Source organism: Pristiophorus japonicus, chromosome 6 (assembly GCF_044704955.1).
Source record: "Pristiophorus japonicus isolate sPriJap1 chromosome 6, sPriJap1.hap1, whole genome shotgun sequence".
Classification (NCBI taxonomy): Eukaryota; Metazoa; Chordata; class Chondrichthyes; family Pristiophoridae; genus Pristiophorus; species Pristiophorus japonicus.
In genome coordinates, this window is record NC_091982.1 from 80810063 (window position 1) to 80923276 (window position 113214).

General features: G+C 44.0%; 3 protein-coding genes across 11 annotated transcripts; 1 reads left to right on the forward strand and 2 right to left on the reverse strand.

Moving 5' to 3' along the window:
- Positions 1-2375: 2375 nt before the first annotated feature.
- brcc3 (BRCA1/BRCA2-containing complex, subunit 3) lies at positions 2376-25198 on the reverse strand. 3 transcript variants are annotated; one of them, XM_070882087.1, is made up of 8 exons: positions 24751-25191; positions 23758-23878; positions 22475-22561; positions 21258-21346; positions 17731-17786; positions 11868-11999; positions 4896-4939; positions 2376-2970 (listed from the first exon to the last, which is right to left on the reverse strand). In XM_070882087.1, the coding sequence occupies exons 1-8, from the start codon at positions 24853-24855 to the stop codon at positions 2819-2821; spliced, it is 786 nt and encodes a 261-aa protein (XP_070738188.1). In that variant the 5' UTR covers positions 24856-25191; the 3' UTR covers positions 2376-2818. The 3 variants fall into 3 exon arrangements, with proteins under 3 accessions (XP_070738188.1, XP_070738189.1, XP_070738190.1); XM_070882088.1 differs by lacking the exon at positions 11868-11999 and having other exon boundaries at positions 24751-25196; XM_070882089.1 differs by lacking the exon at positions 4896-4939 and having other exon boundaries at positions 2836-2970; positions 24751-25198.
- cmc4 (C-x(9)-C motif containing 4 homolog (S. cerevisiae)) lies at positions 24473-38228 on the forward strand. 7 transcript variants are annotated; one of them, XM_070882094.1, is made up of 3 exons: positions 24473-24653; positions 27013-27080; positions 37898-38228. In XM_070882094.1, exons 2-3 carry the CDS (start codon positions 27023-27025, stop codon positions 38017-38019), a joined length of 180 nt encoding a protein of 59 aa, XP_070738195.1. In that variant the 5' UTR covers positions 24473-24653; positions 27013-27022; the 3' UTR covers positions 38020-38228. The 7 variants fall into 7 exon arrangements, with proteins under 7 accessions (XP_070738195.1, XP_070738198.1, XP_070738196.1 ...); XM_070882097.1 differs by lacking the exon at positions 24473-24653 and adding an exon at positions 24673-24695; XM_070882095.1 differs by lacking the exon at positions 24473-24653 and adding an exon at positions 24803-25087.
- An 8804-nt stretch (positions 38229-47032) lies between these two features.
- Positions 47033-71116, reverse strand: fundc2 (fun14 domain containing 2). The gene is made up of 5 exons (XM_070882989.1): positions 71053-71116; positions 64500-64653; positions 62071-62146; positions 56534-56662; positions 47033-50161 (listed from the first exon to the last, which is right to left on the reverse strand). Exons 1-5 carry the CDS (start codon positions 71066-71068, stop codon positions 50084-50086), a joined length of 453 nt encoding a protein of 150 aa, XP_070739090.1. The 5' UTR covers positions 71069-71116; the 3' UTR covers positions 47033-50083.
- Between the last annotated feature and the right edge of the window lie 42098 nt (positions 71117-113214).

The window sequence follows — 113214 nt, forward strand, 5'->3', positions numbered from 1 at the left end:
AATAACCTCGTATGGCACTTTATCAAATGCTTTTGAAAATCCAAATTCACAACATCCATTGGTTCCATTTCTATCCTATTACAACCTCAAAAATCTGTTAGATTTGTCACACGATTTCCCTTTCATAAATCCAGTTGACTCTGCCCATTTATATTATGAATTTCTACATACCCTGTTATTAAGTCCCTAATAAGAGATTGTAGCATTTTCCCTGTGACTGATGGCAGGCTAACTGGTCTATAGTTCCCTGCTTTCTCTCTCCTTTCTTGAATAGTCGGGCTACATTTGCTACCTTCCAATCCGCGGGGACCATTTTAAAATCTAGGGAATACTGGAAGATCAAAACCAATGCATCCATTATCTCTGTAACCACCTCTTAAAACCCTAGGGTGTAGGCCATCAGGTCCATGGGATTTGTTGGCTTTTAGTCCCATTAATTTCTCTTGTACTATTTCTTTACTAATACTCATTCCTTCAAGTTCCTCATTCTCACTAGACCTTTGGTTCCTCACTATTTCCGGAATGTTTTGTGTCTTCTTCTGTGAAGACAGATACAAAGTATTTGGTTTAATATTTCTGCCATTTCCTTATTCCCTCTTATAATTTCTCCTGTCTGTCTATAAGGGACCCATCTTTACTTTCGCTAATCTCTTCCTTTTTACATAATTATAGATGCTTTTACAATCTGCTTTTATGCTTCTTGCTAGTTTACTCTCATTCTATTTTCTCTCTTTATCCTTGATCATCTTTTAATGAATTCTAAAATCCTCCCACTCCTTAGACTTAATATTTTTTGACAACATTGTAAGCCTCTTCCTTTAATCTAATACTATCTTGAACTTCTCTTGTTAGGCACGGTTGACCGTTTTTCCCGTGGGGTTTTATTCCTTAAGGGAATGTATATTTGTTCCAAATTATGAAATCTTTCTTTAAATGTTGGCCATTGCTTATGCACCATATCTTTTAATCTACTTTTCCAATCTACCATAGCAAACTCAGCCCTCATACCTATGTAGTTTGCTTTGCTCAGAGTTAATACCCTCGTTTCATAATTAATCGCCCTCAAACTCAATATAAAATTCTATCATATTATGATCACGGTTTGCCCAGAGGCTGCTTCACTACAAGATTATTTAATTAACCCTGTCTCATTGCACAATACTAGATCTAAAAATCGCCTGTTCCCTAGTTGGTTCCTTGCCATACTGATCGAGAAAACTATCTTTAAAGCATTTCATGTATTGGTCTGCACTATTACTGCAAATTTGGTTTGCCCAGTCTATGTGAAAATTAGTCCCCCCATAACTGTATTACCTTTGTTACATGCATCTCTAATTTATACTCTGCCTGGTGCTACAACTACTATTAGCTGGCCTATAAATTACTCCCACCAGTGTTTTCTGCCCCTTGTTGTTTCTCAGTTCCACCCAAAGTGATTCTACATCTTTATTTTCCAAGTTCAGATCCCAAGTGTCCAGGTATCACTCCCCATTTGATGCCCCACAATGTTTGCACCTTGGACTCCAGCTCAATAACTGAGCTGCATTTCCTTGAGAAGCAGACACTTACTGCAAATGTGGTTGTCTGCAAGCGCGATGCTCTCCACAAATTAATAATCAATGCATTGAGATCCAGCTCAGATACCTATAAACAGAGCTGAGTAAAAATGGTAACTCAAACTGTGCCATAGGCTAAGAAATCAAAGGCACGCACAAGGTTCTTTAAGCAGTAAAAGAGACAACATGGTAGATTGTAAGGTGGGGCTGTCACCCGTATTCAATCAAGTCAAGCTATGTAGCTTTGTTGCAGTTCAATAGCTTCCCTTCTTATTGGTAACAGAAGAATGATCTGTGTGCAATTTCCTGTCCCTCTTCCCACAGCTCCTATAATACCTTTCCCTTTAGAGCAGCTAGTTTCTGGAAAAGCTATTGCTTCTCTTGAAGTTCCAGGACATGCTGTTTGTCCAAGTTAGTGATCCAATCAGATGCCATGGAAAGGGTCCAAAGTGTTGAAATTAGTCAATATAATGCAGATGTGCTGATACTCTGCTCTAGATGTCAAAATATCCTAAATATATCTGAAGTTGAGAAGAAAATAGTTTATGCACAGAATTTTCTCCACTTTACTCACCAATTGCATTCAGTGTGAATAGTGAGAAATAAACAGTCTAACCTCTTTAGATATAGCTAATGTTTTGACATATTGTCATTGAAAGATGTGTTCTCCACTATCCACCAGTTCTTGAATTTTCCAACATCTGGCATGTATAAAAATAATCAGACCATCTAATGGCTAATAGCTCTCCCAAACTTCCAGTTTCCATTATGTAGACCACAAATAAAAACACAAGCAGTCATTTTTTTTGTTGACAAATTTATCATGTAGTCAACAAATTCCCTGATTTTGATAAGTAATATTGATAAAAGCAACTTCTACCATCACAGCGTGCAATTGAAAGAATGATTAGTTGAAACCTTGATAGCAAACTTGCCTATACAACAACTTCATGTAAATATAGAGCCACTGATTCCAGTGCTGGACTCCTGAAATACAGACTCCTAGAGCCAATGATTGGAACAATCCCTCTTTGGCACAAAAGCCAACCAGAGCTGCAATGTGCTTGCTTCCGTTTGTTTGGGCATAAGACTGGCTTGATAGGCAAGTAAGATCAAGGGCAATAAAATGAGAGAGGGGTCTTAAACATGACATTAAAGCTTGGCTACACAGCTTTGTTGCAGTCCAAAAGCTTCCTTGCTCATCAGTAACAGAAGAATAATCTGCATACAATTTCCTCTTCCCTCAGCTCCTACAATTCCTTTCACTTTAGGACCGCTAGTTCCTGGAGGAGCTGATCCTTCTCCCGCTGAAGTTCCAGGATGTGCTGTTTGTTCTGATCTAAACGATCCTCCAGCCACTGTAGCAGGGGACCGCTAATGGACGACATCTGGCTGCACAGATTCTTTGTGAAAACTAGAGAAATGGAAAATGAAAAGGCAAATATTTCCAGTCAAGGAATTTTTAAAATTCTCAAACCATATTGGGCCAATTCCCCACAAGTGGATATCTTTGTATCCAAAATATAAAACAGATAAATCCTAAGAAATGTGTAATTAATTAAGAGCAACTAAGTACTATAAATGAAACTCTAGGGTAAAGTACACCAAACCCTGAATCTAGTCCACCCCTATTAAAAATATTCAGAATTACAAAATATTCAGAATTACACCTACTCGGTGATTTGCTCATATCTTGGCAATTATATGCCCGAGTCAAAGAGCTCATTCAGTGTAATGCCTTGTAGCCAATCATTCATTTTTAATTGGATCAATAATTTTATATATGCAACAAGATTACTGCAGGGCAGGACATAAATTGCCTCTATTTTAGTATCAGACACTTTCTTCCCATTCTTTTTTTCTTCTTTTAATTCATGCATTGGGATTAATTTAATAAGCAGTCTGCTTTTGAGCAGCCGAATTCCCAGTTTCAGAAGCATATGTCCAGCAGCAGACAGCAAGAAAGTTAACTAGATGTCATATTTTTCTCAACAGATTTGGCAACTTTTTTTGATTTTAAACTAACTTAAAGCTAACTTCTGTAATATTATCCTTTAAAAACAAATAATTTACCGAATCAATTTGCGTGTGGAAAAATATCATGTTTCACATTGCACAGATTATGCACCTTATTGTGCACAATCTTAGAACACATTCCACATCGCATCCATCACCAAAAGTGCCTATTGCTGCCTAGGTAACATTGCCTGCTTCTGTCCCTATCTCATCACCCCAACCACCAGTGAAACCCCCATCCATGCCTTTGTTACCTCTATGCTCAATTTCTCCAACACTGCTCGAGCTCCACAAATTACAGCTCACTCAAGGCTGTAGGCAGCATCCTGCAGCTATTAGCATATTCATTTCTGGGGGGCGGGGGGATCCAGGGGGATGATACCCGAGTAAATGTTGAATTTTTTTAAGCTACCTAAACAAGAATTCTCTCTACTTTTACACTCAAAGACTCTATTACTGTCTTCCATACAGTATACAGGCACATTTCCCCACCTCCTCAAGTACAAGGGCATTCACCCCATTTAGAAATGCTGAGCACTCAAAGGTTTAGCTTTGTTCATTATAATCACTTTGTACCAACAACAGTATTCAGGTAAGAAGTTAACCAATAGTAAAGAAAGCATACCCAATAATGGCCAACAGGCACACGCTCAAACAGTTAACAATGAGCTTAGTTCAAGGTGGCAATTCCCATAGAACATGTGTTCTTTCACAAGACACTCCATGCTTTAACCTAGAGCTACCAGTTCTATCAGCTATAATTCTACAACTGTAATATGACATACACTGCCTGCGTATCTGTGACATAGCTCCATACATGCTCCAATCATATTACAGATAAACAATAAAACTTTCGATGTCACAGCAAATCAGGCAGCCTCACAGCAAGTTTCCTCAATCTTAAAAAAAATGTCTGCTTATGGGAGCAGTAATCCTTTAAGTTGCACTTGAATTTAGCACTCTACATTTTTGTGAACACTATGCATAAGTACTCAAAGAATACCAGTGGCAAAGCTTCAAACATCATCTCTCTTAGTGTTGTGGTCTGTAATTTTGTCTCTTTTATATAGAAGTTAATCATACTCCCTCTGCAGCATACCTCTCTGAACTAGGAGGAAGGGTAAAAAAGAGCTAATCTGTGAAATGGAAATCTTTGACTTCCACATTATTCTGTCCGCCTTTTTATTGTTTCGCCAACTCTTTCTGCGCTCAGCAACCACCAGGATCAAAGGCACAAGTCTCCGGCTGTACTCTATTATGCCACTTAATGTGCAATTTATTTTCTTAAAAAAAGGGTTGTGGAGGCATTGAGCCATCATCTACCTGATCCATTGTGAATCTTGGTTATAGGGTCCAGATGTGTCAGGCTGAAACAAATGATAAAGAGTTACAGCTGCATGGAGAACCTTCTTTTGGATACAAAAATCTATTGGCAGCAAGAAAGTGAACTAGATTAGTAAACTTCAACCATACCAAACAAGAATCAGGAGCCACATTACAATATACTAAGCCACCAGAATCCAATTATTCTGTTTCCAATAATATGAACACTAATAAACTAAAAGTAAATTTAAGGTGGGAGGGGAGTAAACGTACTAACTGAGCCTTCTGCTCCACGGGAGGAGGAATGTTTCATGATTGTGTATATAAAAGAGATGAATAAAACTGATGCCTGCAGCAGTTACAGTGGTGTTACTGTACGAGAACAAGAACAGGTTCTAAATAATGGCTTCGAATGGAAGTATTCTGTTTAAAAACACAGGTATCTCAGAGTGAACATAAGAAATAGGAGCAGGAGTAGGCCATTTGACTCCTCAAGCCTGCTCCGCTATTTAATAAGATCATGGCTGGTCTGATCATGGACTCAGCTCCACTTCCCTGCCCGCTCCCCATAACCCTTTACTCCCTTATCGCTCAAAAATCTGTCCATCTCCACCTTAAATATATTCAATGACCCAGCCTCCACAGCTATCTGGGGCAGAGAATTCCACAGATTTACAACTCAGAAGAAATTCCTCCTCATCTCAGTTTTAAATGGGCAGCCCCTTATTCTGAGACTATGCCCCCTAGTTTTAGTTGCCCCTATGTGTGGAAATATCCTCTCTGCATCCACCTTGTCGAGCCCCCTCATTATCTTATATGTTTCATTCTTCTGAACTTCAATGAGTATAGGCACAACCTACTCAACCTAGCTTCATAAGTCAACCCTCTCATCTCCAGAATCAACGAAGTGAACCTTCTCTGAACAGCCTCCAAAGCAAGTACATCCTTCCTTAAATACGGAGACCAAAACTGTATGCAGTACTCTAGATGTGGCCTCACCAATACCCTGTACAGTTGTAGCAGTACTTCACTGCTTTTATACTCCATCCCCCTTGCAATAAAGGCCAACATTCCATTTGCTTTCCTGATCACTTGCTGTACCTGCATACTAATGTTTTGTATTTCATCCACAATGACCCCCAGGTCCCTCTGTACTGCAGCACTTTGCAATTTTTCTCCATTTAAATTATAATTTTCTTTTCTATTTTTCTGCCAAAGTGGATAACTTCACATTTTCCCACATTATACTCCATCAGCCAAATTTTTGCACACTCACTTAGCCTGTCTATATCCCTTTGCAGATTATTTTGTGTCCTCCTCACAATTTACTTTCCACCCATCTTTGTATTATCAGAAAACTTGGTTACATTACACTCGGTCCCTTCATCCAAGTCATTAATATAGATTGTAAATAGTTGAGGACCCAGCACCGATCCCTATGGCACCCCACTAGTCATTGTTTGCCAACCGGAAAATGACCCATTTATCCTGACTGTCTGTTTTCTGTTAGTTAGCCAATCCTCTATCCATGCTAATATATTACCCCCAACCCCGTGAGCTTTTATCTTGTGCAATAACCTCTTATGTGGCACCTTATCGAATGCCTTCTGGAAATTCCAAATTCACTGGTTCCCCCTTATCCATCCTGCTCATTACAGCTTCAAAGAACTCTAGCAAATTTGTCAAACATGATTTCCCTTTCATAAAACCATGTGACTCTGCTTGATTGAATTATGCTTTTCCAAGTCCTGCTACTGCTTCCTTAATAATGGACTCCAGCATTTTCCCAACGACAGATGTTAGGCTAACTGGTCTATACTTTCCTGCGTTTTGTCTGCCTCCTTTTTTAAATAGGGGCGTTACATTTGTGGTTTTCCAATCCGCAGGGATTGCCCCATAATCCAGGGAATTTTGGTAGATTACAACCAATACATCCACTATCTCTGCTGACCGCTTTGTTTGTGGGATGAAAAATGAAGCAATCAGTTGTTGACAACCCCTAACTTGACTTTTGATTTAGCTTGTCAGGCAGCTATATCAATGGATATGGCTGACCAATACTCCTGAAAATTTCATGCCATTTCCAGTCATCAGACAACTGAGGTGAATCGCCTGCAGGTTAAAAGTAAAAGGCAGTTGGGCCCCAAGGCCTCAGCAACTGACCAAGGTAACTATACATTGAAGTCATGCTATCGGTGCCTGGGACAACACATTGCTCAAAACTGTCCATATGTGAAGGCAGAGTGTTTCTTCTGCAAGAAAACTGAGCATCTTGCAAAGACATGCCGACTGAAGAGTAAACCAACTTTCAATACTATGAGTAGAAATCGCCAGAGACAATATAGCATTGAAGAGAAGCAACAGGACGAGGAGGTTCTGGAGATACATGTCAGCAGGAGAACAAAGGGCAATGATTCGCCATCCATCATCGTATCGTCATCCAAGTAGACGTTGCAGGAACCAAGATACCCATGGAAATAGACACTGGTGCATCCGTGAGCGTAATACCAGAATCGCTATATCTTGACAAGTTGAGTGATTTTCGACTGGAGAAGTCGAAGTTAGAGCTTCCAGGCTATGCAGAAGAGCAAATCCCTGTGGTAGAACGTATTACCATACTCGTGAAATGCAAACATCAGTTTCAGACCTTGCCTCTCTTAGTAGTGTCAGGGAAAGCCTGTCTTGATAGATAGAAATTGGTTGGGATCACTGAAGCTGGATTGAAATTAGATTTTTCATGTTGAAACGTAATTTGCATCGAAGGATGATGTCATCAAGCAATATTCATAGGTGTTCCTCGAAACAGGCAGTCCAATCCAAGGTTTCAAGGCAAGTGTCAGCATACAGAAGGACGCTAGACCAGTTTACTGCAAGCCATGTCCCAAACCTAACGCACTCAAGGAGAAAGTTGAGCAGGAACTCAAAAGACTAGAAACTGAGAACATTATCTCTAAGGTAAATCTAAGTAATTGGGCTACACCCATTGTTGTTGTACCGAAGTCAGATGGTAATGCTAATGCTATGTCCAAGTTGCCATCCCCAATAGGGAAGAAGTGTTCTATTTTTCATACATTGCTGAACTGCCAGTCACAGCTGAAGAGATTGGTAGAGCAACCAAACATGACCTAGTCATGTCAAAGATGTATGATAACATAGCAAATGGCTGGCCAAACAAGGTATCAGAGAAAGATATTCATCCATACATTATTCATAAGAATGAATTATCAGTAGCTAAAGATTGTATCATGTGGGGTGCAAAAGTAGTTATCCCAAATAAATTCAGGTCCAAATTATTAGGAGATCTTCATGACCAGCACCTGGGAATGTGCTTGACCAAGTGTTTTGCATGCAGTTACTTATGGTGGTCAGGTTTAGATAAACATATAGAGTACATCGTTAGTCAATGTACAACATGTCAATCGGTAAACAAGAAACCACCATCAGTACCATTGCAGTCATGGAAATGGTCTCCCAGGGTGCGGCAAAAGTTACATGTAGATTTTGCTGAGCTAGAAGGACAGCAATTGTTCATTGTGATTGATAGTGGGTAGAGGTGTTTCCAATGCGGAAAATAACAACAATTTAAACACTAGAGAATTTTCGAAGATTGTTTTCTTCATCTGGGCTCCCAGAAGAAATTGTGTCTCATAATGGGCTGCAATTTTATTCAGAAGAATTTGCACAGTTCATAAGCAGAAATGGTGTGAAATATACTAATGTTCCACCATTCCACCCTGCTTCAAATGGTGCAGCAGAGCGCACAGTACAAATTGTAAAACGTGCCCTCATCAAGCAAATATTGGATCCAAATCCAAGGAAACAGCAGTTGTCGTTGGACCACAAATTGGCAAATTTTCTAATTACTTATCGTGATACTCCTCATACAATTAATGGTAGAACACCAGAAGAGTTGTTTCTCAAACGACAGCCACGAACCAGATTTTCGTTATTAAAGCCAAACCTGGCACAGCCAGTAGAAGAAAAACAATTAAGACAGAAAGAGAATCATAATAGAGGTAGAGTAAGAGAGAGAAGTGTGAAATTGAATCAGAAGATTAGAGTGAAGAAGCATCACCATAAATGGTTAAAGTGATTACCAGGAAGAATAGTGAAGATTATATGGTCCTCGCAGATATTTGGTCAAGATGTTTGATCATGGAAAGGTTAGATTTGTTCACATTGATCTTTTTTTACCTGAAAATTAGTTGAAAATTGGAATTATCCGATTATTTCTGATGAGTCATATAGCCTTGTTACAAGTAGAGTACCAGTAGAAAATCCTACATCAGATGTACCAAAAACAAGTCCAAGATAATGTTAGAATTTAAGTCTGAGTCCGAGAAAGGCAGATAAACAGTCTGAAGCTGTAGAGTGTCCAAATGTAGATCAAAGGTTGCCCTTGGAGAAAAACTCTCCTCAGGCTCAGCCTAGAATGAGTCCAAGTTCAACACATGTTTGGAAAATTCTGTTCAAGACTGAAGGTATCCTCTTTGAAACAGAAAACCAGTGGTTAAATTTGATTTGTTAATATGGCAAAATAAGTCCATATCTTTTGTTGTGTATAACCATGTAAGTTATGTATAATGATTATTTTGTTATGATTACTTCTTCATTAAGGAGGGAGGTGTAATATAGAGCTACCCTAGTGGACTACTGCTCCACCTATTGGACTACTGTGGTAGTGCAACTACTGCTGTAAATACAATAAAAGGATCACGTGACAAGGTCACATGACAAGTTCCTGTAGAGCCATCTTGTGTATGTGTGTGTTTGTGATGTCGTAAAGAATATATCACAGTAGGGATGCTTTATGTTGGTGGTGTGGGGTGCATGCCAACCCCTCACCGGCTCGCGCTGACACTTTTACGCTCATGGGGGGGATTGCCCCATGGGCGGCGAGGATGGCACGGCTGATGTCAGCCCCTTAAAGGGTAGGCCGTTTGCGCTGTGGGCCGCCATATTTTTCTGTTGGCTGTCTCTTCTGTCGGCCCGACAATGGCGGCCCTCGCCTCAACCGGGCCGCCATCCTGCAACCCGGCTCTCCGTTATTCATCCACAATGACCCCCAGGTCCCTCTGTACTGCAGCACTTTGCAATTTTTCCCCATTTAAATTATAATTTGCTTTTCTATTTTTTCTGCCAAAGTGGATAACCTCACATTTCCCCACATTATACTCCATCTGCCAAATCTTTGCCCATTCACTTAGCCTGTCTATATCCCTTTGCAGATTTCTTGTGTCCTCCTCACAATTTGCTCTCCCATCCATCTTTGTATCATCAGCAAACTTGGCTACATTACACTTGGTCCCTTCGTCCAAGTCATTAATATAGATTGTAAATAGTTGAGGCCCCAGCACCAATCCCTGCGGCACCCCACTAGTGACTGCCAACCAGAAAATGACGCATTTATCCCGACTGTTTTCAGTTAGTTAGCCAATCCTCTATTCATGCTAATATATTACCCCCAACTCCATGAACATTTATTTTGTGCAGTAACCTTTTATGTGGCACCTTATTGAATGCCTTCTGGAAATCCAAATACACATCCACTGGTTCCCCCTGATTCACCCTGCTCGTTACATTCTCAGAACTCCAGCAAATTTGTCAAACATGATTTCCCTTTCATAAGACCATGCTGACTCTGCTTGATTTAGAAAATCATGATTCAATGTCTTGCTACTGCTTCCTTAATAATGGACTCCAGCATTTTTCCAATGACAGATGTTAGGCTAACTGGTCTATAGTTTCCTGCTTTCTGTCTGCCTCCTTTATAGGGGCGTTACATTTGCGGTTTTCCAATCTGCTGGGACCTCCCCAGAATCCAGGAAATTTTGGTAGATTACAACCAATGCATCCACTATCTCTGTAGCCACTTCTTTTAAGACCTTAGGATGCAAGCCATCAGGTCCAGGGGACTTGTCTGCCTTTAGTCCTATTATTTAACCGAGTACTACTTCTTTAGTGATAGTGATTGTGTAAGTTCCTCCCTCCCTACAGCCCCTTGATTATCCACTATTGGGATGGTTTTAGTGTCTTCTACCATGAAGACCGATACAAAATATTTGTTCAAAGTCTCTGCCATTTCCCTGGACAGTAATGAGCTAGTTACCATCACGTAATATCTCTGGAATATATTGGCTCAGATTACATCAATCAAGAACAATTGACTGAAACTGAACCAGGATCAGTGCACTTGACCATTGTGAAGAAGGGAAAGACTGGATGGTCCAGAGTTGATTGCTGTCCTTTCACCTCTTCTAGGGAGTCAAAGTTCAGTCTCTCTGAAGGCCATCAAAAGTCTTAAATGAAGTGGGCTTGGCAGTCTCAATCTCATACTAGTGAACTTGAATCTGTAGCAAAACATATTTAACTCAGGTTCTAACATTCAAATTTAAATCTGATGCCAATTTAGGTTTAATTCAGCACTAATTTCAGTCCAAGGTGGATCATATAGATGGCTGATGTGGGGAAATGTCACATTGTTGCAGTCGTGTTGGATTGGCACACTGTTGGGGCAAAGTACAGGGAAATTTATTCTGTATCTGACCCATGTTGTACTTGATTTTGGAGTACTTGATGGTGACACTAGGTGCCAAAAGGGAGAAATCTTAACATTCCAGCATTAGCACCATCATTTTGATAAGCACTAATACTGTAAAAGGGAAAATAAAATCAAATACAAATGTTTATATAAAAACCAATGAACAGAACCGTAATGTGACTTACATTATGGTTATGTCAATCACTTTTATGACATGGGAGAGGGCATAAAGTGTAGTCCTTTATTCTGCATTGTAATGCAGATTCCTTCACAGCACTGACCTCAGTGCTTTCTCTCCATAGTGATCATATACCCACTTAAAAGGATGAAATGATGGCAACAGAACTCCAGGACCTCATGGTCAATGGATCATATATACACAACTTAAATAATATCTGATCCTGATTGCTACATCTCACTTCTTACTCTACCTGTGAATTCTTCTATAAGCATCCTGCTCCTCCTGACAAAGAATTTTTGGAAGTTCCACTGCAGACTCTAGGCACACTTTACCAATGGTTTCATGTGGCACTACGTGGATAGGGATTTCTATTCGTTCATACCTGCAACCAAATTATCGAAGGTTAATGCCGTTCAGGTGACATACTAGCCCATCAGCTTAGCTCAAGTACTTTATGATGTTTATATGACCACAGAGATTAAATTACAGCCCTACCAACTTCTATGTATTTAGAGCACAAGTTTCCAACTTGAAATTGTTTTCTCCACCAATTGGTTATCTCTCACCAAGTTCAACCCCTGGCAAAGGCGGCAAACAATCAGTTCCCAGACACTGAAAACTATTTGGAAACTAGTGCGATGACACACGCACAGATGGGCCAACTCTCCGACTTTTCCATTCCGTCCACTTGACATTTCCACACAATAAGAAGATTGATCACCTCACAAAGGACATATTTCATTTGAACCAGGCTGGGGCCAGTGTCCTGGCGAATCGAATAACTAAGGCTGTAGATAGGGCTTTAAATTAAATAGTGGGGGGGGGAGGGATCCAGTGAGCTGAAATCTAAAAAGTCAAAGGGAAAGGAGAAGGCAAAAGTGCAGGGTAGCGATAGGGGTAATGATAACCAGAGTGTGGCAGGAAGGGACACAGCGTATACACACAAGACAAAATTAAAAGCTCTATATCTGAATGCACAAAGCATTCGTAACAAGATAAACGAGTTGATGGCACAAATAGAAATAAATGGGTATGATCTGATTGCCATTACAGAGAGGTGGCCAAAGCTGGGAACTGAATATTCAGGAGTATCTGCCATTTCGTAAGGACAGGCAGAAAGGAAAATGAGGTGGGGTAGCTCTGTTAATAAAGGATGAGATCAGTGCAGTAGTGAGAAATGATATTGGTTCAGAAGATCAAGATGTAGAATCGGTATGGTTGGAGAAAAGAAATCTTAAGGGAAAGAAGTCACTGGTGGGAGTGGTCTACGGGCCCCCAAACAGTAGCCACACTGTAGGACAGAGGATAAATCAAAAAATAACGGAGGCTTGGAAGAAAGGTACGGCAATAATCATGGGTGATTTTAATCTTCATATTGATTGGAAAAATCAAATTGGCAAAGGTAGCCTTGAAGAAGAGTTCATAGAGTATATACGGGATGGTTTCTTGGAACAATACATTGTGGAACCAACCAGAGAGCAGATTATTCTAAATCTGGTAATGTGTAACGAGTCTGGATTAATTAATGATCTCGTAGTGAAGGATCCTCTTGGGAAGAGTGATCATAGCATGGTAGAATTTCAAATTCAGTTTGAGGGTGAGAAAGCTAGGTCTCAAACTAGTGTCCTGAACTTAAATAAAGATAATTACAAAGGTATGAAGGCAGAGTTGGTTAAAGTGGACTGGGAAAATATATTCAAGAATAAGACTGTAGAAAAGCAGTGGCAAACATTTAAAGAGATATTTCATAACTCTCAGCAAAGATATATTCCAGTGAGAAAAAAAGACTAAGAAAAGGATGAACCATCCGTGGCTAACTAAGGAAGTAAAGGATGGTATCAAATTGAAAACAAAGGCATACAATGTTGCGAAGAACAGTGGAAGGCCAGAGGATTGGGAAATTTTTAGAAACCAACAAAGGACGATTAAAAAGATGATAAAAGGCAGAGAAGATAGCATATGAGAGTAAACTAGCAAGAAATATAAAAACAGACAGCAAGAGCTTCTACAGGTATATAAAAAGGAAGCGAGTAGCTAAAGTAAACATTGGTCCCTTAGAGGATGAGACTTGGGAATTAATAATGGGTAACAAGGAAATGGCAGCGACATTGAACAAATATTTTGTATCGGTCTTCATGATAGAAGACACTAAAAACATCCCAATAATTGATAATCAAGGAGCTAGTGGGGGTGGGGGGGGGGAACTTAAAACAATCACTAGAGATAAAGTACTAGGCAAACTAATGGGACTAAAGGTGGACAAGTCCTCTGGACCAGATGGCCTGCATCCTAGGGTCTTAAAAGTGGCTGCAGAGAGAGTGGATGCATTGGTTGTAATCTTCCAAAATTCCCTGGATTCTGGAGAGGTCCCTATTTAAAAAAGGAGGGAGACAACAAGCAAGAAACTATAGACCAGTTAGCCTAACATTTGTCATTGGGAAAATGCTGGAGTCCATCATTCAGGAAGTAGTAGCAGGACAGTTAGAGAATCAAAATGCAGTCAAGCAGAATCAGCATGGTTTTATGAAAGGGAAATCATGTTTGACAAATTTGCTGGTGTTCTTTGAGGATGTAACGAGCAGGGTGGATAAAGGGGAACCAGTAGATGTTATAGAAACATAGAAAATAGGTGCAGGAGTAGGCCATTCGGCCCTTCTAGCCTGCACCGCCATTCAATGAGTTCATGGCTGAACATGCAACTTCAGTACCCCATTCCTGCTTTCTCACCATACCCCTTGATTCCCCTAGTAGTAAGGACTTCATCTAACTCCTTTTTGAATATATTTAGTGAATTGGCCTCAACAACTTTCTGTGGTAGAGAATTCCACAGGTTCACCACTCTCTGGGTGAAGAAATTCCTCCTCATCTCGGTCCTAAATGGCTTCCCCCTTATCCTTAGACTGTGTCCCCTGGTTCTGGACTTCCCCAACATTGGGAACATTCTTCCTGCATCTAACCTGTCTAACCCCGTCAGAATTTTAAACGTTTCTATGAGGTCCCCTCTCATTCTTCTGAACTCCAGTGAATACAAGCCCAGTTGATCCAGTCTTTCTTGATAAGTCAGTCCCGCCATCCCGGGAATCAGTCTGGTGAACCTTCGCTGCACTCCCTCAATAACAAGAATGTCCTTCCTCAGGTTAGGATACCAAAACTGTACACAATACTCCAGGTGTGGCCTCACCAAGGCCCTGTACAATTGTAGCAACACCTCCCTGCCCTTGTACTCAAATCCCCTCGCTATGAAGGCCAACATGCCATTTGCTTTCTTAACCGCCTGCTGTACCTGCATGCCAACCTTCAATGACTGATGTACCATGACACCCAGGTCTCTTTGCACCTGCCCTTTTCCTAATCTGTCGCCATTCAGATAATAGTCTGTCTCTCTGTTTTTACCACCAACGTGGATAACCTCACATTTATCCACATTATACTTCATCTGCCATGCATTTGCCCACTCACCTAACCTATCCAAGTCGCTCTGCAGCCTCATAGAATCCTCCTTGCAGCTCACACTGCCACCCAACTTAGTGTCATCCGCAAATTTGGAGATACTACATTTAATCCCCTCGTCTAAATCATTAATGTACAATGTAAACAGCTGGGGCCCCAGCACAGAACCTTGCGGTACCCCACTAGTCACTGCCTGCCATTCTGAAAAGTCCCCATTTACTCCTACTCTTTGCTTCCTGTCTGACAACCAGTTCTCAATCCATGTCAGCACACTACCCCCAATCCCATGTGCTTTAACTTTGCACATTAATCTCTTGTGTGAGACCTTGTCGAAAGCCTTCTGAAAGTCCAAATATACCACATCAACTGGTTCTCCCTTGTCCACTCTACTGGAAACATCCTCAAAAAATTCCAGAAGATTTGTCAAGCATGATTTCCCTTTCACAAATCCATGCTGACTTGGACCTATCATATTACCTCTTTCCAAATGCACTGCGATGACATCCTTAATAATTGATTCCATCATTTTACCCACTACCGATGTCAGGCTGACCGGTCTGTAATTCCCTGTTTTCTCTCTCCCTCCTTTTTTTAAAAAGTGGGGTTACATTGGCTACCCTCCACTCCATAGGAACTGATCCAGAGTCAATGGAATGTTGGAAAATGACTGTCAATGCATCCACTATTTCCAAGGCCACCTCCTTAAGTACTCTGGGATGCAGTCCATCAGGCCCTGGGGATTTATCGGCCTTCAATTCCATCAATTTCCCCAACACAATTTCCCGACTAATAAGGATTTCCCTCAGTTCCTCCTCCTTACTAGACCCTCCGACCCCTTTTATATCCGGAAGGTTGTTTGTGTCCTCCTCAGTGAATACCGAACCAAAGTACTTGTTCAATTGGTCCGCTATTTCTTTGTTCCCCGTTATGACTTCCCCTGATTCTGACTGCAGGGGACCTACGTTTGTCTTTACTAACCTTTTTCTCTTTACATATCTATAGAAACTTTTGCAATCCGTCTTAATGTTCCCTGCAAGCTTCTTCTCGTACTCCATTTTCCCTGCCCTAATCAAACCCTTTGTCCTCCTCTGCTGAGTTCTAAATTTCTCCCAGTCCCCGGGTTCTCTGCTATTTCTGGCCAATTTGTATGCCACTTCCTTGGCTTTAATGCTATCCCTGATTTCCCTTGATAGCCACGGTTGAGCCACCTTCCCTTTTTTATTTTTACGACAGACAGGAATGTACAATTGTTGTAGTTCATCCATGCGGTCTCTAAATGTCTGCCATTGCCCATCCACAGTCAACCCCTTCAGTATCATTCGCCAATCTATCCTAGCCAATTCATGCCTTATACCTTCAAAGTTACCCTTCTTTAAGTTCTGGACCATGGTCTCTGAATTAACTGTTTCATTCTCCATCCTAATGCATTTGTATTTTGATTTCCAGAAAGCATTAGATAAGGTGCCACATAAAAAGATTACGGTACAAGATAAGAGCTCACAGGGTTGGGGGTAATAATTAGTGTGGATAGAGGATTGGCTGACTAACAGAAAACAGAGAGTTGGGATAAATGGGTCATTTTCAGGTTGGCAAACTGTAACTAGTGGGGCACCACAGGGATCAGTGCTGGGACCTCAACTATTTACAATTTAAATTAATGACTTGGATGAAGGGACCGAGTGTAATGTAGCCAAATTTGCTGAAGATACAAAGATAGGTGGGAAAGCAGGGTGTGAGGACGCCGTAAAGAATCTACAAAGGGATATAGATAGGTTCAGTGAGTGGGCAAAAATTTGGCAGATGGAGTATAATGTGGGTAAATGTGAGTTTATCCACTTTGGCAGGAAAAATAAAAAAGCAAATTACTATTTAAATTGGGAGAGGTTACAAAATGCTGCAATACAGAGGGATCTGAGGGTTCTTGTATATGAAACACAAAAGGTTGCAGGTACAGCAAGTAATCAGGAAGGCAAATGGAATGCTGGCCTTTATTGCAAGAGGAATGGAGTATAAAAGCAGGAAAGTCCTGCTACAACTGTACAGGGCGTTGGTAAGACCATACATGGAGTACTGCGTACTCTAAGGATAAACTTGCATTGGTGGCAGTTCAGAGAAGGTTCATGAGGTTGATTCCGGAGATGAAGGGGTTGTCATATGAAGAACAATTGAGCAGGTTGAGCCTATGTTCACTGCAGTTTAGAAGAATGAGAAGCGATCTTATTGAAACATGTAAGATTCTGAGGGGGCTGGACAGGGTAGATGCAGAGAGGATGTTTCCCCTCATGGGGGAATCTAAATCTAGGGGGCATAGTTTCAGAATAAGAGATCGCCCATTTAAGACAAAAACGAAGAGGAATTTCTTCTCTCAGAAGGTTATGAATCTTTGGAATTTTCTACCCCAGTGAGCTGTGGTGGCTGGGTCATTGAATATATTTAAGGTGGAGATAGACAGATTTTTGAACGATAGGAGAATCAAGGGTTATGGGGAGCGGGTGGGGAAGTGAAGCGGAGGCCAATATCAGATCAGCCATGATCTTATTGAATGGCGGAGCAGGCTCGAGGGGCCAAATGGCCTACTTCTATTTCTTATGTTCTTATGTAGGACCAAGGTCCTTAGTATACATTTTGTTTCATTAGAATTAGATATGCTGTATTATACTTACTCAGATCCTTTCTGTGCTTGAATCGACTGGAAACAGGTATAGAGAACTCGGCCAGTCTGAAAGAAACACATCAAAAGGAAAAATATGTTATTTAAACCTGCCACGCAAATTTTTTAATGTAACCAATAAGCTAATTAAACTGGTAGTTCTTACAATAACAGCTACCACAATATCTCGGTGGAATTTAATCACGAACTTTACATAGAAACAGGCTACTTCTTGAAAATGTAATGATTTTGCAGGAAAGTACTGAGATTTTAATTAACATAGAAACATAGAAAATAGGTGCAGGAGTAGGCCATTCAGTCCTTCGAGCCTGCACCACCATTCAATATGATCATAGGTGATCATACAACTTCAATACCCCATTCCTGTTTTCTCTCCATACTCCTTGATCCTTTTAGCCATAAGGGCCACATCTAACTCCCTTTTGAATATATCTAACGAACTGGCCTCAACAACTTTCTGTGGTAGAGAATTCCACAGGTTCACAATTCTCTGAATGAAGAAGTTTCTCCTCATCTCGGTCCTAAATGGCTTACCCCTTATCCTTAGACTGTGACCCCTGATTGTGGACTTCCCAACATCGGGAACATTCTTCCTGCATCTATCCTGTCCAATCCCATCAGAATTTTATATGCTTCTATGAGATCCCCTCTCATTCTTCTAAATTCCAGTGAATATAAGCCTAGTCGATCCAGTCTTTCTTCGTATGTCAGTCCTGCCATCCCGGGAATCAGTCTGGTGAACCTTCGCTGCACTCCCTCAATAGCAAGCATGTCCTTCTTCAGATTAGGAGACCAAAACTGCACACAATACTCAAGATGTGGTCTCAACAAGACCCTGTACAACTGTAGTAAGACCTCCCTGCTCCTATACTCAAATCCCCTCGCTATGAAGGCCAGCATTCCATTTGCTTTCTTTACTGTCTGCTGTACCTGCATGCCTACCTTCAATGACTGATGTACCATGACACCCAGATCTCATTGCCCCTCCCCTTTTACTAATCTGTCACCATTCAGATAATAATCTGCCGCCTTGTTTTTGCCACCAAAATGGATAACCTCACACTTATCTACATTATACTGCATCTGCCATGCATTTGCCCATTCACCTAACCTGTCCAAGTCTCCTTGCAGCCTCTTAGGATCCTCCTCGCAGCTCGCACTGCCACTCAGCTTAGTGTCACCTGCCTTGCTCTGGAAGTAGCCCATAATATAAGTTAGAAAATCGCCCTCTCTCTTTATGGTCTTGTATTCAAATCTAGGCCAGATTGAAGGGTTGAAAGCATCTTTTCACTCTGATGGTTGTAAGCATCATGGGGGTCCCCGATGGAGTGCACTCTACGCGGGAGTCCTCTCACTATTTATCGGAGACTTGGCCTGGAGGGTGGTGCACGGAGTAGTCCCATGCAACAAATTTTTAAGTTGGTTCATGGCTCCCAGGCTGCCTGCAATTTCTGCGGTCTGGAAGAGTCCGTGTTCCATGTTTTTATTGAACGTACGAGGTTGCAGCCCCTGTTCCATTATTTAAAGGGGCTGCTCCTCAATTTCTGGTTGCACTTCAGTCCCACACTCCTGATCTTTGGGCACCCTGTGCGGAGGGGAGCAAGTAGGTCCGAGGGCCTCCGCGTAGGACTGCTCCTGGGCACGGCCAAGGGTGCCATCAGCCTGTCCCGGCAGCGGGTGGTCGAGGGGATCGTTCAGCCCGACTGCCTGCCTCTCTTCCGCGCTTACATCCGGGCCAGGGTGTCCCTGGAGATGGAGCACATGGTGTCCACCGGTACACTCGCAGCCTTCCGCGAGAGATGGGCGCCAAAGGTACTGGAGTGCATCTATCACCCCCAGCAACCAAATTTTAATTTGATTTTACATGTTTTAAAGATTAATTTGTTTTTATTGCTGGTTTTAGTGTCCCCCAGTCAGGGGGCACTTGTATAATTTGCCTCTCGGTGCCCTAAAAAAAACACAAAAAAAAAACCACAAAAAAAAGGGCACTTGAAAAATGTTTGGAGTGTCCCCCCCTCCCTTTAATAAGGGGGCACTTGATTTAACTGTTTATTTATTGGTTTGCAACAAAAGGGTTGTAAGCATCATGGGTGTTAAAGGAGTTTGGAGCAGTATCAACCCAAGCCTACAGCACAAAACTATTGATTGAAATCACACTCATCAAGGCAACAAGAAGAGTTGGCCTAGGAAATGAAAATGTCGTATTGGTGCAGTAGATAGTAATCTTTTTAGGTTGGAATTATGGCCGCCATGTTGGGGCAAAGCAAAGAGAACTACTAGTTATCTGTGCAATAGCTACCACATGAGCACTTGTTGCTGCCAGCAAGTGCAAAAATATTCCTCTGTGCAGCTCCGACGCTCCCCCCCAAAAAAATCAAAAATGCACTACAGGTCGATTGACATCTGAAAGAAAGAGAGAAAAGAACTTGCTTTTAGATGGTGCTTTTCGTGTCTGTAGCACTCAGTCACGTCATAAGGTTGCATGTTGAAGTCCCACTGCAGAGACTGGAGCACAAGAATCTTGGCCGACACTCCAGTGCAGCACTGAGAGACTGCTGCATGGTCAAAGGTGCCATCTTTCAGATGAGACATTAAAACGAGGCCCTGTCTGCTCTCTCAAGTGAACGTAAAAGATCCCATGGCACTATTTCGAAGATGATCAGGGGAGTTATCCCCGTTGTCCTGGCCAGTATTAATCCTTCAAATCAATATCACAAAAATAATTATCTGGTGATTATCACATTGCTGGTTGTGGAAGCTTGCTGTGCGCAAATTGGCTGCTGCGTTTCCCACATTACAACAGTGACTACACTTCAAAAAAGTACTTCATTGGCTGTAAAGCATTTTGAGACGTTCGGTGTTCGTGAAAGGCGCGATATAAATGCATGTCTTTCTTTCTCAGGACATTCCAAAATGCTTCACAGTCAATGAATTACTTTTGAAGTCTAGTCATTGTTGTTTTTGTGAGCAAACATAGCAGGCAATTTGCACACAACGAGGTCCAAATGAGACAAATGACCAATTAATCTGTTTTGCAGGTGCTGATTAAGGGCTAAGTGTTGGCCAGGAAACCAGGAAAACTCCGTTCTTTTTCGAATGACGTCATGGGAACCTTTACATCCATCTGGAAAGGCCTGTTTAATGTCTCCTCTAAATGATGGCACCTCCAATAATGCAGAACTCCCGCAGAACTGATGCTGATGGACCTGCAATGCATTCTCAGTATTTTCTATATTTTTATTTCAGATTTGCAGTTTGTTTTAAGATCACTGAGATCCCTTGCCATGATCACTACCAAAAGGTAACTTGTCATTTCCTGTACAGACATTTTTCTTCAGCACATTTTTAATTTGGTCTGTCTGACACCAGCAAAGTTGCATTAATGCCGCTCCATAACAAGCCACTAAGGGACCACAACAGGCCTAGTGACTTTCTCTCCCACCCTTTGAGGAAGCAATAAACATCGCTAACTGCCACCACAGGGACTAACACACAATGGAATAGAAAGCTGGTATAGACCTTGGTGTTCTTGTCCTCGATGAAACAGGAGAAGATCAGCCCTACGAAGCCCTGGTCCATCATCTGGTACATGGCCTGAGTACGGACATCTGACAGAGATGACAAGAGTAAGAAATTGATCAAGCTTTGCTTCTTGAACAGATTATTCATATCTATGCTGACCTGGCAAGCAAGCTAAATGGACTCCAACTATTCCAGCAAAAAGACTTCAACATAGTTTAGATCTGAATTGGCATAGTAGGGGCTCAACACAAATTTTCCTGGCAAGGTGCGCTCATATTCTGGTCTAATGCATAACATCCCATCAGCCAACATAACAAGGAGACAGCCCTCCAGCAGAGTTACTATAAAAACCCAGAAGTGAAACAATATATTGTGAAAAAGTAAACAGCAAAGAATCGTTTTTTTTCTCTTTCTTAATAGACACAAACAAAACATTCTAAGGTCACGTGCTTATGCTACATGATAATGTTAGATTACAACATCTCACAAATTAAAGACACTGGGAAAAGCTCTCTGATGGCTTAGCGGGTAAATGCAAAACCATCCAAAATTTAAGTACAAAAGTCCATCTAGCTCATCTTTAAACAGAAGCCTATGGTCCCCATCATAGCATCCAAGTCTCTCTGCTTAACTTGAGTCCATTAGACTACAAGGTTCCAGATTCTGTGCTGAGTTGGCCAATCTAGGACATCAACAAAGATGCTCCAACTCAGTTCTAAATGAGGCTAGGAAGAGGGACAAAAAAAATCAGCCTGAGCTCCTACACCTAATCATTATCCAGTGAGCCTTGCTGGAAAGTGCATGAGATGTAGACAACCAGCTAGAATACGAGTGGGCTTAGATATGATGCCTTTCACAGAAAATACCATGAAAACACATGGGTGATAAATCCCACCTGGGTGGTAAAATTGGTGTTGTGGACTGGCCACTCATTATACACTCCGACCGATTACCCTTTCCATTGAAGTCAATCTGCAACATTAAGTTTACCATCCGGCAGTAAAAGTTAAAATCTATCTCAGTGTCTTGACTCATACATAAAAAATGTATTTTTGAGCAAGGTAGCAGAGGGTTGTCAACACCTGCAGATTGTATGGCAACAAGGAGCAAAGAGGAGGAAAGACACCACTAACAAGGGATACCTACTCTCTAAACTGCTCACATTGGACACATTAGTTCCAGATACTCGATGCACAGTTCAGTCATGCACTTACCTACGTGTGAAGGCCATACGGTGATATGCGGGTGAGAATGGTACCATCCCACCACTCTCATTGGGTGGCCTGTCATTTCAGCTAACCTGTGGGAGTCGTCAAAGATTATAAATGGAAACTTCTATCACACAACCTTTGGGCAATGCATCTTCCCCGGAATCCTGCAACACCACAATATCAATATAATGCAACCCTCCCTAGAACCCTCTGACATAAAAGCCTTAAAGCAAACCAAAAATAAGTGAACTCCTCATAGTTTAGAAACAAATATAGAAAAATAAGGTTGTGAAGGAATGCTATAAGTTTTTTAAAAGACATTTTACTGTCTTATCCTAGTACCTACCAGTTCAATAGGCAAAGATTTAAATTTGTCTGTTTCATATTTTGTTGTAGTAGTATAATAGAGGGAGCTTTACTCTGCACCTTCTAGGAGTTTTATTCTGCAACTAACTTATAAACTCACATACAAGACAATGTTTATGTTCTTAATTAGAACCAAGAATGGGATGGGACATTTTGTAATAGATCACATCCTTCCTCAGGTTTCCCTCTAGTGGAGCAATTTCTCTAAAGACAATGGACGCAGCAGCTGTATACCAATGCATTCATATTGGCTATTACTGACTGCTGTTGCTCTGCTACTCCAGTGCTGTGATATTTAAATGACAACTTTCCCTTCTCACACCTGTCTAAGCTTCTGCCTCTGATTTTCCGACAGCCCAGTAGGTTAGATGTAGGGAGAAATACAAAATCAGCAACACGAGCCAGAACTGAAATCAGGAGGTAGAACTGTCACTGAAATAGCACAAGACTGGTGTAGTGGAGCAATAAGCTGATGGGAATCCACTACATGAAATGACCGTGAGGGATTTGCTAACCTATGTGAAAAAGGAGAATTTAGGTTATTAGAAGCTTTGTCAATTCAGCCTTCAATTTATATGGAAGTCATGGATTTTTGGGGTTGGAAATTATAGGTCACCTTGTGCGTGAGTAAGTATGGTAACACATGTTGTACCTGACTGCTTATTAAGGCGAAGGAGGGGGAGCTTTACTCTCCATCTAACCAGTATTGTATCCAATCTGGGACTGTCTACTAAGGACACTAGGTGCAAAAGATCCTTATTTCCCAGTATTTAGATGACTCATCTTGATAAAACGTGAAAAAAATTATCTGACAACATTTGCAGTAATGTTGCAACTGCTGGCCAACAATATTGCGATTCTACATGAATCCCAGAGCCTGTCCTGGTAGGAATCTCTATTGTGAGGTCACTGAAAGGATATCTCAGCTTCAGTAGAGGCTGCAGAAAGTTGCTCTGGAGAAATTTCCACCCGATCCTTGCGCTTGTCCGAGCGGCGGAGGATGATGACTGAATGAATGTGAACGATCCTGCTTGTGTCAACCTAAGGAAAAAATTATGAGATTCATTATCTTCTGTTTAGTTCCTAGTCTATCCAAGGGAATTGGTGGCACACTGGATTAGCACACTGTCTCTCATCTTTGGAATCTGGCCTCACATCCAACCAGACAGAACAGATGAAAATCTCCTCTCTCTCTCTCAGTTGACTGTGAAGGTGAGTTTGTGCAGTTTCAACCAAATGGAGAAGACTTGTGTGGGAAAAATAAATCTCACATTGGTGTAGTACAGGGTGCTCTACTGATATTCTGATTAAGATATATAATTGGAGCAAGATGGAGAGAACTCTATATCTAATCCATGTTATACCTCCGGTCCCGAGGGTAGTGCCCCATTCCCTGGGGCAGTGCTCCAGTCCCCAGGCAAAGGAGCAGCAAGAGATTGTAGAGGGACATGATCGGGGCCCAGGAGCGGCGTGAGTTCAGGGCCCAGGAGCAGCCCACACTGCGATATGTATGTGCACTCGGTCCGTGCAGCAGAGATGGTCTCCAGTTATCTTGGGTAATCCTTGCTACTGGACCAAGCCCGTGTAGTGGCTCGTGTGCAACGGTCACCACACGTTAAAAAAAAATCCAAGCACAGGCATCTTCCATCCTTCAAGATTTAGTTTGGACCTGGAATTTTAGGTCTATCATTGAAATGCCTGTGAACTTTTTGACGTGGAAGCAAGTCATCCTCGATTCGAAGGACTGCCTATGATGATGATGATGATGATGCTCCAGTTAATACAGGACGGAAGCGACTGGGCCTCTCTTACTAAGGTGAGAGCTTTGATTACTGTGAGGAAGGAGCCGGTTGCTAGGGTAAGAGTCCCCGGCCCCGTTGCGGGCGGTTGCTAAGGGAAGGCTTGATCCTTACCTCTCCAATACAGAGGCCCATCACTTCCTCCTTTTCCGTGGACAGCGCGTGATTCAAACACACGAGGAATGCGTCCGAGTCCAGATGAACCCCACACACCGCCATGTCCGCTGCTGTGAATCCAATCTAAACTCTAAACCCACTTTAACCAAAGCGCATCCTCTTCCTGCCCGACATCAGAGAAAGCAGTCGGCGCCGGGGGGAAAGCGCGCCTCGCCGCTGGGTTCCGGCCCTTGCGCCCAGTGAAATTGTAGCCGTGGCACAAATGACAACGCAATGTGTTTACGGTTTAAGGTTGAAGAAATTCGCATTATTCACGTCTGTGGTTATAACGCAGGTTTGAGAAGATGTTACTATTTACTTCACATCGGTTCGCGCTGCAGTAACGTTTGCTGAACCCGGGCAGATAATTCGGTGACACCGGCTCCCCAGCGCAGGTAAAGGGCGGGGGGCTATCCGTGTGCTCACAGTGCACACCGGCTGTGTGGGTAAACACATCACTGTTCAAATGGCAAAGTTAAAGTGACTTAAATAGTTGGTTTACTGCATTTTTTTAAAAACGACTCTTAAATAGAATGTATTAACTTTTGCACCTCGAGACTCCAGGAAGCTGTGTTTACATAAGCCTCCCCTAGCCATGGCCATTTTAATAAGTACAGATAGAGACAGTAGAACAAGAATATTAATTCTGGTGATTGTATATCTGTCAAGGTTAGAGTGAGTCTGTGACAGAGAGAAACTGGATGGATGCAAACGCAGATTTTTAAAAATATAAATTCGATACACCAAAATAGGTATCTTCAAACCAAGTCACTGAGGCTACGTGATAGGTTCCTGTTTGGGAGCAGAAAGTGTCTTGGGAGAATTGAAATGCATCAGCAGACATGTCATAGATTTCATGGTTTCATGTTCTAGAACCTTGAACTAGATAGAGTTGACACTTTTTGCCACATCTAAAACAAAATATTGGGCAGGGACAGGGTCACAACTTGGGTTTTAATGTTTCCTTTGGAGCTGATGAAAATTTGTGTATTCGCAAGAAGATCTAAGAAGTGGACTTTGGGTACCTAACTTACATTTTCAAAATTTCTGGACATCTCTCAAAAATGAACACTTTTATCCCAAACTTGTTGACAATGTAATGTTGTATTTAAGTTCCAATCAGTTCTGTTTACACTGCCTGGCTGGAATATTAGTTCTCTTCTCTGCCAGTAGTCAATACATTTACAGTAGCAGCAGAGAGCTTTAAAGCTTTAAAAATTTGATACAAAGTTACACTCCATGCAATGTCAAACTATCTACTCTAGGGTGTCCCATATCATTTCAGACTCAGTTCAGATCCCAACTCTGGAATCATGCTGAAGCGTTAGCATTACTGTGAAGTAGAAACTGAGAAGTTGCTGTATAAACACATTTAGTTTTTTTTAATTGAAACAATAATGAGATTGGCAAAACCAACTGTTAAATGTAGTTCTCTTATTTCTAATGTAAGCATAGAAATCTGCTTCAGCACTGGTAATTTGTGCAATGCTGTTGGTCATGACCTTATTTAGTTATAACAAGCCAATTTCTAAACATCCCATGGATAGTTATTGCTTCTCTAAATATCTAAATACTTAAAAGTCTTGCATTTTGCATGTAGCCATCACAACTCAAAATATCACACATGAAAATGTTACACATGAAATTTATGTCACTTGCACCCGATTAGCTCAATTGTCAAATGGGAAGCTATTTTTTACTCTGGGGGTCATTGTTTGCAATCATAAAAATTAAAAGAGGAACATTTTCCCTCTTTTATTTCCCAGACCACGCATTCACAGGTTAGATATAGGATAAAGCTCTCTTTATTTTGTCCCAACAGTATATTTTTACTGCGAGTACAGAGAAGTACCCTTTAAAACACAAATGTTCACTTCTCTCTTCAACTGTCCTTGTAGGCTCTCTGGATAAGATTGTCAATTTAGTCCCAAGCTCAATAAAAGTGCCAGCATCCTCTCAACCAACAGAGGAGAGTTTCATATTAATTTGGCCTGGTTTCAAAAGCATGTTCTAGAAATGGATCGACCAGTTATTGGACTAGTTTAATAAGCTAAACATATTAGTATCTCCAATTGTGTGTGTGTATGCCGCCTAACATAGTTTTGATAAACACATACTTTCCATGAGGATCAATCTCTCCCTTTAGAGAAATCAAAGAAAGTGAGACCACTATATAAAAATAGGAAAAAAAAATTCATATATGCCCTTTTTCTTTTTCAGGCACACGGCCATGTCTACTAAAGACCCCTGCCAGAAACAGGCCTGTGAAATACAGAAGTGTTTACAAGGTGAAATTTAGGAGTTTTCCCCATTTCCTTTAATGTGCATAGTTTGAATCATCGCAGTCTGACACTCATCCTATATTCTGTATCACCTATCATAAATTAGTTTGTTTATTACACAACCGTTTAATCTCATTGAGACATTAAGGTAATGCAGCTGGGTTCTGACTATTATTGAACAGCTTCACATGGTGTTTGATATCGTATCAGCTACAATACAACATGTAAATGATCAAACATAAAACAGATTAAGTTGTGCAATACAACATTGGTCTGGTATGAAGTTTAGCTTCATACTTTTGTGCATTTCCCTTACAATAAACTGACTGACAAAGGATGACTAATAGCTTCCAAAAAGTTGATAACCCAAAGCACTTTTGTACTTCGCAATAGAATTCTTAATTTTAGTAAAAGGTAAAAGAAATGACATTTGAAGTTTCTACAGATCAACCAGACCATCACTTATCCAAAACTTATTTTAACTTACTCTCCCACGTTCAACCCCCTTCCAGACCCAGTTCACAGAGACACTATGCCCAATTCAATTCCTCATCCATGCAGAGGCATTGTATTCTATTCAATTCCCACTTTTTCAGATACACGCTCCTTCCTCTCCCCATAAGTTAAATCTGGCACTCTGCCCCTCCAACTCAGTTAAGCCAGTACCTTTCATCCTTTTAGAATCATAGAAATGTACAGCACGGAAGGAGGCCATTTTGGCCCATTGTGTCCGCGCCCGCTGGCCGCCCAAGAGCTATCTAGCCTAATTCCACTTTACAGCTCTTGGACGGTAGCCCTGTAGGTTATGGCACTTTAAGTACACATCCAAGTATCTTATAAATATGGTGAGGGTTCCTGCCTCTACCACCCTTTCAGACAGTGAGTTCCATACCCCCACCATCCTCTGGGGGGAGAAATTTTCCCTCATATTTCCTCTAAACCTCCCCCCAATTACTTTAAATCTATGCCCCTGGTTGTTGACCCCTCTGCCAAGGGAAACAGGTCCTTCCTAACCACTCTATCCAGGCTCCTCATAACCTCAATCAGGTCTCCCCTTAGCCTCCTCTGTTCCAAAGAAAACAGACCCAGCATTTTCAATCTTTCCTCATAGCCAAAATTCTCCAGTCCAGGCAACATTCTTGTAAATCTCCTCTGCACTCTTTCCAGTGTAATCACATATTTCCTGTAATGTGCACCAGATCTGCACACAGTACTTGAGCTGCGGCCTAACTAGTGTTTTATACAGTACAAGCATAACCTCCTTGCTCTTGTATTCCATGCCTGGACTAATAAAGGCAAGTATTCCATATGCCTTCTTAACCACCTTATCTACCTGGCCTGCTACCTTCAGTGATCTCTGGACCTGCACTCCAAGTTCCTCTACACTTTTCAGTGTCGTACCATTTAATGTGTATTCCCTTGCCTTGTTAGACCTCCCGAAATGCATTAACTCACACTTATCCGGATTAAATTCCATTTGCCAATGTTCTGCCCACCTGACCAGTATATTGATATCTTCCTGCAGTCCCCCACTTTCTTCTTCATTATCTACCACTAAAATAGGCTTATTTTAGTGTCATCTACAAATTTCATACCCCCAACATTTAAGTCCATCATCATCACAGACAGTCCCTCGGAATCGAAGAAGACTTGCTTCCACTCTAAAAATGAGTCGTTATGTGGCTGAACAGTCCAATACGAGAACCACAGTCCCTGTCACAGGTGGGACAGATAGTCATTCAGGGAAAGGGTGGGTGGGACTGGTTTGCTGCACGCTCTTTCTGCTGCCTGCGCTTGATTTCTGCATGCTCTTGACAACAAGACTCGAGGTGCTCAGCGCCCTCCCGGATGCAGTTCCTCCACTTAGGACGGTCTTTGGCCAGGAACTCCCGGGTGTCAGTGGGGATGCAGCACTTTATCAGGAAGGCTTTGAGGGTGTCCTTGTAAAGTTTCCTCTGCCAACCTTTGGCTTGTTTACCGTGAAGGAGTTCCGAGTAGAGCGCTTGCTTTGGGAGTCTTGCGTCTGGCATGCGAACAATGTGGTCTGCCCAGCGGAGCTGATCAAGTGTGGTCAGTGCTTCAATGCTGGGGATGTTGGCCTGGTCGAGGACGCTAATATTGGTGCGTCTGTCCTCCCAGGGGATTTGCAGGATCTTGCGGAGACATCATAGGTGATAATTTTCAAGCAACTTGAGGTGTCGACTGTACATGGTCCATGTCTCTGAGGAAGTAGAATGGGAGCAGAAGCAAAAGATAGAAAGAAGAAATGTAAAAGTGGAGGGCAGAGAAACCTAAGGCAAACAGCAAAAAGGGCCACATTACAGCAAAATTCTAAAGGGGCAAAGTGTGTTTAGAAAGACAAGCCTGAAGGCTCTGTGCCTCAATGCGAGGAGCATTCGGAATAAGATGGACGAATTAACTGCGCAGATAGCAGTTAACGGTTATGATGTAATTGGCATCACAGAGACATGGCTCCAGGTTGACCAAGGCTGGGAACTCAACATCCAGGTGTATTCAACATTTAGGAAGGATAGGCAGAGAGGAAAAGAAGGCGGAGTGGCATTGCTGGTTAAAGAGGAAAATAATGCAATCGTAAGGAAGGACATTAGCTTAGATGATGTGGAATCGGTACAGAATATCAAAGGGCAGAAAACGTTAGTGGGAGTTGTGTACAGACCACCGAACAGTAGTAGTGAGGTTGGGGACAGCATTAAAACAAGAAATAAGAGATGCGTGCAATAAAGGTACAGCAGTTATCATGGGTGACTTTAATCTACATACTGATTGGGCTAACCAAACTGGTAGCAATGCGGTGGAGGAGGATTTCCTGGAGTGTATTAGGGATGGTTTTCTAGACCAATATGTCAAGGAACCCACTAGAGGGCCGGCCATCCTCGACTGAGTGATGTGGAATGAGAAAGGACTAATTAGCAATCTTGTTGTGCGAGGCCCCTTGGGGAAGAGTGACCATAATATGGTAGAATTATTTGTTAAGATGGAGAGTGACACAGTTAATTCAGAAACTAGAGTCCTGAACTTAAGGAAAGGTAACTTCGATGGTATGAGGCGTGAATTGGCTTGAATTGACTGGCAAATGATACTTAAAGGGTTGACGGTGGATAGGCAATGGCAAACATTTAAAGATCACATGGATGAACTTCAACAATTGTACATCTTAGTCTGGAGTAAAAATAAAACGGGGAAGGTGGCTTAACCGTGGCTGACGAGGGAAATTAAGGATAGTGTTCAATCCAAGGAAGAGGCATATAAATTGACCAGAAAAAGCAGCAAACCTGAGGACTGGGAGAAATTTAGAATTCAGCAGAGGAGGATAAAGGGTTTAATTAAGAGGCGGAAAATAGAGTACGAGAGGAAGCTTGCCAGGAACATAAAAACTGACTGCAAAAGCTTCTATAGATATGTGAAGAGAAAAAGATTAGTGAAGACAAACGTAGGTCCCTTGCAGTCGGATTCAGGTGAATTTATAATGGGGAACAAAGAAATGGCAGACCAATTGAACAAGTACTTTGACTCCATCTTCACGAAGGAAGACACAAATAACCTTCCGGAAGTACTGGGGATCGAGGGTCTAGTGAGAAGGAGGAACTGAAGGATATCCTTATTATGCGGGAAATTGATGGGATTGAAGGCCGATAAATCCCCGGGGCGTGATAGTCTGCATCCCAGAGTACTTAAGGAAGTGGCCCTAGAAATAGTGAATGCATTGGTGATCATTTTCCAACAGTCTATCGACTCTGGATCAGTTCCTGTGGACTGGAGGGTAGCTAATGTAACACCACTTTTTAAAAAGGGAGGGAGAGAGAAAACGGGGAATTATAGACCGGTTAGCCTGACACCAGTAGTGGGGAAAATGTTGGAATCAATTATTAAGGATGAAATAGCAGCGCATTTGGAAAGCAATGACAGGATCGGTCCAAGTCAGCATGGATTTATGAAAGGGAAATCATGCTTGACAAATCTTCTAGAATTTTTTTGAGGATGTAACTAGTAGAGTGGACAAGAGAGAACCAGTGGATGTGGTGTATTTGGACTTTCAAAAGGCTTTTGACAAGGTCCCACACAAGAGCTTAGTGTGCAAAATCAAAGCACATGGTATTGGGGGTAATGTACTGATGTGAATAGAGAACTGGTTGGCAGACAGGAAGCAGAGAGTCGGGATAAACGGGTCCTTTTCAGAATGGTAGACAGTGACTAGTGGAGTGCCGCAGTGATCAGTGCTGCGACCCCAGCTCCTTGCTATATACATTAATGATTTAGATGAAGGAACTGAGTGTAATATCTCCAAGTTTGCAGATGACACTAAATTGGGTGGCGGTGTGAGCTGTGAGGAGGATGCTAAGAGGCTGCAGGGTGACTTGGACAGGCTAGGTGAGTGGGCAAATGCATGGCAGATGCAGTATAATGTGGATAAATGTGAGGTTATCCACTTTGGAGGTAAAAACACGAAGGCAGAATATTATCTGAATGGCGGCAGATTAGGAAAAGGGGAGGTGCAACGAGACTTGGGTATCATGGTTCATCAGTCATTGAAAAAGTTGGCATGCAAGTACAGCAGGCGGTGAAGAAGGCAAATGGTATGTTGGCCTTCATAGCTAGTAGATTTGAGTATAGGAACAGGGAGGTCTTACTGCAGTTGTACAGGGCCTTGGTGAGGCTACACCTTGAATATTGTGTACAGTTTTGGTCTCCTAATCTGAGGAGGAACGTTCTTGCTATTGAGGGAGTGCAGCGAATGTTCACCAGACTGATTCCCGGGATGGCTGGACTGACATATGAGAAGAGACTGGATCAACTGGGCCTTTATACACTGGAGTTTAGAAGGATGCGAGGGGATCTCATAGAAGCAAATAAGATTTTGACGGGACTGGACAAGTTAGATGCGGGAAGAATGTTCAGAATCAGGGGATACAGTCTTAGGATAAGGGGTAGGCCATTTAGGACTGAGATGAGGAGAAACATCTTCACTCAGAGTTGTTAACCTGTGTAATTCCCTGCCGCAGAGTGTTGTTGATGCCAGTTCATTGGATATATTCAAGAGGGAGTTAGATGTGGCCCTTACGGCTAAGGGGATCAAGGGGTATGGAGAGACAGCAGGAAAGGGGTACTGAGGGAATGATCAGCCATGATCTTATTGAATGATGGTGCAGGCCCGAAGGGCCAAATGGCCTGCTCCTGCACCTATTTTCTATGTTTCTATACAAGAGGGCGCGTATTACTACAGCCCTGTCGACCACAAGCTTGGTGGTAGATTTGAGGGCCTGGTCTTCGAACACTCTTTTCCTCAGGTGGCCGAAAGCTGCACTGGCGCACTTTATGTTGCTGACATAAATCAGCACAATATATACCACAAAAAGCAAGGAACTGAGTCCTGCAGAACCCAGTGGATACAGCCTTCTAGTCACAAAAACACCCATCAACCATTACCCTTTGCTTCCTGCCTCCGAATCAATTTTGGATCCAACTCACCACTTTGCCCTAGATCCCATGGACTTTTACTTTCGTGACCTGGCTGCCATGTGGGACCTTATCAAAAGTTTTGCTAAAATCTATTTACACTACATCATACATCATGCGCACTGCCCTCATCGACCCTCCTGGTTACCTCCTCAAAAAATACAATCAAGTTAGTCAGACATGACCTTGCCTTGACAAACCCATGTTGAATGTCCTTGATTAATAATCCATGTTTTTCCCAATGAAGATTTATATTGTCCCTCAGGATTTATTTCTATAATTTTCCTACCACTGAGTTTAAGCTGACTTGCCTGTAATTACTCTCTCTATCCCTTTCTCCCTTTTTAAACAAATGTACAACATTAGCAGTCCTCCAGTCATCTGGCACCACACTTGTAGCCAGAGGGGATTGGAAAATGATGGTCAGAGCCTCTGCTATTTCCTCTTTTGCTTCTCTTAATAGCATGGGATACATTTTATCTGGGCCTGGGGAATTATCCACTTTCAAAGCTGCTAAGCCCCTTAATACATCCTCTCTCATTATCTCGTCGAATATTTCACACTCCTCCTCCCTCATTGCAAAGTCTGCATTGCCTCTCTCTTTTGTGAAAGCAGATGCAAAGTATTCATTAAGCATCCTACCCACGTCTTCCACTTCCACATACAGATTTCCTTTATGGTCTCTAATAGGCCCCACTCTTTCTCTAGTTATCCTCTTGCTCTTAATGTATTTATAAAACATCTTTGGGTTTTCACTGATTTTTCTTCCCAACATTCTTTCATGCTCTATCTTTACTTTCCTGATACCTTTTTTAATTGCACCTCTGCAGTTCTTATACTCCTCTAGAGATTCTGCAGTGTTGCGTTCTCGGTATCTGTCATAAGCTTCTCTTTTTTTCTTGATCTTACCCTGTATTTCCCCAGTTCAAGATGTCACTCCCCCCTCCATCACCCCCTCTATTTATCTGACACCGTCCCCTACCCCAGTTCATGCTGGCACTGGCTCCTCACTCCCTCTCAGTTCGTTCTGGCTATTTCCTTCCTTTCCTACCTACCCCAAAGCACTACTCTCAGCTGCTGCCCCTTTCTTCCAATAACACTCATTCTGTTATTCACTGTTCCTTTTATTGCCATTCATTCTTCCCCTGACTTACATTGCCATCCATTTCCAGTCCACCTGCTCCTACCAGGATTGGTTAACTAATTCCTGCCTACTGTATACAGAGGCTGCAATCTGAGTGCTGGGAGTGGCACAGATAGGAGACATGAACTTGTTCAGATGTATTAGCCACACTACTCGGGAGCAGTTAGACATGGGAGGGGAGAAAAAAGGAGCCTGGTTGTTGCTTAATGTGACTGTCGGGATTTTATGTCTTTTAGTTCTAGGGTGTTGATTCTATTTTTCCTCTATCAGTCAGTGTTTTCCCTTTTCTAGTCTTTATCAGGCTGTGACTCTCCTGCAACTACTTCTAGGTCAGTGCTTGGAGAATTTGATGGGCCTGATATTGTAAGTAAGGTGGACTATGATGTCATCAGTATAGAGTGCTTTAATTGAGACAGTAGTTGGGACACTACAATAGATCTCAGCACCCCTGGTCTAGGAATGGGCGAGGAAAATAAAATCAGGCACAGTTAGAAACATAGAAAATAGGAGCAGTAGTAGGCCATTCGGCCCTTCGAGTCTGCACCGCCATTCAATATGATCATGGCTGATTCTCTATCTCAACACCATATTTCTGCCTTTTCCCCATACCCCTTGATGCCTTTTGTTTCTAGAAATCTATCTAGCTCCCTCTTAAATATATTCACTGACTTGGCCTCCATAGCTTTCTGTGGTAGAGAATTCCACAGGTTCATCATCATCTGAGTGAAAAAATTTCTCCTCATCTTGGTCTTAAATTTCCTACCCCGTATCCTGAGACTGTGACCCCCTTGTTCTAGACTTCCCAGCCAGGGGAAACATCCTCCCCACATCCAGTCTATCCAACCCAGTCAGAATTTTATTCTTTTAAATTCTAGTGAATACAGGCCTAGTCGACCCAATCTCTCCTCATACGACAGTCTTGCCATTCCAGGAATCAGTCTGGTGAACCTTTGCTGCACTCCCTCTATGGCAAGTATATCCTTTCTTAGGTAAGGAGACCAAAACTGCACACAATACTCCAGGTATGGTCTCACCAAGGCCCTGTATAACTGGAGTGAGACATCCTTGTTCCTGTACTCAAATCCTCTTGCAATGAAGGACAACATACCATTTGCCTTCCTAACTACTTGCTGCACCTGTATGTTTGCTTTCAGTGACTGGTGTACAAGGACACTCAGGTCCCTCTGTACATCGACACTTCCCAAGCCATCACTATTTAAATAATATTTTGTCCTTATGTTTTTCCTACCAAAGTGGATAACTTCACATTTATCCACATTAAACTACATCTGCCATGTGTTTGCCCACTCACTCAACCTATCTAAATCGCCTTGCAACATCTTTGTATCCTCCTCACAACTCACAATCCCACCTAGTTTTGTGTCATCAGCTAACTTGAAAATATTACATTTGGTTCCCTCATCCAAATCATTTATATATATATATATATATTGTGAATAGCTGGGGCCCAAGCACTGATCTCTGTGGTACCCCACTAGTCACTGCCCACCACCCCGAAAAAGACCCGTTTATTCCTACTCTCTATTTCCTGTCAGTTAACCAGTTTTCAATCCATGGCAATACATTACCCCCAATCCTATGTACTTTAATTTTGCACACTAACCTCTTATGTGGGACTTTATCAAAGGCCTTCTGAAAATCCAAATACACTACATCCACTGGTTCTCCCTTATCTATTCTATCAGTTACTCTTCAAAAAACTCCAGTAGGTTTGTCAAATATGATTTTCCTTTCATAAATCCATGTTGACTTTGTTTAATCCTGTTGATATTATCTAAGTATGCCATTATCACATCCTTTATAATAGACTCCAGCATTTTCCCTACTACTAATGTTAGACTAACCAGTCTGTAGTTCCCCATTTTCTCTCTACCTCCTTTTTTAAATAGTGGGGTTACATTTGCCACCCTCCAATCTGCAGGAACTGTTCCATAATCTATAGAATTTTGGAAGATGACAACCAATATATCTACTATTTCCATGGCTACCTCTTTTAGTACTCTAGGATGCAGATCATCAGGCCCTGGGGATTTATCGGCCTTCAGTCCCATTAGTTTCTCCAGCTACTAATAAGCATTTCCTTTAATTCCTCTTGTTCACTAGACCCTTGGTTCCCTAGCATTTCTGGGACATTATTTGTGTTCTTTTTCATGAAGACAGAACCGAAGTATTTATTTAATTGTTCTGCCATTTCCTTGTTCCCCATTACAAATTCTTCCATTTCTGTCTGTAAAGGACCTACATTTGTCTTCACGAATCTTTTTCTTTTTACGTACTTGTAGAAACTTTTGCAGTCGGTTTTTATGTTCCTTGCAAGTTTACTCTCATGCTCTATTTTTCCCCTCTTAATCAATCTCTTGGTTCTTTTTTTGCTGAATTCTAAACTGCTCCCAATCCTCAGGCTTCCTACTTTTTCTGGCAACTTTGTATAACTCCTCTTTGGATCTAATACTATCCTTAATTTCTTTTGTTAGCCATGGTTGGACCATTTTTCCTTTTTATGCCAGAAAGGAATGTATAACTGTTGCAATTCATGCATTCGTTCCTTAAATATTAGCCGTTGTCTATCCACCGTCATGCCTTTTAATGAATCTTCCCAATCTATCATAGCCAATTCAGTCCTCATACCTTCGTAGTTTCCTTTGTTTAGATTTAGGACCCTTGTTTCAGATTGGACTACTTCACTTTCTATCTTAATAAAGAATTCAATCATGTTATGGTCACTCTTCTCTAAAGGATCCCACACAACAAGACTGTTAATTAACCCTTTCTCATTACACAATACCCAATCTAGGATAGCCTGTTCCCTAGTAGGCTCCTCAACATACTAGTCTAAAAAACCATCTCGTACATACTCCAGGAATTCATCTGCCACAGTATTATTACTAATTTGGTTTGGCCAGTCTATATGTAGATTAAAGTCACCTACGATTACTGTAGTACCCTTGCTACATGCATCTCTAATTTCCTGTTTGATGCCGTCCCCTACGCTACCGCTATTATAGACAACTCCCACCCAGACTGATTCTTAGCTCCACCCAGATTTTCTGAACCAATATCCTTTCTCACTATTGCTCTGATTTCATCCTTTACTAACAATGCCACATCACCCCCTCTTCCTTTTTGCCTGTCCTTCCTAAATATCAAATATCCTTGGATATTCAGTTCCCAACCCTGGTCACCCTGCAACCATGTCTCCGTAATTGCACCTATATCGTATCCATTTACATCTATTTGCGCTATTAATTCATCTACCTTATTACAAATGCTTCGTGCATTCAGATACAATGCTTTTAAATTTGTCTTTTTAACATTATTAGACATCTTAACATGATTTTGTGCTATAGCCCTATTTGTCTTACCGCTATTTTTTCTTACCTGGACCCTATTTGTTAGTGCACTCTTTTGTTTGTATGCACTGTCCCTCCCTGACATAATCTGGTTATCATTACCACAATCACTTTCCTGCATTGCTTCCTTTTCTTTTCTCTTTAGCATTCTAGATTGCTACTGCGACCGTCCTCTCCCCCACCCCCCTTATTTAGTTTAAAGCCCTGTCTACCTCCCTAGTTATTTGGTTCGCTAGAACTCTGGTCCCAGCATAGTTCAGGTGTAGTCCATCCCCACGGAACAGCTCTCTTTCCCAAGTATTGGTGCCAGTGCCCCACGAATCAAAACCCACTTCTTCCACACCAACCTCTGAGCCAAACATTCATCTCCCTGATTCTATTACCTTTGTGGTTCTGCTTTTCAATTTAGTCCCTAGCTGTTCAAACTCTCTCAGCAGAACCTCTTTCTTAGTCCTTAATTCTTGTTCCTAATCCTTTCCCTGTGCCTCCTGCTGGAAAGTGGGGATATTGGTTGAGGACAGGATCAGGCTTTGCTGTGATACTTCCCACAATCAACTGCCTGTCACACAATATCTAGACTCATATAATGGCTGGCCCCATAGAACTATGAGTTAGTGCATTCAGAAGAGAAAAAACTGGTGGGTAAAAAGCAGTTTCAGCTCCATCACATTGTTCAGCTCCTTAACTCCTCCCCCAGAAGTACCACCAATATTCAGCAGTAACTCCTCTGTTCCCCAGCTGGGGGCACTGGTAGAAATTCCTGCACGAGAGCCAAACTGGATGAACGCCTATGATCAAGGGATGATTCATACCTTTTCATGTTTCTTTTACAGCTAATCATTATCAGGAAAGCAAATGTCAGCACGTGATCCAAGAAATGCACAAGTGCTGTAAGAGATATGGAAAGACATCAATTTGCTGTTCAGGCTTTTTGAAAGAAGAAGAAAAAACCTGACAGCACTCATTACTAGTGGGTGCAAACTCTTTGCTCAAGCCTCACCTTTTCAGATTGGCAAGTCACATTGCTACTGAGCACTCAGGATTGGTAAAAGGGTATAACGAGCACAGTGATGTCCTGAAATCCACTCCCAGTCAAATCAGAAGTGTACAGAATGGCACAAAAAATGAATTTAATAATGTATTAAAATTTTACACTTGACAATTTTCTGGCCATCAACTGTACATTATTTCTTGTTAAATTGTCACTAATGGTATCTCAGTTATTTAATCCTAGAATGTGAATATCATGTATTACCATGAGCATCCTAATGATGGAGGCAAACTCTGTGTAGGATTTGAACCATTTAATACATTGATTATAAAAGTGGGCAGGAATGCAATCAATGCAGTAATCACAGTTGTTATAAACCACCCTTCAGAATATACAAGAACATCTGAGCCCCTCAATTAGATTAATGTAAATTGCTTCCTGTTAATCTGTTTATGCCAGAATGCCAATATAGGTATTTACTAGCAGCAGAGGTACTTGCCTATATATTCTCTTGGCTCCCTCCAGAGGCATTAGAGTGCACAAAGAGGCAGCTTCACCAGCCTCTCTTATAAGATAAGCATTTCTTCCTAAAGTCACAAGTTACTAGTATGAAGTTATTAGTAGAGCAAGATGTTAAAGCAAACACATTAACTAATTTCTACTAGGCCTCTCAGGCCTGTTGCGTTTCCAGTTCTTTCCTTAATGCAAAATCCTCCTGTAAACTCAGGTGATGCTGAGTAAAAACACTTCTACTGTACCAGATTACATTCTTTATAGGAACCTTCTTCATCCAGCCGAAGAAATGACCACACTAGAAGTGGAATGACCTCTAACCTTCAATGTTGGGTCACAGCTTTCCGAAGAGTAACACAAGGTATACTTTGTTATTTCAATGTAATTTGCCCTGATCTGGCTCTCCACAGTGCTGCTCTCCTGGACTGTCTGCATCTGCCGCAGATACAGTATAGTAATTGAATGCCTAAACCCGACCAGACATCAGTGTTGGGATGTGCCTTGACTCCAGTGCCAGTCTCTTGTTCCCTCCCAGTCAGCCTGCAGAACTGTAAGCACTGTTGTTATGCCGCTAGGTTTGTCAGTTTGAATCTGGAGGGCTCAGTGTTTCGGAAACATCTGTACAGTGCCGCTCCCTCTATTGGGGATAAAATCCTATGCTGATCAGAGTCAGAGAAGGAAGAGCTCAGGTTTCGAGTCCGAGAGGGGAGACTCGCATTAGAGTCAGAGTAGGTGGCTACCCCAACATTGATTTTAGATTTGGCAGTGGTGCTGTAGAGTCCAGGTATGTAGGATTGGCCCTTTGCATACATCAGTTTTTGCCAGGGCCCTTTCAGTTTCATAAATTGAGTTTTATTTGTCCATTTTTATAAAATGGTTTTTGAAATGTTCTTAAATTTTGAGATTATTCAGAATATTTAACAAAATGTTTAATATTACAGTACACTAATTTAGTAATAACAGAAAAACTTAACTTCCAGTCACACAGCTAATACTTTGCTGGTGCCATCTCCCTATGTCTGAAGGAAATCATCAGAAAGATGCACTGGAACACTGTCCATGATTAGCATAGCCATAGAAAGTTTCTATTTCTGATTGAATTCATAAATGAATATCTTGATGTACATTCAAGCATTAAGTAGGGCTTTGTAGTTAAGGCAAAGGGAACAGAGGTTAAGATTCTTGGAAACATGAACATATAAAAGTAAGACATAAAAGCAGGAGTATGTCCTTCGGTCCTTCGAGCCTGCTTTGCCAATCAGTAAGATCATGCCTGATCTTCTACCTCAACTCCACCTTCCCGCACTATCCCCATATCTTTTGGTTCTCTTAGTATCCAAAAATCTATTGATCTCTATCTTGAATATACTCAACAACTGAGCATCCACAGCCCTCTTGGGTAGAAAATTGCAAAGATTCACAACCCTTTCAGTGAAGAACTTTCTCCTAATCTCAGTCCTAAATTACCCCTTTTTTCTGAGACCCCTAATTCTAGACTCCCCAGCCAGGGGAAACATCCTCCCAACATCTACCCTGTCAAGCTCCTTAAGGATTTTATATCTTTCAATGAGATCACCTCTCAATCTTCTAAACTCTAGGGAATATAAGCCTAGTCTACTCTCCTCATAGGACAATTCCTCCCCATGCCAGGAATCAGTCCAGTGAACCTTCATTGCACTGCCTCTAAGGCAAGTATATCCTTCCTTCGGTAAGGAGACCAAAACTGTAAACAATACTCTAGGTGTGGTCTCACCAAAAACCTATATAATTGTAGTAAGACTTCTTTAGTCTTATACTCCAATCCTTTTATAATAAAGTCTAACATACCATTTGCTTTCCTAATTGCTTGCTGTACCTGCAGGTTAACTTTTTGTGATTTGTGTACAAGGGCACCCAGGTCCCTCTGAATACCAACATTTCCCAATCTCTCTACATTTAAAAAATATTCTGCTTTTTTGTTTTCCTACCAAAGTGGAGAACTTTGCTTTTCTCCACATATTTTATTTGCCATGTTCTTGCATTATATTACATTTGCCATGTTCTATATCCCTTTGCAGCCTCTTTGTGTCCTCTTCACAACTTGCTTTCCCACTTAGCTTTGTATCTGCTCAAATGCTGCTGAAACCCTCCTCTATGCCTTTGTTACCTCTAGACTTGACTATTCCAATGCGCACCTGGCTGGTCTAGTACGTTCCACCTTCCATAAGCTTGGTCATCCAAAACTGCTGCCCGTGTCCTAACCCGCACCAAGTCCTGTCAGCCATCACCTCTGTGTTCGCTGACCTACATTGGATCCTGGTTAAGTAATGCCTCAATTTTAAAATTCTCATCCTTATTTTCAAATTCCTCCATGGCCTCGTCCCTCCCTATCTCTGTAATCTCCTCTAGCCCCACAATCCTCTGAGATATCTGTGTTTCTCTAATTCTGACCTCTTGAGCATTCCTGATTTTAATCGTTCAATCATTGGTGGCTATGCCTTCAGCTGCCAAGGTCCAAAGCTCTGGAATTCCCTCCCTTAACCTCACTACCTCTCTTTCCTCCTTTAAGACGCTCCTAAAAACCTACCTCTTTGACCAATCTGCCTTAATATCTCCTTATGTGGCTTGGTGCCAAATTTGTTCTGTAAAGCTGTGAGGAGCCTTGGGAAAGTTTACTACGTTATATGAGTACAAGTTGTTATTGTTATCATCAGCAAACTTGGATACATTATATTCGGCCCCCTCATCTAAGTAATTAATATAGATTGTAAATAGCTGAGACCCAAGTACTGATCCTTGTGGTACCACACTAGTTACAGCCTGCCAACCCAAAAATGACCTGTTTAGTCCTACTCTCTGTTTTCTGTCTGTTAACCAATCCTAAATCTATGCTAATATACTACCTCCAATCTCATGAGCCCTAATTTTGTGTAATTACTTCTTGTGTGGCACCTTATATAATACTTTTTAAAAATCCAAATACACTGCATCCACTGGTTTCCCCCTTATCCACCCTGCTAGTTAAAACCAATGTTTCCTGAAAGCTGCATGGCCGCGCAGTGCTCCAGGGAACCTGCGCAGTTGATTTGCCAGCTTTTTAATACAAAAAACGCACATACGTGGTATTTTGAATGGCTTACGCAGCAACTTAAAGAGGCCGCGTGGATCAAAATAAAATTAGAGGGAACATTGGTTACAATCTTAAATAGCTCCCAACACATTTGCCAAAGCCGATTTCCCTTTCATAAATTCATGTTGACTGCTCATGATTTCTAAGTTTTGATACCACGTCCCTAATAATAGATTCTAGAATTTTGCCTACTACTGATGTCAGGCTAACTGGTCTATAGATCTGTTTTCTCTGTTCCCTCTCTTGGATAGTGGGGTTACATTTGCTACATTCCAATCTGCGGGGACCGTTCTAGAATTTAGGGATTTCTGGAAGATCAAAATCAATGATCCACTATCTCTTGGCCTACACCCTAGGGTTTTAAAAGAGGTGGCTATCGGGTCAAGGGGATTTGTTGACCTTCAAACCCATTAATTTCTTCAGTACTGTTTCTTTACTAATACTAATTTCTTTAAGTTCCTCATTCTCACTAGGTTCTTGGTTCCCTACTTTTTCCTGAATATTTTTTATCTTCTTCCGTGAAGGGATTAAGGGGTTATGGGGAGCAGGCAGGGAAGTGGACCTGAGTCCATGATCGTATTAAATGGCGGAGCAGGCTCGAGGGGCCGAATGGCCTACTCCTGCTGCTATTTCTTATGTTCTTAAAGTATTTGTTTAATGTCTCTGTAATTTCCTTATTCCCCATTATAATTTCTCTTGACTCTGCTGTAAGGGACCCACATTTACATTTGCTAATCTCTTCCTTTTTACCTACTTTTGGAAGTTTTTACAATCTGTTTTTATGTTTCCTGCTACTTTACTCTCTTCTCTCTCTATCAATTTCTTGGTCATCCTTTGCTGAATTCTTCCAGGCTTACTATTTTTGGTAACATTATAGGCCTCTCCCTCCCCTCTCCATTTTACCTAGCTCGTCTAAAAGTCCTGGAATATTTATTTCCCAACCATGGTCACTCCGCAACCGCATCTCTGTAATGGCTAGAAGATCAAACCCACTTATTTCTATCTATGCTATTTTGGTGCGAATGCTTCGCACATTCGGATATAGTGCCTTTAGCTTTAACTTTTTTCCCTTTTCCCCTGATGTCACCTTAGTCACTGTGGCCCTATTTACCTTTGTTAAGCTTTCTGTCCCGCTCAGCTTATTTTTATTCAAATCGCTACTCTGCTCTACAGCCTTGGCATTTTTCTTACTGGGAATTTAACCTTTCCTGAATTCTCCCAACCCCCTTCACTAGTTTAAAGCCCTATCTACCGCCCTAGTTATTCGATTTGCCAGGACACTGGTCCCATCCCAACAGATTCTCCAGTACAAGGAGGCTCAATGTCTGATTGGCATTGTTACAATTGTGAGAAGCTGTGCCAATGTTACGCTTCCTGTTGGGTTGCATTTTGTAGAACAGGCTCTGTCTTAGCCTAGACGTGTTCTGCGACAGGATTTCCTTTTCACTTTTCTATATCTTTCCTTGAAGGAGGCATAAGATATGAAGGTGGCTATTTGGTCCATCTTATCAATCCCTGCCCATCACAGCATAAATCATTCAAAATCTTTTGTTTCTACTATCATATCCAGAAGCCCACTGCATGTGTTGTTTATTGTGTGAACTTCCTGACAACAGCCCACAATAACAAAGGCAGACTCCTTCAGGTTCTCCCTTACAGCATGTTATTTCCATCTATTTCTTCTTAAACTACATTTATCGTCCTTGTGCCAATTGATGAATGGCCAACAGCATTGAAGACAAAGATTGGAAGAATTACATCTTGTGAGAGGCAGACCCTCGTCGAAGTTTTGTCAGATGGACCTCTCAAACCCAGAACCTCCACCACCTAGGACAAGGGCATGCAGACATGTACATATTTCTGTTCCTTATCACGATGTCAAAATCCTGGAGTCCTTAGCACCAGCATTCTGAGAGCACTTTCATCACGTATAGTGCTTCAATCAGCATCCCCTCTCCCCACAAGAAGTATGATAGGCTTTTTACTGCAACTTGGGTGTTGGCTTTGCTTAAGCTATCGTCATCATGGATTACCTCCAAGGTCTATGGGCACTTCTTGTAGCTCTCCGGCATCACCTGTAAAAGGAGGCTGCATTAAGCACTTCTGGCAGCCCAGTGACAACCCAATAAGAATATCCCATGTCCAAGAACTTTATACAAGACTGCTGCAGTAACTTCACAGCCTGGCTATTGTCCACATTAGCTATTACTTGGCATCTATTTGGGTGTTTGCTAGTGCTGTTGGGGAAGGTTTAAACTAATATGGCAGGGGGGGGAATCTATGCAGGGAGACAGAGGAAAGTAAAATGGGGCAGAAGCAAAAGGTAGAAAGGAGATGAGGAAAAGTGGAGGGCAGAGAAATCAAAGGCAAAAATCAAAAAGGACCACATTACATAATTCTAAAAGGACAAAGATGTTTAAAAAAAACAAGCCTGAAGGCTCTGTGTCTCAATGTGAGGAGCATTCGTAATAAGGTGGATGAATTAACTGCACAGATAGCTGTTAACGGATATGATGTAATTGGGATTACGGAGACATGGCTCCAGGGTAACCAAGGCTGGGAACTCAACATCCAGGGGTATTCAATATTCAGGAAGGATAGACAGAAAGGAAAAGAAGGTGGGGTAGCGATGCTGGTTAGAGATTAACTCAATAATAAGGAAGGACATTAGCTTGGATGATGTGGAATTGTATGGGTAGAGCTGTGGAACACCAAAGGGCAAAAAACGCTAGTGGGAGTTGTGTACAGACCACCAAACAGTAGTAGTGAGGTTGGAGATGGCATCAAACAGGAAATTAGGGATGCATGCAATAAAGGTACAGCAGTCATCATGGGTGACTTTAATCTACATATAGATTGGGCTAACCAAACTGGTAGTACTATGGAGGAGGGTTTCCTGGAGTGTATAAGGGATGGTTTTTTAGACCAATATGTCAAGGAACCAACTAGAGAGCTGGCCATCCTAGACTGGGTGTTGTGTAATGAGAGGGGATTAATTAGCGATCTTGTTGTGCGAGGCCCCTTGGGGAAGAGTGACCATAATATGGAGGGTGACACAGTTAATTCAGAGACTAGGGTCTTGAACTTAAAGAAAGGTAACTTCGATGGTATGAGACATGAATTGGCCAGGATAGACTGGCGAATGATACTTAAAGGGTTGACAGTTGATAGGAATGGCAGACATTTAAAGATCACATGGATGAACTTCAACAATTGTACATCCCTGTCTGGTGTAAAAATAAAACGGCGAAGGTGGCTCAACCGTGGCTAACAAGGGAAATTAGGGATAATGTTAAATCCAAAATAGAGGCATATAAATTGGCCAGAAAAAGCAGAAAACTGGAGTACTGGGAGAAAATTAGAATTCAGCAGAGGAGGACAAAGGGTTTAATTAAGAGGGGGAAAAGAGAGTATGAGAGTAAGCTTGCAGGGAACATAAAAACTGACTGCAAAAGCTTCCATAGATATGTGAAGGGAAAAAGATTAGTGAAGACAAATGTAGGTCCCTTGCAGTCAGAATCAGGTGAATTCATAATGGGGAACAAAGAAATTGCAGACCAATTGAACAAATACTTTGGTTCTGTCTTCATTAAAAACCGAGGGTCTAGCGAAGAGGAACTGAAAGAAATCTTTAATAGTCAGGAACTGGTGTTAGGGAAATTGATGGGATTGAAGGCCAATAAATCCCCAGGGTCTGATAGTCTGCATCCCAGAGTACTTAAGGAAATAGCCCTAGAAATAGTGAATGCATTGGTGTTCATTTTCCAACATTCTATAGACTGGATCAGTTCCTATGGTTTGGAGGGTAGCTAATGTAATCCCACATTTTAAAAGGAGAAAACAGGGAATTATAGACTGGTTAGCCTGACATCGGTCGTGGGGAAAATGTTGGAATTAATTATTAAAGATGCAACAGCAGCGCATTTGGAAAGCAGTGACAGGATTGTTTCAAGTCAGCTTGGATTTATGAAAGGAAAATCATACTTGATAAATCTTCTAGAATTTTTTGAGGATGTAACTAGTAGAATGAACTAGGTAGAACCATTGGATGTGGTGTATTTGGACTTTCAAAAGGCTTTTGACAAGGTCCCACACCAGAGATTAGTGTGCAAAATTAAAGCATGTGGTATTGGGGGTAATGTATTGACATGGATAGAGAACTGGTTGGCAGACAGGAAGCAAAGAATAGGAATAAACGGGTCCTTTTCAGAATGGCAGGCAGTAACTAGTGGGGTACCGCAAGGTTCAGTGCTGGGACCCTAGCTATTTACAATACACATTAATGATTTAGACGAAGGAATTGAATGTAGTATCTCCAAGTTTGCGGATGACACTAAGTTGGGTGGCAGTGTGAGCTGTGAGGAGGATAAGTGCTGCAGGATGACTTGGACAGGTTAGGTGAGTGGGCAAATGCATGGCAGATGCAGTATAATGTCGATAAATGTGAGGTTATCAACTTTGGTGGCAAAAACAGGAAGGCAGATTATCTGAATGGTGATAATTAGAAAAAGGGGAGATGCAACGAGACCTGGGTGTTATGGTACATCAGTCATTGAAAGTTGGCATGCAGGCACAGCAGGCGAAGGCAGCAAATGGCATGTTGGCCTTCATAGCAAGAGGATTTGAGTATAAGAGCAGGGAGTTCTTGCTGCAGTTGTACAGGGCCTTGGTGAGGCCACACCTTGAATATTGTGTACAGTTTTGGTCTCCTAATCTGAGGAAGGACATTCTTGCTATTGAGGGAGTGCAGCGAAGGTGCACCAGACTGATTCCCAGGATGGCAGGACTGACATATGAAGAAAGACTGGATCGACTAGGCTTATATTCACTGGAATTTAGATGAATGAGAGGGGATTTCATAGAAACATAAAATTCTGACAGGATTGGACAGGTTAGATGCAGGAAGAATGTTCCTGATGTTGGGTAAGTCCAGAACCAGGGGTCACAGTCTAAGGAAAAGGGGTAAGCATTTAGGACCGAGATGAGGAGAAATTTCTTCACTCAGCAAATTGTGAACCTGTGAAATTCTCTGGACCACAGAAAGTTGTTGAGGCCAGTTTGTTAGATATATTCAAAAGGGAGTTAGATGTGGTCCTTACGGCTAAAGGGATCAAGAGGTATGGAGAGAAAGCAGGAATAGGGTACTGAAGTTGCATGATCAGCCATGATCATATTGAATGGTGGTGCAGGCTCGAAGGGCCGAATGGCCTACTCCCACACCTATTTTCTATGTGCAGGACACACATTGATGAAGTTTGGCACTAGATTGTCATTATGAACGAACATGGGCTTGTGGCATGATTGGGATCTTACTGGGGATGGGGATTAATACAAAAGGAAATGAGATACACAACATTTGGTAAAATGCCTTTATGGTGCACTCTCAACACCAAGTTATCATAGTGCTGTTTTTCAAGAAACAATACAATTACCTAAAGTACAATCATAAATTAAAATGTACATAATGTAAATAGGAGGCACAAAGTGGCAAAACATTCAGTAAAGCAGATGTACTAAGCAAGAGAAGTAATGGGTGTACGTTTTAAAATAAATCTATACATACGAGATTTTACTACAAATTATCAACAGTTTCTTGAACACATCAGTGCTTTCACCTTGGCACTCTTATAAATGTATTTCAATACAATAGACTAAAGAAAGAAAGCCCTGCATTTATATGGCGCCTATCACGACCACCGGACCAGTGCTACATCATAAGATGCCCTTCAGCTGCATTTTTAAACTTCAAATCAGGGAAACAAATCTATCAACAAAATTGCCAATGCATTAATTTTTTTCCACCAAGAAAACTGTCTATCTGAAAATATAGGGCTAGACTTTTGGCTATAAACACTAGCAAATACCACTTTAAAAACAAAAAAATACATACTGTATTTCTGCTGAATGAATATGCAGACTGCAGCTGTAGCCCCCAACTAACCCCATCCCATTATACTAATGTGAATAGGACAGAAACTTAACTGTGCTGGTGGGGTAGATGTGGAAAATAATAAAGTTACACACATTTTTAATGCTTAATTTGAAAGGCATTAGCTTTTTAGAATCAATGATTAGAGACTAGGACATATTCTGTACACTTATTGCAGTGATTCTTCTCCTTCAGAGTTTTTGCCAAAGAATCAGGAGCAAAGGGTGCATCAAGCTTTAAAGAATAAGACTCCCCATTGCAGATCATCTACCTCTGTGACTAAACAAGCATTTTCAAAAATATTGTTGGTAAACCTTCTTCTCGTTCTATGGTAGGATAAGGTCTTCAACTTCGGAATTGTAATTACAGTCAGCAATTTTGTTTGGTGGGCAGAGGGAGATGCAGATATAGCTGTCCTGTGGGCTTAAATGTTTACTTAATTTCCTCAAGTTGAACACACAATTCCCAGACACATAATAAATTAACGATACAATCAAGCTCCCCTATAACAGAACTTGCATTTCACTTCACTTGTGTTTCTATTCCATCCAAGTTCTGAAAAGAAGATGGTGGGAGTGTGGAGGACAAAACCAACCAAGGCAGAAAATGCATTGTGCCCACTATGCTGAAAGTGAAAATATCTAAATTATTGTCGGAGTAAATGAAAAATTAAATATTGGAAACTCACAGAAGTACAGTACAAATCAGAACAATTTAGGTCATTGAAAAATTATGTTTGGAGTCCATTCTGAGTATTGCCAGAAAAAACTACCATCTGCACTAAGTGAATAGCTGTATTTTTTTAAGCAAATTTACTAGTTCATCCAGCAATCAGGTGTGTAAATGTATAAAAAGTACAGGTTTTATGGCTTACACCAAAAACGCATGTTACTGCCCATCTTCCAGTCTCAAGTAGCAAATGGAAATTTTAACTTAGTCTGCCCAATGACTAGGTGGCTCACTTTAAAAGTTTTTTTTTTAGACAAACTTGCATTTATATAGCACCTTTCATGTTCTCAGGATGTCCCAAAGCCTTTCACAGCCAATGAAGTATTTTTGAAGTGTAGTTACTGTTGTAATGTAGTCAAACACAGCAGCCAAATTTGCACACAGTAGGGTCCCCTAAGTGACCAGATAATCTGTTTTTCTGATGCAGGCTGAGGTATAAATATAGCCAGCACACCGGGAGAACTTCCCTGCTCTTTTTTGAAATGTACCGTGGGATCTTTTACGTACACAGAGAAGGAATACAGAACCTCGATTTAACAGCTCATCTGAAAGACAGCATCTTCACCAGTGCAGCACTCCCTCAGTACTGCACTGAAGTTAATCTAGATTTTGTGCTGAAGTCCCTGCAGTGGGACATGTACTCATAGCCTTCTGACTCAAAAGTGAGTCTTAGCTTTAGAAGCAGTGGTACAACAGTGCAAGTGTGGAAAAGGCAATGCATCATAAAAACCAGTAATATGACATACATAGCTCCACAGTAAATATATAGCATCAGAAATACATGCAGTACTTTTCCTTTTATCATGACACCAGGTTCTTGAAGTCCCAGTGTTGTATTTTTTTACTGCCTACTGCGGAGGCAAAATAAGTTCTAGCCTCTAGATGCACTGTAGCAATCAAACCATAAACATCAACCTCTGGGAAGCAACATGATCTGAAAACACTTATGGCAAAGCAATTAAGATAGAGCAGACACCTGGGAGTAACTTTAAAAGCAATATAATCAAGATGGTCAAAGGACAAAGCAAAACAAGAAAGAGTGCTTATAAAAAGTCCAAAGACCATGTTTTGACCTTGCAATATCCCCAGGCATCCAGTCTTTAAAACTCAACATCACATTGAATCTGTCAATATATCCATGCAATGCTGCCAACTACAGCATGTGGTGTAGCACAAAGTGACATAAGTTCCAATCCTTCTAAAAGTGTTATTATGGGGAGTGTCCAGTCTTCACAAACATCTCAACATTTAGCAAATACATACTGTTAGCATTGTGTAGCATATAGCTCAACAAACATGCAAACACAGGCAATTTGTCTGTTCAGAAGTTATATATGGTGATAAAATGTTCAACATTGTCGAGTACGAGCTGTCACAAGATTTTTATTTGGTAGGGAAAGACCACTACGATGTGTGATTATATTGTGAATGTAAGTCCCACTCCTCAATCAGTGCTACCAAACATACTATAATATTTTACCAGCATTTTGATTATGGTTATAAACTAGGACAAAATCAATTGTTGATGGTCTTCTGAGTCACATATTAAGAATAGTGAGGCCAAGGAGTCAATTCAGTAATGCAAATCGCCTCCAGTACAAAATACTGAAGCCACTAGCTCAGCACTGTCTGTGGGGAACTCATACCCTACATACAAACACATACAATCTATTAATGATTTTGAGGGCAGGGAGGGAAGTAATTATGGAGTATAGTTCTTCAATCAAAGCAACATCTTCAACTAATCTTCACGATGCAAGTCCAATTAGGAAGCCGCCAACAAAACCCCCTGTGAGGACGATGTTCTTCTTCACAAACACAGTCACCTGTGTGGGGGAGAAAGAAAGGATAGAATGGTTAGCATTCTTTAACTTTTCACAGCATCTGTGGAGGAGCAAATGATGTCCTACATTGTGCAACAGGTTCCAAGTTTAAGTTGTTTCCAAAACAGTGATTTCTGACAGGACCATAAATCTGTGATAGAGCTGTAACAAGCACACACATCAATTTTTTTTTGAACACCAAATTGTTAAATTTTCTTTGGGAGCATTTAACTGAGCAAAGCTTAGCAATCAACTTTAAAATAAAAAAATAAACCCCTCAAATACCATTAGGTTTAGAGTAGTTTTGTAAAGGGACAAGGAACAATCAAAATTAACTGGAAGAGGGCTGATTTCAGTAATCTGAAAGGGATCTAAGCCCAGGTGGATCGAAACAAAGATTAGCAGGTAAAACAGTAAATGACCAATGGGAAGCCTTCAAACAGGAGATCATTTGGATACAAGCTAGACATAATCCTACGAAGGGGAAAGGAAGGCAGAGGGCATGGCTGAGGTACTAAATGAGTACTTTGCATCTGTCTTCACAAGAGGAATCTGCCAATGTCACAGTAAAGGAGGCAGTAGAAAATTTGGATAGGATAAAAATAGATAGAGGTACTTAAAAGTTGGCAGAGCTCAAAGTAGAAAAGTCACTTGGTCTGGATGGGATGTACCCTAGGATGCTGTGGGAAGTAAAGGGGGAAATTGCAGAGGCTCTGGCCACTATCTTTCAATCCTCCTTAGATATGGGAGTGGTAGCAGAATACTGGAGGGTTGCAAATGCTACACCCGTTCAAAAAAGGAGGGATAAACTTGGCACCCAGCCATTATATGCCAGTTCGCCCAACTTCAGTGGTGGGGAAACTTTTCGAAATAGTACGCTGGGACAAAATTAATTGTCACTTGGAAAGACAAGGGTTGATAAATGATAGCAAGCATGGATTTGTTAAAGGCAAATCTCATCTAACAAACTTGAGTTCTTTGATGAAGTAAGTGAGGGTTGATGAGGATAGTGCTGTTAATGTTATGTATCTGAACTTTCAAAAAGGCATTTGATAAAATACCACATAATAGACTATTAGCAAAATTGAAATCCATGGGATTAAAAAGGAGTGGCAGTGTGGATACAAAATTGGCTAAGGGACAGCAATGAGAGAGTATTGGTGAACGGTTGTCCTTCAGAATGAAGGAAACTATACAGTGGTGTCCCCTAGGAGTTGGTATTAGGACCACTGTTCTTTTTGATATATATTAATCACCTGGACCTGGGTATACAGGCAAGTTTGCAGATGTCACAGAACTCAGAAATGTAGTAAACAGTGAGGAGGATAGTAGAAGACTTTAGGAGGTGGAAACTTCAGGACTGGTGAAAAGCGAGCGTGAGAGTATGCACAATCAGGATTGGGATCAACTGTGATGCCCATCGCAGTGAAAAGGCATGGCAGAATCCAGTGCCTCACATGCGGAATGACCACTTGAACAAGTTACAGGAGGACTGGCAATGCACGTGCAACAAGTACTCTAGCATGAAATCAGTGTGGTTGAGATAAAATGAGAGAAACTGGAAAGAAAAAAAATTAAATCTAGTGTCCTCAATTACTGCGGGGCAGGAGGGAACTTTTTGAAGAATTAACTGACAATTAGTAAGTAGACACTAATCCAAGTCAACAATGTCATCAAGTTTAACACAAAAGTTACTATAAATCTGGGTACAACCATACTGATCACAATCAGTATATTTTTGTTCCAGATTTTTGCATTTAAAATATGTTCAATACATTATAGCAATCTACTCAGGAATTCCAATGAGATAAATATACTCAGTGTCTGATGTATCCACATTGTACGTCAAACAGATTCAAGTATAGCTCTCCCTTCCACACTGACTGTGACTGAATCCAATTACCAAATTATGGCATCATATTTTCCATAATCTTTCTCTGCTGGAAACATGTGATCGCATATATATCAGCAGTTTCCTTTTGTATAATTGATCTCAAATGCAAGAAAACACCGCAGAGTAATTAATGTGGTGGGAAAGACTTGACGGGAGATTTTTTTTAAAAAGAGGAGCTGGTGAAAGGGAACTCCACCGACACAGATGAACGACGATTTTTCGCAGGGTTGTGAAGACAGAATGTTAACAGGGCAAAGTGTTCTTGGGAAAGATTATACCATTAAAGCAACTTAATGCTGTAAGAAAATTAGGCATCCAGCTCATAACTAAAAGAAATTACACTGTTCTCACAGAAACGATGGGCTCAAGTTTCGGCCTGAGTTGCTCCTATTTTTTTGGATGGGGGGGGGGGGGAAAGAGAACGAGGGGGGGGAAAGAGAACGAGGGGGGGGGAAAGAGAACGAGGGGGGGGGAAAGAGAACGAGGGGGGGGAAAGAGAACGAGGGGGGGGGAAAGAGAACGAGGGGGGGGAAAGAGAACGAGGGGGGGGAGAAAGAGAACGAGGGGGGGGGAAAGAGAACGAGGGGGGGGGAAAGAGAACGAGGGGGGGGGAAAGAGAACGAGGGGGGGGAGAAAGAGAACGAGGGGGGGGAGAAAGAGAACGAGGGGGGGGAGAAAGAGAACGAGGGGGGGGAAAGAGAACGAGGGGGGGGGAAAGAGAACGAGGGGGGGGAAAGAGAACGAGGGGGGGGAAAGAGAACGAGGGGGGGGAAGAGAACGAGGGGGGGGGAAGAGAACGAGGGGGGGGAAAGAGAACGAGGGGGGGGAAAGAGAACGAGGGGGGGGAAAGAGAACGAGGGGGGGGAAAGAGAACGAGGGGGGGGAAAGAGAACGAGGGGGGGGAAAGAGAACGAGGGGGGGGAAAGAGAACGAGGGGGGGGAAAGAGAACGAGGGGGGGGAAAGAGAACGAGGGGGGGGGAAAGAGAACGAGGGGGGGGAAAGAGAACGAGGGGGGGGAAAAGAGAACGAGGGGGGGGAAAGAGAACGAGGGGGGGGGAAAGAGAACGAGGGGGGGAAAGAGAACGAGGGGGGTGGGAAAGAGAACGAGGGGGGGGAAAGAGAACGAGGGGGGGGGAAAGAGAACGAGGGGGGGGAAAGAGAACGAGGGGGGGGAAAGAGAACGAGGGGGGGGAAAGAGAACGAGGGGGGGGAAAGAGAACGAGGGGGGGGAAAGAGAACGAGGGGGGGGAAAGAGAACGAGGGGGGGGAAAGAGAACGAGGGGGGGGAAAGAGAACGAGGGGGGGGAAAGAGAACGAGGGGGGGGAAAGAGAACGAGGGGGGGGGAAAGAGAACGAGGGGGGGGGAAAGAGAACGAGGGGGGGGGAAAGAGAACGAGGGGGGGGAAAGAGAACGAGGGGGGGGAAAGAGAACGAGGGGGGGGAAAGAGAACGAGGGGGGGGAAGAGAACGAGGGGGGGGAAAGAGAACGAGGGGGGGGAAAGAGAACGAGGGGGGGGAAAGAGAACGAGGGGGGGGAAAGAGAACGAGGGGGGGGAAAGAGAACGAGGGGGGGGAAAGAGAACGAGGGGGGGGAAAGAGAACGAGGGGGGGGAAAGAGAACGAGGGGGGGGAAAGAGAACGAGGGGGGGGGAGAGAGAACGAGGGGGGGGGAAGAGAGAACGAGGGGGGGGGAGAGAGAACGAGGGGGGGGGGAGAGAGAGAACGAGGGGGTGGGGGGAGAGAGAACGAGGGGTGGGGGAGAGAGAACGAGGGGGTGGGGGGAGAGAGAACGAGGGGGTGGGGGGAGAGAGAACGAGGGGGTGGGGGGAGAGAGAACGAGGGGGTGGGGGGAGAGAGAACGAGGGGGTGGGGGGAGAGAGAACGAGGGGGTGGGGGGAGAGAGAACGAGGGGGTGGGGGGAGAGAGAACGAGGGGGTGGGGGGAGAGAGAACGAGGGGGTGGGGGGAGAGAGAACGAGGGGGTGGGGGAGAGAGAACGGGGGGGGGGGGGAGAGAGAACGAGGGGGGGGGGAGAGAGAACGAGGGGGGGGGGGGAGAGAGAACGAGGGGGGGGGGGAGAGAGAACGAGGGGGGGGGGGAGAGAGAACGAGGGGGGGGGGGAGAGAGAACGAGGGGGGGGGGAGAGAGAACGAGGGGGGGGGGAGAGAGAACGAGGGGGGGGGGGGAGAGAGAACGAGGGGGGGGGAGAGGACACGAGGGGGGGGGAGAGAGAACGAGGGGGGGGGAGAGAGAACGAGGGGGGGGGAGAGAGAACGAGGGGGGGGGAGAGAGAACGAGGGGGGGGGGAGAGAGAACGAGGGGGGGGGAGAGAGAACGAGGGGGGGGAGAGAGAACGAGGGGGGGGGAGAGAGAACGAGGGGGGGGGAGAGAGAACGAGGGGGGGGAGAGAGAGACGAGGGGGGGGGAGAGAGAACGAGGGGGGGGGAGAGAGAACGAGGGGGGGGAGAGAGAACGAGGGGGGGGAGAGAGAACGAGGGGGGGGAGAGAGAACGAGGGGGGGGGAGAGAGAACGAGGGGGGGGGAGAGAGAACGAGGGGGGGGAGAGAGAACGAGGGGGGGGGAGAGAGAACGAGGGGGGGGGAGAGAGAACGAGGGGGGGGAGAGAGAACGAGGGGGGGGAGAGAGAACGAGGGGGGGGGAGAGAGAACGAGGGGGGGGGAGAGAGAACGAGGGGGGGGGAGAGAGAACGAGGGGGGGGGAGAGAGAACGAGGGGGGGGGAGAGAGAACGAGGGGGGGGGAGAGAGAACGAGGGGGGGGGAGAGAGAACGAGGGGGGGGGAGAGAGAACGAGGGGGGGGGAGAGAGAACGAGGGGGGGGAGAGAGAACGAGGGGGGGGGAGAGAGAACGAGGGGGGGGAGAGAGAACGAGGGGGGGGGAGAGAGAACGAGGGGGGGGAGAGAGAACGAGGGGGGGGGAGAGAGAACGAGGGGGGGGGAGAGAGAACGAGGGGGGGGGAGAGAGAACGAGGGGGGGGAGAGAGAACGAGGGGGGGGAGAGAGAACGAGGGGGGGGGAGAGAGAACGAGGGGGGGGGAGAGAGAACGAGGGGGGGGGGAGAGAGAACGAGGGGGGGGAGAGAGAACGAGGGGGGGGGAGAGAGAACGAGGGGGGGGAGAGAGAACGAGGGGGGGGGAGAGAGAACGAGGGGGGGGGAGAGAGAACGAGGGGGGGGGGAGAGAGAACGAGGGGGGGGGAGAGAGAACGAGGGGGGGGGAGAGAACGAGGGGGGGGGGAGAGAACGAGGGGGGGGGAGAGAACGGGGGGGGGGGAGAGAACGGGGGGGGGGGGAGAGAACGGGGGGGGGGGGGAGAGAACGGGGGGGGGGGAGAGAACGGGGGGGGGGAGAGAGAGAACGGGGGGGGGAGAGAGAAAACGAGAGGGGGGGGGAGAGAGAACGAGGGGGGGGGAGAGAGAACGAGAGGGGGGGGAGAGAGAGACGAGAGGGGGGGGGAGAGAACGAGGGGGGGGGAGAGAACGGGGGGGGGGGGGGAGAGAACGGGGGGGGGGGGAGAGAACGGGGGGGGGGGAGAGAACGGGGGGGGGGGAGAGAACGGGGGGGGGGGAGAGAAGGGGGGGGGGGGGAGAGAACGACGAGGGGGGGGGAGAGAACGGGGGGGGGGGGGAGAGAACGGGGGGGGGGGGAGAGAACGGGGGGGGGGGAGAGAACGGGGGGGGGGGGAGAGAACGGGGGGGGGGGAGAGAAGGGGGGGGGGGGGAGAGAACGACGGGGGGGGGGGGAGAGAGAACGGGGGGGGGGGGGGAGAGAGAACGGGGGGGGAGGAGAGAACGAGGGGGGGGGCTGAACGGGAGCGAGGAAGGGTGTGTGGGGCTGAATGGGTGGGAGGGAGTCCCGATCTTCGCCCGGGGAGCCCATTCGGCCAGGGTTTGGGCCGGTGTGCTTCGGGCTCCTCCCATACAGCCTCGGGGGCGAGGAGCTACTGCACATGTGCGCACACTCCAGCGCGCATGTGCAGAGGTCCCGGATTTTTTTGCAGCGCCGGGGACCTGGCTCCGCCCCGACCCCTTGCGCTGCGCCACGCCGAGCAGGAAGATGTTCTGAGGAGCTTGCAGAATCACAAGGTAAGTTCTCGCCGTCCTTTTTATTCTAGAAACTCGGCGCACCTAATAGAGGTGCACCGTTCTTAGAGGGCAGAAACTTGGGCCCCAAAAAACTAGCTGCCCAGCTTTATCAAAGCTACCATTTTGTAATCTGGAACCTAAACAAGGCTATTCCTGCTTAGATATAGTTCACAACTACAGCAACCTATAGTGTTTCTTACCTTTAATTTAAAAGTCTCACTGACCAAAATTAAAGCCTGCAGCTCCATTAAAGAGGTGCAACTGAAAAACCAAGGAAAGTACCGAAAAGGGTCATTTGTTTTCACCATCCTAACTTTTATTTGATTAATGAAACCGTACTGCATTAACATAGGTACACAACTGTGTCATCATTTCCCTACCTCATCAAACATGCCATGCACTTCTGGAGCGACCTTATTCTTGCCAAGTTTCAATTGTTTCTTTGCCTTGTTCACATCTCTTTCCACTCGCTTCCAGTCAACAGTGATGTACCCTGTGTGATTGGCAATCTGGAAGGAAAACTAGAGTATCACCACATCCATCTTTGAGGAGGCTCCAACAATCACAACCTAACACTTACACTAACATTCTCCTGTGGATAAATGCACCACGTGGAGTGGTACTAAGCCACGTTAAATGTGTCTGTATGCCTCTTTCTTGCCACACACTTGTCAATATAGTTTTTCTCTTCCCATACTAAGAGGAAACAAGGATGTTTTATTAGGCAGTTGGTTATCACAGTCTCCGCAACAGAAGAGAAATGGGGCAGTGGTAATAAAACCTTTTAACTTGTGTTCTGGTGATTGGAATAATTTATCTCAACAGCACTCATTTTGTTCTCTCACCAGGTGAGAGGTGATAGCACAAACATTATATGCAGGTGTACAGATTGTGAAACGCAGGCATACAAAATCACAAAGTAAAGGAAGAAAGGACAAGGGGGAAAAAAAGTTGCCCCAACTGCCTGGCCTTTTATCTCGACCTCTTTGTCATCCACTGGCTGCAAGAGGAAAACTGGACATCTTCCACTAGCTCCTTTTAATACTTTTTGCAACCTCTCTACAGTTTTACAGACACCAAACTCAACTGCTTGAATAAAAACAGTTTTCAAAATGGACAAAGTTTGCAGATGGCACAAAACGTGGAAATGTAATAAACAGTGAGGAGGATAGTAAGACTTCAGAAGGACATAGACAGACTGGTGAAATGGGCAGGTGCATCACAGATGCAATTTAACGCAGAGAAGTGTGAAATTATGCATTTCAGTAGAAAGAAGAGGACAGGCAATATAAACGAAATGGTATAATTTTAATGCGGTGGCAGGAACAGAAAGACCTGGGGGTGTACGTACACAAGTCTTTGAAGGTGGTAGAACAAGTTGAGAAGAGTTAAAAAAGCACGCGGGATCCTTGGCTTTATAAACGGAGGCATAGAGTACAAAAGCGAGGAAGTTTTGCTGAACTAGTTTGACCGCAGCTGGAGTATTGCGTTCCATTCTGGGCACCACACTTTAGGAAGGATATCAAGGCTTTAGTGAGGATGCAGAGGCGATTTATTAGAATGGTGCCAGCGGGACTTCAGATATGTGGAGAGACTAGAGAAGCTGGGGTTGTTCTCCTTAGAGCAGAGGAGGAGATTTGATAGATGTTCAAAATCATGAAGGGTTTTAATACAGTAAATAAGGAGAAATTGTTTCCAGTGACAGAAGGGTCAGTAACCAAAGGACACAGATTTAAGGTGATTGGCAAAAGAACCAGATGCAAGATAGAGAATTATTTTTATGCAGCATTTTTATGGAACGTACTGCCTGAAAGGCTGGTGGAAGCAGATTCAGTAATATCTTACAAAAGGGAGTTGGATAAATACGTGAAGGGGAAAAATATGCAGGGTTATGGGGAAAGGGCAGGGGAATTAGACTAATAAGATAGTTCTTTCAGAGACATATATGATGGGCCGAATGGCCTCCTTCTGTGCTGTATGATTTGCAGACTCTGGTTTTTAGTTTGTTGGCTTGTTTACTTTCTTGCCTCAGCCTTCCCTTCCCTCAAACACTGCAGTACACACAAAACAGGCTTCACCATGCATAGAGGAAAATCTGCAGTTAGATGGATAGTGAAGTGGAAGCTCTAGGGTAGCTGCCACCAGTATGGAGCAACAAAACAAAAACCCCACAAAGAAAATAAATGCAGGATGGAAGCAAATCCTGCGCTCAATTTTTGCCACCTTTTCGTACCTTTTTTTGCCGTCCGCTGTTTTTTTTGAGCAAACTAAAACATGCAAGTTTTGCCAATGTTTCTGCGCCATCGTAAACTTACGGCCGATTTTTTTGATGTCACTGGGGGTGCCAGCTGCTGGCAATGCCATTTCTGGCCATTTAAGTGAGTTTGGCCCACTAGGATTTTTTCAAAAACGGCGCAGTGCACCGTTCTGAAAAACCTTACGTGAACTTAAGAAAATCGACGCGGAAGATAGAGTTCCACAGCCCAGGATAGCAGTGGCGGGGGCCTTTTGGCCCGGGTTAGGAGCGGCGGTGGGGGGCTTTTGGCCTGGGATGGCAGCGGCACCGGGGAGCCATTCAGCCTGGGATAAGAGCGGCCCTGGCACCGGGGGCCTTTTACCCGGGTTAGGAGCGGCGGGGGGGGGGGGCGGGTAGTGGCGGCATCACGGCTCTACAATTGCTTATGTCTTGCTGCATCTTATATACCTCACTTTGCAGCCTCAGCCCCATAGCGTGTCCCTCATTACCCTGGCCAGCTCAGTTTTTCGGCGCAGACCTTAAGCCCCACCCACAGAGCTTAAGGTCTAAGTGCACCGCTCCAAATGAATGTTTATTCCAGCGAAACATGCAACTTTTTTTTTTGGCGCAGTCAGCCACTAAAAAAAAACATACCTCTACAACTGCGCCAAAAATCAGCAATGTGGAAAATTGGCCCCCCAATGTTGTGATTTAATTTTGGATTTTAGATGATAGTTATAAGCCACTGAAGATTTATCTTTACTGTGCAGGCTTCACTCTAAACCCCTTCAACATAATGAAATGTGGGGACATATATGCCATGCAAAAACTCTGATGCAATCAGTAATTCACATCATATATCTGTAATCTAATAGGACTAACTGTGCTCCACAATGCAGACGATTCACCTGATTGGGCATCTTTTAAAAACAATAAGGCAAATGCATTGTATACTTTGCATACACAGCCAGCCAGGGACGAATGAATATATAAGTGATGCCCTAATTGGTGCAAGTGTTTTACGTTTGCATGTGGGTTAATTATCAGAAGTGTTAAGATTGTTTAGTTTTCTACAGGATTGAATTTCTAGAACAAATACATATACAAGTTCCAAAATATACATGCACTTGTTACATGGGTTATGATAGACCAGTTTAAATACTGACCCAGCTTTTCAGGCCCTCCAGCAGTTTGTACCCTGTTCCTGAAGTACCTCAGCCTCAGATATAGAAACATAAAAACCCACAGCGCAGAAGGAGGCCATTCCGGCCCATCGCGTCCGCGCCAGCCGACAAAGAGCCGCACGGCCCTTGGTCAGCAGCCCTAAAGGTTACATATAAACCTATGAACAATGACGAAAAGGCAAAGAGCACCCAGCCCAACCAATCCGCCTCACCACAACTGCGACACCCCTTATACTAAAACATTCTACACTCCATCCCAACCGGAGCCAAGTGATCTCCTGGGAGAGGCAAAATCCAGATTAAAAACCCAGGTCATTTTAGGGAGAAAAAAATCTGGGAAAATTCCTCTCCGACCCATCCAAGCAATCGAAACTAGTCCAGGAGATCACCCTGACCATATTCTATTCCCTGCAATACTTACCATTATATCTGCTCCGTCCAACAAAAGATCATCCAGTCTAATCCCAATTACCAGCTCTAGGTCCGTAACCCTGCAGGTTATTGCACTTTAAGTGCCCATCCAATCATCTCTTGAAAGCAGTGAGGGTTTCTGCATCCACCACTCTCTTCCAGGCAGCGAGTTCCAGATCCCACAACCCTCTGCGTAAAGAAACTCCCGCCTCAAATCCCCTCTAAACCTTCCACCAACCACCTTAAAACTATGCCCCCTCGTAATAGACCCCTCCATAAATGGAAATAGACCCTTACTATCCACAATGTCCAGGCCCCTCAATATTTTGTACACCTCATTTGTACACCTCAATGAGGTCTCCTCTCAACCTCCTCTGTTCCAATGAGAACAAACCCAGCCTATCCAATCTGTACTCATAGCTAAGATTTTCCATTCCAGGCAGCATCCTAGTAAGTGGCCTATCGCTTAATATGTATACCCTTTCCTTATTAGCCCTCCCAAATGAAATTCTCTGAATAAAATTCCATTTGCCACTGCTCTGCCCACCTGACCAGTAGATTAATATCCTCCTGCAGCCCATAACTTTCCTCTTCATTATCAACCACACAGCCAATTTTAGTGTTGTCTGCAAACTTCTTAATCATACTCCCTATATTCAAATCTAAATCATTGATATATACCACAAAAAGCAAGGGTCCCAGCACTGAGCCCTGCAGAACCCCACTGGAAACATCCATCAATCATTACCCTTTGCTTCAAGCCAATTTTGGATCGAACTTGACACTTTGCCCTGTATCCCATGGGCTTTAACCTTCATGACCAGTCTACTACGTGGGACCTTATCAAAAGCTTTGCTAAAGTCCATATATACTACATCGTATGCACTACCCTCATCGACCCTCTTGATTACTTCCTCAAAAAATTCAAATCAGGTTAGTCAGACATGATCTTCCCTTAATAAATCCATGCTGACTGTCTCTAATTATTCCTTGACTTTCCAAATGCAGATTTATCCTGCCTTTCAGGATTTTTTCCAATAATTTTCCCACCACTGAGGTGAGGCTGACAGGCCTGTAATTACTCAGCTTATCCCCTTCTCCCTTCTTAAACAAGGGTACTACATTAGCAGTCCTCCAATCCTCCGGAATCATGCCCAGATCCAAAGAGGACTGGAAATGATGGTCAAGGCCTCTGCTATTTCCTCTTTTATTTCGCTCAACAGCCTGGGATGCATTTCTTTAGTTACTCTCTTACTCTTAATATATTTATAGAACATCTTGGAGTTTTCCTTAATTTTACTGGCCAAGAATTTCTCATGCTCTTCTTAACATTCCTAATATCCTTTTTAATTTTGCCTCTTAACTTTCTATATTCTTCTAAAGATTCTATAGTATTTAGCCATTGATGGGACATCCCTTTTTTTCTTAATCCTCCCCTGCAATGTCCCTATGCATCCAGGGAGCTCTAGAATTATTTTTCCCAACATTTTTCTTTAAGGGCACATGTTTGGCCTGAGCCTTCCGGATCCCCTCCTTGAATGCCTCCCACTGTTCCGATACTGATTTACCAACAAGTAGCTGCTTTCAGTCCACTATGGCCATATCACTCCTAACTTAGCAAAATTAGCTTTTCCCCCAATTCAAAACTTTTATTCTAGGCCCATTCTTGTCCTTATCCATAACCAACTTGAATCTGACTAAATTATGGTCACTGGCACCCAAGTACTCTCCCACTAATACCCCTTCAACCTGCCCAGCTTCATTCCCCAAAACAAAATCCAAGACCGCCCCCTCTCATGTTAGGCTTGCTACATACTGACTAAAAAAGTTCTCTTGAATGCATTTCAAGAATTCCGCACCTTCTATATTCGTCACACTAAATTTGTCCCAATCAATATTTGGATAGTTAAAATCCCCTATTACTACCCTATGGTTTTTGGGCTTCACAGCAATTTGCCTACATTTTGCTCCTCTATCTCCCTCCCACTGTTTGGGGGTCTTGAATACACGCACAGCACATATGAAGTAAATCATTCCATCGCTCACTGAAGATACTTGATTTACCAAGTCAAAGACCGAGTCTCACCTGGAGCATGAAGAAGCCTCCGCCAACTGCTGTTGCAGCTAATTTTCCAACCTTCTGAAACAGGAAACCAGCACACCTGCAAAAGAGAAGTGGCAAAAATTTAACGACATTTAAAAATTAGAGAGAGAGGGAAAAATAGGCACTCATTCATCACTTCTTAAAAGTCTCATTATTATAGTAAATTCAGTTGAGGGCTTCCAGTGCAAGTTATTTAATAGAACACTGAATGTTTACAAGCTACAGCAGGAGAGCAAGTAACAAAGTAACCAAGGAAATACAGGTCTGTGGACTGAGGTTGCACACGACACCGAAAATGAATCTGAATGCAGCTTCAACCAACAGGGTGAAAGAGTTACCCGACAGCTAAAAGGACCCCAAGTGAACTGAACTGAGCAGAATCAACCTAGTTCCTGATGGCCACATGGGCCCACACCAAACTATCCCAAATTCAGGGCATCTCCCAGAGGTCAAGAATGGCTGGTATAGGTGGTGATTGAGGTTAAAGTTATTCCACATTATTGGCCACTTGAACAGAGTGCTTGATGCCAACATTAGATACAAAAAGTGGGAAGCGTTCCATTCTCTAGCACTAAATTCCCTAGTCTTGACAGCACTCCTCTCCAGCTAAAGATTTGAAATTTTCTCTAAATACTAAAACTAATGGAATCTGCTGGGAGCATACCGGGACAAAAATAAAATATATTTATATAATTAGAAGTGATTTAAGGAACAGCCAGAGACTCCCAACTGGGGATATTGAGTCTCAGTTTTACAAAACAGTCTCTTTCTATTTTATTCAGGTAGCCGACAGCCATTTGAACTGCTTGATCTTCATTTCTATTGGTGCAGATCACAATGGATATTTGGACTTCCTGAAGGAATTTGAAAAGGTGCCACATAAAAGGTTACTGCACAAGCTAACAGTTCATGGGGTTGGGGGTAATATATTAGCATGGATAGAGGAATGGCTAACTAAGACAAAACAGAGAGTTGGGATAAATGGTTCATTTTCGGGTTGGCAATCAGTAACTAATGGGGTTCCGCAGGGATCAGTGCTGGGACCCCAACTATTTACAATCTATATTAACGACTTGGATGAAGAGACCGAGTGTAACGTAGTCAAGTTTGCTGACAATACAAAGATGGGAGGAAAAGCAATGTGTGAGGACACAAAAAACCTGCAAAAAGACGTAGACAGGCGAGGTGAGTGGGCAAAAATTTGGCAGATGGAGTATAATGTTAGAAAGTGTGAGGTTATGCACTTTGGTAGAAAAAAATCAAAGAGCAAGTTATTATTTAAATGGAGAAAAATTGCAAAGTGCTGCAGTATAGCAGAACCTGGGGGTCCTGGTGCATGAAACACAAAAGTACAGCAAGTGATCAGGAAGGCCAATGGAATCTTGGCCTTTATTGCAAAGGGGATGAAGTATAAAAGCAGGGAAGTCTTAGAGTATTGGTGAGGACACAGTTTTGATTTCCATATTTAAGAAAGGATACACTTGCTTTGGAGGTAGTTCAGAGAAGGTTCACTAGGTTGATTCCGGAGATGAAGAGGTTGACTTATGAGGAAAGATTGAGTAGGTTGGGCCTCTACTCTTTGGAATTCAGAAGAATGAGAGGTGATCTTATCGAAACGTATAAGATTATGAGGGGGGGGGGGGGGGGGGTGACAAGGTGGATCCAGAGAGGATGTTTCCACTGATGGGGGAGACTAGAACTAGAGGGCATGATCTTAAAATAAGGGGCCACCCATTTAAAACTGAGACGAGGAGAAATTTCTTCTCAGAGAATTGTAAATCTGTAAAATTCACTGCCTCACAGAGCTGTGGAAGCTGGGTCATTGAATAAATTTAAGACAGAGATAGACAGCTTCTTAACCGATAAGGGAATAAGTGGTTATGGGGAGCGGGCAGGGAAGTGGACCCGAGTCCGGAGATGAGGGGTTGACTTATGAGGAAAAGTTGAGTAGGTTGGGCCTCTACTCATTGATCGTAGTAAATGGCGGAGCAGGCTCGAGGGCCTTATTCTGCTCCTATTTCTCATGTTCTTATATAATACTCCAGTCACTTTCTTCAATCCGTTCTTTAGTTCAGACTTACTTAGAGACAGATATTACTAGATTACATTCAGAGTCCATTCACTAGGACATCGCAGTGGAAAGGAAATTCTTCCATTTCACATCCCCATCAGAATTAATTTACATAGGTTCTGTCTCAATGTTTCTTGCAAAGGAAGTGACCTTACCAGCAATAATATCTCTTTACAATTAGCTGTTAATCTACTACCACAGGACAACATGAGCTTTCTAATAATATCTGCAACATCACAACCTCTTTCCACTCTCCCTTCTTAAATTGTTGCCAGCATGAAACACGATGAGCAGAAAGGTATCCGCTGCTGAAGGCCAATATTAAAAGTGGAAAGCTTACCAACCACTGGCTCCTCCAATCATCAGCTGTGTTGCTACTGTATATTTCTCAGCAATTGGCCCAGAGTTTCTTCCAAAGAATCGGTTCCACCATCTTTGTCGTTTGGCATATTCAGCCAAATCCAACACCTCAAACTGATTATCCTTGCCCTGTTCTAGAGAGAAACAATATAATTTTTTTTGTAGAGAATATACAGATATGCCAGCCACTATCTGTTATATTCTTCCAAGCTGCACAGTCATCCATCAGAAGATGGCAACTCAGATAGTTGCTGTCCTCCCACATGCATATCACTGGATGGATAGTCTTCACTGATTGGACTGCAACTGATTGGTGCAGTTAGTACCACAGCACATTCTGCCAGTCATTCTCAACAATGGAAACAAGTGGCATGTGATGATGTTACTCCTCAGGTCAACTGTTACATCCTTAATTATTATGGAAAGGTGTTCAGATTTAATACTTCCTGGCAAATCTACATTTGTGTGTTAATTTACAAAATACCCGCAAGACCATTTATCCCAGTAAATGACTTCTTGGACGGGAACAAGGGGAACATTGTTACAGTACACCCCTCCCCTTTCTTCCCTTCCAATATTGCCTGACCTCCTCTCCATCATAGTGCATTGTATAAACGACACTTATAAATAGGTCTAAAGGCACATTTGCTCCTGTACCCAAAAAGTGCTGGAACATTTGAAGGTGCACAATACATAAATTTGGAAAAACAATAACTAACGTTTAACATCCAATAATGTCAAAACAATGTACATTACTTAATAATTGGTTTGATAAATGTTTGCACAGCAGAACATGGTTCACTGGAGCACCTGACAGAACCTTACTGTGGCGGTTACAGCCACAGTGCACCAGTTTTTGTTTTTAAATAGGAGGTATAATGATCAATAGCTCAACAAAACCAAAACCTTCTGAACAATTTCCCCATCGTGAGCCATAAATTACAAAACAGTCACTAGTTATTGAATCCAGGACAGAACAATCACTGTATACGACCAGAGATAATATGAACATCCCTAACAGGAACACTCAGTTTCATGTTGTTCTTTAACTCTGATCTATTAAGCTTTCAAAGCAAAACACAAATTACATCAGTAGAGAAACACAAAGAGCCACAAAGGACCGTTCGGTGATCACATTTTAGATCTCTGTTCAGAAATGCTCTGATGGGTTATCAGATCATTTTTCTTAAATGGTTCTTGCAGTTTTGAGCACACAGACACAGCTAGGGTATCATGACATGTCACTATTTCATTTTGCCACACTGAATAGTAGGACAACAGAAAACAATTGAGGCCATGAGCACTAAATAGAATGTGGAGGATTTTTATTTAGTAAAATGACTGAACAAGTAAAACAAAAATAATGAGGCAATTACACTTATTGGTCAGCTAACATCTACATTTTAGAGGACAGGATTGCACTAAAATTGAGTGAAGCTGAAATGCATTGACCTCTGATTCTGCGTGTAATCTATTGTACTTTTAAGATTTCACAACAAAACTGCTGTCTTGAATTATTTCAGCCTCCGAAGGGAAAGATCATAAACCAGGGTTGAAGGAGTTTGACAATCCTGCTGTTTAATCCGAAGCACCCATATCAGCTGTCACTTTTCAGCAAGCTTAAACCATGAAAGGAATGCTTGCAGGATTTCAATTCAGCAACCGTAAAGTGACAGACATTGGCAACTGCTGTTTGTACATACGCACAAAGTCGGTCTGTATGCCTTCAAACGTGGGGATGGGGGAAGGGGAAAAATGTTCCTCGAGACATTCTCATGTCAGCTCCAGAATTCCTTCCAAACAAAGTAGTGCTCCATTTGTCCCCAAACCAATCATCCCTGTATCCTAGTATCCAGTATCTCCCCATGTGCTCATTTCTAAAGCATGCAGATGAGGAAAACAAGTGTTAGTAAGCAAAACAAGGAGACAACCAGAACCATGTCTAATCTTTTACACTTTATAATAGAGGTCATCCAACAGCCATCAAGATCAGTAACTGTCGTTGACTTTTCTTCCTTAGTCCATGAACACTAACAATAACTTGCATTTTGTATCGCGCCTTTAACACAGAAAAACATTCCAAGGTGTTTCACAAGAAGCGTAATCAGACAAAAATTGATTCTGAGCCGAACTGGGACATGTTACGGGGTGATCAAAAGCTTGATGAATGAGCGAGGGGTTTAGGGAGGAATTCCACAGTGTGGAGCCTACACAACTGAAGGCACAGGTCTACAAGAGGCCAGAATTGGAGTAACAGAGTTGGGAGTGGGCGGGGAGGTTACAGTGATGGGAAGTGGTGAGGCCACATAGGGATTTAAATACATTTTAAATTAGAGGCATTAGGAAACCAGAAGCCAATGTCAGTCAGCAAGGACAGGAGTGATAGGTCAGCGAGTCTTGGTGTGTGATACAATACGGGCAGCAGAGTTTTGGGTGAGCTGGAATTCAGAGGATAGGAGAGCATTAAAATAGTCAAGTCTGGAGGTGTTAGAAGCTCAGCTCATGGTCTAATAGGACGCCAATATTGCGGGCATTCTGGTTCAACTCGAGACAGTGGTCAAAAGGGCGATAGAATCGTTGGCAAGAGTATGGAGTTTTTGGCGAGGGCTGAAGGCAATGGCTTCAGTCTTAATATTTAACTGGAGGACAGTGATGGCAATACCAGTTGGAATGACCAGGATGGGAGAGAGTAAAGGTTTTATTGGGTACAAGGACATCATAGGTGGAGATGAGGTTAAGCAGATCAAGAGCTGCAGAAATAGTGTGGCAAGTGGAAGGGCAAAGGCTAGGCAGTTGACACCTTGAAAGTGCAATTATAAAGGACACTAAAGGCAATTATGCATTAATCACTGGATGCTTCTTCCTTAAAAAGAGCATTGGTTTCATATTAAGCAGTGCAGGCCATGATAAAGTTTAGTAGCAGCTCATATTATTCAGGATTTGCAGCATTTAACTGTCCTCAAATTACATACAAAAGCTTGTTCAGCAGCCAATCAGAACAATTGAGTGCCCAAATGTGCAATATATCCAAGTTTGCTGACGATATAAAGCTAGGTAGGAAAGTAAGCTGCGAGGAGGACACAATGAGGCTGCAAAGGGATACAGGCAGGTTAAGTGAGTGGACAATAAGGTGGCAGATGGAGTGTAATGTGAGAAAATGTGAGGTTATTCACATTGTTAGGAAGAATAGAAAAACAGAATATTTTTTTTAAATGGTGAGAAACTATTAAATGTTGGTGTTCAGAGAGATGTGTGTGTCCTCGGTCAGAAAACACAAAGTTAGCATGCAGGTGCAGCAACCAATTAGGAAAGTAATTGGTATGTTAGCCTTTATTGCAAGGGGATTGATATACAAGAGTAAGGAAGTCTTGGAGTACTGTGCACAGTTTTGGCTACCTTTATCTGAGAAAGGGCATACATGCCTTAGAGGGGGTGCAACAAAGGTTCACTAGATTGATCTCTGGGATGAGAGGGTTGTCCTATGGAGGAGAGATTGAGTAGAATGGGCCTATATGCTCTAGAGTTTAGAAAAATGAGAGAGATCTCACTGAAACATACAAGATTCTGAGTAGATTCTGAGAGGTTGTTTATCTTGAATGGAGAGTCTAGAACTAGGGGACACAGTCTCAGGATAAAGGGTCAGCCATTTAAGACAGAGATGAGGAATTTCTTTATTCAGAGGGTTGTGAATCCTTAGAATTCTCTATCTGAAGGGGCTGTGGATGCTCAGTTGTTAGTATATTCAAGGCTGAGAGATAGATTTTTGGACTCTAAGGGAATCAAGGGATATGGAGATCGGGCATGAAAGTGGAGTTGAGGTCAAAGATCAGCCATGATCTTATTGAATGGCGAAGCAGGCTCGAGGGGCCGTATAGCCTACTCCTGCTCCTAATTCTTATGTTCAAAGGATAAGAGAAAGACAAAACACCCATATATAAACCTGTCTATTATAAGCCTGTTACATTTTATTGCAGCTCAATTAGCAAATTTGACCTGAAAAACAGCTTTTCTTCCTCAATTGCTCTAAATAAGTCAACAAAGGATCCATCAGTCCCCTGTAAGTTAATAAAGAATGTAAATAAAAGGCAAGATACTGAATATGCTGGAAATCTGAAAACAAAAGCTGAAAAAGCTGGAAATATTAAGGTCAGACTGCATCTGTGGAGAAACAGAAGTTAATCAGTTAATGTTTCAGACCTAAAAATGTCAACTGACCGAACTCCGTTTCTCCACAGATGTTGTCTGACCTGAGGTATTTCCAGCTTTTTCTGTTTTCAAATAATGTTTCAAGTGTACAGATATGACTCATGTGTCTCTAATTGCAATGGATCTGTTAGTGTGGATTATAGTTCAGGCTTTTCCCTCCAATAGTTTATCTTGAATTGATGGTTCTAAGACTGTTGCCATTATCACATCAAAGAAAGCAAATCTTTTATGAACTGAAACCTGCACCCTGATACATACCATTTATGGGTTAGCATGCCTAAGTTTAACAGTTGACCCCCATCACTGAATGTTGTCCACTGGAGATCAAGTGCTATTACTGTACATCAGGGTCTATTGATTAATAAAATACATCACTCACACTATTATTGCATATCAGACAATAAAATGCACATAAAAACAGAAAATGCTGAAAATCTCACCGGGTCAGGCAGCATCTGTGGAGAGAAAGAGAGCTAACGTTTCGTCGATGACCTTTGACAGAACTGGCAAAAGTTTGAAATGTAACAGATTCTTAAGGAAGTGCAAGAGCCACTGAAAGGGAGAGGGGAGGAAAGAACAAAAGGGAAAGTCTGTGATAGGGTGGAAGGCAGGAGAGATTTGGGACACAAAAGGGATGATGGGCCAAATTGAGATGGCAATGGCACAAGTTAGGAAACAAAAGATGAGTCAAGATAGGGTGTGAATGACAGAATAATTACCAGTTGCCATGGGAACAGATAAAAATAAAGATGGGAGGGGGGGGTGTGAAGGGGAGGAAAGGGAACAAAATATGGGCAGAGGTTATGGTCTTAAATTGTTGAACTCAATGTTCGAGTCCAGAAGGCTGTAAAGTGTCTAAAAGAAAGATGAGGTGCAGTTCCTCGAGCTTGCGTTGAGCTTCATTGGAACAGTGTAGGAGGCCGAGGACAGAGATATCAGAGTGGGAGTGGAGCGGGGAATTAAAGTGACAGGCGACCGGAAGCTCAGGTCACGCTTACGGCCTGAACGGAGGTGTTCTGCAATGCGGTCACCCAATCTGCTTTTGGTCTCCCAAATGTAGAGACCAAATCATGAGCAGCAAATGCAGTATACTAATTTGAAAGTAGTAGAAGTAAATCGCTGTTTCACCTGGAAGGAGTATTTAGGGCCCTGGACAGTGGGAAGTGAGGAGGTAAAAGGCGGCATCTCTTGTGCTGGCATGGGAAGGTGCCGTGGGAAGGGGAGGGGGTGGGGTGCTAGGAGTGTCTGCGGAATGGACCAGGGTTTCGAGGGAGCGGTCCCTTTGGAATGCTGAGAGGGGAGGGAAAGATGTGATTGGTGGTGGGATCACACTGGAGGTGGCGGAAATGGCAGAGGATAATCTGTTGAACATGGAGGCTGGTGGGGTGAGTGGTTCTGAGAGGAAGGGGAGGGGTGAGAGCAAAAGTGCTGGAAATAGAATGGACATGGTCGAGGGCCATGTTAACCACGGCAGGGGGGAAATCCTCGGTTGAGGGAAAAGGAAGACATATCAGAGGTAGTAGTGTGGATGGTGGCGTTGTCAGAATAGATGTGACAGAGAAACTGGGAGAATGGAATGGTGTCCTTACAGGATGCAGGGTGGGAGGAAGTGTGGTCCAGGGAGCTGTGGGAGTCAGTGTGTTTCTATAATCATCATAGACAGTCACTCAGAGTCAAGAATGACTTGCTTCCACATTAAAAATTAGTTCTCATGTGACTGAAGATTCCAATGCAGGACCTACAGTCTCGGTCACAGGTGGGGCAGGCGCTGGTTGTAGGAACAGGTGGTGGTTGAAGGAACAGGTGGCTGCGGGCCATGGGTTGCCGCACACTCCGTCCGCTGTCTATGCTTATATAATGTACATCACTGATACACATGAAGCATTATATACCAATGAACACTGATACCCTATTATTGTACATCAGGCAGTGTAATGTACATCATTGTCACTCCATTTCTGTACATCAGCCATTATATATTACAATAATAATGTGTGCTGTATCAGACGCTACAATGTACATTGATATGAGACATATATTAATGAATACTGACTACATGACTGTATATCAGGCACTATAATATACATCACTGACACTGTCATCATATATGAATAATCTACAGAGATGCTATGTTGAGGGCTGCAAGAAAGCCGAGTCGGGCCCCTCCCACCAAGCCTGTCCATGGTGAGCCCTCCGGTGTAACCTGGTCCCCAGCCCTCGGCCTCCTGCCCTCTGATCTTTGCCCGCCTGCTTCTCTCCTCCGGTCACTCGCTCTGCTCAAGTCACAAAGATTAACGCCCAGCCCAGCTGCTGTCCCGCTTTCTTACCTCTCGCCTCCGCCATTTTGCTCTGCCCTCTCACCCGGAAACGGCCCTCCCACGCCAGCGGAAATGATCTCACCAAACGCAGCCCCCGCATACGTCACTCCGGGGCCCTGTCAATCATTGGTTGGGCCTGTCTGGGACATGTTGGGGGGGGCTGCCTACAGCTTTTGCTCTTGTTGCTTTGTTAAATGTAATATATCTTGATTGAAGTTACAAAACCCCATAATTTGTCGATCATGACTAGTCACTGCACATTGTTAATATATAGTGCGAGATATACAGTAACGTTAGTTATGTACATTAATATATAGTGCCAAATTTACAGTAAGGTTAATGAAATGCATTAATAAATCGTGCCCAATATGCAGTAATGTTAGTGATGTACATTAATATAAAGTATCAGATTTTTAAAATGTGTTCATGGGATGTGGCCGCCGCTGCCAAGGCCAGCATTTATTGCCCATCCCTAAGCGCCCTTGAGAAGGTGGTGGTGAGCTGCCATCTTGAACGTCTGCCATCCGTATGGTGAAGGTACTCCCACAGTGCTGTTGGGGAGGGAGTTCCAGGATTTTGACCCAGTGACGAAGAAGGAACGGCAATATATTTCCAAGTCAGGATGATGTGTAACTTGGAGGGGAACTTGCAGGTGATGGTGTTCTCATGCACTTGCTGCCCATTGTCCTAGATGGTAGAGGCCATGGGTTTGGAAGGTGCTGCCGAAGTAGCCTTGGCGAGTTTCTGTAGTGTATCTTGTCGATTTACAATAATAGTGAAGCATATTAATATAGTGCCAGATACAAAGTAATGTTAGTAATGTACATTGTTAGTTTCAGTGATATACATAATTATAATGTCTGCGTAATAAAGCTGAACGGCCTGATTCCGTGTGGTCATTTCTATATAATTCTATGATTTATGTGCAGCAAAGAAGAAGGCCATTTGGCACGTCTTGTCTGTGCCAGCTCTTTTGAAAGAGCTATCCAATTAGACTCACTCTCCCCTGCTCTTTCCCCATATCTCTGCAAATGATTTCCTTTCCAAATATCTATCCAGTTCCCTTTGGAAAGTTGGCCATGCACCTGACTGTCTATTTGACCATTTATCTATTTGTTTGCCTATCTAACCATCTGTTTTAACTAATATTTATCAACCTATCTCTCTATTTAACCATCCATCATCTATTTTTAACCATCTAACCATGTTGTGCGTTCGAATCCCACTCCAGAAACTTGAGCACAAAAGACAGTGTCCTGATCTTAAATAAAGGTCATTACAAAGGTATGAAGGCAGAGTTGACTAAAGTGGACTGGGAACATAGATTAAAGAGTTAAGACGGTTGATAAGCAGTGGCAGACATTTAAGGAGATATTTCATAACTCTCAACAAAAATATATCCCAATGAGAAGGAAAGACTTTTAAAAGAAGGGTGAACCATCCATAGCTAGCTAAGGAAGTAAAGTTTGTTATCAAATTAAAAACAATGGCATACAATGTTGCCAAGATTAGTGGGAGGCCAAAGGATTGGGAACTTTTTAAAAACCAGCAAAGGACGACTAAAAAAAGAATAGAGAAAATGGATTATGAGAGTAAACTAGCAAGAAATATAAAAACAGATAGAGCTCCTACAGGCATATAGAAAGGAAGAGAGTAACTAAAGTAAACATTGGTTCCTTAGAGGATGAAGCTGGGGAATTAATAATTGGGAACAGGGAAATAAATGGCAGAGACTTTGAATAAATATTTTGTATCAGTCTTCATGGTAGAATACACTAAAAACATCCCAATAATAGATAATCAAGGGGCTATAGGGAGGGGAGAACTTAACACAATCACTATCACTAAAGAAAAAGTACTCGGTAAAATAATGGGACTAAAGGTGGACAAGTCCCCTGGATCTGATGGCCTGCATCCTAGGGTCTTAAAAGAAGTGGCTGCAGAGATAGTGGATGCATTGGTTTCAATCTACCAAAATTCCCTGGAGTCTGGAGAGGTCTCAACGGATTGGAAAACTGCAAAATAATGTCCCCAACTTCCAAATGGCTGACCGAAGGAGCCAAGGTTGAAGTGACGCAGCCCAGAGAAACAACCTGGCAGTCTCCTCACTTACCAGTGGAAAACAAGTTGTGAAGACACAAAGAATCTGCAAAGGGATATAGACAGACTAAGTGAGTGGGCAAACATTTGGTCGATGGAGTATAATGTAGGAAAATATAAGGTTATCTACATTTTACAGGAAAAATAAAAAAGCTAATTATTTAAATGGAAAGAGATTACAAAATTCCTACAGTACAGAGGGACCTGGGGGGTCCTTGTGCAGGAAACACAAAAAGTTAGTATGCAGGTACAGCAAGTAATTAGGTAAGCAAATGGAATGTTGGCCTTTATTGCAAGGGAGATGGAGTATAAAAGCAGGGAAGTCCTGCTACAATTGTATAGGTTATTGGTGAGACCACACCTAGAGTACAGTGTACAGTTTTGGTCTCCTTATTTAAGGAGGGATATAATTGCATTGGAGGAAGTTGAGAGAAGATTCACTAGGTTGATTCCTGAGATTGTAGGGGAGGACGAAAACTCCTCATTTTACCCAGAAGGAGAAGAGCTATGGGATCTGTCTGTGCTGCAGCAGGCCAGTGTCCTGGAAGGAACAGGGAACCCAGAACCAGATGTGGATTGAAACCTAGACGGTTTGGCATTGGCAGGGCAATGATTGGATGGGGGAGGACACCGGAGGGCCAATGGTGGGACAGAGTCAGCCCGAAGCAAGGGACTCCAAGCCAATGGGAGTGCCCTTGCTCAGAAACTCAGGACTGACTCATCACCGATACCGGGCTATTGTCTCCCCCACATTTATACTATGGAGGGATATTATGCAGGCCTTAAGAAAACTAGGGAACCCAAAACAAACTGAGAGCCTACACCCTGCCAATGCAATTAGCACCTACTCAACCCTTGATTAGGTTAACATCAGGGATGGCCAGTGGAAAAGCCCCCGTGAAATCCAACACTGCTGCATTTTTCAAAAATCACAAGCCCACCAATGGGAAGGATTTATTTCAGCACAACAGTCTGGCTGGATAACTGGATATAAGAAGGGGTTTCTGCCCCGACAAGTTGTTCCGTTCTCATGTCCCAGCAATCAGTCAGCCTTTCGACACAGAAGGAAGACCAGTGTCCGAAGACACCGAAGACAGAAGAAGCAAACCACCATCCCGAGTCGGCATCAGTTCAGCCTCCTTTCACTACTGGAGACTGAACCTTTTCTTTTCCACAAGGATTTTCCCCTGAGAGCTGGACTCAGGTAGTTCCACAGCAACAACAAGACACAACAACAACCAAGTTTCCAAGAAAATCACAACCGATAAAGTAACTTCAAGATCCTGAAGATAGCAAAAAGAGAACCCCGAAACCGCATTTTGACTTGGAAAGACTGTAAAGGCTGTGGTGAGTATAATCTCTGGTCCCCAGAACTCCCAACTCAGTTAGGTCAGGAAGGTGGGAGGTTGGGGATTGCACTGCTGTTAAACTTGTGTAAAAATTTTTGTTGTGTCCGTTTAGTGAGATTTAGGAGAATTGTTTTGTTGGTGTATTGCTGTTTGTTGAGATACACCTTGTCAAATAAATTGGAAGCTTAAAGTTTCTCTTGGAATCACCTTGTCTCAGTTCTGTTGTATTACATCTCCTGATCGTGCATCTTGTGTCAGAAAGTGTAAGGGAAGCCAGGAGCGCCTTGAAAATGCTCAACTGTGTGCCACAGGCTAGAGAAGAAAGGGGTTAGGAGTGTTTGACACTCACAAGTGCCTCACAGGCTAGGCATAAGCTGTGGGGACGCATGAGTCTCAAAACCCCCTTCATAAGCTGTGGACACAGTCTCTCCAGAAGTGCTCTTGCAGCACTCAGGGTACCTCACAGGCCAGGCATAAGCTGTGATGGCAGGAGCCCAGAGAGAGACACCCAAGGCACAGCACTTCCCAGAACCCCTTATAGAACATGGTGACCGCGCAGGACACAAGCAAACAGGAGATGTTAATATAACAGATGAGGTGATAAGAGAGGAAACTAAAATAGAGAGAATTTCCTCATACATTTTTGGCAAGGTGAACCTCACCAACCCTTGGGTGAAAGCCCTCACACGGGCAGAGCGCCCAGTGGATGCTGCTGCTCAGTGGAGAGCAGGGAAGGGCCACAGCCGCAGGGTGGAAAAGGCCATCTGGCTTATCTGCCTCACCCGCCAAGTCCGAAAGCTCGACCAGCGGGTGAAGGACTTGGAACAGAGTCTTCAGAAATCAGAGGAGCTCTCTGCTATCCGGGCTGCGGTTGGGGACAACCTGCTGGCCGAATTAGCTGAAGAGCAGCAAAGGAAGAGGCAGTTGGAGGAGACTATCTTTAGTGTCAGGTCACTGAGGCGAAGGGTAGTGAGGGGTCCCTCTGGGAACGGAACTCTCGGTACGCCCAGAAAATTAGGGAACTGGAGAATAAACTAAAAGATGTGCAGGCAGCTTATAAGGTGGCCAGTAGCAGTGAGTTTCAAAAGGCAGGTCACGTCCCTGCCAGGAGAGGATTAAAACTCTCACTCACGCTCCATCCCAGGCAAAGGGGATGGTCGCCCTGATAGGACCTGGAGGGTCCACAGGGGACAAAGGAGAGTATTGGGGGATAGAGAAAAATCCAAAGGCAAGGGACGCCCGACCACCTCCTGAGGCACCGGTGGTTTGTCTGGTGGGGTACCAGGAGGAGCGGGGTGCGCTCCCCAGGGCTGGGGGCAAGACCAATGTGTCCCATTTGGCAGCAGGGATGTGGGGTGCCCGCCGAGGGTCAGTTAAAGGCGGCACCAGGCGACCAGCCACCGTCTGCTGCAGCGGGTATGGTGGGACAGCCGGAGGTGGAGGGACCAGTGCAGAAAGATCCTGAACCAGGGTGGATGTGCCCGGTCAGGCAGCGCAAGTACGGTCCTCCACAGGCAGGTGGTCAAAATCGGGGAGCGCTGGAGAGCGACTTTATTATTCTCCATGGAATTCAATCACCCAGGGCCATGGTGGCCCATTTGGCCAAACTCACTCGCACCGGGGACCCATCTATCCACTTCATGGAGGTGGTGCAGGCAGGGGAAATTAATGGGTGCAACGAGGAAGAGACAGCCAAGCTGCTGCTCTTCTCTCTGGACAGCAAATTGTACCAGGCCCTCCCGGCAGAATGCCGGAGGGGGCAGCGCACATTTGCTGAGGTCCTGAGGGTCGTCCTTGAAGCTATGGGCTTCGATGACGGCAGTCCTTTCGAATGGGTCGAAAGGACAAGGCAGCTCGCAGGGGAAACCCCGCAGACGGTTTGCGGACAGGCTGTGGGTGGTATACCACGCAGCCAGTGGGGAGCTCCTCAACCGGGCGAATCTTTCCACAGTGCAGACCGGCCGCTGGCTGAGGATGTTGGTGGCGAACTACTTGTCCCGGCTCAAGGTCAGGGCAGAGATGTGGTTCGATTCCCAGGACCCCAACCTCACCGAGGAAGCAGTGGTCAGGCAACTGGCACTGATCCTGATATGTCCTTACTATACAGTATAAATGCACACGAGGCCCATACTTGAGAGAAGGTCATTCTGTGACCAGTAACCTTTATTAGCCAGCATTGAAGTGATGAAGGTGGGTGGAGCTTCCCCTTTTATACCTGAAAGTCCAGGTTAGGAGTGTCTCCCACAAGTTCACCATCTAGTGGTCAATGTTCTCACGGTGTACAACTTAGGTCAGTTTATACATGGATTACAGTGACAGTGGAATACATGACATCACCTCCCCCATAAAGTCTTGTTGTGATCACAGGTTAAGTCTTTCTGGTGGTTTACGCTCCCTTGTAGAGTGCCTGAGTTGTTGGGCGCTGGCCTGAGAGTCTGCTATTTGCGGTGCCTCAGGCCTGTCCAAACTGCCCACAGTGACTGGGCTCTCCTCCACTTGGTTCCGGTATTTGATCACCTGTGGTGGAGTGAGCTCTACATCGTGTTCTTCATCTGCTTCTTCTATGGAGTTGCTGAATCTCTTTTTTGTTTGATCCACGTGTTTGCAGCAGATTTGTCCATTGGTAAGTTTAACTACCAGAATCCTATTCCCCTCTTTGGCAATCACAGTGCCTGCGAGCCATTTGGGCCCTGCAGCGTAGTTGAGGACAAAGACAGGGTCATTGACATCAATACATTGCGCTCTCGCATTCCTGTCATGGTAGCCACATTGTGACTGGCGCCTGCTCTCAACAATTTCTTTCATGGTGGGGTGTATAAGGGATAACCTGGTTTTGAGCGTCCTTTTCATTAGCAGCTCTGCGGGTAGAACCCCTGTGAGCGAGTCTGGTCGGGATCTATTGGCCAGCAGGAGGCGTGATAAGCGGCTTTGTAGGGAACCCCCTTGAATTCCGACCATTCCCTGTTTGATTATCTCCACTGCTCGTTCCGCCTGGCCATTTGAGGTGCCGTTCTGACATGGTTGCTATCATTTCCTGCAATGAAGTCCTGGAATTCAATGCTTGTGAAGCACGGGCCTTTGTCGCTGACCAAGACGTCCGGTAGACCATGGTTGGCGAAAATTGCCCGTAGACATTCTACTGTGGCAGAGGATGTGCTTGAATTAAGAATATCACACTCGATCCATTTGGAGTAGGCATCTACTACAACCAAAAACATTTTTCCCATGAAAGGACCTGCGTAGTCCACATGGATGCGTGACCATGGCTTGGCGGGCCAGGACCAGGGGCTAAGGGGAGCTTCCCTGGGCGCATTGCCCAGCTGAGCACACGTGTTGCACCTGCGAACACAAAGTTCCAAGTCTGCATCTATCCCTGGCCACCAAACGTGTGACCTGGCAATTGCCTTCATCATGACAATGCCCGGGTGCACATTGTGGAGTTCTCTGATGAACACCTCTCTGCCCATCTAGGGCATGACCACTTGGTTTCCTCATAGTAGGCAATCGGCCTGAATCGTGAGTTCATCCTTGTGCCTGTGAAATGGTTTAAATTCCTCAGGGCATGCCCCGTACGTGGCTGCCCAGTCCCCATTCAAGATGCATTTCTTGACTAAAGACAGTAGCGTGTCTCTATTTGTCCAGACTTTGATCTGATGGGCTGTCACGGGTGAGCCTTCGCTTTCGAAAGCTTCAACAGCCATGACCATCTCAGTAGTATGCTCAGTTGCCCCCTCGGTGGTGGCTAGTGGGAGCCTGCTGAGTGCATCGGCGCAGTTTTTAGTGCCCGGTCTGTGCCGAATTGTATAGTCATGGGCGGCTAACATGAGTGCCCACCTCTGTATGCGGGCCGATGCATTTGCATTTATGGCCTTGTTGTCGGCCAAAAGAGACTTTAGGGATTTGCGATCTGTCTCCAGCTCAAATTTCCTGCCAAACGGGTACTGGTGCATTTTTTTTTACTGCATATACACATGCAAGCGCTTCCTTTTCTACCAAAATGTAGCCCCTTTCTGCCTGGGACAGACTTCTGGAGGCATAAGCTACCGGCTGTAACTGACCCTTAGCATTAACATGCTGCAACACACAGCCGACCCCATAGGACGATGCATCGCACGTTAAAACAAGTTTTTTACATGGGTCAAATAGCGTTAACAGATTGTTGGAGCATAATAAATTGCGTGCTCTATCAAAAGCCCTTTCCTGGCTGTCCCCCCAGACCCATTCATGACCTTTGCGGAGGAGCACGTGTAGCAGCTCTAACAGCATGCTCAATTTGGGAAGAAAGTTCCCAAGATAGTTCAGGAGCCCCAGGAACGAACGCAGCTCCGTCGTGTTACGGGGTCTGGGTGCTCTCTGGATCACTTCCGTTTTGGACGCAGTAGGTCTGATCCCGTCTGCTGCTACCCTCATCCCCAGGAATTCTACCTCTGGAGCTAGGAAGACGCACTTCGCCTTTTTCAGTCGCAGCCCTACCCGGTCCAGTCTACGTAGCACCTCCTCCAGGTTTTGGAGGTGTTCTTCAGTGTTGCAACCCGTGATGAGGATGTCATCTTGAAAAACCACCTTCCTTGGAATCAACTTGAAGAGGCTTTCCATATTTTGTTGAAAGATCGCGGCAGCCGAGCGAATCCCGAACGGACATCTGTTGTACTCAAACAACCCCTTGTGTGTCATGATGGTGGTCAGCTTCTTCGACTCACTCGCCAGCTCCTGGGTCATGTAAGCTGAGGTCAGGTCCAATTTTGAAAAAAGTTTGCCACCGGATAGCGTCGCAAAGAGGTCCTTACCGCTCTCGATAGCGAGTACTGGTCTTGGAGTGACACCCAATTGATGGTGGCCTTGTAATCACCACATATCCTGACCGACCCATCCGCCTTGAGCATCGGCACAATCGGGCTCGCCCAGTCACTGAATTCAACTGGCGAGATGATGCCTTCCCTCAACAGGCGGTCCAATTCGCCTTCTATCTTTTCCCGCATCACGTACAGCACCACTCTGGGCTTGTGGTGTACTGGCCTGGTGTCCGGGTTTATGTGAATCACTACCTTGATCCCCATGAAAGTCCAATGCCGGGTTGAAATAATGAGTCAAATTTGTCCAGAACCTGTGAGCATGATATTCGCTCCACAGAAGAAATTGCATTGACATCGCCCCATTTCCAGTTCATGACAGACAGCCAACTCCCCAGTAGTGCGGGACCGTCCCCCGGCACAATCCAGAGTGGCAATCTGTTCTCCGAACCTTTGTGGGTCACAACTACCGTGGCGCTGCCTAGCACCAGAATGATCTCCTTTGTACGTGTCCGTAGCTGTGCGTCAATCGGCTCTAATTTTAGCCTCCTAGCCTTGGATTCCCACAACTTGTCGAACTGTTTGATACTCATCAGGGATTGGCTGGCCCCCGTGTCTAGCTCCATTGATACTGGGTTGCCATTGAGGAGCACTTTCATCATTATTGCTGGCGTCCTGGTGTATGAACTGTATATGTGCTCCACATGAACTCGCTGAACTTCAGCTTCCAGCGATTTCTCTCAGTGTCCATTTGGCCTCGTAGGATTTACATCAGGCCCGTCCTCCTCGTACATCAACCTGGCTGCAGGCTTCCTGCACATATGCACCAAGTGACCGCTGACGTTGCAGTTTCTGCAGGTACATTTCTGATACCTGCAAGCTCTGGCTGGGTGTTTGCCTCCACACCTCCAACATGAGCCGTTGTTGGAAACAAAAGGTCCATTACCAGTCAATCGTCTCTGACTGTCTCTGTAACTGTCCTTAAGCGCACCATTGACAGGTGTTGATGGCCCCATTACTGGCCACATTGTCCCTTGCAATAGCATGAATCGCCGTTCAACTAGCCATTGTCTCTGTTGAATTCCCCCTCTGGGTTCGACTACAAGCTCGGGCATGTCTGATTGCCCCAGTCTGCCTGGAGAACTGTGTGCCACGTTAACAATGTTGACTCCCTGTCCATTTGCTGCATTTAAGCCAAGATTTTTGTCAAACATCATTCTTCTTCCCCTGAGATAAATGTCTGGGCCATCAAAGCCGCCGTTTCCAGGGTCAAGTCTTTGGTCTCAATTAGTTTCCTGAAAACCCCAGCGTGCCCGATGCCCTCAATAAAAAAGTCTCACAGCATCTTTGCTCTGCATGCATCTGGGAACTTACATAGGCTCGCCAGTCACCGGAGGTCTGCCACGAAGTCTGGAACGCTTTGCCCTTCCCGCCGCCGGTGCGTGTAAAACCGGTGTCTCGCCATGTGCATGCTGCTCGCCGGTTTAAAGTGTTCCCCGATCAACTTACTGAGCTCTTCAAAAGTCTTGTCCGCCGGCTTCTCTGCCGCTAGAAGGTCCTTCATCAGGGAGTACATCCTGGATCCACAAACCGTCAGGAGATGAGCCCTGTGTTTGTCGGCCGAATCCTGTCCCAACCATTCCTTAGTGACAAAACTTTGCTGTAGTCTCATAAAATCGTCCCAATCATCACCAACACAGTACCTCTCGTCTGTGCTGCTAGTGGCCATGCTCGCGTGGTTTAAATCCCAGTTTCTCGTTGCCAATGATATGTCCTTACTATACAGTATAAATGCACACAAGGCCCATACTTGAGAGAATGTCACTCTGTGACCAGTAACCTTTATTACCCAGCACTGAAGTGATGAAGGTGGGTGGAGCTTCTCCTTTTATACCTGAAATTCCAGGTTAGGAGTGTCTCCCACAAGTTCACCATTTAGTGGTCAATGTTCTCACGGTGTACAACTTAGGTCAGTTTATACATGGGTTACAATGACAGTGGAATACATGACCGATCCAACGGAATGGAGGAGGGGAGGAGGAGAAAACCTCCAAAGGTCGGGTAAATGAAGTAAAACCCAACTCGATTCCCAAAAGGGAATGGCACCAGGAGGGTGGCCGCTCGTATGATAAGGAGGGAGTGTGCTACTGGTGCGGGAAAGCTGGGCATTTTAAAAGGGATTGCAGGAGCCCAGCAAAGAGATATGGGGGAGGGGACTCCTTCAGGAGCCGCCCAGAGTGGGGGAGGTGGAGGGAGCTCCTCACCATCCCTTGACGAGATAGTAGCTGCAGTGAGGACAGTGCTGGAGGGGACTGGGAAGGTAGCCACGGCAACAGGCAGAGAAGCACCAGCAACCCTGCCAGTACAGAGGCCGTGAGGGCCCGTACAGTGCTGCAGATATTGCTGTGCGGGAAGGCATGTTGTTTAAAGGGGACAAGTGAGTAGTGCCGCCATAACACCAGAGGGAATTCCTTCAGCTGGCCCATGAGGGTCCAGGTGCGGGACACCCCGGGCCGGAGTCTACCTGGCAACGGGTAGAAAAGGCAGGGTGGTGGCCAGGCCTCTGGGAAGACGTCCGCCACTTCTGTGCAGGCTGTCTGGTTTGCACTGCAAACAACCCAGATCCCCAGAAAAGGAAGATGTCCATGGGACACGTCAGGCGGGTAGAGTGACCATGGCAGTCGATCCAGATCAATTACATCCGACCCCTACCGGCCGCCCAGGGAGGTTATAAATAATGCCTCGTCCTGGTGGATGTGTTTTCCAAGTGGGTGGAAGCCTTCCCTTGCCAAACAGCTACCGCAGTGGGGACTGAAAAAATCCTGGTGAGGACGGTGTTCTCTCGGTGGGGTCTACCTCAAATCGTGGATCTGACCGGGGAAGCCACTTCACCGGCCAGGTGATGCAGGCCACCCTAAAGGTGCTGGGGATAAGAGCCAAATGGCATGTCGCCTACAACCCTCAGTCCTCAGGCCCCGTAGAACGCCTGAACCGGACCATAAAGGAAAGGCTACGCAAAGAGATGGGAGACTCACCTAACAAGTGGGTGGAGGTCTTACCGTTGGTCCTCATGGGAATTCGGGACAGTCAGTCAAAGAGCACAGGGTTCTCACCCCATGAGCTGATGACTGGCCGGATTATGAGAACCCCAGTGCATGTGTTGGCGCCGGTCCTCACCGAAGGACAGCTTCGAGAGGTGAACCGGGACCGATTCGTCAGCAATCTGTTTGAACAGCTTCAACAGATTCACTGGCAGGCGGCCAACAACATGGCTAAACAGCACCGCACCAATCGGCTGCTGCTGGAACCCCGCAGTCACCATGATTGGGAGGTGGGCGACCAGGTGATGGTGAGAAGCTTCGCCCAGGTCGGGGTATTTGAACCACTGTATATGGGACCATACAGCATAGTCGACAAGGCTAGCTCTATGGTCTATGCAGTTCAATTGCCTCGCCAGCAAGGCAATTGCGCCAGCAAGGGTCTCCCACTGATTATCCGGGGCTCGGGAGGGCCTTGGAGGGCAGCATCAAATCCATTGAGGGGGACTATACAAGCCCCTCAGCGGAGGGCATCCTGGTCCCCAGGGTACGGTCAGCCGAGCGGTCAACGACGCCTGTACAGTGACAGGATGTAGCCTGGCCACCCTGGGACGGGTGGCGGTGTATATATTTTCCCTTCCTGTTTTGTTACTTTGTGTTGTGTGCATTGGTGTTTAGGTAAGACAGTGACTGTTGGGTACAGCATTTTTGTGTTTGGAAGATGTTACGCGGGCCGGGGCTGGAGAAATCTCTCAAGGCAAGGCCATGTTCTTCTTGCCTTTCAGATGTCAACACCTCCCTACTGTACGTTAGTGATGCTGGTATCGCTAAGGATCTGCACCGGGCACCGAGGGGACACCGAAGACTCCCTGGTTTTCGGATGCTCTGGGGGCAGAGCGCCGACAGTGACCACAGGAGAAGGGACTCCGGTGGCGATGGCCGGGTCACCTAGTCCCACGAGGGGAGATGGCCTGGGTGGTTGGGATCGAATTCCACCAAGCACTCCAACCATGAGGACTTCACCTACGGAGAGACGTCCATCCCCTACCCGGAGATCACTGTGGCCACTTCCAGAGTGAGAGTGACAGAAGGCAGGAAGGTATGCCTAACTTGCCAAGGGGACATACCTCTGGGACGGTGGTGGTGGCTCAGAAAGCTCAAGAGGGACGTGGGAGACGGACACTTGGACTGGGAACGTCTAGATAATGATACCTACCAAACCATCACGGGGTCATCTGGCGGGGTCACGGTGTGCTGGGAGAAATGGTGTGCGTACGACCAAGGGATTTATTTGTGTATGTGGGGATCCACTCGGGTGTGTTCAGCGGGGGTCTCCATTGCTTTCTGTAGGTGGTGGCAGGATGTCGGGGATGGGTCACAGTGGGGAGGCGTGTGTGCCCCCCAATCCCCGGGTACCAGTAAACGCCACCGAACTAGTAGTTCAGGAAAGGAAGCGCCACCCATGGCCAAGCCCACCGTCCCACACGGGTGCCCGACAACAATCAGGGGGCAGGGGAATGGTTTAGTGTTTGTCCCCACCGAGAAACTACTTTATCAGGGGGTACACCAGGCAGTGGCATCAGTGGTGCTAACTCTGACAGAAGTCCGCCGACCTACGTGGTGTCCCCGGGAAACCGAGCTGTTATACCAGGCTCTGGTGCGGGAGATGTTCCGGAAGTTCTACGAACTGGACTTCGGGGATGTCAGTGTAGCAGACCTGTATAAACAATGGGATATGGCCGAACCGGGCAGGCAGAGGCGAGGGACTTTAAATAACATTTTCACGGGGTTTAACACCGGGGCGTCCGCCATAAACAGTTTGGATAACGTGCAGCTGGCCCTCCAGATGAATGGGTTGAAGAACCAGCTGCGCAAAATCCTGGGGGACGAGAATACCATAGTGGGATCCACGCTCCATGAAGAGGTGGCAATGATGGTTCATTTAAAGGAGATTATTTCTCAATTGGAGGCACAGGCCAGAGCTGTAAATGCTTTGATTCGGGAGGATAGAAACAACTCCGATCAAGCCGCCCAAAATGAGGTGTGCGTGCTCTATGGGGCCTGGTTGCTGGAAGAGGGATGGAGTAAGCGCGAGGATCTGAGACAGGGACAGGTCCCCTCCTGGATCAGCAACCAGCACTTAGCAGCACTGCACCCTTATGATAATGTTTTGAGTCCTTGCCAACTTCGTGTAACGTCGGAAGCCTACCCGGTACCGGTGGACTGTGGAAAGTCAAATCATACCATCATGGGTGTGGTGGTCAGGATGCCCATGATGGGAGCATCCCCACGACCAGCACCCCTGTACCGAGTGGAGAATGTGGGAGTCATTCGTGGAGGGGTGCATGTTCGATTCCAAGAGGTCCCACCTTATGTCACAATGTGGGAGCACACTGTGACAGGTACAGACCTCTCGGGTTGTCGGAGCAGGGAAGCACAGGTAATCCTGTGCCCCCAGCACTTGAACGCTTTTGCAAGGCCACAGTGCGGGTTCAGCCCTGCTGGGGCAGAGCCTATCAATTGCACAATGGAGTAATTGCCCCTAACCACATGCCTCCACAGTTTGCATATGTAGGCGGTGGGACATATTGTGTCACCACAAGTGCCCAACGGTATGAACACGGACCGGGAAGGTAGTGTCCAATACCGTACAGCAGCTTTTGCTTTAAACCCAGGGCAGAGGTTCAAGTGGCACACACCAGAATCACACCCATTCCAGAACCTTCCACGATTCACCTCACAGTACAAAACAACCTCAGCCACCTACAACAATATGTCGCCCATTTTGGCTATCCCATTGCCCCGCTACCTGAGAAACTTACAGCCCTCCTCCAGGCAGTGGATTTGTCTCAAAAACATTTTTACACCATGGAGCAGAAAACTGAAATTCTAGCAGGGGAGATTGCCCAGATTAAACCCCCAGCATGGTGGGATTTGGGGATATAGGCAGACATACCTGCGTGGATCCGGGTGGGATCGCATGCCTTAGTAATCGGCCAACTTCTGATTGTAGCATATCTGCTAGCTACAAGCTGTAAGCTCAGGAGAAAAAGGAAAATAAATCAGTTCCTAAGGCTACTACACAGAGAGGAGAGCCGTTGCTAAACACTCAAGGCGTGTAAACAAAGCTTGACCGCAACACTCACTCAGGCTGTTTGTTAGTCCAAGGGATTACCGAGTTTTCATACATGGCCCCTGGGGAGTTAACAGGGCAGGTTTGTTTGTTTTGTGGTTAAGACTGAAATGGCAATGTCTGGGGCAGCCAGAATGAGACTCAATGGACAAACACTGCTGTAATCTTAGGCACATGTATATATTGTTGTTGTAAATAGTGTAACCTGTTGGATTCTGTGTTCTGCACTGTGTTAAACAGGGATTACGATGTATATGGACTGGGACAAGTTTAGAGTTAAACTGGGGAAAGTTGGGCAATTTGGGAGACCAAGGGTTTTCTCATCACCCTGAACTTTGACACACTCGAGTGGTGTCTGACTGTGTCAGATGGGAGATTATGTAGGGGAGGACGAGAACCCCTCATTTTACCCAGAAAGAAAAGAGCTGTGGGATCTGTGTACTGCAGCAGGCCAGTGTCCTGGAAGGAACAGGGTACCCAGAACCAGATGTGGATTGAAACCGAGATGGTTTGGCCTTGGCAGGGCAGTGATTGGATGGGGGAGGACACCGGAGGGCCAATGGTGGGACAGAGTCAGCCCGATGCAAGGGACTCCAAGCCAATGGGCGTGCCCGTGCTTGAAAATTCGGGACTGACTCATCACCGATACCGGGCTATTGTCTCCCCCATGTTTACACTATGGAGGGATATTATGCAGGCCTTAAGAAAACTAGGGAACCCAAAACAAACCGAGGGCCTACACAATAGCTACAGGTGGCCCACACCCTGCCAATGCAATTAACACTTACTCAACCCTTGATTAGGTTAACATCAGGGATGGCCAGTGGAAAACCCCCCGTGAAATCCAACACTGCTGCATTTTTCAAAAATCACAAGCCCACCAATGGGAAGGATTTATTTCAGCACGAAAGTCTGGCTGGATAACTGGATATAAGAAGGGGTTTCTGCCCCGACAAGTTGTTCCGTTCTCATGTCCCAGCAAGCAGTCAGCCTTTCGACACAGAAGGAAGACCAGTGTCCGAAGACACCGAAAACAGAAGAAGCAAACCACCATCCCGAGCATCAGTTCAGCCTCCTTTCACTACTGGAGACTGAACCTTTTCTTTTTCACAAGGATTTTCCCCTGAGAGCTGGACTCAGGTAGATCCACAGCAACAACAAGACGCAACAACAACCAAGTTTCCAAGAAAATCACAACCGATAAAGTAACTTCAAGATCCTGAAGATAGCAAAAAGAGAACCCCGAAACCGCGTTTTGACCTGGAAAGACTGTAAAGGCTGTGGTGAATATAATCTCTGGTCCCCAGAACTCCCAACTCAGTTAGGTCAGGAAGGTGGGAGATTGGGCATTGCACTACTGTTAAACTTGTGTAAAAATTTTTGTTGTGTCCGTTTAGTGGAATTTAGGGGGATTGTTTTGTTGGTGTATTGCTGTTTGTTGAGATACACCTTGTCAAATAAATTGGAAGCTTAAAGTTCCTCTTGGAATCGCCTCGTCTCAGTTCTGTTGTATTACATCTCCTGATCGTGAGTCTTGTGTCAGAACAGCGTAAGGGAAGCCAGGAGCGCCTTGAAAACTCTCAACTGTGTGCCACAAGCTAGGGAAGAAAGGGGTTAGGAGTGTTTGACACTCACAGGTGCCTCACAGGCTAGTCATAAACTGTGGGAACGCACAAATCTCAAAACCCCCTTCATAAGCTGTGGACACAGTCTCTCCAGAAGTGCTCTTGCAGCACTCAGGGTACCTCACAATCCAGGCATAAGCTGTGAGGGCAGAAGCCCAGAGAGAGACACCCAGGGCACAACATTCTCCAGAACCCCTTAGAAGATGAAGGGGATGACTTATGAAGAAAGGTTGAGCAGTTTGGGCCTATACTCACTGGAATTTAGAAGAATGAGAGGTGATCTTATTGAAACATGTGTTTCCATTCGTGCGAGAATCTAGAACTAGGGGGCATAGTTTCAGAATAAGGGGCCACCCATTTAGAACCGAGATGAGGAGGAATTTCTTCTCTTAGAGGCTGGTAAATCTGTGGAATTCTCTGCCCCAGAGAGCTGTGGAGGCTTGGTCATTGAATATATTTTAAGGTAGAGATAGATTTTTCAATGATAAGGGAGTCAAGGGTTATGGGGAGCGGCCAGGGGAGTGGAGCTGAGCCCAAGATCAGATCAGCCATGATCTTATTAAATGGCGGAGCAGGCTCGAGGGGCCAATGACCTACTCCTGCTCCTATTTCTTTTATTCTTATGGCTATGCTGACATTCCAGTGCAGTAATGAGCGAATGCTGCACTGTTGAAGGCGTCGTCTTTTAAATGAGACATTAAACTTGAAGTGGCCAATATTTATCCTTCAATCAACATTATTAAAACAGATTATCTGGTTATTCTCACATTGTTGTATGTGGGAACTTGCTGTGCGCAAATTGGCTGCCATATTTCCTACTTTACAACAGTGACAATGCTTCAAAAGTACTTCATTTGCTGTAAAGCACTTTGGGATGTCCCGCGGTAATGAGAAGCGCTATATAAATGCAAGTCTTTCACACAGCTGGTCTTTAGCTATGGAATAATACAGTGCTTCACATGGAATAATGCTGTTGTCCTTTTTAAACAGAGTATTCTCTGACTTACCAGCAATAATGCTGTGGGAGATACAGTATATACAAATGTTTTGATATTTGTCTGCTGCACATTCAAATTTTCTAATCACACTTAAAGAAAAGTTCTTTTAAAAAATGGCAGTTATTTTGTGATGGTATCTGTTGACTTTAGGGAGCAGTTGCAAATTCACAAGCTGCCAATCTACGCCCTTTAATTGATCTTCGGATATATAAAGGAACAATTAGGCTTATTGATCTCAGGATGTGTGTAACAAATAGGGGATCTGTCACAATTCGAATCATAAGAAAGTTTATATATTTTGCTAGCTGATGCTGCATACAGTTCCCTCTCTGCAAGTACTCTCCCCCTTCCAAATGTGCCATCACTACCTTCCTCAAAAAAATCTACTCTTGACCCCTTTTCTTGCAAACCACCGCCTCATCTCCAACCTCCCTTTCCTCTCCAAAGTCCTTGAATATTAGTCCCAAATCCGTGCCCATCTTTCCCGCAATCCATGTTTCAATCTCTGCAATCAGATTTTCACCCCTGCCACAGTACTGAAACAGCCCTAATCAAAGTCACAAATTACATCTTCTGTGACTGCAACCATGGTGCACTATGCCTCCTCAACCTCTCTGCAGCCTTTGACATGATCAACCACATTATCCGACTCTAACACTTCTCCTCCATTGGCTTAGCAGCTTCAATGGATGACCTTCTCCTGCTCTTAATTCTTATGCCTTCTAAGATTGATTCCATTGGATGTAAATGCCTGAAAACAAGGTGGCTCAAATGAATCGAAGGTTAATTACCTTATGTATAGATCTTGGCTGGAAAGAAGGTTGGCTGGTTGTTACCACTGAAAGGCTAGTTACTTTAGATGCAGATCCTAGCTGGCTCTATTGCTCAGAAATGTAGTTCTACTTGCATGACATAACCATTGTAAGGCTGGCTTCAATGATGGAAGGTTGACTATCCTAGTTGTTGGTCCTAGCTGCCCGTAATGGCTGGAAAGTTAATTCCTTTGGGCGTAGACCCTGGCTGACTCCAGCAACTGGAAATTTAGCTCCTAAAGCTGTAGATTCTAGTTGGTTGTGGATCCTAGAAGGTAAGCTAGCTGCATTGAAGGTTTGTGGCCCTGTCTTGTTTCAATGCCTGGAAAGTTGGTTCCTCTAGTCGTAGGTTACAGCGATTAAACTGGCTGCAATGAATGGAAACTTAGTCACATCAAGTGTGGATCTTAGCCAGAGGAGTGACTGGCTAGAAGGGCAGTTGCCCTGCCTGGTTTTGAAGCTGGCTGAAATGCCTGAAAGCTAGGTTTTCTGGCTATACACCAAGAATGGCTTCAGAGACTGAAATGTTGGTTCCTCTTGTTATAGATCCTAGCCTACCACCTGCTGCAACAGATGAAAGCTCAATTAAATAAAAATAGAAAATGCTGGAAATACTCAGCAGGTCAGGCAGCATCTGTGGAGAGAGAAAAATAATTCATGTTTCAGGTCGATGACCTTTGGTCAGAACTGTATATGAAAGGTTCATTGCTCTAGCTGACTCCATTCAATAGAAACTTAACTACCCTGGGAATAGATCTTGGTAAAACAATTGATTACATTGGCAATGGATCCTGGTTGTCTCCAACAACTAAAATGTTGATTTTTCTCGATGCAATTCATGGCTGGTTAGCTAATTCCAATGGTTGAAAGATTGGTTCCTCTGGTCGTATACCATGGATAGGCTGATTTGGATGAACACTTAACCTGCACGTAGATACTAGATGTGAGGTTGGTTACCCTGACTGACTTTTAGACGATATCCAAATCACTGGAAGGTTGGCAACCCTAACTGTAGATCATAGTTGAATGGTTGACTGCAATGACTGAAAGGTTGCTTAATAGGAACATAATCCAGGTAAATCGACCATTATCTACATAAGCAGTTGGGAGTATAATGGCGGGCAGATGCGGACTTCCTATGATTTAATTAGCTTTCCTTGCCCATTGCATTCTTCCTTCCAGTCTTCTTTGTCCAAGTAACACAGATGAAGAGGGATTCCATTGTCCTAAGGAGTAATTTGCTTTCAAAAATAGGTGCATTGAAGCCATCTTACAAACTTTCTTCACCAAGAAATTAGATTGAAAAACAAAATCAGCAAAACTAAAAAAAAAAAGACTTATTAATCACTTCTGAAACTTGCTGGATGTCCTTTCTTTTCAAAAGGCACATCTTAACACTGGATGCCCAAATTGAATGGGTAAAATTTTAATAATGTGTTCTACCAGCATAAAGGCTGGAAAATATGTGGACATCTATACCAGGTCACTATCACCATATAATAATATTAATATTATAATGAAGCTTCTTGCTATTTCTGGTTGGACCCATCAGTGCCTCCCAAAATCTGTAGTGGAAATGCTTGTCAGACTCAAAATAAGAAAAGATTCTGTTAGGGTTTTTTAATTTGCTTCATTATTCCATCTGCTTTGTTTATGAGCTGTAAAGGAAACAAACACTGGCTTTATAATTTCATTTATCTTGTGCAGAATTTCGAAGTTTCTGATGATTAGGTGAAGCTGTGGAGGAGGCTCACATCTATTATTTTATTCTACATTTAGAGCCTAAGGGGCAGCAGTGAATATTGGGAGACCATCTTGCTCCCAGGGATAAATGTATTTTTGTGGAAGAATCGGACACAAAGGAAGAAACTGAGAGAGCTAGAGACAGAGATCAATAGAAAGATGGAGAGACAACAGGAATCTGAAATATATATATACACACGTCATGAATTTTCAAAATTTATTGAGAATAAGATCAACATCACCAACTATGTTTAGTTTTTAAGAACATTTATTAAGGAATAAGGTTTTCAAACATTTCTGAATATATTTTCTTGCAAACTTCCTTTATCTCCTCTTAGCCACTGAAGTGTTTTCCTTGCCCTGTTACATGGGAGTTCTGGTTACATCAGCAAAGAACAACTGTTTGCGCATGAATTGTAGTGACGTAGAATGTAACTTTGTGATTAGGTAAATGTTACATCCTGTTATGCAATAAGAGTTTTAAATGCTCTTTTGTATGTAGATGATGTGTGTATCCAGTAACATAGAGTGTCATATGTCAAACTTGTAGGTGGCCCAACAACACAGAGAGTCATTCCATCAGAACTCAGGAGTAAGCACTGGGGAGGAATCAGAGAAGTCTATCCAGGAGAATACTCCCAAGGTCTAATGGCCACTATTGGGCTCACAAGGCAAAGATGTTTGGGCCCACAGTGACACTGCTTTAGTTATGTGGAACAATAATACCTATATGCAGGACTGCAATAATATATTAACAGTGTAGCAGTTAGGCAGCTTGGTGCAATATTGCAGTGATACAATGAAAGGGTGGCGGTTCGAGAGCCTAATGCCCAAGATTGCTGCAACACAGTGACATTGTAGAGTTGGAGAGTGTGGTGCAGGATTACAGTGACACAGTGACAACTGTTTGGGTTAGGGAGTTTGGTGCAGTATTAGATTGATACATTGATCTGTAAGGGTTAAAAAGCTTGGTTCAAGATTGCAGTGAATCAGTGACACCATGGGGGTTACTGAGCTCAGTGTAGGATTGCACGGGCTGAATAAATCCCGTTCATTATCAGACCATCTTGTTTTCTAAACTTGTCAATGTAAAATCTAGCATCAAACTGCAGTTGTGTTCTATGTTTTTATCTTATAAACAGAACTTGCTGTTGACATATTTTTGTCTTGGTTGAAAGCTTCTCAGCTGATAGCAAACAAAGTGAATGTTTTACAAACTCACATCTCTGAATAATCTGTGAAGATCTGGGTCGTCATGACTTCAAAGTAGGTAACACTGAATGATGCAATTATATTTACTGTCTTCACACTTGTGGACGGTTTCTACTACTCTCTCTCCACTTCCTGCATCTCCTCACTTCTCTCTTTGTTTACTTGCTAGCTTTCCGCTATATTTAAAAAATATTTATAAGATCCATTGTCTGTGTTGATTAATTATATTGTACTTTGATCCATTAATACTGTAACATAACCTGGCAGATTGTGTACGATCGCGAGAAGAATTGAGCCTCCAATAATTAATGATGTGCAAGGGATAGGTTACATGGTTAGCAGCACAACAGTCAGAACGAACTAGCCTGCTGTTTGGGCCATTGGTTACTATGAGAAGAAAACAAACCTCATGATTCATAGTGTGATTACCAGATTATAATTGGCAGTTAAATGCTCTGAAAGTGGCAATAGCAGGTATGAAACTGAACTTAGAACAGGGTGGTACTTGCCATTTCCCCAACACTGTTGCGAGGTCTCTAATTGGCTTTTCAGATTTCTAATGATCAACATTGGTAGTTTGGTGATGTCATCAGAGACCCAGTAACCAGATGTAGCTGTAACGATTGTGAAACAGATCCTACACTAGCTACTGAGCAACTGATTGACATCTTTTATCCAGCATTTAGGGATCATTCTGTTGAGGTTTCTTCAGAGCAAGGCTGGGGTTTCATTTTATCCTGAAATAGAAGAGAAAATAACATAATAAACAATAAATGGATTGTAACAAATCAAAATCCAATGGGCAACTGAGTCCATACAGTCAAAATCAGACAGAAGTGAGAAGATCATTGTCAAAATAAACCTTCAAGTAGTACACCTTACACGCAACATTCAACAGCCTACTTACACATGCTGTAAAGGTTGGATCCCTGGACGATGATAAGGATACCACCATGTGTCACATTTATAGATAGCCTGTAGAGTCACAGAACAATAACAGAAGAGCACCATTCTGCCATTTTAATGAAACTGCCCAAGAGTTTGAACCTCTTGATAGCTCCAAGATTGAAACTGGAATGGCCACATTTTCCTATTTTAATTTATAATTGTACCCAGCGTTTGTGTCACTTTCTGCTTTTGAGAAACCAAGTAAAATCCAATGGAAATAAAAAAATAATGTTTTATTACGAATGTGTTCAGGTTTATTTGCAGAAACTGATTTTACCACAGGAAATGATGCAAAGGAACCTTTTCGGGCATAACTGCAATATTGGTAATGAGCTACTGCAAATCGAAAGAACATGAGTTGCAAAAGGAGATTTCTGTAAAGAATGAATGAAAACAGGATACCAGTATTGTTTGATATCTTATATGAACACATTAGGCATGGACAAAGAAAAATTATCAAAGTAATTGCAGGAGTGATTTTAACCCTGCCCACCCGGGCAGTTAAAATCATCTGGGTGACTTACCTGCTGATATCTCACACGGATTCCGCCATCTTCTATTTTAGCCTACTCTTCTGAGCAGGGGGCAAGGGCAAACGCCTGATATCAGTAGAGACTGTCTATAAATATGCAGATCAGGGTCTGTTGATGTCATCGGGTACCGACTGCAATTTAAACTGTGGCCTGAGTGGGAAAAGGCTTGTGAAGACAGAATAGGATCTGGGACCAGATGAGGCCCAACAGAAGTTATTTTATTTTCCTTATGGGGCCAGGAGTAAAGTTTAGGCCTCCCATGCCCTGCGCTGCTCCCGTCGCCCCTTCCCTCCTGCAAGACCGTCCTGAAACCCCCTCGGTACAGAAAGAATTGTTCTGGTTACTATGTCCTGCTACAACTCTTCCGGGAGTGTGGTAGATGGGTGCAGAATTTGGTCAGGACAGAGTGGGTGTCTTTCACTCAGCCCATTGATATTTGAGTGAACTAGTTTGTTGTCAACTGACTTTTTGTGTAGATGTCATCCGATGTGATATCAAAGTCTGCTCTAGTGGATTGCATGAGGAATGCTGTCCTAAGCCCATTGAGTTGAGTTTGAGGGCTGCTGTTAACTACTGGTCAGTTAGCATTTGTACAAAAGTAGTCCTTTCATATTTGCAGAAACACTGGAAATACAAAGTATATATGGTTCCTTTAAAGATACAACACCCCTTTCTTTTAAAGCATATAATTCACATCAAAAGAGGCAGTATTGCCCAAAGCAGTTGTTAGACAAAATATTTCCCCAGGGTTTGGAAACTCGCATGTCACTTACATCATCCAACATAACCTCTATCAAAACAACTTATTACGTAGCAAAATAGTAATTGCACACGACATCATTACAAATTTTTTCCCTAAATGCGGATCCCCCATTATTGTTTATCTGCAGGGACCAGTTTAGCATTTGATTATCCTTTACTGACTGACACCTAACTAATATAATTATAATTATAAATTTGTCAAAGTGATAATATAATCATCACTTTTGTATGTCATAAACTACCATAATTACTAATGCAGTAGAACCTCTCTGTCAATGAGTTTGTATACCAGCAGCTATTTCTATGTTTTTCTTAACTGTAAACTTGCTTGGTGACTAACAAACAGAAGGAAATCATGTATGTTCTGAAGTGACAGTGGACTGCACTCTAGTTATTTTGATACACGACTTCGCAGCATCTCATTACCCAGGCATGAAGTCAGCCTGCTGAATGCTTTGTTTATGTCGGCAGGTGTCGAAATGTTGTTTGCGGTTTATGTGGCTGTCTGAGGCAGGCGTATAATATAGTTCTTCATTGAAAATGCTTCCCGTCTGTTTCCTGAGCTGATTGCACAAACAGAAAACAGCTGCCGATGTTTACTCTTCTGGTTGAATATCATGCCAACATTCTTAACCGCTTTAGGTGCACACTCAAATCAGCACAACTTCATAGGTAATGAGTCCAATCCTGTTACAATAGAGTTACGCTCACAAACATACACAAAACATTTAGGAAAGGCATTTGTATGAACTAGACACTGCATTACACAAAGGAGCTTTATGGACTGAAAATTGTTACACTGCAGAACTAGGAGGACTCAAAGGTGCATTACACAAATGAGGTGTTAGACTGAACAGTGTAATACACAGAGAAGCTGTTTAGACTGAACAGTATGTAACATAGGCAGTCCTATATACTGAACACACATTACACATGGAGCAGCTAAGCTAAAAATTGTATTTATATATTACAAAGATATAAAAAGTCTATATCTATCCTACCAGATGACAATAGTGAGACAAAACTGATCAGATCACTTTGAACAAATTCAGTTTAACAAAACCTCTACCAAAAAGTGGATGTATACCATTTTACCTGCAGTAGATTTTTATTTTTTTGCTACTTTGAAAGAACAAAATTAGCCGTGAGTTGTAACATACCTATTCGGTGTTTGTTGTCTTCTGCTGGAGATGGCATCTTCAATCTTCATTCACTGGAGATACACAGAGCGAAGCAATAGCTAGAGCTTTCACTCATTGCAGACAAACTCCAAACTCAAAGCAGGAGCTAGGGAGTATTCAGTGGGTCCAGGCAAGCCTGACTCCGAACAGAGCAGGAGGCTGTCATGTGCCTTTCTGTACAACAGTCTCTGTACAACAGTCTCTGTGAGCAGTCGACAGCCAGGCTGCTGTTCTACTGTACATCAGTCTCTCTGAGCAGCCTGAGCCAAGCTATTAATATGTCAGTTGTAGCTGGGTGAAATCCCCTGGTTCAGCCCCTACGTTGTTCAGAGGCTGCTCAGTTGCTGTTAGTCAGCGCTGGGGCTGCCCCAGCCACTCTGGGACACTACGTGCTTACAGTCCCACACTGCTCATATCATGATTGCCTGTGTTTGACATGAAACTGGAGGCTGTTGAATTGAAAGTCATCTCATCTGGAGCATTTCCCGACACTTTCCCCTGTGTCGGACCAGTCAGCACTCAAACTGTTAGAAAGTGGCAGGTCTACCACACTGATCCATGGCTGTACTTTACTACAGTTGGGGAATTTTCATTTCTTTTAAATGAACTGGAATTTTTTAATGACCTGATTGATTGAACTGAAAAAAAATTCCCAGGTGATGTTTAAAAGAAAACCAATACTTCAGATTCAAAAAAATTCACAAGATCAATTGGCATCAAAATGTTTAAAGATAAGACTCAATCAGAAAAACATTCTCAGAAAATAAAATTCTATTTAAGACTGAAACTATTTCTCATAACAACTCCCTTCCCTCCAACTGAGTGAGTGATATGTAGATGTGTCTACTTTATCAAGATTCAAAGTTTAAAAGTTCTTTATTTTATTTCAGTAAGAATACTTAAGTTAGTTAAAACAATGATTATTAAAGCGCCTTATCCAATCTCAGAAACATCTCAAAGCATTTCGTGTATGGCACTTTACTTTGTAATGCAGTGTAGGAAAGTGTGGCAGCCATTTTGCACACAACAAAGTCCCACAAACAGTCTTGAAATAAATGACCAATTCATGTTTTTGGCTTTAATGTCCACCAAACCAATAGAACAGGCAGATGAGATCTCAGTTTAACATCTTATTGACAATCAACACTCTGGAGTGCCTGGTTTATGTGCTCAAGTTCTGTAGTGGGGCTTGAACCCACAATCTTCTGATTAAGACAAGCTGACATTCAAAGCTTGCAAAGAATTAACTGTTGTACATCCTGGTCTCTGCAATCTATAACAGCGTTGTCCAATATATTAGCCACATGTGGCCAATTTGGAATCCAAATGTGGCTAATTGTAATTCTGATTTGTAAATAAAAAATGAATAATAGACAACGTAGTTGAACCTGCGATTTCGATTCTCGTATTTGCCTTGCGTATGCATGTATACTTTAACCCTTTTGTGCATTTGTTGGTAAAATGGTAAGATAAAAAGCAGAGAATGAGAGTGTTTTTTGATCATTGTGTATGCTCAACTTACTTGCTAACTGAATGGTGGCAGATGTTTGCTAAGTGGATATACACACTGAACTACATTTATCTATATTTTATGAGTTTACAAAAAGATTCTACTAAAATTAGTGCATGTGGCTAAAATGGTGTCACCATAGCCACACCTGCGGCTAGTCAGCAATTTCTATTGGACAATACTGATCTACACCACTCACACATAGAAACATAGAAACATAGAAACATAGAAAGTAGGAGCAGGATTAGGCCATTTGGCCCTTCGAGCCTGCACCACCATTCAATATGATCATGGCTGATTAGGCAACTCAGTACCCCATTCCTGCTTTCTCTCCGTACCCCTTGATCCCTTTAGCCGTAAGGGCCACATCTAACTCCCTTTTGAATATATCTGACAAACTGGCCTCAACAACTTTCTCTTTCTGTGGTAGAGAATTCCACAGGTTCACAATTCTCTGAGTGAAGAAGCTTCTCCTCAGCTCGGTCCGAAATGGCTCACCCCTTATCCTTAGACTGTGACCCCTGGTTCTGGACGTCCCCAACATTGGGAACATTCTTCCTGCATCTAACCTGTCCAGTCCCATCAAAATTTTATATGTTTCTATGAGATCCCCTCTCATTCTTCTAAATTCCAGTGAATAAAAACTTAGTTGATCCAGTCTTTCTTCATATGTCAGTCCTGCTATCCCGGGAATCAGTCTGGTGAACCTTCGCTGCACTCCCTCAATAGCAAGAATGTCCTTCCTCAGATTAGGAGACCAAAACTGCACATAATACTCAAGGTGTGGTCTCACCAAGGCTCTGTACAACTGCAGTAAGACCTCCCTGCTCCTATACTCAAATCCCCTCGCTATGAAGGCCAGCATGTCATTTGCTTTCTTTACTGCCTGCTGCACCTGCAATGCCTACCTTCATGAACCATGACTGATGTACCATGACACCCAGGTCTCATTGCACCTCCCCTTTTATTAATCTGTCACCATTCAGATAATATTCTGCCTTCCTGTTTTTGCCACCAAAGTGGATAACCTCACACTTATCCACATTATACAGCATCTGCCATGCATTTGCCCATTCACCTAACCTGTCCAAGTCCCCCTGTAGCCTCCTAGCATCCTCCTCGCAGCTCGCATTGCCATCCAGCTTAGTGTCATCTGCAAACTTGGTGATATTACATTCAATTCCTTCGTCTAAGTCATTAATGTATATTGTAAATAGCTGGGGTCCCAGCACTGAACCCTGCGGCACCCTACTAGTCACTGCCTGCCATTCTGAAAAGGACCCGCTTATTCCCACTCCTTGCTTCCTGTCTTCCAACCAGTACCATGTCAATACATTACCCCCAATACCATGTGACTTAATTTTGCACACTAATCTCTTGTGTGGGACCTTGAAAAAAGCCTTTTGAAAGTCCAAATGCACCGCTTCCACTGGTTCTCCCTTATCCCCTCTACTAGTTACATCTTCAAAAAACTCTAGAAGATTGGTCAAGCATGATTTCCCTTTCATAAATCCTTGCTGACTTGGACCGATCCTGTCACTGCTTTCCAAATGCGCTGCTATTACATCTTTAATAATTGATTTCAGCATTTTCCCCACCACCAATGTCAGGCTGACCGGTCTATAATTCCCTGTTTTCTCTCTCCCTCCTTTTTTAAAAAGTGGGGTTACATTAGCAACCCTCCAATCCATAGGAACTCAACCAGAGTCCATGGAATGTTAGAAAATGACCACCAATGCATCTACTATTTCTGGAGTCACTTCCTTAAGTACTCTGGGATGCAGACTATCAGGCCCTGGGGATTTATTGGCCTTCAGTCCCATCAGTTTCCCTAACACCATTTCCAGACTAATAAGGATTTCCCTCAGTTCCCCCTTCTCGTTGGTCCCCTAGTATTTTCGGGAGGTTACTTGTGTCTTCCTTAGTGAAGACAGAATCAAAGTATTTGTTCAATTGATCTGCCATTCCCCTGATTCTGACTACAAGGGACTGTCGAAATCTCGACCTCCGAAAAGAATGACTCCGACACTTACAGCTCCGGTAGAAGTTTCTTTAATTTACTTGCTCGCAAGGGGTAGGTCACACTCAGTCAAGGGCTAAGTGAACACCTCCGAAATGGTTCAGTTTAACAAGATATTTATACAGTAAAACCAAAGTTCTGGCCTCTCCCTGTGTATTGCTCTGTCTCACAGTCAGTGAATACAGATAAAGAGTTAATTACTATATCCTGGTCCTGACATGGTATCCAGATATTTCCTTTTGTCAGGGTTATCAGAAAGCCAAACGGCCATTACTCCATGAGTCATAGGTAATGGGCTATCACCTGTCTTGTATTGTGTCAGGATTGTTCCAATTTCCTGGTCAGTTTATCTGTTTGCATCAAATGGATGAGGTCTCGGAAAGAGATAATGGCTAGAAGATAAGGGTGGGGTGACATGGAACTCCTGTAGTGTAGACAATAGGAGAGCACCATGGGGGGTTACTTGTCTCAGCATGACTTGTCTCCTAGCTGTCTGATGGCCATCAGCCATCTCAAACCAGGTTTAGCTGTTTATGCAAGCTGACTGCTAAAATGCAGAAAGTTCTGGAAGGGCCAGGACTCCATTTTAATCAAAAGGCACACAAATACCGTATGGTATCAGCTTAGATAAAAATACATTTCCACAGGACTTACATTAGTCTTCACTAATCTTTTTCTCTTCACATATCTATGGAAGCTTTAGCAGTCAGTTTTTATGTTCCCCGCAAGCTTACTCTCCTACTCTAATTTCTCCCTCCTAACTAAACCCTTTGTCCTCCTCTGCTGAATTCTAAATTTTTCCCAGTCCTCAGGTTTGCTGCTTTTTCTGCCCAATTTATATGCCTCTTCATTGGATTTAACACTTTCCATAATTTCCCTTGTTAGCCACAGTTGAGCCACCTTCCCTTTTTTTATTCTTATGCTACACAGGGATGTACAATTGTTGTAGTTCATCCATGTGATCTTTAGATGTCTGCCATTGCCTATCCACCGTCAACCCTTTAAGTATAATTCGCCAGTCTATCCTAGCCAATTCACGTCTCATACCGTTGAAGTTTCCTTTATTTAAATTCAGGACCCTAGTCTCTGAATTAACTGTGTCACTCTCCATCTTAATGAACAATTCTAAATTTTTCCCAGTCCTCAGGTTTGCTGCTTTTTCTGCCCAATTTATATGCCTCTTCATTGGAGGCCAATTCATTAAATATATTCAAAAAGGAGTTAGATGAGGTCCTTACTACTAGGGGGATCAAGGGGTATGGCGAGAAAGCAGGAATGGGGTACTGAAGTTGAATGTTCAGCCATGAACTCATTGAATGGCGGTGCAGGCTAGAAGGGCCGAATGGCCTACTCCTGCACCTATTTTCTATGTCTATGTTTCTACCATATTATGGTCACTCTTCCCCAAGGGGACTCGCACAACAAGATTGCTAATTAATCCTCTCTCATTACACAAGACCCAGTCTAGGATGGCCTGATTTATAATGTTGAGCAAAAGAACATTCTCCACTGTTTATGTGCAAGATTAGCATCACCTGAGTAGGTCTTCTTCTGGTCGCTACCATCACTGTGCCCCATTTTACAATTGCAATTATATTTTGCTCACATAAACAAAGTAAGGAAATTGTACCCCAAACATCTGTTTTGTAATTTCCCTGGTCTCCTCTCATTCTTTTCAACCTTGGTAGTGTTCAGAACAATAGGCCTTCTCAATAATAAATATTCGTACATGCACTGAATACAGCACATTCTGTAACTCTTAATCACTGAATATAACATGCTCCACTGATCGAAATACATACATGTTTCTGGATCTTCACACTCTTCCCTTGGAGAACAGTGTGAAGTAGTGGGAGGATTTGCAGGCTAATGTATTGAAATCACAGTCTGATTGGCCTTTCCTTCCTTGGCTGTAACCATTTTTTTTTTAAATACTAGCCGATAGGGTGGTTAGTCCTATACAGCAGGAGGGGTCTATGGGTTCCCAAAACCCATACTTGGAGGGAGAGGCCACCCACATCCATTAGATACTAGTATCATGCTGGATGTCAACCGAGCAGTCAGAGCCCGAGCTCCGGTCTCCACTCTCTGGGACTGTCTGCAGCGAGTTTTAAACATTGCATCTTCTGACTCTGAGACAGGAATGCTACCACTAATCTAAAGGTTCACCACCTAGAAGTTACAACATGGAAACAGACCAACCAGTCTGTGTCGTCATGTACCTTCCATGTGATGAAACAATCCTAATAACATTTACACACCCTGTTTCCATATCCCTTTACTCTCTTTTTCTTCATGCACATGGCCATATCCAAAGATTAAATTAAAAAGAGGCTAATCTTGAAAGTTGACATAATTTCTGCCTCAGTCTATAACCATCGAAGTGAATTGCACAGCCTCACAACTCTACGTGTAAGGAAGGTTGTCCTGCCCTCTGTTCTAAATCTCTTACATTTAATATTATGTCAATGACCCCTCATTCTAGACCGCTCAACTACTGGAAACAGTCTGCTTCTATCTACTCTGTCCATTCCTTTCATCATTTTAAACACTTCTATCATATTGCCCCATAATTTGTGTTGTCCGAACAAAAAAGACCCATTTTATAAAGTCTTTCTTTGTATTTGTTTTTCCTTGCACCAGGCAGTATCCTAATGAATTCACATTGTACCCTCTAAGGCCTCAATATCCTTCCTATAGTGCAAAACCCAATACTGCATACAATACTTTAAGTGGTGTCTTAATAAGGTTTTCTTTAGGTTCACTTTGTTTTTTTATTGAGAATTGGGATTACCCTTTGGCTTTTATAGTCTATACTTCTTGTGATGAAACCTAGAATTCCATTAGCTCTTTCTAACGGCCTTATCAAGCCAAGGTGCTGCCTTTAATTTTCTGTGAACCTGTACCCCAAATCCCTCTGCTCTTCCACAGCTCTGAGCCTACTTTCATTCAGAGTATAATTATCAAAATGCATCACCTCACACTTGCTGACGTTGAATTCCGTGTGCCACTTTTTAGTCCATTCCCTCATCTTATCACTATCCCGTTGCAGTTTTCTTTGGTCTTCTAAAGAATTAACCATACGTGCTATTTTGATATCATCGGCAAATTTTAACAACATTCCCTCTAGACCAATATTCACTCAATTTATGCCACTTGTACCTAACATCAAGTACAGCACCTAATGCACTGTCCATACAGCTTGTGCACATGCGTAATAGCATATTCAATAGGACACCATACTGTCTATGTCATTGCAACAGTTACATAATACTGTGTGTAGTGCTTTGAATGTGGTCTATACCAAATGGATTTGTACATAACAGTGAGTGTGACGTACTCTGCATGATGTAAACTACTCCCACAGGTATACAAAGCCAAGCACAGCACAATCCACATGTTCCATACGGTTCACATATGTGTTACAGGTATACTGTTAATTGTCTTAATTGTTAATTACTGTAATCGGTCCTTCTAAAAAATAAAACAGAGGCACAATGAGAGTCAAAGAACCTTTCACTTCATGGTTGTTAGTATAGTCATGATGGCTGAACAGATCTTTTTTGTGGAACAAACTTGCAGCAAAAGCAGGTGATAATATAGTAATTAACTCCTTCAAAAAGCAGATAGCTGAATATCTGGTTGGGAATGGAGCTGAACGTTATTGTGACAGACTGAGATGATCAAATACTCCAAGTGAGACAATAATCCTCTGCTACTGGGGAGTGGGGATGGTGGGAATTTTGTCTGTGGCAGACAGTGGGGCAGAAATAGTGAGCTGTGGGGATGAATAAATATTCTGGTGTTTTTGCTTAATAAGTTTTGCAGAACTTTTCATCAGGAGATTAAGTGGGTGGGCTGGGGTTCATGATTGGGTAGATTGCGCATTGTTTGTGGAAGAAGTAGGTTTGATGGACCTAATATTACATTACATAGGATAAAGGGGACAGAAACATATTTTTCTTGTTCTATGCTGTCTAAAATCATCAGATAAAACCCATGATTATTAATTACAAGTACTTCCTGAAATTTTAATGTTTTTGATTTATCAAAGACATGTGTTTGAGTTGAGCTGTTTGGAATCCCATTCATCAATTGGTCAGAAACATCTGAAATTTCTTAACACTCAAGGATGAGATTTTTGTATCTCCAAAACCTGACAACAAGCTCTACGAGCAAACAGAACTTTATATACTACAAGAAAAATAGTGAACTACTAATTCCTGTATCACAAAATATTAACTCGGTTTCTTACTCAACCTTTGGTACCAAAGCACGTTCCAAAAAACAGACCATAACCTACAATTGCTTAACTTATCAATGAGGTTATGATAAGGTTGCATTTTCTTTATATTTTTTAATCTTCCAAATAAAGATTTTTGTGCACATAGGGCTTTAACAATCAACTTCTCTCCCTTTCCCTACTTGTTCTTCTCCAATGTTCTTCCATGTCCTTTTCCATTCTGTCAAAGTTGTTGATTTAAGAGTAAGACATGAAGGCCTCCTAAGGTCTGTATCTGCAGATAACTCAAGTGAAGGCAGTCAGCATGTCCCTTCAAAACGCAAGTGTTTTCCATAAAATACTCCATCAGATTTACCTGAGATTAATATCCATCCAACAAGTCAATTCTTGTGTTACGACCAACATGCATCTCATTACGAGGTCAAGGATGCCTTTCACTGGAATCTAAATTTAAATCAGTTGACATACAATCTCAATTCTTAACATACTTTGCTTCATTTTTTTTTATTTGTTCATAGAATGTGGGCATTGCTGGCAAAGCCAGCATTTATTGCCTATCCCTAATTGGCCTTGAGAAAGTGGTGGTGAGCCGCCTTCGTGAACTGTGGTGAAAGTGCTCCCACAGTGCTGTTAGGTAGGGAGTTCCAGGATTTTGATTCAGCAACTATGAAGGAACAGTGGTATTTTTCCAACTCAGGAGGGTGTGTGACTTGGAGGGGTACTTGCAGATGTTGGTGTTCCCATGTGCCTGCAGTCCTTGTCTTTCTAGGTGGTAGAGGCCCTGGGTTTGGGAGGTGCTGTTGAAGAGCCTTGGCGAGTTGCTGCAGTGCATTTTGTAAATGGTACTCACTGCAGCCACGGTGCGCCGGTGGTGGAGGGAATGAATGTTTAAGGTGGTGGATGGGGTATCAATCAAGTGGGCTGCTTTGTCCTGGATGGTGGCAAGCTTCTTGAATGATTTTGATCCAGGCAAGTGGGGAGTATTCCATCACACTCCTGAATTGTGCCTTGTAGATGGTGGAGAGAATTTGGGGAGTCAGGAGATGAGACACGCGCCACAGAATACCCAGCCTCTGACCTGCTCTTGCAGCCACACTATTTATATGGTTGGTCCAGTTAAACTTTTGATTAATGGTGATGTTGATGGTGGGGGAATCGATGATGCTAATGCCGTTTAATGAAAAACATCAGTGGTTAGACTCTTTTGTTGGAGATGGTCATTGCCTGGCACTTGTGTGGCGCGAATGCTATTTGCCAGGTCTTGCTACATGTGGGCACAAATTGCTTCATTATCTGAGGAGTTGCGAATGGAACTGAGCACTCATCATAATAGGCAGTCCCTCGAAATCAAGGAAGACTTGCTTCCACTCTAAAAGTGAGTTCTTAGGTGACTGAACAGTCCAATACGGGAATGACAGTCTCTGTCACAGGTGGGACAGACAGTCGTTGAAGGAAAGGGTGGGTGGGACTGGTTTGCCACATGTTCCTTCCGCTGCCTGCACTTGTTTTCTGCATGCTCTCGGCGACGAGACTCGAGGTGCTCAGAGCCCTCCTGGATGCTCTTCCTCCACTTAGGGCGGTCTTTGGCCAGGGACTCTCAGGTGTCGGTGGGAATGTTGCATTTTATCAAGGAGGCTTTAAGGGTGTCCTTGAAACGTTTCTGTCATGTATGTACTTTTGGGATCACCAGCCAATAGATGGCGTCATGGTTGGAGGCCATTGGGCTGCACGCATGGTGGCAAGCTTCTTGAATGTTTTTGATGTGCAGCCCAAATATAAAAGGCCAGCCATTTTGTATATTAGTCACTTTGGGCCTTAATAAAGCAGAGCCAAGGTCATACCTCTTGGAGTTAAACAGTACTCAGTCTAGCAGTTATTGCATACACAACATTTGGCGATGAGGCAACAAGAACCTTTGCATGCAAAAATGAGCACAATTGAATTGTTGGAGTGATTTGTGGAAGGAGAAGATTGGGCAGACTTTGTGAGCCATTTGAGCCAGTTTTTTGTGGCCCAACAAAATGGAGGAGGTCGGCAACGCAGATCGTCACTGGGCAGTGTTCCTCACGGTTTGCGGTCCAAAGATTTATGGTCTGATAAAGAATCTACTCCTGCCTGTGAGTCCAACAGAGAAGACATGTGAAGAATTGTGTACACTCGTACAGGACCATCTTAAGCCAGACGAAGGCATCATCATCTCGAGATACAGATTTTATACGCACGTTCGCTCAGAGGGCCAGAATGCGGTGGAATTCGTTGCTGACCTGAGACGTCTAGCGGGACTGTATAAATTCAGAGCTGTGTTGGCAGATATGCTGCGGGACTTCTTTGTAATCGGCATCAACCACGAGGTGATCCTGCGTAAACTACTGGCGGTGGAGACGTTGGACTTGAACAGGGCCATCACAATTGCTCAGTCATGCATGACGACGGATAGAAGTCTAAAGCAGATATCAGTGAAAAATCGAAACTCGGCAAATACTGTAAATGTAAGTGATTCGGCGTTCGGCAGAGCGACACATGGCAGGGTCTACCCGACTGCCTACGCGAAACCTGTGGATGCCCAAAGTCCGCCAGCGGAAATGCATCCGATTTCTCCGTGTTGGTGTTGTGGGGGAAATCACCAGCAATGCCGATTTAAGCAATATAGTTGCAAAGGCTGTCTGAGAGTGGGGCATCTCCAGCGCAAGTGTCCGCAGATGAGCAAGCTGCGACACATCACGTGGAGGATGATGGTCAGACTAGCGCGGATCCGGATACGCAATCCGAGATACCAGAGGAGGAAGTGTATGGACTGTACTCGTTCCTAACTAAGAGCAAACTGATAATGATCAACGTGAAATTTAATGGAGTGCCGGTATCGATGGAACTGGACACAGGGGCGAGTCAATCGATAATGAGCCTGAGGGTATTTGACAAGCTGTGGGATACTAAGGCTGTGAGGCCCAGGCTGAGTCCAGTCAATGCCAAGTTGCGCATGTACACCAAAGAACTCATAACGGTGATTGGCAGTGCCACAATTAAAGTGTCATATGATGGTGCAGTTCACGAGTTACCACTATGGATTGTCCCAGGCAATGGCCCAACGCTGTTCGGCAGGAACTGGCTTGAAAAAATCAGATGCGACTGGAACGATATCAAGGCGTTGTCGTCAGATGAAGATACATGTGCCCAAGTACTGAGCAAGTTCCCCTCGCTGTTCGAACCAGGCATCAACAACTTCACGGGAGCCAAGGTGCAGATCCACGTGGACTCGGATGCAACATCCGTCCATCATAAAGCTCGGGCAGTTCCGTATATGATGAGGGAGAAGGTCGAAATCGAACTGGACAGACTCCAGCGTGAAGAGATCATATCACCGGTTGAATTTAATGGATGGACTAGCCCCATTGTTCCTGTGCTGAAAAGTGATGGCACAGTCAGAATCTGTGGAGACTACAAGGCTACGATCAACAGGGTTTCGAAATAGGATCAGTACCCGCTACCGAAGGCTGATGACTTGTTTGCAACGCTAGCCGGGGGGAAAGTCGTTCACCAAACTGGACTTGACATCGGCCTACATGACACAGGAGCTGGTCGAGACATCGAAGAGACTTACGTGCATTAACATGCATAAAGGACTGTTTATTTATCACAGGTGCCCTTTTGGAATTCGCTCGGCTGCAGCAATATTTCAGAGGAACATGGAGGAACAGAGGAACTGAAGTCCGTTTCCAGAACCGTCGGGTTTCAAGATGACATCCTGATCACAGGTCGTGACTCTGAGGAACATATGAACAACCTGGAAGAGGTTCTACATTGTCTGGACAAAATGGGACTCAGACTGAAATGCTCAAAGTGCATCTTCATGGCACCAGGGGGTCGAATTCCTGGGGAGGAAAATTGCTGCTGACGGAGCTACGTTCGTTCGTAAGTCTACTCAACTACTTCGGTAACTTCCCACCTAAATTGAGCACCTTATTAGAACCACTTCACATGCTGCTAAGAAAAGGCAACAACTGGGTGTGGGGTGTGTCTCAAGACAGAGCTTTTGAGAAAGCCACTAATCTGCTTTGCTCTAACAAGCTGCTGGTACATTATGACCCATGTAAACGTTTAGTTTTGGTCTGTGATGCTTCATCATATGGAATTGGTTGTGTACTCCAACAAGCTAATGAGTCGGGTAAACTTCAACCAGTCGCATATGCTTCAAAAAGTTTGTCTAAAGCGGAAAGAGCCTACAGCATCATAGAGAAAGAAGCACTAGCCTGTGTGTATGGGGTTAAAAAGATGCATCAGTACCTGTTTAGTCTTCGGTTTGAACTGGAGACAGATCACAAGCCGCTCATTTCACTGTCCTCCGAAAACAAAGGTATCAATACCAATGCTTCATCCCGCATCCAAAGGTGGGCACTGACATTATCCGCTTATGATTATGTCATTCGCCATAGAGAAGACACCGAGAATTGTGCCGATGCTTTGAGCCATCTGCCGTTGCCCACAGCGGAGGTGGAAATGCCACAACCGGCAAACCTATTGTTAGTTATGGATGCTTTTGAGAGTGAAGGAACTCCTGTCACGGCTCAACAAGTTAAGACCTAGACCAGCCAGGACCTAATTTTATTGGTGGCGAAGAGTTGCATCCTCAAAGGTGATTGGTCTGCCATACCCAAGCAAATGTGCAAAGAGACCAAACCTTACATTCGTCACAAAGACGAACTGTCTATTCAGTCGGATTGTATACTGTGGGGCAATCGTATTATTATGCCCAAAAAAGGGAGAGAGAAATTTGTACGTGAGCTACATAGCATACATCCCGGCATTGTAATGATGAAAGCCATCGCCAGGTCTCATGTATGGTGGCCGGGAATTGACTCTGAGCTGGAATCATGTGTGCATCAGTGCAACACTTGCATGCAGCTCAGCAAAGCACCAGCGGAATCGCTGCTGGGTCTGTGGTCATGGCTGTCCAAACCATGGTCCAGGATCCACATAGACTTTGCAGGCCGCTTCCTGGGAAAGATGTTTTTAGTTCTGGTGGATGCATATTCGAAGTGGATAGAATGTATAATCATGTCATCCAACACATCCACAGCTACCATTGAGAATCTCAGTGTCATGTTCGCGACACATGGTCTGCCTGACATCATTGTTAGCAACAACAGATCGTACTTCACCAGTCAGGAGTTTCAAGAGTTCATGAAACTCAATGGTATCAAACATGTAAGATCAGCACCGTTCAAACCTGCATCCAATGGGCAAACAGAATGTGTTGTCCAAATCATAAAGCAGAGTATGAAGTGAGTAACCCAAGGGTCACTGCAGACCCGCCTGTCATGCATACTGCTTAGATATAGGACAAGACCACACATGCTTACCGGGGTCTCGCCTGCCGAACTAATGGTGAAGAGAGGTCTTAAGACCAAGCTATCTCGTGTACACCCTAACTTGAATATAGAAGACAAAGTCAGCAAGGGTATCATGATCGCTCAGCTGTGTCATGCGATATTTCTGTAAATGATCCTGTGTATGTTCTGAATTATGGTCAGGGTCCCAAGTGGATCGCTGGCACTGTCATGCCAAGGAGGGCAACAGAGTATGTATTGTCAAGTTCAAAAATGGGCAAACATGCAGGAAACATATTGTTTTATATGTAAACTTGTATATACTTTGTACAGCCACGAGAGGGCTCATCCCCTGGAGCCCCAAGGGATCCCATAATCCCTTGGGAGCACAGGTACTTAAGGAGGCCTCACAGACTGGAGAGGCACTCTGGAGACCTGCAATAAAAGACTAAGGTCACACTCTACTTTGAGCTCACAGTATCCAGTCAGACTCTTTCTTCATACATTACACATATGGATCAGACAAAGCTGCGGCACATAGACAAACCAGAACAGTCAGAGGAAGAGACAATCGGCGACCAACCACCCTAACACCCAGTCATCAGAGGACTCAGTGGTCATCAGTGAATCTCGACTTTTAATCACGGACATGTTCAATGAAAATGGACTTTCAATCCCTGATATGGCCACTGCCACTCCCACCAGGTCAGCCACCCAGCCACCAGTCACAACAGACTCTGAACACTCACCCAAGGCTGGAGTTGAACTGAGACGGTCAACCTGGGAGCGTAAAACACCGGACCGTATCAATTTATAAAAAACGGTGTTAATATCTTAGAGGGGGATATTGTCAGGTTTGGGATCACTAGCCACTAGATGGCGTCACTGTTGGAGGCCATTGGGCTGCACGCACGTGTGTGCAGCCCAAATATAAAAGGCCAGCCATTTTGTATATTAGTCACTTTGGGCCTTAATAAAGCAGAGCCAAGGTTATACCTCTTGGAGTTAAACAGTACTCAGTCTAGCAGTTATTGCATACACAAGAGTTTCCTCTGCCTGTCTGGGGCTCGCTTGATGTGTAGGAGTTCCAAGTAGAGCGCTTGCTTTGGGAGTCTTGTGTCAGGCATGCGAACAATGTGGCCCGCCCAACAGAGCTGTGGTCAGTGCTTCGATGCTGGGGATGTTGGCCTTATCGAGGATGCTAACGTTGGTGTGTCTGTTCTCCCAGGGGGTTTGCAGGATCTTGCGGAGACATCGTTGGTTGTATTTTTCCAGGGATTTGAGGTGTCTACTGTATATGGTCCACGTCTCTGAGCCATGCAGGAGGGCAGATATCACTGCAGCCCTGTAGACCATGAGCTTGGTGCCAGATTTGAGGGCCTGATCTTCGAACACTCTCTTCCTCAGCCAGCCGAAAGCTGCGCTGGCGCACTAGAGTCGGTGTTGAACCTCGTCATCTATGTCTGCCCTTGCTGATAATAGGCTCCCGAGGTACGGAAAGTGGTCCATATTGTCCAGGGTCGCGCCGTGGATCTTGATGACTGGGGGACAGTGCTGTGTGGCGGAGTCAGGTTGATGGAGGACCTTTGTCTTATGGATGTTTAGTGTAAGCCCCATGCTTTCATACGTCTCAGTGAAGATGTTGACTATGACTTGGAGTTCAGTCGCTGAATGTGCGCAGAAGCAAGCGTCGTCCGTGTACTGTAGTTCAACGACAGAGGGTGGGAAGGTCTTGGATCTGGCCTGGAGGCGTCGAAGGTTGAACGGGTTCCCACTGGTTCTGTAGTTTAGTTTCACTCCAGTGAGTAGCTTGTTGAGTGTGAGGTGGAGCATTGCAGTGAGGAAGATCGAGAAGAGGGTTGGCGCGATGACGCAGCCCTGCTTGACCCCGGTCCAGATATGGATTGGGTCTGCGATGGATCCATTGGTCAGGATCACGGATTGCATGTCGTCGTGGAGCAGGCAGAGGATGGTGACAAACTTTTGAGGGCAGCCGAAACGGAGGAGGATGCTCCATAGTCCCTCGTAGTTAACAGTGTCAAAGGCCTTTGTAAGGTCAAAGAAGGCCATTTACAAGGTTTGGTGCTGTTCCCTGCAATTTTCTTGCAGCTGTCGCGCTGTAAAGATCATGTCCATTGTACCCCATAGTGGACGAAATCCACACTGTGACTCCAGGAGGAGCTCCTCAGCCACAGGGAGAAGACGTTTGAGGAGGATTCTAGCGACAACTTTCCCAGTGGCTGATAACAGGGAGATTCCCCTGTAGTTGCTGCAGTCGGACTTGTCCCCTTTTTTAAAGATGGTCACGATTACTGCATCTCTGAGATCTCCCGGCATGCTCTCCTCCTTCCAGATGAGAGAGATGAGGTCATGCATTTGTGCCAATAGTGCCTCTCCGCCATACTTTAGTGCTTCAGCGGGGATTCCATCTGTTCCTGACGCCTTGTTCTTAAGCTGGTGGATGGCCTTTTCTACCTCGTGCAGGGCTGGGGTTTTGCTGAGATGGTGGCAGGTAGCATGCTGCGGGACGGAGTCGAGGACACTGAATCAAAGGCAGAGTCTCGGTTAAGGAGATCTTTGAAGTGCTCCTTCCAGCGAGTCCTGACTGCCTCGGTGTCCTTGATGATAGTTTCTGAACTGAACACTGTGTAATCTTCAGCGAACATCGCCACTTCTGACCTTATGATGGAGGGATGGTCATTGATGAAGCAGCTGAAGATGGTTGGGCCGAGGACACTGCCCTGAGGAGCTCTTACAGTCATGACCTGGGGCTGTGATGATTGACCTCCAACAACCACAGCATTCTTCCTTTGTGCTATGTATGACTCCAGCCAGTGGAGAGTTTTCCCCCTGATTCCCATTGACTTTAATTTTACTAGGGCTCCTTGATGCTACACTCGGTCAAATGCTGCCTTGATGTCAAGGGCAGTCACTCTCACCTTATCTCTGGAATTCAGCTCTTTTGCCCATGTTTGGATCAAGACTGTAATGAGGTTTGGAGCCAAGTGGTCCTGACGAGACCCAAACTGAGCTTCGGTGAGCAGATTATTGGTGAGTAAATGCCGCTTGATGTACATAATTCATTGTTGTAGCTTCACCAGATTGGCAATTCATTTTTAGATATGCTCAGCATGCTCTTTTGCACTCCTGATTCTCTCTTATTAACTTTTCAGATATGTACAAGGACTACCTGAAATGTAATTGTCTGAGGCACTGTCAATCTAAGCCACAGCTCTCTCTTTTTCTCTCATCATACAAGTCCCCTGAAGATGTGGTTAGATTTTTGGGATACATCTTCTGGCAGTAGCTTTCTAATGATTTCCCTCTGAAGAGGTAATGGTGGATATCATTATAATGGATTCAGAGCAGCATTGATTTCATGCTATAAAATGTGTGTATTATTATAGGGTGAATTTTGCAAGGTTCCACATTGTCAGTGAGTTCTTGTTCACAGTCATGCATATCGACGTTATGTTTTTGGGGTTTTACACACAGTTTGTTTCAGTTTCAGTAACCACTCCTGTAAGTAGACCTTGTGTCCCCTAACAGAGTGTGTATTTATCTGTGCCAAATCTAATAAAGTATAGCAAGATCTAGAACCTGCACATTTTTTGCATGCTTAACGCCCACCTAACGACCATTTTACTGTTGAAATGACATATAACGCCCATATATCGCCCATTTTGGCACAAAATGGAAATTGACGCCCATTTTTAGGAAACTTATCGCTGAGCGTTACTTTCCCCATGTGCTTAACACCAGGTAAAAATATTACCGCCCGCCCAATTTATTTGGGTGGAATTATCAGAATGGGCGAAATCAACGCTCATAATATCACCCAGCATTAATTTCTGCCTGGAATTAACGCCGATATTCAATATTAACACCCGCCCACATTTTGTGTCGTGAAGAGCATATTTACCGAAACTAATGCCCAACAGATCTCCCAGAGTCAATTTCACCACCTCGCACACATATCACCCACAATATCGCTCGCCCCAAAAAACGCCTACAAAAAATGGAACTGTACTGAACGAACGCCAGCGGTGTGGCTGGCATTTTTAAAACCCCACTCTTACATGAGGAGCTGATATCTGAATGATTTGCCTGAAAGAGCGTTGATGTGAGTGACAATGCTGACACACTACTGTGTGCGTGCAGTTCAGACATCAATAGTGCCCATCACCTTGGTGCCAGTTAAAGGTTACGTTGATTGATGTTAAGTTGTATTTAACCCTTTCATGTTAAGGAATCACCAGTGTGTAATGGTCCAGCTATCTGAGACAATGCGCAACAAGGTTATGTTCAATAACAAAAATTTAATACCAACATTGGTCTGAAATCATAAGTATCACAGGTAATAACACCCAACCCCTGCCCACACCCCACTTTTTCCACCATTGACGTAAATCACATGTTCAACATGTCCAGCAACACAGAATACAAAGGCAAAGCAGGAGCGTGGTCCCCAGCCCCCATACATTGCAACAAATTGCATACACCCAGATGGAGGTATAACACAGCCATCACCTGCGCACATGCACCTGACTTTCCTTCCCCTCTCCCCTTCTTCTCCCCACCTCTACCCCTTCCCCTCCTCGCTCCACGGCACCTGCCCGAGGAGCTCCTCAGGCGGTGCCTCATTGCGGGGGATAAAGGCAGATGCGGTCGTTAGATGGGTACGGGAGCGGGGGCTGCCGAGGGGGCAACATTCTGTGATGCAGAAGCAGGATCTTGGTCCCTGCTCTCATCTGTCGCTTGCAGCGGTGTTGCAGAACCTAGGGGTGGAGTGCAGCGCTCTGGGGCCACTGGGAGTCCTGTGTCAGCAGTGTTCCTGGCTATCGCATCCA

Bases quoted from the DNA above. Each gene is read 5' to 3' on its own strand.
- brcc3 (XM_070882087.1), bottom strand. From the start codon at position 24,855: ATGGCGGTGTGTGGGGTTCATCTGGACTCGGACGCATTCCTCGTGTGT. The intron at 21,347-22,474 runs GTAAGTGCATGA...CATCTCTGTCAG, and splicing joins CGTATGGCCTTCACACGTAG to ATGTCCGTACTCAGGCCATG. The intron at 4,940-11,867 runs GTAGAGTAAGAA...CATTTGTTTCAG, and splicing joins GCTTATAGAAGAATTCACAG to CCTGACACATCTGGACCCTA.
- cmc4 (XM_070882091.1), top strand. The intron at 27,081-37,897 runs GTGAAATTTAGG...TTTCTTTTACAG, and splicing joins AATACAGAAGTGTTTACAAG to CTAATCATTATCAGGAAAGC.
- fundc2 (XM_070882989.1), bottom strand. The intron at 62,147-64,499 runs GTAAGCTTTCCA...TCTCTTTTGCAG, and splicing joins ATTGGAGGAGCCAGTGGTTG to GTGTGCTGGTTTCCTGTTTC. The intron at 50,162-56,533 runs GTAGGGAAATGA...TCCCCCACACAG, and splicing joins TGCATGGCATGTTTGATGAG to GTGACTGTGTTTGTGAAGAA.